At 50.4% G+C, this 112,710-nt stretch overlaps 2 protein-coding genes across 4 annotated transcripts; one reads left to right on the top strand and one right to left on the bottom strand.

The window, feature by feature from the left end:
* The first annotated feature begins 4,623 nt into the window (after positions 1-4,623).
* On the top strand, positions 4,624-10,988 carry NGB (neuroglobin). The gene is made up of 4 exons (XM_022576463.2): positions 4,624-4,853; positions 6,411-6,522; positions 7,145-7,264; positions 8,655-10,988. Exons 1-4 carry the CDS (start codon positions 4,765-4,767, stop codon positions 8,787-8,789), a joined length of 456 nt encoding a protein of 151 aa, XP_022432171.1. The 5' UTR covers positions 4,624-4,764; the 3' UTR covers positions 8,790-10,988.
* Positions 10,989-17,382: 6,394 nt separating this feature from the next.
* On the bottom strand, positions 17,383-87,405 carry TMEM63C (transmembrane protein 63C). 3 transcript variants are annotated; one of them, XM_022576464.2, is made up of 25 exons: positions 86,867-87,405; positions 73,556-73,697; positions 55,472-55,534; positions 50,214-50,376; positions 49,585-49,664; positions 49,091-49,172; positions 45,666-45,703; positions 41,033-41,175; positions 39,584-39,632; positions 37,674-37,782; positions 36,210-36,283; positions 35,521-35,601; positions 35,285-35,408; positions 34,398-34,531; positions 32,823-32,945; positions 32,211-32,364; positions 30,671-30,777; positions 29,397-29,483; positions 28,760-28,825; positions 25,889-26,051; positions 25,547-25,652; positions 25,033-25,200; positions 22,682-22,791; positions 21,223-21,291; positions 17,383-18,348 (listed from the first exon to the last, which is right to left on the bottom strand). In XM_022576464.2, exons 4-25 carry the CDS (start codon positions 50,361-50,363, stop codon positions 18,148-18,150), a joined length of 2,418 nt encoding a protein of 805 aa, XP_022432172.1. In that variant the 5' UTR covers positions 50,364-50,376; positions 55,472-55,534; positions 73,556-73,697; positions 86,867-87,405; the 3' UTR covers positions 17,383-18,147. The 3 variants fall into 3 exon arrangements, with proteins under 3 accessions (XP_022432172.1, XP_089764140.1, XP_089764141.1); XM_089908014.1 differs by having other exon boundaries at positions 55,472-55,531; XM_089908015.1 differs by lacking the exons at positions 29,397-29,483; positions 73,556-73,697; positions 86,867-87,405 and having other exon boundaries at positions 55,472-71,464.
* Between the last annotated feature and the right edge of the window lie 25,305 nt (positions 87,406-112,710).

The following is a 112,710-nucleotide window of genomic DNA, read 5'->3' as shown; positions in this document are numbered from 1 at the left end:
TGAGGAAGGAGAAAGCTCAGCCAGCTTCCTGCCCATCCCTCCCTCCTAACTTGGCCACACTGGGGACAAAAGTTTCCTTTGTCTCTTACACTGCTTTCCAAAGATGCAGAAGAACTGTCCGCCCACTCCCTCCTCTTCTTCCTTGCCCAGACTGGCAGACACTTCTCTGGGGACAAGGCCGCATGGGTTGATGTAGCTTCAGGTACTCAGGTTCTGTTGTTGGAAGATGCTGAGGAGAGGGGCTGTCGTGGTGGTGCTCTGAATATGGGCTCCAGCCCCCAGGAGCAGGCAGAATGTGACACGCCCCACAGACTTGCTGGCAGAGGAAGGAGACGTTTGTTAGCTCAACCTCCAGCCGGCTTCTTGAACCACATTTTATATTAAAAAAAACTTTCCACAGATAATCAGAGGCCGTTTACTTTTGTAATAAATAGCGCTTATTTTGAACGCCATGTTGTCCTTGTTGTACTTAATTGAAGCTGACTTGCCCTCTGGCTCCCAGAAAGAAGAGAAGAATGTTTTGAGTGCAGGAACCATTCCATTGTGTCTGGAGTCTGAGGCCATTCTAATTCCAGCAGAGGCCCTGGGCTAGGCAGGCGAGCCTGATAACACCAGGGAACATTTAGGCCCTCTCATGGATAAGGTTACTTGAGTAATGTTGGTTGTTATTGTGATTTATTTAAACTTATTCTAAAATAAGTAGGAAGCTGGACCTTTTTCTCTTTTAACCTCCTCACACAAGTATAGAAAGGAATGAGAGAGAGAGAGTAACGGTTGTCCACTTCTGAGACAGCTGAGTGGCCCAGCATGGTAGCAGCAATGTCCATTCTGCTTACAAAGAGGCCCCCATCTTTTTTGTTTTGTTTTACTTTGGTTTAGTTTTTTTGTTTGTTTGGTTGGTTTTTGGCCGCACCATGCGGCCTGCGGGATCTTAGTTCCCTGACCAGGGATCGAACCCGTGCCCCCTGCATTGGAAGCACGGAGTCCTAGCCACTGGACCGCCAGGGAAGTCCTAGAGGCCCCCGTCTTGACAGGGGTCACCTGTTATCAGGAGTCATGTTAAGGGTCCAAAGGAGGTAAAAGCTGACGGGTTTTAGACAGAAGCTGTCTAAAAGGAGAGGAGAGGAGTCCACTGCATTGTGAAACTGGGGATCTTCTGGGCTGTCTGACCGACCTCCTTCTTAGGACCAAGAGTAGCTGGAGGTGGAGAGAGGGGATCGTGCAGATCCTCAGGAGATGGAACTGCCGAGGACAGGAAGGTTACAGAAGGACCAAATGCTTCGTGACGCACAGCCTAGTTTTCCAGCTCATGATGCGTCTGTGACACTGAATCCTCATAAAGGCCCAGTGAAGTCCGTGCTGTTTTTGTCCCCATTCCACCCAGGAGAGATTCAGTTAATTGCCTGGTTAATAAATAGCAGATCCAGGACTAGGTGCCGAGTTGGGCTTTTTCTGCTTCTCCAGCCTGGTCCTGGGACTAGGAGCACCTGCCCAGGACAACCTGGATCCCCTGCGGAAAAGGCTTAGACTCAGATTAGCACGTTCCTTTGTACCTTCTGCCTAAAGCATCGATAGCTCATCCAGGGCCCAGTGTTTCCTGGTGCACCCAGACCAGTGGTTTGCTGGGAGGAAAAAAGCCCTGATTTGTAATATATGCCAATTTTCATGGTGTATATACTGCACCATGGCCTCTTTCAGGCTACCAGCCTGATGTTCCTGAATGAGAAGCCGGAAAGGTGAGCACAGTTGGCTGTCACAAGCCATCTAAGAGCCAGCTCTGACACACCTTTGACCCAGACCCAGTGATCCTGGCTTGGTCTGAACTTTGGGCACAGCTCTTGGGCACAGTCCGTTAGAGTGAGGAAGGGAGTGGAGCACGGAGGCCCACTGGAGGGGCCAGAGTCAGTCCAGAGGTCAAATCCTGGCCCTACCACTGATTAGCTACGTGGCCTCGGGCCAGTTACTTAGCTTCGTTGCCTCCATTTCCTCAACAGTAAAACAGGCTATAATAAATAGGATCTACTTCGCAGCGTTATTATGAGAATGAAAAAAGTTAATGATGCAAAGTCCCTTGCACAGTGTCTGGACCTGGATGCTCCATAAATGCTAACCCTTTACTGTTGGTGATAAATCAGCCTCAGTGACAGCACTGGCTCTAGAACAGCACTTGAACCCTCTCCTCGATTAGAAACTCCTGCCCAAGCTGTGGGCAGGTGCCAGGGAGGGGAGCTCCGGTGACTTTCCCCCAGCCCCTGAAATGTGGAGTCAGACCCTCTGTCTCCTGGCTGGAAAACACCACACTGACTGCTTAGGTCCAGCCAGGTTCTTGGGCCTTTTCACTAAGGGGAGCGGAGACTAGAGTATACTCAGCTCTCTCCTCCTACCTCCTGGCTCTAGAAAGGCAGAGTGAGTGCTGGCTTCACCACTTACTAGCTAAGGCCATCAACTCATTAACCTATCAGACTCCAGACCCTGCCCAAAGGAGAAAACAGGCAAGGAGGGTCCTGAGTGTAGACTGTTGGCAGGAAGTGCAAACTGGGTGGCGTGGGAAGCCTTAGACAAGCCAGGTGGCCTGGAGCACTGGGCATCTGGGCACTGAAAGGTAAAGGTCACCAGAGATATACGTGGTTTTCTTCCCCTGTGACCTGCTGACCTGGCTGCAGGGCCATGGGACACCAACCTGGGAGTCCAATCCCTGAGCACCCTGGCCTTCTCCCTTCAGCCCCCAGGCCCTTTGTGTTCTCACTTGGGGATCTCCTGGACTCCTTAGGACACAAGCCAGGCTGCCTTACAGCTCTGCTCCAGCCCAGAGCCCCCCGAGATGCAGGGAGGGATGGGGAAGAGAGGAATAGGGTGATATTCCTATATTATTAGCTAAATTCCTAATAGCTGTAAACTCTCGAGTCCCCAGAAGAGGGGGGGCAGCGGGATGGTCACCGGGTTCGGCTGGGAGCAAGAAAGAGGAGTTCTGCTGAGGCCCTCAGTCCTGAAGGGGGGCCAGCAGGAGAAGTTCTAGAAGGCAAAGATTCAACACTCCAGGCCTAGCACAGGGTTGGGCACGGAGCCTCAGCCTGTTTATGACCCAAGGCCCCAGCACACTCACCTTGTACCCAGGGACCAAAGGAGGCAGGCTGAAGGGCTCCTGGAGACCTCGCTCCCAACCCCCTCCATACAGCTTAGGAAACGGAAAAAGAGAGGTGGGCAGACTGAGAGTAGACAGGCTCAGAGACTTGACATAATGAAAGATAAATGAGGGTCTTGCTCTTCAAAACCTGGGCCACTGGAACTGGGCCGGGGCCTGAGGAACTTTCATGCTTGAAAGAGAAAGGTTTAGGACTTCCCCGGTGGCGCAGTGGTTAAGAATCTGCCTGCCACTTCAGGGGACACGAGTTCGAGCCCTGGTCCGAGAAGATCCCACATGCCGTGGAGCAACTAAGCCTGTGCGCCACAACTACTGAGCCTGCGCTCTAGAGCCTGCGAGCCACAACTACTGAGCACACGTGCCACAACTACTGAAGCCCACGAGCCACAACTACTGAAGCCTGCACGCCTAGATCCCGTGCTCCACAACAAGAGAAGCCACTGTTGTGAGAAGCCCGTGCACCGCAACAAAGAGTAGGCCCTGCTCGCCGCGACTACAGAAAGCCCATGTGCAGCAACGAAAACCCAATGCAGCCAAAATAAATAAATAAATTTATATTTTAAAAAAAAGAAAGAGAAAGGTTTAGGTCTAATTGACTTCACACCCTGAATGGCAAACATGAGATTCTGTATCCTGAACTTCAAATTAAAGAAATAAATAGCAGTTCTATCTAAACATTTACAAAAGTCTATTAAAAATCGCTGAATAGTAGAATGTTCTAGCATAACTCCCTTAATGTCCAAGTAGTGGAATGCTCACAGCTGCTGCACCCAAGACCCCACCCTGGCCAAGCAGAGCTGGGTTTAGAACCTGAGCTGACAAATTTCTAAAGATGGCAGCTGACAGATTTCTCAAGAAAACCCAAGCCTGGCTGGAAATGGCTGTGGTCTTGGCCCTGTCCCTAAAGCTGAGAGTCCTGGTGGTCCCCAAATGTCACGGGGTGCCTCAGTCATACCCAGAAGTAGGGCAGACCTCCTCCCCCCCTTCCCTGGCTTCCGCCTTGTCACACAGGTAGGCGCCCTGGCATTCTCTGGCCCACCTTGGGGCATAAGGAAGGGGACCCTGTACCAAGGGATCAGGTGCCTCCAGGCAGTGTTTGAGTGGGGCTCTTGGAGAGGTGGCTCTCGCAGAGCTTACCTAAGACAATCAAATTGAACTCCTTGCCCTAACTAGGGAGTGTCACCAGATGAGAAACTGAGGTCCCAAGAGGCTCGACGATTTCTGCAAAGCTCTGAAGCCCGGTCGTTTCCCAGGCCACCGGGTCATCCCCGGCCGGAGCCAGTTGCCCAGAGATGCGCGTCCTTACGGACGAGAGGAGGGCGGGGGCGCGGTTGCTTTAAAGCGCCCCAGCCCGGGCGGCGCGGGGCGGGGCGCTCTCGGAGCCGTGGGGTGCAGGGCGCAGCGGCCGGAGCGGGGTCCCCGGAAGCACCAGCGGGGCCGGCCCGGCGGGGGCTCCTCCACCTGGGCGGGGAAGGAGCGGTTGCAGGACCCCGCCCGGCCGAGGCGCGGGGGCCGTAGGAGGTGCCGACCGGCCGCGTCGCCGCGGAGATGGCGCGGCACGTGCGGTGACGGTGCCCGCGCCCCGAGGGTCCCAGCCTAGCGCCCCGCGTCCCCGGGCGAGCATGGAGCGCCCGGAGCCCGAGCTGATCCGGCAGAGCTGGCGGGAGGTGAGCCGCAGCCCGCTGGAGCATGGCACCGTCCTGTTCGCCAGGTGAGGGCGGCCCGAGCGCCCCCGGGGTGCGGGTACTGGGGTGCCTCGCCAGGAATGGGTTCGAGGCGGCTGAGCTGGCGCCAGAGGAGGGAAACTAGCCCGCTGCTGGGGCGCTGGGGCGCCTCCAGATGTGCGCCAGAGGAGCAGCGCAGGGCGACGGGTGGCGCGGCCCCTGCTGCTCTTCCCACGGCGGTGGCCCGTCTTGCGAGACAGCACGCCCCGCTCTCTATGGGGCTCTCTGGGTGCCGGCAGGGTCCGCTCCTGCGGACCTCCTTACACTTGGGCCAGCGGCCTCCGGTTCCCACGCTGCACCCCCTCCCTGGCTGTGTGCCTCCTGAGTGGTCTTTTCTTGGGTGGTGACTGCAGGGGTGCCCACTGCTGCCCATACGGGTAGACTGGGGTGTCCCGAGGGCTTGTGCGGGGAGGGTGTACTGGGCGCCTGGCCTGCAGAGCACAGGGTCTGGGCCCCAGAAGTGTGAGCTTCCAGCAACCAACAGAAGAATAAACCTTTCTGAGGAAAGGACTGGGCTAGGACCAGAGGACTGCCAGGGAAGGGATGACAGATGCCCAATTCTCACCACTAGAGAGAGGGGTAAGGGGGTGTGCAGACCCCAAAGGGGAAGGGGAGGCCAGTCTTCAACCTCAGCTTGAGGGTATCTAGGTAACCCCTCTGCCATCACCAAAGAGGCAATGCTACCTCACCATGGTTTTTCAGGAGCCTTGGCTCCCTAAGCCAGCCCAGAACTCCTGAAGAGGCTTTCGCAAAACCTCCCCCAAACAAAAAGGGAATAAATTTGCAGAGTTACACAAAACCCCAGTGGCTTTCCCAGATGTGGCTGAGAGCTTCTGCTTGTGCCTCCCAGCTTTCCCCAAACCCACTGTTTTCTCAGGCACCCTCTGTGGCTCTGCTACTCCTAAGCTGTGTGACCTTAGGCAAGTTACTTAACCTCTCTGGGCTTCCATTTCCTCCTCTATAAACTTGGGATAACAGTTACACCCACTGTTTAGGATTGTGAGGAATACATGAGTTAACCACGTGTAAAGTACTCGATTCTCAGTAAGTGTAAGGGGTTCTATATACTATAATTATCATTGCTGGCCCACGCCCCCTTGGGCATGATGACATTGGGAGGTTCTGACCCAAGAATGGGAGGGAGGGAGAGCGATAGAGGCAGAGAGGGGGGTGGGTGGGGAGAGAGGGGGAGCTAGGGAGAGAGAGAGGTTTTCTTTTCTCCACCATGGACTGCAGGCTTCCTGTTTGAGAACCCCTTCCTGTCTCAGTCCACACCCCTCAATGGTTTATGGAGGGGCTACCCTGTGCCAGGTCGTATGAGAGGCCTGGGGACACATTGTTTTTTCCAGGATGCCACTTCCAGGTTGTGGAAGAGGTGAGAGAGGGGCACCGGCAAAGCTGGCCAAGGGGTGCATGCTAGGTTGGAGGGTGTGCTGTAGTTCACAGCCAAGGCTCTGCCCACCCTCTCCTGCTGCTGGGCAGCCAGGGCGCACGGAGCCTACAGGGGCAGCACCCCAGGGCTGACACCGGGCCTCCACCCACAGGCTGTTTGACCTGGAGCCGGACCTGCTGCCCCTCTTCCAGTACAACTGCCGCCAGTTCTCCAGCCCGGAGGACTGCCTCTCTTCCCCTGAGTTCCTGGACCACATCAGGAAGGTGAGGGGTGGGCGGAGCACCTTCCTCGGAGGGGACGAGGAAGTCGGGAGAGTTACTTCGTTTCCTGCCCCAGCCCTGGCCTTAGCCCCTCCTTCTGCTCCCTCCTGTCAGAGGCATCTGCCCCTTTCCCTTTGTGCTGAGCTGGGCAGAGTTTGGGGCACCCGAGTCAGCCTTCTCCCCCACCCTGTTCTCAGCCAGCTGCTCCCAGCTCTGCCATTTGCCCTTGGCCTTGTCCCCTGGCTCCTGTAGGTGGTGTTGGCGCTGATCCATCAGGGGCCATCTGCCTGTGAAAACCAAGCTGGGGTTTTCTTAGAGGCTGGCGACTCTCACGGGGCCTCCGTGTCCCCTCGTCCCAGGAGGACAACACTGTCCAGCAGGTGTGTTTAGGGCTTTGAGCCCCTCAGAAGAGAGCAGCTTCCTCCATGGTGTAACATTAGTAGTTTGGCCACCATATGTTGAGCGCCTACTGTATGCAGACGCAGGCTGCCTTTCGTTTCTGATACTGGAAAACTGAGGGTCCTCTTTTCCTTCTGGTTGGGACCCCCAGGTTCTGGATTATGGTTGTGAGTGGGGATGGGGAGTTGCTCTGGTCTCTCTTTCACCACCACCTTGGCCTTGGCAGGTGATGCTCGTGATCGATGCTGCGGTGACCAACGTGGAGGACCTGTCCTCGCTGGAGGAGTACCTTGCCAGCCTGGGCAGGAAGCACCGGGCAGTGGGTGTGAAGCTCAGCTCCTTCTCGGTGGGTAAAGGGGCTCTTTCTCTCTCCAAAGCTCCTGGCCTGAGGCCACCACTCTCTCCCAGGCCCCTCCTATCCACCTGTTCATCCTTCCCACTCCTATACCCTCAGATGACCAGGGCTGGGGCATGCATTGTTATGTACTTGCTGTGTGACCCTGGCACTGCCTTGACCTCTCTGAGCCTCCAATTTTTCTTCTCTGATATGGTTTCCCTTAGAACCATAGGAAGTGAAGGAGCCTTTGGTCTGCTCAGTTTTATATTGCTGTGTATAAAACCATCCCAGAACAACCTGGCTTAAAACAATGATTTCTGATTTCTCTGGGCTCAGTTGAGCGGTTCTTCTGTTCCACGTGCTGTGGCTGGAGCCACGCGTGCACTGCATTCAGCTGGGAGCTCAGCTGGGGCTGGAACGTCCAAGATGGCCTGTCATCCTTTGGGATCTCTCTTCGTGTGGCCTCGTATTGCTTAATAGTCTATAGCTGAGATTCTTCACAGAGTGGCACCTGAGTTCCGAGAGGGAGTGTTTCCAGAGGACAAGCCAGCCTCTGCATGCCTCACTCTTGCTAATGTCCCATTGGCCAAAGCCAGTCACATGGATGAGCCCAGTGTCAAGGGTGTGAATCCTTGAGGTGTGGCTCACTGGGGACCCTGACCTGACAGCCTACCACACAGTCACCTTGCCAGACGTACGCACCTTGAGGAAGGCACTGAGTTTGTCTTGTCATCTTCTCCATCCCCAGCACTAGCACAGTATCTGGTATTTAGTGCATATTCAGTAACTATTTGTGGAATAAACTGTATTTTATAATTACTAATAAAACATGAGAACCGTTATTATTGTTGAAGACTTACTGTGTGTAGATGCTGTGCTAAGAGCTTTTCACAGATGATCTCATTTCATCATCCCAACAACCTGAGGAGTTGCAAGTCTTACATTCCCTGTTGTACTGATGCAGCATCTGAGGCTCAGAGAGGTTACCTAACTTGCTCAAGGTCACACAGCTCGTAAGTAGTAGAGTCAGAAAGTGAACTCAGGTTCATCTCAGGTTGCAGAGCCTGGACTCTTAACATCATGACTGCTGTCTTGCAGAGGAGGAAACAGGCCTGGAGGCAATGACTTTGCTTGGCCTGAGCTGGAGGTCCCTCGGCTCCACTCATGGGGTGGTTGTGAGGCTGGGAGTGGAGTGAAATGCTTTGTTCACTTTAAAGCCTCACCTTTAAGGTGTACACAAGGATTGGGGCAGAATCCTGCTCAGGAAGCATGGACCCCCGTGCAGGAGAGAAGAAAAGCCCAGGAGTCCTTACCAGCCCCAAGCCTCAGTTTTCTCACCTGTGGAATGAGGGCACGCCTTCCCGCCTTCGGGAATGACAGGTGCCCCTTGCCTCTGCAGACGGTGGGTGAGTCCCTGCTCTACATGCTGGAGAAGTGCCTGGGCCCTGCCTTCACACCAGCCATGCGGGCTGCCTGGAGCCAGCTCTACGGAGCCGTGGTACAGGCCATGAGTCGTGGCTGGGATGGCGATTAAGAGGCAGCCCTGCCCAGCGGCCTCTGCCTGGTGGCCCCTGACGGTCTGTGTCTACCTGTTGGTCTGTGTCCATTGTAGCCCAGGCTCCCCTAGGCCTCCCTGCATCATGGTCCTTGTCCCCTTGGCCTTGCCGGAGAGGTGATGGAGCAGGGCTGCGTCTCAGTCTCCCTCACCCCCGACTGCAGACAGGGTGGCTTTTCCTTAGAAAGGGGCCTTCGGATTTCCTTGAATTTCCAGTAGCTTCCTCCCTGCCGGCCTTCTTTCCTCTGCAGCCTCCCCTCTTCTTCCAGGAGGAGGAGCAGCGTTTTGGTAGCAGAGGTGGCACGGACCCAGAGGGTATGGGGCTTTGAGGGAATGGGCTCTTCTGTCACCCTGCCTTCCCAGGCGAGCTTGGGCCAAGCGGGGCAGTGGCGTGGCTGAGCTTCGGGCACCTTCCCAGCTTGCCTGCCTTCAGTGCTTTTCTCTCCCAGGGGTGTTTGCTTTTCACGAGGAAAGAGGTGGGATAGCTTCAGCCTTCATGGTGGAATCACGGGCAGCAGGAGCAGGGGGCCAGGAGAGCTGCTGAGGAAGGGAGACCTGGCTCCGTGATGGGGCTTATCTGCGTCTTGGGGGCCCACTCACATGCCACCCGACAGAGTAGTTTTTCTTTTGTAGTGTCTGGTGGGAGCTCCCCTATTATCGCTCTGTAAGAACCAGCCAGCCAGCCAGGGTGGGGCGAGGCTGCGGAAGGGCAAGGAAGGAGGAGGGCTTCATTCCCAAGAGACCTGACTCCCAGCGGCTCTTGGTCACCCCGGACCCCGTCAGACCCTGAGTCTCATTTCCCTCACCACCCTTTTTGCCTCTGCCCATACCGATGGCAGGTCCACAGATCCCCGTATTTAATACCTGCTGTGTGCCTGTAGTTAGCTGGATGGATAGAAGACAAAGCTGCAGGAGAGGCCCCCTGCCCTCGCCCCGAGCTGTCTCCACTTTTATCTTCTGCTGTGTGCTGTGGTTGTATAAACTTATGAGAAATAAACCTATTTTGTGTGCCCCTCTGACCCACTGGGACTGGTCTTTTCTTTGGTGTTGGCTTGTGACCAGATGAAGATGCAGGGCGGTGGATGTAGGACAGAGTGGGAGGATGGGTTCAGCAGGGTCAAGGCCAGAGTGGGTGGAAAAGTAGGAAAAGGTGTGGGGAAGCCAGTGGCCGAGATGGAGCCAGGGGTCTGTGGTGGAAACTGGCTGGCAGGGCACACAACTGGACTACATTTCCCAGCGTCCCTTGCATTTAGGTGGGGCATGTGACTGAGTTCTGGCCAATGGAATGTGTGGACATGTATACCACTTCCAGACCTGGTCCCCACAAACTCCTGCATGCCCCTCTGTGCTCTGTCATCCTTCCACCAGCTTGATGCAGACCTCACAGTGACCTTGAGGGCCACGCATTGAACGTGGCAGAGTCACAGGTGGAAGGAGCTGGGTCCCTGAATCACTGCTTGGAGGAGAGCACTCACTAATCGGAAGTGCCTTGCAGAGTCCAAGTACTTCTCCAGCGTGTAGAGCAGGGGCTCACCGATTTTGAATTTTACAGGAAAGAGACATAAACTTCTACTGTGTTTGTGCCATTGTACATTTGGGGGTTGGTTTGTTACAACATATACCCACACTAGTCCAGAGTCTGAAGCAGTTCACTGCTCAGGGGTCTGGGAGCCCACCTGCTGGTGGACAAGGTGAGGCCTGGGATTGAATGGATTAGGTGCCAGGACAGCAGCACCAAATCTTGCAGTGTTTCCGAGGAAAGTTTCTAGATCCTCTTGGCAGGGGTAGGTGCCAATCCCAGGGAGGTCTTTTTAAGGAGACTAAACGTGATAACCCGGGGTGCACATTGGAGTTGAAGAGCAGGTGTGAGTGTGTGTGTGGGTGTGTTGTTATGAGGAACATGCAGACAACGGTAGAGACATAGCCAGGGGCACGGGGAGCGAGTGACTTTAAGAGCGGGCTTCCTCCGAGCAGGCTTGGGCTTAACCCGCCACGTGCTCCTGGCCTCCTAGGGGTGGGTCCTGGAGCTGGGCTGTGAATGGCTGGAGGGACTGCGCCCAGGCCAGCTACCCACACCCCGAGGTCCGGTTTTCTCAGCCCAGACCAATGCCACTGGCACCAGCAGAGCCTCGCTAGCTCCAGCTGGGGCCTCATTTTTGTTGAGCTCAGGGGCCAGGCCTGCCAGGCTGTGGGACTGCAGATGTTGGGTCTGGAGCGTGCTAGGAGTGCTTTTCCCACTGGGGCGTCCAAAGTATCTTTTTCTTGTGCCCACACAGGCTCCAGTGAGGAGGCCTCCTCTGCTGTGTGAGCAAACAGCGGCTCAGGATCTGGTGGCCAAGCCTGGCCTAGGGCTCCTGAATGTTTGACAGCCACCCAGGAGACTGGGGTGCCCTGCCTCTGGAGAGGCCAAACAGCCTCCTCTGATGTGTCTTAAGCCATCCTAAGCATGGGTGCTTTCACCTCTCTTGAAGGCCTCTCTTCCACTTGTGCGTGTGCGTGTGTGTGAGAGAGAGAGAGTGTGTGTGTGTGTGTGTGTGTGTGTGTGTGTGTGTGTGCGGGGCGGGTAGTTCCTTCCTCCTCCATTCCAGGTCTCAACCCTGGAATCCTCTCTCTCTTCTCCTCATTCCATCAGCCCATATCTCGCGTTCTACACAAAGAACCTCCCCTCCCTCACTGCCCGCTTCCCTCTTCAGCTACCACCCTATTTCTTTACTTCCTTTGATAGCAAAACTCTTCAGAAGAGTTGTCTTTCCTCGCCGTTCTCACGTCCTCACTCCTGTGAGAGGATGGTAACCCATTTCAACCAGGCTTTCATCCACCCACCAATCTTACCGTCAAGGTCACTAACAATCTCTATCCTGCCAAACTCAGGGGCCGCATCTCCGTGTTCGTCTTCCTCTTCTGCTCAGCAGCACCGGAAGTGTTGATCACCCCTTCTTCTATCTTTAAACTTTTTAGCATGGAGACGTGTTAACACACACAAAAATCAGAGCCTAACAGATCTCCGTGTACCCTTCACCCAGAATCAGCAGTGAAGCAACTCAAGACCTCCCCCTGCCCTTCTCTTTTGCTGGACAGTTTCAAAGCTAATCCCAGACATCATGTTCTTTCACTCGTAACGTCTTCCATATGAATTTCTAGCTGATTTTTTTTTTTTTTTTACCTTTTAACTCATGCTATCAACATACCTACCAAGACGAACAGTTATCTCCTCAACATCACCTAAGAACACCCAGTTCATGTTCAAATTTCCCTGGTATCTAAAAGATGTCTTTCTGCAGCTGGTTTGTTCAATTCAAGATGCAATCAAGGGCCACACACTGTATCTGGTTGCGTCTCCTAAACGTCCCATTCTCTACCAGCCTCTCGCCTCCTTCCCCAGGCTATTGATCTGTGGGTAAAACCTGCTTATTTGTTCAGTGGCATGTCCAGCATTTGACTTGCCTGATGCTTCTTGGTGGCGTCTTTGAGCTCATTCCTCTCTGCCCCGTATTTGTTGTCAAGTGTGATTAGAGCTGGGGTCCCCCTTCCCCTTTGAGTCCCTTTCTTCCCTTGGCTTCCGGGACACCAGGCTTTCCTGGTTTCCCTCCTTCCCCTCTGCCACTCCTTTTCAGTCTCCCTTGCAGATTCTCCTTCCCATCTCTCTCTGACCTACGCTTGCGCCTGTAGAGGTCGCAGCCAGTCCCATGCTTTCAACACCATCCGGAAGCTGATGACTCTGGAGTTTACACCTCCAGCCCAACTCGCCCTTACTCCAGACTCTGTATCCAGCCACCTGCCCAACGTCCACACAAGGCACCATCTCAGACGTAACACAACCAAGACGAGACACTTGGTCTTTTCCCCAGAACTGCTCCTTCCCAGCGTTCTCTGCTTTGGTAAACCAGCTTACCCAGTTGTTTAGGCCGAAGAACTGGAAGTCATCCTTACCTCCTTGCTTCCTCTCAGACCCCCCATCGAATCTATCCAGGGATCCCCAGGCCCTATTCCGAATTTCACTACCTGTCTCCCCTTTCACTGCCCTGTCCTTGGCTGAGCTACTGTACTGTCGCCCCCTGGATGCCTCGAGTCCCCAGCGGGGCTTTCTGCTTCCGTCTTGTCCCCACCCAGTGGCTAGTAAGGAGATCATGTCTCTGCCCTGCTCAGAACCCTCCAGTAGCTTAGCCCACAGAGCCCCATGGTCCCCTCAGACCTCGCCTCCTTCCTCTCTTCCCCTCGCTCACTCTGCTCTGGCCACTCTGGCCTCCTCGCTGGTCCTCAGGCCCGCATTTAGTCCCCACTCCCTTCATGCAGCCTCCACTGGCTCACGTGTCTCATGTCGCGTTCCCACAGAGCTCGTCCCCCATCCTCCCCATCGCTAGACAGCCCCCCGCATCCCGCTTTATTTTTTCTTCAAAGCACCTATCCTGACCTCCCACTATGTAAATTTGTTTACTGTACTTATAATCTATTGCATTCCACATGGGAAGGCTGTCAGGAAAGCCACTTTGGGCTCTATGTTTGGATAGAAGAGGAGAGGCTTCAAACCATTGCTGCAGGTGACCAGACAGGCAGAAGTGACCCCTGAAGCTGGCGTGTGTGTCTCTGGCCCAACAGTAGTACTTAATGCAAACTAAGATGATTACAATAGAAGTTGTGCCCACGCTGGGCATTAACCGCTTGTAAGCCCAAAGGAAAATGCTTGTTTGGGCCTAATCTTTACCTACCAGGCACCTGCCTTCTGAGCTCTCTGGAGGCAGAGTGAAGGGAGGAGAGGTTTCCCAGCCTATGGATTTGTAACTACGCACAAGCTACAGGGCCACCCCCTCCCCGAGGTGAGAGGCAGTGTGAGGTGCTGAGGGCAGCTTGCCCGGCTCCAGGGCCGTGAGGCTGGGATGGTTCCTTACGGCTCCACGAGAGCCTTGCTCACTCAACCCTCCTACACACCAGAGTCACCGGGGGGATTTCGTAAAATAGAAATGTCCCGGCCCCTCCCCAGTAATTCTGGCTCGTTCACGGAGGGGGCCTGGATGTTTAAAATCTCCCAGGATACTCCAATTTGCAGCTGGGCTAGAGACCCAGCACTTGAAGCTTCAGAGATGCTGGGCTGCTGGTTGTCAAGGTGGGACCTCAGATGTTCAAAGAACAGCCTCTGTTGAAAACACCTGTGAACTGTCTTCCCATAAGCCAGGCTCCGCCACGCTTCCCCGGGCCCTTCACAGAGCGAGCTCAGAAACCCAGAGTCCGCCAGCATGGAGCTTCCCGAGCGTGACGGCTTTGGGAGGGTGGCGGGGAGCTGCCCCAAGCTTGTCCTCCAGGCACAGCCTCCTGGAGCCCAGGGCCCTTCTGCTTCCTCCCCAGTCCCACAGAGCCCAACCTGGCACTCAGTCTGGTGCACCAATGCCCTCTTGGGCAGAGCCCCATGGAGCTGGCATCCTGGACCTCCCTGGCACCAGGCCTCCCTCTTGGCCATCTGCCCACTCCACTCCTCCTTAACCCCCTGATCCCCATTCCCAGGCAGCAGGACCTAGCCCCTCCCACCAGGCCAGGGTGGTCTTCCTACTCCTTTCTCCACTGAAGCATCTCTTGTGGATTTCATCTGACTCGACTTGGAAGATAATTGCTTTGAGGGGAGAGGGGTCAAGGGGATGGGCCCTGGCCCCCTGCCCGGGTTCACACCTTGGGGGGCTTTGAGCCCTTGCCCATGGGTGGACTATGGAAGCTTGAGGAGAAGGTCCAGCGAGGGGGGCTCAGGAGCATCCCTTGGGCACTGTGCCCCGAGAGTGGCCTCTGTCCTCACAGGGAGCGGCGGGGGAGGAAGCCCCCCTCCACACCCTGTTCCCTCTGTCCCTGCGGCTGAATCTGCTCTATTCAGTAATGAGACAGAGTGGTCAGCCTCCCGTCCTCCTGCTTTCAGGATGAGGTGACCAGCCTAGGGTCAGTGAGCTAGCTAGAGGAAGGGCCAGTACACATGTCCCCCAGGGCAGGGAATTTACCCACCTTGCCACAGGTGTGACAGCAGACATAACTACCCTTTGCTAGAGGGTTTTCTTCTCCCGTGCAGGCCTGCTGTGACAACCCCACATACCCGCCTAATGCCCAACCTCTCCCTGACCTCCCCCTGCCCTCATGCTGCTGGTGGAGGCTGGTGCAGACCTGGGCCCAGCCTGCTGCTCCCTGGGGGCTCCCACCTGAAATCTTCGTCTTGTCCAGTCCGGCTGCTCATCTGGCCGGGGGCCCACTCTCAGGGCCCAGCACTCACCCCAGGGCTTCTGCTACCCAGGAAAGGCTGCCCTGGTGGCTTCCTGGGTAGCTCATGGACCGGAAAGTTCTCCCCTACTGCTCAGGGGACTCTCAGAGCATCCACAGTGGAAAGAGGCAGATTCACTTCCTGTTTCTCCAGCAGATGAGGTAGCATTTGCCAGGCCTTCCCCCGTGAGGACAGGGGCCAGGGAAGGCCTCAGGGGTCAAGGGTCCCAGAGTAGCAGCTCTGGCCCCAGGGGCCAAAGCCACAAAGCAAGATGTGGTGCTCCAGCCTGGCCACCTCAGGGAGCTCTGGCTCCTTCTGGATGGAGGGAAAGCCCCGCTGGGCTGGTTCAGATGCAGAGGCACAGGCCAGCAGAGGTTGGGAGGACTTGTTTATTCAAGGCACGGTCATAGCGTTAATAACAAGAAGGTTCGGCGTTCTGACACATTGCTTTAGTGGTGATGGCCAAGGCAAGTCCACACTCCCCACCGGGGTCCCCAGAGGATGCAATGCTGCTGATAGGCACTTTGCTTCCAGAAGTGTCTGAGGAAGAGGCAGGCAAGCATGGAGCTGCCCTAGGCCCCGGGAGGGGCATTTCTCAAAGGCTCTAGGCAATACCTGGTCCCCCGAGGCAGCTCCCTCCAGAGAGGATCAGGTCTGAGAGGCGGGGCTTGGGGGAACAGATGGGGCAGGGGCGGCTGGGAAGTGGGCAGTGGGATGGGGTGGATGGTGGTAGGCGGAGGCCAGTGGGTGAGAAGCGTGTGGGCCGAGAGAGCAGGTTGGAGGGGAGATGCTTGAGGAGGGCCTGGATGTGGCGTGTAAGGAGCCAAAGTACGCCCACACCCGCAGCAGTGACCACGGGAGGTCGAGCGGCTGTGGCCAGGGTCTCCGGGAAGAGTAGAGAAGCCAGTAGATGCAGCAACTTTCCCAACATCCTCACCGTCTTCTCAGAACCAGACTGCACTTGACCCAGATTCAGAGGGGGAAGCCCCAGCCATGCTGCCATAGCATCTGCTGGGACCTTTCCATATGTAGCTTCCACAGGCTGCCAGCAGGGCAGTGGGAGGCGAAACAAGCAGCAGGAACAGTCCCGCAGGGGCTGCGGAGGCCAGGGCGGATGCCAGCAAGTAGTGCCAAGTGAAGGAGAGCCCTCAGGCCAGCTTCTGGCAGGATGGCCCTCGCCACACACCTGGGCGTGGGGCAGGGCCTGGAGCTGCCACCTCCCCATGGTGGGCAGGGCTCCGTGCTGGACTGTCCTGGAAAGGACCACTTCCCCCTGTTGGCTGGTGAAATGCTTGGGGGAGATAGCCCTGCGGGGCCTGGGTTTACGAGGGACCAGCTGGGTATTTCCTCCTTATTCCTACCTGGACGAGGAGAGACAGCCTCCTCCCAGATGAGCCAGGCTCTCTGGAAAGATCCCTCACGCCAAGGTCTGGGCTGAGCTCTCGGGGGAGAGCAGTATTTGCCCCTCAAGTGCTATTTCTCCTCTGGGGTCAAGCTTGGAGCTTCTGGAGCCAGGATGTGGGCACGGGTGGAGCAGAAGTGAGGCTCAGGTGATCTGAGCTCAGGAGCACGTGTGTGCCCGGCAGCCGGTGGGAAACACCCAGGTGAGGTGAACCTGGACGCCCACCTTCAGTAGGTTGGCTGCAGGGGCCCAGATCTTTGGAGGAGGGCGCTCAGGAGAGCTTTAGAGCGTGCAGATCCCATTTGACTTGGTTCATTCTGGTGCACCCAGGCCCTGGCCAGCCCTTCTTCATGTCTCCCCAGCTGGCTGCCTGGTGGTCCTGATGGGGGCCTGTCCCCAGAGGCCTGCACACCCCCGGCCTGCAGCAGTGGTGGCACCAGCGTTGTTCCCACTCAGGATTCGGCTCCTCCAGGCCTCGTGGGGGGGCCGCCCCGGGAGGGCAGCCTTACTCTGCCTGTCCATGGAGGACGCAGCTCCCGCCTGCGCCCCTCAATCCCCCGCAGGGCATCCGCAGTGTCTGAGCCAGGACCACACTGGAGGCCACTGGACTGCTCTTCACTGCAGAGCGCAGGGCGGCCCCGAGAGGAGAGGAAGGGTCCTGCTCAGAGGCCGGGGAGAGGCCAGTGCCTTCAGTTTTCAGCAAGGGCTTCTCACCCTCAGCTACCCCCCACCTTGGTCACCCTGGGGGCCTAGGCACTCAGATGGGTATGCGGCCGGAGCAGCTCTCAGTGGCCACAACCTCGACCTTGGGGGTCCTCTCATTAGGCCCCCGGGCTTGGGGAGGTATATCGGGTTTCTCATCACTCAGCTTTTTGGGAGAAGACCTCCTTCCATGAATTCTGCCTCTGCCCCGCCCACCTTACAGTAACCAGCAGCCTTCATCAAAATGCACACAGGTGCCATTTAATGAGCCCTGCGTGACCACATCCCAGCTACTCCTGCAGGAATAGAAAGCAGAAGGCTCTCTACCCTGCTTCTCCTGGGGACATCTGATGAGGGGCAGAGGAATAGGAAGGGGCTCAGTCGCCTCCTTTAAGTCTATGGTCTCAGCTGCCCCTTCCTGCGGGTGGGTGCAGAGACTTTCTCTTTACAGATCCCCGTGCAGGGAAACCCGGAGGAGGTGGCCGTCTGTGTCTTGCTGGCGATGCCCAGCATACATACCTTTGCTTCCTCAGACTGCAGGAGAGGGGTGGGCTGGGAGTGAGGGTTAGGGTAGGACAGCAGCAGAAGCTCCTTGGGCAGGGCAGCTGGTGGAAGGGTGGCGAAGACCCCAGAGAGTCTTCAGTGGGCTTCCTCCTGCCTCTTCCCTGATGCGAACCTTCTCCACCATGACCCCAGGAAGTCCCCCAGCCTTCAGTCTCTGTGCTCAGGGCTCCAGCCCCTGCTCCCAAGACATGGTCCTCGTCGGTATCCTCCATCCCATCCTGGGGTCCCTCGACACTGCCTGTCATCTCCCGTTCTAGCTGGTCAGCAGGTCGGGGCCTCCACGTGGCCGACAGATAGCCGGGGCTCTGTTGGGGCCTTCCCAAAGTCTGCAGGAGGTAGTGGGGCGGCGGTCCAGGCCACCCTCCTTGCCTCCCCCTGCTGGGCTCTCCCCTGGCCGCCACTCCTGGCTGGCGTCGCCAGGTGGAGGCCTTGGGTCCTGGTCAGTGGTACTGGCTCTGGCCCTCCAGTTCCAGCCCTTCCTGGAACTGGGCCGAGTCCAGCTCCCTTGCAAAGCCCCTCACACCACTCTCCTCTTCTCCCTCTTCCGGCTGTCCGTTCATGGTGCCGTAGGTGTGCCGGGCTGGGGAGGAGGCTGGGGTCAGGTTCATCTCCGGCTCTTGCAGCACAGTGGCCACATACAGCTGCTCGGGACAGAGAGGGGAGATGGGGTGAGGTCACATATGGGGCAAGGCCCTGGGCACACGCTTCCCCCTCACACTTTACACGCAGAGCCTCTGCCCCTCTAAGCCGTGGCTCCTTCCTTCTTCCCCTGCAGCCCAAGTCCTGGCCATCCCACCTGCCCAGCTGCTCTCGATCATTTATCGAGCATCTACGTGCTCCCTGGGCTGGTTAGTGTGAGTTTCCTAGTCTACTCTTCGTTCAGCACACGTGCCATTCATTCTTGGTTCCAGGTCAGGCTGAACCCAGGGGGTGATGACATGAGTCTCCCTTACACTGGGGTCTGGAGGGACCCCCCCCATTCCTGAGCTAGCGCATTTTCTAACACAGCTTCAGAGGTGCATCCAACTCCCTCGGGCTGTGTCATTGGTTGGCCAGGATTTGAAACAGGCTGCTAGCAGAGGTCTTGGTCATGTGACCTGTGAAATCCAGGCATGGGCCCAGGAATGCCTGGGATGGCAACAGACTAGAAAAATACAAGAAGTACTAGGGTCAGAGCTGTTTGTCACCCTTTGAAGGGACTTTTAAACCAACTCCTTATTTTGAAAATAGGTAATTATTGGGTAGAATTAAACCTTTCCTGTGGGAATTTATTTCAGTGAAACTAAACAGCCCTAGTTGATGAGAGAACACTCTTTCTACAGAAGAACTGAGGTATTTTCATAAGGCCAAAATAAACCCCATAGATGACTTTTGGGTCCTAGGGGAAAAATGGTAACTGAACAATGGAAGAAGCCAGCAGTCATCCCTGAATCAGGGAGTCACTTCAGCATCATTAATGGCAATAAATGGGATATTATATATTGCCTGGTGTGGCTCACAGCACTGCCTGTAATGTGTTCTATCTAGCCCCTAGTGTCAAACTTGAATCTCTCAAGCCTGTGGATCTAACTTCTAGTTTTCAGGAAATACAGGAGATAGTGTAACCTCCTGTAAGATACCATGAAGAAACAGCCAGAAAAAGCCAGAAGTTGGGACATTCTGCAGGACTCCTGGCTTGGTCTCTCCAACAAGTCATAAAACAGAGACGGTGCTAAAATAAAAGGGACATGCACAGGTGCCAGGTTAATCTAGCACAGAGACTGGATTGGATCTTGGTCTGGACAAGCTGTAAAAGATATTTCTGGAACATGTAGGGCAAGTTGAATATGGACTGGGTATTTGAAGAGGTAAAAATGCATATATGTAGAAAGACAGAGATTGTTAACTTAAAATGCAGGTTATAAAATAGTGTACAGTATTATGTCATTAAAAAATATCTATATATCTGAAAAAATATACATTAAGGTATCAGTGGTCATCTCTAGGTGGTAGAAACATGGACTTTTAATTTTCTTATTTTTGCTTCTCTGTTTTTTCCCCATAATTATCTACAACGCTCAGACCCCTCTGTTATAATAATGAAAGATTTAAAAAAATCAATTCCAGTAATTTTTTTTTTTTAAAGCTCAAACTCTAGAGTCTGACAGACCTGGTTCAAACCTTGTTCCGCCGCTTCCTTGCATAGTAGTACTCTAGGGTCTAAATTAATTCACCTTTGTGAGTCTCAGTTTCCCCATCTGTAAAATGAGGATAAAACCCCCTACTGTGCAGGTTTATCATAAAGATCAAGAGCGAGAATGGTGAAGCGTCCAGTTTGTAAGGTTCCAATAACCGATTGCTTACAATATTCCAGAGGGGTCATCTTGGAAGGGCCCCAGGGGAGATGCTATGTGAAGAGAGACTTTCCTGCTTTGAAACCTTTGTTGTCTCTCTGGTACTGGAGCTCCTTCTTGCCTGCCACCTCCCAGAGCTCATCGGGCCCTATCTGTAGGGTTCGTTTCAGAGTGAGGCAGACCTGTAGTTCTATGCACCTGGCGTGGGCACGTCCGCCCACTGTTGCGTCTGTGAGCTTTCACCCAACGCTGCCGTGACTAAAGGGCCTCCCCTCGCACCGGTCCCTGCCGCCCACTCTGCGTTTGCACCAGGCCCCAAACTGTCTTAGGTTCCCCGGTGCTCCAGATTCTCTCTTCGGGGTCTTTGCACAGGCTGATCCTCTTCCTTGAATGCTCTTCCCCCACACACTCTTCCACCTGGTAACCCCTACTCTCCCATTCCTGGGGTCGGATTAGATGTTCCCTCCTCCGGGAAGCCTTCCCTGAGTGCCCAGGCTGGCTGGTACCCTTCTTCAGTGCTCCCCAAGGCACCCTGGCATCGGGGCACGGGCTGACCCGTACCCTGCTCAGTGCATGCATCAGTGGCCCTGCAGCCACACTTGTGGCCGGGCTGCGGGAGAGCGCTCACGCCCCTCCAGGCTGAGCCACAGTGTGGGAGCCAACGCCCAGCCTGCTGGACCCCCTGCACTCTGAGTCCGGCCTCGTCTCTTCACAAGCTGACGGACTCACTCATCCGGCGCGGCCCCTGCCTTACCACGCGGTGCAGACTTCCAATAGCTCGCTGCGGCTCTATCTGCGCCACTCTGCCTGGCCCCTGTGCCCTTGGAGGCAGCCTTTGGTCCTGAGGCTGAGCCCCAGCACGGCCCTGCGTCTACACGCCCGAGCTCCCTGTGGCTGGGTTCGCCCTGACTGTTCTTGTCCTCTCTGAGCTCCTTCTAGAGAATGTCCTGGAGTAAATCCAGGATCTTCTATCTTTCTGAAGGCTCTTCAGCCAGGGCCACGGCAGCAATCTGACCTGGGCCAAGTCCTGCTGCATCAGAGGAGGGGGTCCAGGGACGCCCGGCTCCTCCCCAGTACCCAGGGTGGCCACTAACTGCTGGTATCCCCGCAGTGCTGCTGGAGTAGCCCACCCCTGCAAGCACCCGCCTCCCGACACGTCCCAGGGCGAAGGCACTGACTCACAAGGGAAGTTGGTGTGGAGGAGGTGCTGCTGGGCTCCAGGTCAAACACGGTCTCCATCTCCTCCTCAGGCTGCAGTGGCGGAAGAGACAAGGAGGGTCACGGGGTGCCCCCACCCTCCCCACGTCCAGAGAAGCCTGGACCTTAAACTCAGGCTTAAGGGGCCTGCTGCTCCCCTTAAACTCAACTCATCTTCTATTTTTCCAGATCCGCAGTCCAGCTGGCAGGGCTGAAGCCCAGGGGGACAGAGAGTAGACTGGGAAGCTGGGGAGACCCTTCTGAAATATTCCATTCGCAAGGACCACAGTGGGAGAGAGTAAGCAGAGTGGAGGCTGCGGTTCAAAGATGAGACTGCTTTGACTCTGGGAGAAGCCTTGACTTCCATAATACCTTTTCTCCTGCCAGAATTTCCCCTCTATCTCTGTAATGAGATGAGGGGTTAGGTCCCCTGTCACCTTCTGTCTCTACAATGGACCCTTGAGTAACCAGATCCCAGATCCCGTTGTATTGGGAAGACAGAGCCAGAGGCGTCGTTCGCTCTGGTCCTTCACTAGCGTGGACTCGGGCCAGGGGATGGAGGAGGGTCCAGGTAGAAAGGGCAGCAGGCACCTGTGCCCAGGGCCACAGATACGGAACCACTGGAAGCAAGAAGATCCTCTTCTCAGAGGCTCCCTCCTCTGACTCAGCAGGATGCTAGTACTTTAAATCAACTTTCTTTCTTATTTAAATTCATTTGAAAAGGAAACAATTCACTCTTATGAACAGAAATCCTGTGTCAGTTGCCGTAAGCAAGGTTAAGTAGAAAAATAAATGTGTGACCATGAAAAATATAAAATGTTTTAGCCCACTGGAAATCATTCCCGTACACCTCTACGGTCACTCCACTTTAGGAAGTGCTGATCTAGAGCACACAGTCCTGTTGGCATGGATTAGATCCCTTCTCTAATAATTGGCTCGGCCCCACTGGCAAAGAGCCGAAAGAGTCATGGGGCCCAGAGAGCCAGGCCTCCCTTCCAGACAAGTTCAATATCCTGAGATTCTTAAAAGTGAGATGACTGACTCCTTTCCCCAGGTTATCCTCCTTTACCACCCCCTCTTTTACTCCTTCACTCCATCCTCTCTCTCAAGCCTCCGTGCCTTGGAATGGCCCTCGCGGCTCAGTGGCTGAATAGGCTCACATCGTAGGAGGGATGGGCCAGCAGCCTGTGGTTCGGAGGAGATGAAAGAGGGGAGAAGAGGAGAGGACAGCTGTCTTCTGGATTTCCCTGCCCCGGGAGACGTGATTCCGGGGCCAGCGCAAGGACACATGCAGCACGTACACCCGGCCACTGAGTCTGCACATCCCGTCATCAGAGAGGAAGGCAAGAGCCTCTCGTCATCGTGCTGCTTCGGGTGGGCGTCCAGGAGCTGTGTGCCCTGGGACTGGGAGAACCTGCGGAGGAAAGTCAGGCTGGCGACTCACCTCATAGTCAGACGCTTTCCGAAGCTTCCCCAGAAAAGTGCCAACGCAGGCCAGTATCATGGAAACGATAAGGGTGGAGAGGGAAAAGAAGGTGATGGCGTGTAGCGGCCCTGCAAGGAGAAGGAAAGGCATGGGCGTGGCGCTTGAGGACCAGAGCTGTGGGCAGGGGTGCCGGCTGAGATGCCGCCCGGGCTGACAGATGCCTGGGGCCCAGCTCAGCACCCCTGTAGGAGTTTGGAGCCCAGGGCAGAGATGTCCCTGCCCAGTTCTCCCCTTAACAACTTGATCAATGAGCCTGACACTGGGACATCAACCCTCTGCGCTATTTGGCCAGTTTAGGATTTGGCATCCAGTGGATTCCATGAAAAAAAATTAATTGACTTAAATATCCACTTAGCTGCCCATTAAACGTCCTCCTTGATGTCAGTTACCTTCCACCTCACGGTCCCTGGGAAGTATCTCTGAGTCACTCATTTATGCCACTGCCCCAAACTACAGTCAGTCTTAGACCAACACCTTTTCTTGTAAAAGCCCTTTGTCAAAGCATTTTTTTAAACTTTATACTGGAGCATAGTTGATGAGCAATGCTGTGTTCGTTTCAGGTGTACAGCAAAGTGACTCAGTTATACACATACACGTATCTATTCTTGTTCCAAGTTCTTTTCCCATTTAGGTTATCACAGGATATTGAGCAGCGTTCCCTGTGCTACACAGTAGGTCCTTGTTGGTTATCTGTTTTAAATATAGCCGTGTGTACACGTCAATTCCAAACTCCCAACCTATCCCTCCCCGCCTTCCGCCCTGGTAACCGTAAGTGCATTCTCTAAGTCTGTGAGTCTGTTTCTGTTTTGTAGAGAAGTTCACTTGTTATCTTTTATTTTTTTTTGAGATTCCACATATAAGCGACATCATGTGATATTTGTCTCTCTCTGTCTGGCCCTTGTAAGCCCTTCTGGAGTGAGTGTGCTCGGTTACGCGTGCTAACGGCCTGGAAAAGCAATTCAGAATTTTTGTTTGGGGATGTTTGGTAACTTTTTTATGGTAGCAGTTTTCTAACTACATGAATATTGAAAATCAGTCTTTACAGTCAGAAGTTATTGCATAACGATGTTTATTGTTGTGTTTTTATAAAAGCAAAAAATGATAAACAACGTCAATATCCCAACCATGGAGAACTGACTAAAAGTGACAGAATTTCATGCAGACGTTAAAAGGCATGTACTCAACAGTACTTTGATAATGCAAGAAATTGCTCAGAACATAATGTTCAGTGAAGAAACTCAGGATACAAGTCTGAATAGTATAAAGTGGATATCACAATTTTGTAAAGTAAGAGTAAACCAATAAACTCCCTCCACTTTGCCCTGTCCCGCAAAACGTATGCACAGAGTAAGATGTGGGAGCGACAGACATGAGGCTGTAGGGGAGCTGGTAGGTCATTCAAATTTTGATCTTTCAATTTTCTCTATTTTTGATATAAACATGTAGTTCTTTATACTTAGAAAAAAAGCATTATTAAAAAAATGAAGTCTGCTGGGGCAGGAAAGGCTTCGGGGGTGACAACAAATGGACAACGCATATAAGTAACCATGAGCTGAATGTTGCCTGACACCCCTGTGACAGGCAGTGAAAAAACATGGACTTTCCCTTCTCCACACCACTGAGAAGGTTAAGGTCAAGTGTCTTGAGGGAAGGCAAGTGTGGGGTGGGGGGAAGAAGGAGGACGGGGAGGTCAGCATGAGCCTTCTCTGAGACTGGGAAGGGGCTGGCAGAGACTGCTGCCTAGGGCACGGGTGGCTCTGAGGGCAGAGAGCCGGGGGGTTCCAGTCTGTGGCCTGTGGGGCTTCTCTCTGTGAGGGTGTCTCTGAGCTCAGCTGGGCAGGGTCAGCAGCTTTGTGTAGCCAAGCTGGCTGCTGGGGCAGGCTCTGAATCCTCCTCTAGGTTTTTGACAACACATAAGACCAGGCATCTTCTAGGATCCCAGAGGGAATGTCTTGCGGATGGAGCCTGATAGCTAATATTTTATTTCCTGCCAGTCTTGAGTTAGAATGAAGGAATAGGATTTTTTTAAAATTTTTTGTTTGTTTGTTTTGCTTTGGTTTTGCCCTGAAAGTTGTAAACCAAAATGTATATGATTTGGACCACGCTGGTCCTCCGCTTAGCTTCCAAGGTCCGCCGGGACTCTAACACGAGCCCTCAAGGCCTAGAGAAGGCACTGGGCTTTGCCCTGTTCCACGAGTAACACCTTGCCCTTCCCAGGCTTTTTCTGCTCCTCCAGAGTTGTTGTTGAGGGGTGACGGAGCCATGGGGAACAGGCAGAGGCAGGATGCTGGGGCAGGCTGGGTACCTACCTAACCGCAGGATGGAGAAGAAGAGCATCCAGAGCAGACCCAGGAGCGGCGCGAAGACGGCCTGGTGGACGGCAGCCATGTGGATCTGCTCGTTGAGTTTGGTGGGTGTGTAGGAGTAGTACATGTTATAGCGGTCCGTGACGTGCTTCATGCACAGGTAGAGTAGCCCTGGGGGCCGGGAGATGGACGCACACTCAGCGGCCGTCCCAAGGCTCCCCACCCAGGCCTGAGACGCTAGATTCAGGTCTGTCAGAGTGGCAAGGGCCAAGAACAGGCTGTGGGAGCTCCATGGCGCTGACCTCTGGGACCAGCAGCTTCCCTTGAGCCCCTAGAACCTATTCTGTCAACAAACATCCTATGTAAACAGCCACCCAACCCCTGACTGGCTTGGCTCTGACCTGGTCCCTCCCACCCTTCCGACAGGCTGTCCCTCCTGATCTAGGAGGGAGCTGGATGCTGGGGGGCTCCCAGTCCGAGGGTGTGCAGTCCCCAGGGAGCTTCAGGGATGACTCACCAAAAGGAACAATGATGGGGCAGGTGATGCTGTACGCCATCACCACGCTGAAGACGTTCAACGTCCACGCGTACTCGCGCCCATACTGGAAGTCCATGGCCTGGTTCTGGGGCAGAAGGCAGGGGTCCTCCTCAGGTGGCCTGGTCCACTTGGCTTGGCTGCTTCTGTGCTCCTTGTCTGGGATGGCAACCTCCCTTCCAACCCTGGTGTCCGAGAAGCACCTCGCCCCACCTCACCATGCCTCCCACCTCCGGTCCCTCCGTGCTTCTAACAGGCCCCCTTCCTGACACCCGCCCAAGGGAAACTCTGAGGGCTGTGCTCAGGGAAGGGCCTGGCCCTCACCATTCTGATGTGAACTCTCTCTGGCTCCGACCTAGAGAAGAAGAGGCGGGTGGTGTACAGAAAGAGTGACCCCAGGCGCAACAGCTCCATGCCTGTGCCAATCAAAGCTGACGTGATCACGTAGTTGACAAAGAAGGCGCCATTGTCTGGCAGGAACACACACCTGGGTGGAAGACAGCCACAGAAGCCGGGGAAGAGGGAAAGGGCAGAGGTATTGGGAGGAAGGAGGAGAGAGAGGAAACGAATTGAGGAAGTGGGGATGGGGTGGAGGTAGAGATGAGGAGAATAGCTTTCAAATACAGTCATCCCTCGGTATCTGTGAGGGATTGGTTCTAGGAGCCCCTGCGGATACCAAATCCAGGGATGCTCAAGTCCCTTATATGAGCTGGCATAATATTTGCATATAACCTTGGCACATCCTCCTGTATACTCTAAATCATCTCTAGATCATCTATAATGCCTAACACAATGCAAACAGCTGTAGATACAACGTACATGCTGTGCAAGTAGCTGCCTGCACACAGCAAATTCAAGTTTTGCTTTTGGGAACTTTCTGGAATTCTTTTCCTGAATATTTTTGATCTGCAGTAGGTCAAATCCGAAGATGTGGATATGGAGGGCTGACTGTATACATGTGTTCTCAGACCAGTTTAAGTTAACAAGGGCCCTTCTGAGCAGGGCTGGGGGTGGTCTATGGCATTTGTGGATGGGTTAGGAGATACATGCACTGGCTTGCTCTAAAGAAGGGCTGTTTGACGAATGGATAAAGAAGATGTGGTACATGTATACAAAGGAACATTACTCAGCCATGAAAAGGAACGAAATTGGGTCATTTGTAGTGACGTGGATGGACCTAGAGACTGTCATACAGAGTGAAGTAAGTCAGAGAGAGAAAAAAAATCATATATTAACACATATATGTGGAATCTAGAAAAATGGTACAGGTGAACCGGTTTGCAAGGCAGAAATAGAGACACAGATGTAGAGAACAAACGTATAGACACCAAGTGGGGGAAGCGGGGGGCGGGTGGTAGTGGTGGGATGAATTGGGAGATTGGGATTGACATATATACACTAATATGTATAAAATAGATAACTAATAGAACCTGCTGTATAAAATATAAATTAAAATAAAATTCAAAACAAATAATAAAGAAGGACTGTTTGACTTGGATCCACAGACCCTGGAGAGTCCATAAGTAGAATTTTGCGGGTCTGTGACCTTGAATAGGGAAAAGATTACGTCTTTACTTTCTCCAGTTTAGCACCTCCTTCCATTAAGAGCATGGGCAACAAATCACAGCGATGTCAGCCATAGCCATGAGTCTGTCACCAGTTGAAATGAGGTATTTTCATATCGTGTTGTACTTATTGCTGAGCTCTTACGATACAATTTGTGCTCATCATCATTTCAAAATGATGCTAGTTATTGGTCAGGCCGCTAAACTAGACATGCTAAATTCACATGATTGAGATTTTTCTGTCTGCACATGCGTGTTTGACATAGCTAGCTGGCCGACTTCAACTAGTAGTCATTCAGCCACCTGAATGGATGGTCGCACTGCCTGTTCTCACGTTGGTGACCCAGGCATCTCTGTTGCTTTCCAATGTCTCCATCTACACAATTCTGTCACCTTCCTTGAAAAGAGAAATCTGTAAGCCCCTGGACATATTTCATAACTCCTTCAAAAACTATTCTTTCTTGAGGGCATCAGAGTTGAGTCATGAACTCACAATTCTTTTCTTTCTCATATACAAAATGTATTGAAGATAATGACCTAGCCAAAGATGAACTCACTCATCTTGGAAAAAAATCAACTTATTACAGTTATAGTTTAATTGTAGAAAGCTTGGAGAATTCTGGTCCTTGCCCTATAAAGCAAGCTATGAAAGCTTGCATGTCATTTGCAATAATATCCCTTTAAAATTGGGACTTTCAACATTTGGAACCCTAAAACCAAAACAAAACAAAAAAGAAAGTGGCTGGATATCTAACACGACATGCATGTTGCCTTGTCAAAAATCCACTCCCCTGCCCAATTTAATATTCTTCTTCTAGGTAAGTAACATCACCTTTCACACCGATGCCTTTAAAACAATAAAATGTAACTTTTGCTTGCCTACCTTTAGAATGCATCGGCCTATTATTAAATGTGTTAATAGAGATTGCATTACAAATTCGAATTTTAAAATATTTTGATAACTATGTTTCAGCATAATTGGTTTTTGTTATAACCCAGGTATTTTGTACGTTTAAAGAAATCTACTCAGAGTACATGTAAAACTGGCAAAATCTGAACAAGCTCTGTGGATTGTTTCAACATCAATTTCCTGGTTGTGATATTGTACTATAGTTATGCAAGATGTTACCATTGGGGGAAACTGGATAAAAGGTACATAGGGGACTTCCCTGGTGGCGCAGTGGTTGAGAGTCCGCCTGCCGATGCAGGGGACACGGGTTCGTGCCCCAGTCCAGGAAGATCCCACGTGCCGCAGAGCGGCTGGGCCAGTGAGCCATGGCCGCTGAGCCTGCGCGTCCGGAGCCTGTGCTCCACAATGGGAGAGGCCGCGGCAGTGAGAGGCCCGCGTACCGCAAAAAAAAAAAAAAAAAAAAAAGGTGCATAGGACATTTTTGGGGGCAATTTCCCTTGAATCAACAATTAGTTCAAAAACTTCATTCAGAGAAGGAGTCCCTGGGCTTTACCCCCAAAGGGGCCCATGGCACAGGAAATGTTAAGAGGCTGCCTAATGAGAGTGTTAACATGCATTCATCTCTACCTGTATGAGCAAATAAAGGATACACATATCCACCTGGTGTGAAGCCCCAATGCACATTGGGAGTACGCCTGAAACATGCACTCTAGTACTCACTGGAACCTGATGGATGCCTGTTCCAGATAGTAGATGTCAAAGAGCCAGCGGAAAAAGACGTCCAAACTAGAATAAAGAATAAAGCACAAGAAAAAGAACAAGAATAAAGCAGGCCCTTCAGTTAATGAATCTATGACCTAAGGCCTGGGGTTCAGTTCCTCTTAGGCTGGCCTCCTTCCTTTCAACCTCCCTTGCCCAATCCCCAAAGACTCTTGCATCTTAATATTCTAGCTGGCCAATCCACACTGCCTCTCTTCTTAATGATGGGCCCTAACCCTTTGGCCTTTCAGCTCAAGGCCTCCCCTCTAGCAAACCTTCGCCAGCCATTGCTCCCACAGTGTTCTCTCCCTCTTCTGAATTTCTACTGCACGTTCTTCCCACCTTGGGCTGTCAGTTAGCTGACAGGTACGGCTTGTTTCCCCAGCTGGAGGATAAGCTCTTTGAGGGCAGAGTTCATGGCTGACAGCCTAGAGTTCACATGATACCTGACTCATGCTAAGCTCAGGACAGGCACTGGACTGTCATGTGAGGAATGGATGTGCAGCAACCAGAGGTGGGCCTACAGTGTCTGAAAGAGGAGGTTCCAACTCTAGGGTGAGCCTGGCTGACAGAGGAGAGAGAATTGGAGGTGAGGTACCTGGTCAGTCCCATAGAGGGCAGAATGACCACCATAAACACCAGAAAGATGTAGCACTTGTGCACTATGATCAGATTCTGAGTTGATCTAGAAGGAAACAAAGAGAGACATGATAAGAACCAAACGCCTTACTACAGAATGAAGAGAGAGAGAGACGGCCACCTGGGCTAGAAAATGGTTTCACAGTGCATACCAGTGCCATCTCCACGGAGCACTGTGAGCTGTGCTGTGGCTGGGAGCAGCAGGAAAGAATAGCATGATCAACTAGTGATGTCTGCCTTGGGCATAAGAAAAGGAAGGGAAGGCACACACATACCATATACTTGACATCTCGAAAATGGTTTCACAGTGCATACCAGTGCCATCTCCACGGAGCACTGTGAGCTGTGCTGTGGCTGGGAGCAGCAGGAAAGAATAGCATGATCAACTAGTGATGTCTGCCTTGGGCATAAGAAAAGGAAGGGAAGGCACACACATACCATATACTTGACATCTCTGTTCAAGGGACATTACTAATGATACTCAGAATTCTTGCAGAGTTTCAATAAGCAACATGTTGTTGGCCAGAGGAAAGACCAGTAAGGATTTCTGTTAAGATAAACCTCCTGGCTTACTGCCTGATACGATGATAGAAACTTTTGGTGCAGGAAATAACTTTTGAGACCCACGCAGCCTTCAGGCCAAAGCAGGTCCACCTGCCCCAGCATACGGTAAATCCTTTCTAACTAATTAGCTCCTACCATAGAACTATTAGTGCTAATAAATAGGAAATAGCTCTTAATTGTTTAAGATGTGGGCACTGTGTAGGCTACGTGGGTCTACAGTCAGATTGAGTGCAGGGGCTCCTCTGCTATGGCCATAGGAGCTCTTCTGACATTTTCTAAACAGGTCCTGCTCTCTCATTCTCATCCTCTGCCCTCTGCCTGGAATTCCTGGCACTGCCTATCTCTGCCCGCAGCTCCAGACCCTCAGCGCGTGGCTGGAGGCTGAGGGAGCAGCCCGAGGAGGGCTGGGTTTTGACCCCACATGCCTGGTATGGTGGCCCTATCTCAGCATCCCTGAGCCCAGAGGCCCAGAGGCAAACCCGTCCCCTCTTTCCAAAGAAAAAAATATCGTTAGTGTTTTGGGATGGTTTCAGGCATCAAAGCCACCCCATATCTATTCCATTCCTGAGGCCAGACAGGAAGCCAGAGTACTAAGCTGGTGGGGTCTGGGGGGGCAGAGGAAGAAGCAGGTGCCAAGAGCAGGGCTAGGAGGGGAGGCCCCCAGCTCACCTGGTCCAGTGGGCTTCAAGGAAGGCGGAGAGGTAGACGATCAGAGGCATTATCACCGTAAAGGCCCAGAGCAACAGGGAGGGGAAGAACTGGGTCACGATGGGGCTCTGTAGGGGTGGAGCGGAGGAGGGCAGAGAGACGTCAATGCAAGAAGCTCCATTCTCCTTGCAGGCTTCCCTCGCCTCCTCCCACATCCCTGGCCTCTTCTCCAGCTCAGTCCCAGAGCAGGCCTGGTGTCCCCGAGGCTGCACAGTGCGCCTGGCCTTTCTGATCCGACTTACTGGTCAGGGGTCTGTGCCGCTGGGGCGGCCGGAGGCTGACACCCCAAGGTCAAGTGACATCCCCAAGGAGTGCAGGCCTTCGACGCTGAGGTCACTGGAGTGGTGCCCTAGGCTGCCCCTAGTGACTTGGCCCTAAGACCACAGACAGCTGCTGTCACTCATGTCTCAGACCTCAGAGAGGAGACGCTGCCTTTTTTTTTTTTTGCGGTATGCGGGCCTCTCACTGCTGTGGCCTCTCCCGTTGCGGAGCTCAGGCTCCAGACGCGCAGGCTCAGCGGCCATGGCTCATGGGCCCAGCCGCTCCGCGGCATGTGGGATCCTCCCGGACCGGGGCATAAACCCATGTCCCCTGCATCGGCAGGCGGACTCCCAACCACTGCGCCACCAGGGAAGCCCCCCGGAGACGCTGCTTTTGTTGTGATGTTGTGTGAGAAGTGGCGAAGAGGGGGAGGGTACGGAGCAAGAATTCCCAGGGAGAGCTGTGGTGCCCTTGCCTGGGGCCTATTGTGAAGCTGACAAAGGAGGCAAAGGTAGGCAGCAGCAGCAGAAGTGCTTGGCTTGGCTGCGTGCACGTGCGTGCACGCGTGGGTGCGTGTGTTTTGCTGGAACAGGCACAGGGCTAACAGGAAAGGAGGGGCCTTCTGGGATCACTACGACAGCCTTGAGGCTATAGAACTTGGAAACGAACCAGTCCAGTTCCTCGGAACACCTCTGTCCATATGAAGCAGCCCTTCCCTCCAGGGATGACTCCTGTGAGCCGCGCACACGCCCAGCCAGGTGTGGGTGTGTCTGGAAGTGCGGGAAGTGGAGACAGAGCTGGAGGGCCTTCTCCTCTAGAAGGGCTGCCTTGGACCTAACCTCTGCCTGCCCCGCCCTCAACCCTGTCTTCAGAGCAGGGAGCCCAGCTCTAGAGAACGTGGGGAGAACAGAGCTGTCATGCTCGCCACACCTTCTGCTGCCCCTTTTGTACCTCTAGCTTGGCCCAATGTAAAGCAGCCCTCCAAGCCCACCCCCCAAACTCATCCCAGAACTTGCCTGGGGCTCCCCCACTCTTCAGCCCCGGTCCCTAAGATGGGCAACGACCCACATTCATGCCCTTTAGAGCACAGGAAGCGCTGTGCCACCATTTACACCGCTGCCACTGCCACAAGTGTGCGGGCATCGGAGTCACGTCCCAGTGGGCCTCCCACCCCCTCCTCGCCTGAGTTCTTCCTTCATCTCCCTGGGGCCCCCGCGCCTGGCCTGAGCAGAGGAGGCACCTTCAGCTTCTCGATGGGGCGGGTGACGTTGTACATGTCGATGGTGTTGATGATAATGGCAGGCGTGGTGAGGAAGAAGAAGAGGAAGAAGAGGAAGGTGTTGATTGCGATGAAGCGGGCCCACCAATGGAAGCGGCGGACAGACAGGTGTTTCCTGGGCAGGACGGAGGAGGGAGACGCACTTAGGACCCCAGGTCTCAGCCCTCCGACACAGCCCGTGCTGTTTCCTGTGTGCCAGCTGTGGACCGGGCTGCCCTGGTCTAATTCAAGCCCGTGGGCCCACCCACACCTGCATGAGACAACCCTGGGTCTTCCCCTCAGTCACACCACTTGTAAAGCCTCTGAATATATCCCATAGGCAAGCCAAAAAAACGATCCGAATTCTTTCTGCAGGAAAAAACTCTTTCCCCAAAGGCTGGGTGCCTTCCATGCTTGTGGTGGGGCGGGCTTGGGCGTGGGAGGAGGCTGTGATGCCCACGAGAGAAACAGCCCAGTGGGGGCCGTGTGTGGGCAGTGAAGCAGAAGGACAGGTCCTGATTCCCTTCCCCGTCCTACGGCCTTCTTCAGTCCCAGAGGAGCTCAAAGGAGAGGGGAGGGACAGAGAGGGCTTACCAAATAATGTCTTTGGGGTGTGGAGCAAGGACAACCCTCCAGCGGTCGGATTTGACGACGGTGGTCACCGAGGACTGTTGGGCCGACACACCGCACTGGATGAACTTGTAATCCTCCAGGATGCTGCGGAGATGCGGGAGCAGACAGAGGTCCGGGGGTGAGGACGATGGCCCGCGGAGGGGGCGGGCTCATGCCAGGGGCCCGGGGCCGCTGTGGCCATCCCACAGGTAGAGGCTCATCCACTTCCTGGGAAGTCTTGGAGACTTGGATATGTCTCTCTCGACCTTGTAAGTGGGCAGTCCCCAAGGCCTAGTCACTGAACGAAAGGGGCATTAGAGGGAGGGACTGTCCAGGAAAAAAGGGGGCCACACGGTTCTCAGTTCATGTCTTTTCCCCTTAACAGTAGTGACAGCACAAAGACGCGCTCTTTCTGTGAGGTTGACAGGAGAGGTATTCATTTCAGCCCCATCTTAGTATCCGTAGCTACCGACTATTGAGTTCTACACAGTGCATGACGCTGTGCTAATTGGTGATTAACATCGTCTTAATTGCACAGATTACTGAAGACACAACCAAAGAGGGGTGGGTGCTGGCACCGGAGCCTCATCTTTGGTTTTCTAATTCACACATCTGCTGTAATTAAACCTTAGATCCTCTCTACAGAGAGTGTTCTCAGAAAGTTATTGTCTTATGTAGGTGTATTGTTTTATATAACACATACACTAACTAGAACACATATCCCTTCTTAACCCTCTGGGAGGAGGACAGGGAAGATATAAGTAATCAAATTTGATAGGTAAGAAATTAGAGGGTGTAAGTGACTTGCAAAATTGTACACAATTTTTTGCGACTAAACTCTAGCCTGTGCCACTGTTCCTTGGTAGGGTTGGGGTGGGTGAGGACAAATGTTGTGAGTGATCAGGCTCCCTCGGGGAGAGGAGGGCCCCATAATCCTCAAAAGACTGATTCTGAGGCTCCCATCTATTTGACCCAGTCCTAAGATTCCTTCCAGAACATTCCAGAGTGGCCCTCATCCACTCCAAATCAAGGTGGGGCTGCCAGAGGCTGGCGTGGAGGAGAGAGGAGGCAGTAGGGCTATGAATCAGGGGAGGCTTGCAGCAGGAGAGGAGAAATGGCAAGCAGGGCTTCTCTACCCTGCCTCTGTCACTCGTGGTGAGGGGAGGGGTGACATGCAATGAGGGAGAACTGGGTGCCATTCTTGTCAAGGCCTGGAAGAGGAACCAAGAGGTCAACAGCTACTCTGACCACTTCTGTGCTGAAGCAAGAACATATGGGAGTGAAGAGCCCAGGGCCTGGGCATCTCTGGAGACAAGCTGAGCCTGGCAGCTGGGGGAAGACGGATGTGGCCATGCTCTAGAAAGCAAGATGGCGGCTGCCATGCCCATGAGGAGCATGGAGGGGTCGAGGGAAGGGCAGAATATGGCAAACCGGAGGGAGGCTCTCTCTCCTCCTCCCCTTGGCTGGAATGGGGGTGAAAGAGGATGGTTTCAGAGAAGCAGAGGCCCACTGTCAGGGCTGGGCTGGGCGCAGCAAGCAGCTGGCCCTGGCACTCACTGCTTTGTCATCCTGGAGTCCTGGAAGGTGACAAAGATCAGGTCCAGACGCTTCAGCCGAACGCGGTTGAGCTCAGCGTTGAACTCATCAGTCAGCTGCTCCTCCAGCTCACTATAATGCTGCTCTGCGTCTACCTGGGGTGAGATGTGGCCTCAGAGCTGCAGCAGCCAGAGCTCCAGGCCTCACGCCTGGATGTGAGGCCTCTCTCCACTCAGGCGGCAGGCCCGAGGTCTTGGTTCCATCCCCGGCTCCCTTGGAAGCCTGGCAAAAAGCTCAGGACCCCAGGTGGGCTCCAAGATCCCAGCTCTAGAAGAGGAAGAGGCTATGACTCTGAGATCAGCTCCCTGCTCTTAGATCTAGCGAAAGCGAGGCATCACTGGGGGTAAGGGGGTGCCTTTGGACTCCGAGTAGCCTCCAGAGGAGTGATAGAATGTGTCTGTAGCATTTTCAGGAAAGGGGATGATTCTTTTTCTGGACTCGCTGGAGTTCAGTCCTGCCAAGACCTCCTTCTAGCCACGGTGGTTGGGCGATAAGACTGAATCCACTGCTTTCAAATATTCCTGTCCTAGCTCTCTGAAAGCCTGAGGCCTGGGAGCCTATAGCAGCCTGCTGTGTCCTCGCTGGTCCTCCCATCCGAGCCCAGGAGGGGGCAAGAACAAGCGTCCCTGGATCGCTCTGGAGGGGGCCCCAAGGAAGACTCCTCTCAACAGCGAGATAGGACGGGTGGAAAGGAAAGCGGGAGCCAGGTGCCGCAGCACAGAGCAGACCCGAATGAGGCCTGTGGCCCCAGGGTATGGGCAAGGGGCGCTGCCCAGAGCCCTGGACAAAGCCTGGAGACCTGGTGCCCTAGCCCCTCTGCTGTGTCCCCCGACGCCCTTGCCAGTTACCTCTTTAAAGCAAACCCAGCACTTGCAGAAGCACAGCCGGGAGCAGGGGTGGATCCTGATCATCACCTTCCCCTTCTTCTTGGCCTTGGCAGTATAATAGAGCCGGCCCCGCATTGCATGGCGCCTGTCAGCCAATGGGCAACAGGAGAAGGATCTTGTGGTCAGGGTGCCAGCAGAGCCACAACCTCTCCTTCTCTCCCCACCCCAGATTCAGACAGGTCCCGCTACAGCCTCACCTCTGATCGTCCAAGTCAATCAGGGTCCTGACGTCGTAGCAGAAGTGGACTCTGGTCACGACACACCCTGGATAGGCCTCACTGAAGCCACAAACATGGAGGTTGAGCCATTCTGTAGGGCTGGGGACCTCCCCCCTCCCCACCCCCCACCCCCTACCCAGATCTACAGCCTACAGGGCTAGGGGGCTCAGCTATACCCATGGTTCCTGGTGCTTGGATGGTAGAATCCACCCCTTGCTCCTAAGCCTGGATGTCAGGGTTGATCCCTGTTAATCTGAGAGTTGCCGCATCTTCCCCAGGTGACACAGAACAGGGCCAGGGAGCAGAGCTGGAAACTGCTGCTCATGGAGAGATAACTGGCTCCTGTGGCTAGGAACTTCGGTCACAAAAGTTGCCTCAAGATGACCCGCTCTAGATAACTGCCGTCTGGCAGCTCCCTGGGCTCCACAGTTGGAGGTACAAGGGAAAGGCATCCCCCATCACACCCATGCCACGCAGAAATTCCCTGACTTCAGAAACCCTGCTCTGGCCCCAACCAGGGCCTCCCCATTCTTAAAGGTTGATCCTGAGCTGAATCTAGGGTGAACCACAGCCCCACTCCACCATCCTGTGCATCACTACCCACGTGAGGACCCAGGCAGGGTTACCGGAGGATGCAGTCCATGCCTCAGCCCACCCGACCCACTTACTGAAAATGCTTAATGATGATCTCCGGGTCTTGGATGTCCGTGGGGACATAGGTGATCATTAGTGTCCTTGTGACCTAGGTGGGGAAGGTCAATGGAGAAAGAAGCCTGTGCTCACACAGGACTCCTGGAGTCTGGGTCTTCAGGTGGCCCAGAACCACCTGGAGTAGGTTTTCTACTCACATCAGGCCGCCTCCTTGCTGGGTAAGCCAAGTGTCAGTTTCCCCAGCCTGTGTCCCTGAGGTCAGCAGGCCGTGGGAAGCTGCAGCCAGGGAAGCTACACCTCTGTTAACCTCTGTGCCCCCCGTGGACCCGTTGCCATAGACGGCTGTGATGGAGGGCGGAAGAGCCAGAGGCTGCAGACAGGGCCTGGGGAAGGACCACAGCCCACGCCCTGCAAGGGCTGCTCATACTGTCTTGTTGATTTACAGTCTCCCCACACCTCCGCTGCTCCAAGTGACGTCCCACCTCGCTGGGTCGTCCCTCTCATCAGACTGCGTAGGGGAGTTAGGAGGCGAGCTGGACTCTGGGGAGGGAATGTGGAAGCCCCTCAAAGTCCACATTTTATTCTGTGAGTGGGAAATGTCTTCCTGAGCCATCGCCTCAAGGCGACAGTCTGGTAAACTGTGCTGCAAGAGAGGGGAGTCTGGGCAGAAGAAGCTTCTGGTGGCAAGAAGGAAAGCTGAAGTGGCCGAGTCCAGACTGGTCAGGGGTGCCCAAGCCTCAGGCTGAAACATTCGGGATTACCTTTCAGGGGTATGTGCGTTTGCATTCTGGGGTGGGGTAAAGTGAATCCGTCCTTTAGGATGGACAGCTTAAAGGAGCTGATCTCGCTTTTACCTGCCACCTTCCACCGCAGAAGACCCTACCCACCTAGTGGTCCTTCCTGGGATCACCTCCCAAATAAGTGAACGCTACTCAAATCCCTGTCTCAGGGTCTGCTTGGGAGGTAGGATGGGGGACACACAAACCAAGACAGTGGGGACAACACTGGGGCAGGACATGGGGTCTCTGACCTCAGGGAGATGGTGGAAGGGCAAGGAGCTTGGGCACAGCAAGTCAAAATATCTACCCAGAGGGTCAGCAAGGGGCACTGGCCGCTGAAGATGGAGGTCCCCCGCAGGTTCAGGGCTTAGTTAAGCCTTTAGTTTTCTGATGGTGGGGAGGTCCAGGGGTCCTTGGAGAGGGTCCAGGGCAGCAGGGGTGCAGGGGGAAGAGGCACCTGGGAGCAGCTATTGGTTTGGAAGTGTATTAGTGGTTTAACAGCCCAGACAGATGTGCCAGGTGACGATTCCCAGGGATAAGCAGAGGAGGCTTGCCCTACTCAGGTGAGACTGCCCCCCCCGCCAGGTGTGCAGAACACACCAAGCTGGGATGCCTCTGAAGTATGGGACTGGGATGGTGTCCAGCTGGGGAGAGCCTCTAGCCGAGAGGGTGTTGTTCTAGTAGCTCTTTTCACTTACTCACCTTGTAGCTCTTCTTGGGCACAAACCCTAAACAGTGATGAGTCATGAAGAGGAAGTTGGTGACAAAGTATAAGAAAGCGAAGAAGCTGTGCAGCCACAGGAACTTACTCCTGCCAAGAACAAGACACAGGAGGCGTGAGACCCCCCACTTCCACCCCACACGGTCTCCCCAGCGCCACCCTCTCGTGCCTCCAGACACTCAGGCACCTTGGAAGGGAATGGAGAAGGGGATGTCCACTCCAACTAATAGAGGCTCACATTAATTGAGTGTTTACTATACGTCAGGCCCAGGGTGGGACTAGATGCTTTGTGGACATTTTCTCACTAGACTCTTGTACCTCGTAAAGGTGGTACTGTGAATGTCTTCACTTTACCCGTAGGGAAACAAGGGCTAGAGTGACTGCTCGAGGTCACTCCTAGCTGTGGCAGTGCCGGGAGGTGAGCCCGGAGCTGCAGAAGCACTTACACTCTTCACGCCGTGTCGTGCTGCCGGCGGCTGTGGCTCAGGCCGCCCCCGCCGACCGTGAGGACAGCAGGAGGGGCCACCCGGCCTCTCCGGTAAGGGACTCCGGGGTCACACACAGGCCTGCAGATTCGGCCCGCCTCCCTGGGGTAGGAAGAGGGCTGGCCCTTGGGCTCTGTGCTCACGTGATGCTGTCCCAAAGCATCCAGCCAGGATGACTGCTCGGAAATAGGGCCCGCCTTATTTGGTGCAGTTGGACGAGAGAAAGGCTGCCTTGCTTCAAAATATCTCCTCACCACTGTCCCCGCACTGGCATTTCACCTAACCTTCCCCATCTAGTTACATGTTTCTCTCCTCAGTGTTCTCAGAGGGGGCAAGGTGACACGGTCCCTAAGGGACATTCCAGCTCTCTGCCAGTATGGATTTACAAACGTTGAAGGCTCTTTGCTGCCCTATTAAAATTCACTTCTAGTTGGGAAGTTGTAGGTGCCACACTTACAACAGTGGCCGGCCTGGGAGAGGCTGGTAAGCTCTGCTCTGGTGTTGCCAGTACCCGGGAAAGAGTTGGTTGAAGGTGGAGGCGAGAGGGTGCCCAACTATTCTGCTGAGTTTGGACTTTGATGGAGTTTGCAGGGGTGCAGGGGCAGGGGACCAGGGGTGGGGCAAGGGGAGGTGGGGCAGGAGTGTGCAAACCCCACTCACACCTGCTTCAGGTACTGGAAGTAGCGCTTCAGCTTTGTCAGGAAGTCGGCCAAGCCTGGCCATGAGATCTAGGGGGGGACTGATGTCTCAGCCTGGACCGGCAGGGCCGCATCTGGCTCAGTACAGATTGATCTGGTCACCAACTGGGTTGGCTGATGTTAAAATCCACAGGTTCCTGGACCATGAGGGCTGGAGGTGGCTTAGAGGTCATGTCCAACAGCTCTTCCCCCACCATGAACTACGGATGAAGCTCAGAGCGGGAGGGTGCACTGCCCCAGACCCAGGGCCGGCTAATGGCAACGCCGGGGCATGAACCCAGCTCCTGTGGTTCCTTAGTCTCGCTGCTGTGGGAGTCAGGTCTGAGCTTCACTCGGTTATATGAGGGTTGACCTGAACTATTTTGTGGGCAGGGAAGCAATACCTTAAACCTCTGCTTACTGCAGTAATCCTGTTGGGAGCTGGACATACTAAGCAAATAGGACCATCTTCGCAAATCTTCAGGAGTGACCGGTTTAGGTAGTTCCATCCATTACAGAGATGGGGACACTGAGGCACCAAGAATACTTCCTTACCAAGAGGATGCAACTTCTGGCATCCCACTTGGAACCTGGGCTCCCAAGGAAACCAGGCCTTTCTTATCAGCAGAGTGGGGCTCATGCTCCGGACCCACGCATTGGACCATCTCTCCACGCTAACATCCAGCCCCCAAGCCAGTAGAAGGGGAGGTAAGAGGATCAGGTACCTACTCTGTGGAGACATTGACAATGGTGGTCCGACCAAAGTGACTATTCCAGTCTGAAAGAGAAGAAAGTTGCTGACCTCAAGCCTGGCACCTTGACTGGTTGGGTGCCAGACTTCAGGATTCCTGAGTGAATGCCCGGGGTCTAGAGATGCTTGTCTACGTCCTGGTCTTCCTTCTAGTTCCCCAGAGCTTGTCCTCAGCTTCCAAACAGCCCCATCAGAGGCCTCCTCTCCTCCCTGGGACTGCCGACTGGGGCTCCTCGGCTGTGAGGCAAGACCGAGCATTGGTGCGGCAACCCCAGAGCGTGACTGACTCGGGGTAGACACCGGTGAATGCTTGTGGGAGGGACCCGGCAGCCCCACCATGAGCGGAATGATGAAATTAGCAACACTGTTACTGTTGGCAACAATCACAAAACCCAGAACTTCTGAAAATGCATTGCTGCCTCATTCAAACAGAGTAAATCCTTCTGGCTGAGCGTATCAGTATGCTGGTTTAGACATCTCCAAGTTTTATGAAATCATACTATCATTGCCGTACTATCATTGCCAACATACTAGCTCTTACGATGAGAATCTGGGAAGGCAGGGCTCAGTAGTTATTTACTCTGGTGGTGGTATTTGGTAGCATGAGAAATGGATGCTACCTTGAAGTAAATGAGGTCTACCTCTGGCAGAGGAGAAATAGGTGGAAACTTGAGCAATCAGGGTACACCTGGCTGCCACCTGGGCACTTAAGGTGCTATCCTGTACCACCTAGTTGTATGGGCCTCATACAGCTCTATGTTTGCGTTTCCTAGTGAAACCCTGGCTGTTATTCAAAGTGCCCACTATCAGGCGCTGTGCCAACCACTTGACACACATTGTCTCTCTATCCCTATGACAGTTGAGGAAACTGAGGCCTGAGGACACTGTATAAGATGAAATAATTTTCTGGGAAGCAGACGTGGGTAAAAGTTGGGGAACCATGATTTTTCTGTCTTTGAAGTCCAAGCCCTCACCCACCACATTATTGTGTGAAAATTTACCCTGTTATAAGGAGTGTGGATAGAATCCCTATGAGAAATTCTGCATGCTGTGTCCATCAGAGTGGGTACAGAGAGAGATCAGGTCCAGAGATCTTTGTAGTGGGTCACATGTCATAACAAGGCCTCCAGGAAAACCTGGACAGGTGCAGTGTGGGGTCATAAATAAACATTCAGTTTTAGACTGAATTACTTCTATCTGCCTTCTGTGTGCCAGGCCCTGGGCCAAATTTATACCAAAAGAGGTATCATCTCCGGTTTCCATGTGAGAGAACTGAAGCGTGGGTTGCCTAAGGTCACATAACTAATTTTGAGAAGTGCAATTAAAATTTAGATTCCTAGACGCTCAAGACCCAAGCTCTGTCCTGCCTACCGGGCTGCCTCTTAGGTCTAGTGGGCCGGGCCCGGGACCTGCTGAGCTCTGCCTACCCAGAACATTTCCAGTGTAGTTGATGGGCAAAATGATGCCCAAGGAGGGGATGCAGAGGATAAGCACAAGGATGATGAGATGATACTGGAACATGATGTAGATACGAGCATCGTCTCCACACTTGCTAATCAGATCTTCGTTCCTGGAAGAGACACAGAGACAAGGACATTGCTCAGGAGCCAGTGTGGCTACAACAGAAGTCGGAGGTAGATAGAGGAAAGGGAGAGAAGATGACCACCCTACCCCCGAGTTTTTAATCTTTAGAGATATCACCCTTCTCAAAACTTGTTATGCCTGAAATGTATTTCACTGAATTTCACAGGCGTATCAAAGATAGAGGCTACAGATACACTCCCGGGAATCCGGAAGCCCTCTTAAATCAGGCAGTTATTTCCTCTTTCATTGCTTCTTCAAACATTTTGAGTGCTTGCTATAGCGCAGGCACTGGATAAACCATTAGTGATAACAGGATTCATCCTATTTTTCAAAAAGTTGTTCCTTAAATTAAAAAGGGGTACTTAAAGCCACAGTGAGGTATCACTCCACACTCCCAGAATGGCCAAAGTTGGAAAGTCGGTGAGGAAAGTGCTGGTGAGAAAGTGCTGGCAAGGGTGTGGGATGCCGGGAGCTCTCTCACACTCATGGGTACTTACTCTGGCACACAGCTTTGGATAAGAGTGGACATTATCTACAGAAGTTGACTATAAGTATACCCTATGACCTAGCAATTCCACTCCTAGGTTTATACCCAACAGAAATACATGCACATGGGAACCAAGAGACATGTATAAGAATGTCACACACGCGTTATTTGTAACAGCCCCAAACTGGAAACAACCTAATTGTCTATCAAAGGTAGAATGGACACAAGAATTGAAATATATAAGTAGTGAAATATATATACATATATAGTGAGCTATATATATCACATTATATGTATGTAATGAAATACCATACAGAGATAAAAGTGAATGACCATAGCTGGACCCCACAAATGCAACGTTGAGTGAAAGATGCCAGGCACAAACAATACATACCATATCATTTCATATACAAAGTTCTAAAATAGGCAATATTGAACTACAGAGTTAGAAGTCAGGATACTGGTTACCTTTGGAGAGGCGGGAGGTGATAGGAGATTGGGAGGGAGAAGGAGGAGGGCTTCTGGGGTCTTGGCAATGTTCTAATTCTTTATCGGGATGGTGCTTGTATAGGCTTTGCTTGTGATGACTGAGCTGGACACATTTTTTGTGCACTTTTCTGTACGTGTGCCATAGTTTACTCACCCTTGCCCTCTGATCAGACTTGAAGGTTGCATGCAACTTCTAGCATTTAGTCCAGGATTCAGATTTATTTTTCAACAATATTACAAAGAGCATATCTTCAAGGCTTTCAGTATCACCATTTAGGTAATTATTTAGAGCTCTCAACCTTTTTTTAACTTCAAGCAGTTAAAATACTTCCTGCCTTGGACTTGAGAATTAAATCCCAAGAATGGGGTGGATGAGAACTGGTGAGAAGGGAGAATGGGGGAATGTCCCCCTGCAGGCTTGGGGTGCCAAGATCTGCTCACCTGATAGAAACAGTGTGCCAGAGGCAAGGTGAGAGGCTCCAACCAGGTGGAGGGAGCAGAGGGCTGGACGGGACGAAGAACACAAGAATCTCCTTTCTGGGCTGACAATTCCCGCCTCCCCACTGGGCCCATTGCTCCATCTGCACCGGAAGCGCAGGTTATACTCAGCAGCCTATCTTACAGTTCTGAGGGAAGCCTGAATTTTTGAGTCTGCCTATACATATTCCTCTACTCAATTCTGTTCTCTTCCTGCCACTCTTTAAAGTGCCGGCCCCATGACATTCCAGGCATCACTCTTTCTCCTACTCACAATTAATTCTCATCTCTGCTCTAATCACTTCCTCTCCTCTACCTCTTGCTGGAGACTTGCTCTACCTGTCTCATCTTTAAATTAACATCCATCTGTCTCTACAGGTGCTCACACTTCTTCCCTTTCAACTACAGCCAGGTTCAAGTGCTCATTTGCTACTCTTAAAAAACAAAACCCCAAGAAACTCCTTAAGCATCCACTCCTTCACCAGTTTCCCTTCAAGTTCCATCCAATATCCTTCCTTCCCTGCTCCCACCCACCTCTTGAAAAAGGTGGCTTCCATTCTCTGCCTCTACTTCCTGGACATCTCCTCGTCCTGGAACTGCGCTCCCAGTGGAGATTCACATCTCCAAAGCCGACATCCTCTGCTGAGCGCTCATGCTACTCAACCTCGTAGGGCTGGAGGCTGCTGACCACACCCTGTCTGGACCTCGCGCCTGCCTGGCTTCAGTGAGCCCGTGCCCTAGAGGTTGCCACCTTTTCCTCTTGTCCCAACCTGTCTCTTCCTTGGGCCCTTTCCCTTGGGTGTCCCGTCTGCTCCCATGACTTCAACTACGACCTCTGTGCACCCATATCCCAAGTCTAAATCTCTAGCTCCGACCTTTCTCCTAAGCTTTAATCCTGTTTTGCAACAGCCTGCCGGTCAACTCACATGCTCACCCTGGCCCTATGTCATTAATTTCCCAACTCATCATATCTCCTCATCTCCCAACTGGTGGTATTATTACCCTCCGCAGAAACCAGACCTCGATTTCTCCCTTTTTCCTAACCAGGTGGAAGCCAGGTGGAAACAACCCATTGACTGTTGTTGCCCCATCATCTCCCTCCCCACGTCTCCTCCGCATTGTTTCCCTGGTCACCACCACCTCTCACCTGGACACTGGAAAAACCTTCTTAGCTGCTCACGTTGCCTTTGGACTCTTTCTACTGCCATTCACCCCTCATGCCCCTGCCTACAAACAGACATCACCTGAGTGTCCCGCTCAAAAGTAGTCACTGGCTCCCTGCTGCCTCTAAATCAAAAGCCAAGGTTCTCGGTATGGTAGTCAAGATCCCAGCTGATCCTTCTGGCCCAATCTTTCATCCCCTCTCTTGCTATGTACTCTTGTTTCTAGCCACACCAGAAGATTTACCATTTCTGGACACTCCCTGCCCATCTCTGCCCCAAACCTTTGCTCATGCAGTCCTTAATTTCTGATGGGCCCTCCACATCACAACGGTCAAAATTCTTCCCATTCCTCAAGGCCTCGCTCAAAACTATGCTTCTTCTGGACCTCCAAATTGGAATTAATTTCTCGCTCTCCCAAATGCCCTTTGCCCAGCAGTTATGCTCTCCTCATTATCAATCATGTGTAGTGGGTCTTGTCAACCCATGTTTTTCTAACTAGACTGAGTGGGCTTTGTGCGCTGGGACTTTGGCTTCTGCAGGAAAGGGCGGTCATGAAGAGGGGCATGAGAGACTGGAGGTATAGGTTTCTCTTAATAAAAATGTATTTATGCAAGCTTGTGCACGTTTTAAAAATTAACAAAGCAAAACCAGAGAAGGTGCCAAGAAATAAAAGTCTCCCCTCCACTCCCCCAACATGTGGCTAAGATTCCCACCCACACACAAACTAGCTGTATCACTTCCTCGGGACTCTGGTGAACGATGAATGAAGACGAGAGGCCAAGGCCATGGGGAGTCCTCCACCAGTGGAGCTGGGGCTCAAACCCCAGAGGCTGCTGGTCCCAAGCCCAGCTCTGGATTCCCAAGGCCCAGTCATGGTATCTTGTGCCCCCAAAGGGTCCCAGGCCCTTCAACAGGTCTGGGGAAAGACAGGTGCCCTGGTGTAGCTCATGCGGGTGGATGGGATCTTGCGGCAATGTCTGAATGCTCCCAGCAAGGCCCTTGAATGGTGTGGGCATGGAGGTACATGAAGGAAGAAACCCTAAGGGCCTTGGCAAAGAAGCAGATGTGCAGGTCCAGGCAGGCCCCTGGTGCAGGCGGCCTCTGGGGAGCACTGAGGCTGCACCCTAAGGCAGGCATCACCAGGCAAGGACGGACCCTGGAGGAGGGGTTCGAAGGACAGGCAGGGCAGGCCAGATGGGGGATATTTAGGGAGAGCCCAGGAACACACAGCGCTCTGAGGTGGAGACAGCTGTGTGCACACATGTAAGTGTGTATGCACGTGTGTGTGCATGTGTGTGGAGGCATGGAGCTCTGACAGGTGTCTGCTCTGCGGAGGCGTCTGGCTGGTATGAGGCCAGCGGGAGATGACAGGTGACTCGGGGTCTCTCTCCTTGCCAAGTGGGGTCTCACACTAAAGAGATCCAGAAGGTGTGGTGGGCCAGGGGCTGTCCCTCCGTAATGGGCATGGAGGCTGGGAGAGGAAGCCTGCCCTTCCGCCTGGTGGTTTTTGTTTTTTCCATCTAGGCAAATATGAGGAATGATGTTCACGGAAGTAAAGCAAAGAGTACCTGGGAAGGATTTCTTTTTCCTCGTGTGGGCTTCATAAAAGCATTTTTACAAGCATGTGAGAGGGGTCTTTCCTGAGAACTGTGGCAGAGGGAAAATGGGCTGTGGGCAGCGTCCAGTCCCCATTTCACCAATGGAACACCGGAAAGCGTCCCCTGCCAGGGCCGGGCTGCGGTGGGCAGGGGGAGAGTGGACGTTGGGGCACAGAATTTAGGCCCAAGGCCTGGTCCTGCAGGGCAGGAGACCCTGTCCCCACCCTCCCCCAGATAAGGCTCAGGAAGCTCAGGCACTTACTTCATGGTGATGGTGTTGAAAAACCAGGAATAGAAGCCCTGGGGAAAAAGGAGAGAAAGTGTGAGAAAACCCAGCGCTGGGGCGTCTGAGGCAGTGAGGAAGTGTCCGGGGCTTCCTCCCCCGGCAAGGTCTGGACTGGAATCGGTGCTGAGGGAGATGTCTTTTCAGAAGTCGGGCATCCTGTTACAGCGAGTGGTGGCTTAGAGGGTGGGCCTCAGACTGGAGGGAGAGAAGGGACTTTGGGGTGGACGTCAATTGCTTTCTGTCTGTCCCTCGTTGCTTCCTTCTGGGAAATGCCCCTCCTCTATGCATGTGGCCCGGTGGACTGTCCGTCAAGAAGGTGTCTGCTACCAGTGGTCAGTTGACCAACGGGAACATGACCCAAGAGGGGCCAAGCAAAATGCTCTTAAGGGGACTGATATGGGTGTTGGGAGAAGGGTCTTCCTCTGAGTTCTTGCATCTCGGTCAACACCAGGCATCCTGGAGGGGCTTGGTGAGTCTTTGATGCCACATGCAGGAGCTTGTCTGAGATAAAAAGCCTGCTCAGAGGAGAGAGGACCACAGAGGGGATCCTGGTGGCAATGCTGGACTTCCTGGATCTAGCTGTACCTGACGCAGCTGCTTCCCTTAGATTTCCCCGCACTCAGGCCACACATCACCCTTTTGTTATAATGCTAACTTGAGCTGGGTTTCTTCTTCTGCATCTGGGGGTCCTGTCGATTATACATTTCTCTCAGGGTCTTGCTGTCTGGAGTTTCCGGGTGGTGGGAAAAGGTGGCCTCAGCCGGGGGCTGGGAGGGGCTAGAGAGGCAGTCAGCTAGGGAACTGTATGCATAGGGTAGGCAGAGGGCCACGGCTCTAAAAGCTGCCAGATGTGGTAGCTGCTTCAGTTACCCTGGTGCATGCTTCCTTCTGGGATCCCAGGGGGTTTGGCAAAACCTTGGAAAAGGCTGCAGCTCTTGATTGGGTCACGAGCCCATCAGCGACCCAGGCAGGCCCACTTGGTTGATAGTCCCCCAGAACCACATGGATTGGGGAAGGCATATTTCCCAAAAGGAAGAAATGAGGGGCAGGCAAACATGAAACAGAAGAAGGTTCCTTGCTCCCTTAGGTGTAAGGCCCACCTTCTAGGCCTCCTCCCTGTGCTGGGTGGGTTGACAGTGGGAATGCCCATCCGGAATGTCCACTTGTGGGGGGACCATTTCCCCAGCTATATCCTAGGGAACTAAAGTAGGGATAAAAGCCCGGGTATGAGGCAGAGAGATGACGGGAAATGGCATGATGGTGGCAGTGGCGACTGGGAAAGTCCCAGGGAGGGGGTGAATTGCTAGACAAGACTTGGGCTGAGAGTCTGGCCACCCCTTCCCTACATGGGGAGTCTTTCCTCACCTACCACCTCTGGGCCAACATGCAGTTCATTAAGGGAGCAAGCAGGTTTGCTGACGGGCCCTAGTGGATATGCAGAGTGGAGGAGTATCAGTGGGAGGACAGAGGTAGTGAGTAGAAGTGTGGCCTATGTACCCATGAAAGGCACATGGACGCAGATGTGTGAGTGACCAGGTATGGACCCATATTCTCTCTTTCTCTCTCCCTCTCTCTCTCACACACACACGTGCACACACACACACACGTGCACGCACGCACGCGCGCACACACACACTCCCCTGCATACATATTGTACCTCTGAAAGGCATAAACCATTCAGAAAACTTAGCAGCTGAACAGTGGGCCTGAGAAGCAGACACATCTCTCCTTTTCTCCCCACCCCGTGGAAATGGCCACAGGCTCCCAGGAGCCAGCTCAGCTGACAAGCCTGAGTGACAGCGGTCAGTTCACTGCACCCACCTCGGTGGCTCCATCGTCCCCACTCCCGCCACATCTGCCCTGACTTGCTGAGGGTGCTATGAGGAGACCTGTTCACTTCACCCACTCCACTCAGCCTGGCTGAGGCCTCGCCATCTGCCTGGGGCCCTGCAGGGGCTACCTCAGCGCACTCTTCCTCCGTGTCTAATTCCTACCCTCTTCTGTTTGACTACCCCACTGCTGCCATCATGATTTATCTTCTAGATATTTTAAAAATAAAATGTCATTGTACAGAAAGAAAACCCACACAAACCTGAAGTGATGTTTCTAAAGCTAAATCTGAGAATTGCCTTGCAAGGTAGGTGTTACTGTCCTTATTCGACAGAGGAAACCTCCAGGACGTGAACCTGTCTGAGGCTCCCATTCTTGTCAGGGGCAGGTCTTGGCAAGTAAAGGGACCAGGTCTCTCGGAGGGATGAAAATTTGCTTCCAACAAACACATATCAGATACTAATTACACGACAGGCTGGACCAGGTGCTGGGACAGTGGGGAGTAAGACCGGTATAGCTCTCAGTGGGGGAAGTGGGCACACTAGATTAACTGTGTAGATGAGGAATCATCACAGACTGGGTTAAGAGTGCTGAAGAAAAGGAATGCAGGGACTTCACTGGTGGTCCAGTGGTTGAGAATCGGTCTTGCAATGCAGGGGATGCCGGTTTGATTCCTGGTCAGGGAACTAAGATCCTACATGCCGCGGGGCAACTAAGCCTGCAGGCCACAACTAGAGAGAAGCCCATTCGCTGCCACGAAAGATCCTGCGTGCCGCAACTAAGACCCGACGCAGCCAATAAATAAATATTTTTTTAAAATAAAATATACGTTATCTAAAAAACTTAAAAAGAGGGCTTCCCTGGTGGCACAGTGGTTGAGAGTCCGCCTGCTGAGGCAGGGGACACGGGTTCGTGCCCCGGTCCGGGAAGATCCCACATGCCACGGAGCAGCTGGGCCCGTGAGCCATGGCCGCTGAGCCTGCGCGTCTGGAGCCTGTGCTCCGCAACGGGAGAGGCCACAGCAGTGAGGGGCCCGCCTACCGCAAAAAAAAAAAAAAAAGGGGAGGTAAGATGATCCGCAGGCTCAGGTGTTTCTGAGAGATGAGAACTGAGGAAAGCCCATTGGATTTCATCGCATGGGACCGTTGGTGGCCCTGGGGCTGTCTGGGTGGGAGCCACGTGTGAGGGGTTGAGGAGTGAGAGGGAGGTGAGGATGTGGAGACAGCAAGCCAGACCTCTCTTCTGGAGTTCAGCTCGGACCAGCCCCGAGCACCATCTAGAGCGCTTTAGCTCCACTCCATCGCTCTGGAGGGCCGTCCTTGCTCCCTTTCTCCTTCGTGCACTTATTGCCACCACCTTCTTGGCACCCTAGGAGGCAGGTACAGTCAGTGTCTCCATATTTCCGATGGGGAGACAGGCTCGGCAAGGTGGAGGCATTTGTCCAAGGTCACGTTGCTAGGAGTGGTTGGGTGGCTGATTGCAAAGCCCCAGCTGATGAACCCGCTCCTTCCTGCAGATGCCCGGACCCCTGCCCCTGCCCTCACCAGGCCCAGGCCCACCCCAGCACCCACCTTATCCCTGTGTTCCATCTCCAGGGAAATATCCGAGGGAGACGTCTTCTCGCTCTGCTCCCCATAGATCAGCGAGGTCAGGCTGCCGGCCAGGAAGGGTAGTGCGGAGGTGGAAAAGGAGAAAGTTCTTAGGTGCCAGCCTTGCTCACTGGGCTGAGGGCTGTGGTCCCCTCCTGCCCAGTAGCAGACACGCCTCAACGTGTTTGCTGAGCACACAGCTCTGGGCACAGACAGGTGGCCAATGCATCTTGGGAGCCATGAGATCCAGAAAGGCTGAGATCTGAGAAAAAAGTGGCCTCGTGCCCAGAGGTGGCTGCTCTCCAAGTCACCCTAATGCAGGGAGGGCTAGAACACGGTCAGGGGTGGTGATGAGATGCCACCTGCTGACGAGACACCTGTGCAGTTTGGGCACTGGTCAGAGCCGTGTCCTGCTCACGGCAGCACATCCCCCAATGAAGCAAGCAGCTCACTCCCGACGCCCAGCCTCTCCTCACCTGTCGTTGTGTATCAGCAAAGCCAGGCGTCCGTAGTCCCATGCGGCTTTCCGGAGGAAGGAGTAAACCAAGACGATGACCTATAGGTCAGGAAAAGCAATATGGCGCAAGAGAGCTCATGGATGCCTTCCCCTCGACTGACCCCTGAATTCCCATGGGGAAGACTGTCCCTGAGGTCCCCAGGGGCTCCCCCCTAGGTGGCCAGCTCTATCAGGGTAGGGGTCATGCCTTCTGCAACTCTAGATTCCCAGTGCCCAGCAGCATCCTAGCACAGAGTGGATGCTCAGAGTGGCTGAACGAAGGCGCTGATGGCATGTTTAGAACAGTGGACAGAGCACTCGTTGAATAAATCATCCAGGGGACAGATGGGAGGCTCAAGGGCACTGGCCAGGGGGACCTTTGGACAAGGGTGCAAGGAAGAGAATCAGGGATTCCACTGCTCCTGCAGCCTCCTCTTCTCCAAGCCCACCCACCCTGGACCTCCCTGGGCAGGACTGACATTCAGAGAGTTCCCACCACTGTGGCTGGCATCCACGGACAGCTGGGGCCCCTTGTATCACTTGTGAAAGCTGGACCATCCACCCTGGGTGAGGCCTCTCTGTCTGCCCACTGCACTGCCCAGAACTCACCACCCACAAGATAACGTTGAGGAACAGCACAGTGGGGATACCCCCAAAGGGCTGCCCCTGCAGGACAGTGCTCCGAGAGCGGAAGCAGTCGTCAGCCGAGAAGTTCCGGGACTTTTCCACCATATTCAGGTTGCCCGGCGAGACAGTCATCCTGGGAGGCTCCCTGGTGAACAGAGGGGTTTCCAGGTCAAACACGAGCCCCCCCTCCCCCATTATGCAACACGCAGAAGCCTGCCGGGGAGCTGGGAGGGGTGCGCTGAGCTTATAAATGGTCAAGACAGGAGGCTCAGCCCTGAGATGGCATGCAGCCCTGTCCTTTAAGACAGGGGTCCCCAACCCCCTGGTGGGACATCACACAGCAGGAGGTGAACAGCGGGCCAGCAATTACAGCCGCTCCCTTCGCTCGCATTACCGCCTGAGCTCCGCCTCCTGTCAGATGGCGGCAGCATTAGATTCTCATAGGAGCGGGAGCCCTACTGTGAACTGCACATGCGAGGGATCTAGGTTGCGCGTTCCTTATGTGAATCTAACGCCTGATGATCTGAGGTGGAGCTGAGGCGGTGATGCTAGCGCTGGGGGGCGGCTGCAAATACAAATTATCATTAGCAGAGAGGTCTGACTGCACAGAGACCATAATAAATCAGTTGCTGGCAGACTCATATCAAAACCCTATCAGTGAGTGGCAAGTGACAATTAAGCTGCCTCTTACAGAGCAGACTAGACATAAGCAACACACTTCGGGTGTCACTGTCTCCCATCACCCCCAGATGGGACCAGCTAGTTGCAGGAAAACAAGCTCAGGACTCCCACTGATTCTGCATTATGCCGAGTTGTATAATTAGTTCATTATATATTACAATGTAATAATAACAGAAATAAAGTGCACAATAAATGTAATGTGCTTGAATCATCCCGAAACCATGCCCTACCCCCACCCCAGTCAATGAAAAAATTGTCTTCCATGAAGCCGGTCCCGTGTGACAAATAGGTTGCGGACTGCTGCTGTAAGACACCACTTCCTCAAACCCAGGGCCAAGATGACAGAAGAGCCCAGATTCCCTGGGAGAGTGTTTATTTTGTACCACTTGCTCCTTTTGCTAAAAGAGTTGTAAAATGCACAAAGCAGTCGTTCCAATGGGCCTTCCTACTTCTACCTTTGTGAAGCTTTTCTTGTATATAAATGAACAAGCCTCACAAAGGTCTCAGAGAGGAAAGATTCAGTTTAGAGGATGGAACCACTGCATCACGGGGTGCTGCGCAGATAGGGCCACTGACGATCATCTTTAACATCTTACGATTCTCTCATGTTTCCAAGAAAGGCAATAGCTCCCAAGACTAAGTAAGGAAAGGATGCAGAGTGCCTGACACACAGCAATGACTCCCTGTTTCACCTAGAACTTGAACCGGGGAGATCAGCACCTGTTCAGGGTCGTGAGCCAATGCAGTGAGTCAGAGACTCAGATGCAGAGCTCGTGGTCACGGGCATCCGTATTCTTCAGGCCTGGGTAAGAGCGGAAAGTACGAGCAAAAGCTGGATGTGACCAGCAGCTGCTTGGACTTACCTGCAAGGTTGCTCTGATTTTAAAAGATCATTTGTTTTGGCTCCAGACTGCATCACACCCTAGAAATTCTTCACTCCCGTTCAAGAGAAGTAGGCTTATTCATTCGACAAATATTTGGTGAACGACTGCTTTGTGCTAGACTGATGCTGGTGGTATATCAGTGAACGAGACAAAAAAAATCCCTCCCTCGTGGGATTCTAGTGGGGAGAAACAGTGCAGGGGTCAGGGTGAGATTAGGATTGTAAAGAGGGTGATTGCGGAAGGCTTCGCTGAGAGGATGACATCTGAGCGAAGACTTGAAGAGAGGGGGGCAGACCATGCAGCCGTGGGGAAAAGACACTGCAGGCAGAGCAAAAGCCTGGGGGCGGTAGTAGTGGTGGTGCAAGCTTGCCTGGAGCAGAGGAAAAGCTAATGGGCCGGCGTGGCTGGACAGGGGAGAGTGAAGGGGCATGGGGGGTACCTGAGCAAAGGAGTGACATGAAGTGACTCATGTTTTAAAGGGGTCACTTTGACCCTGGCACTGAGAATAAATGGGGGTGAGGGCAAGCAGAGAGGTCATTTGGGAGGACTCTGTGGCAACCCAGGCAAGAGATAGCGGTAGCCTCGGGCTTCCCTGGTGGCGCAGTGGTTGAGAGTCCGCCTGCCGATGCAGGGGACGCGGGTTCGTGCCCTGGTCCGGGAGGATCCCACGTGCCGCGGAGTGGCTGGGCCTGTGAGCCATGGCCACTGAGCATGCGGATCCGGAGCCTGTGCTCCGCAACGGGAGAGGCCACAGCAGTGAGAGGCCCGCGTATCGCCAAAAAAAAAAAAAAAAAGAGAGAGAGATAGTGGTAGCCTGGACTGCGATGAGAGCCATGAGGTGGTCAGATTTTGGAAATATTTTGAAGGTGGAGCCAACCAGATTTGCTGATAGATTGAACGGGGAGCGTGAAAGAGAGGAATCCAGGATGACTAAGGCTTGTGGACTGAGCAACTGGAGGTGCTGCCATTGGATGAAAAAGACAGGAAGTGCTGGATGGGAAGTGCAGGACGGCGGGGGGACCGGGAGCTGGGTTGTGGACATGCCAGGCAGGCGGCTGGATATGCGTCTGCGGTTCAGAGGAGAGACTGGACACACAACATGGGAGTCGCCAGCATGGAGACAGATGACGGTTCGAGGCGTAGGACTGGATCACTGGAGTGGAGAGTGAGGGTCAAGTTCTGAGCCTTGGGATGCTGCTCTAGTATATACGAGTTGGTCAAATGAGGAGGAAGCAGAAAAAGAGACTGAGACGAGCAACCAGTGAGGATGGAGGAACAGCAGGAAACGGTGCTGTCCTGGAAGCCAGGTAGAGAATGCTTCCCGGAGAAGGGAGGGACCAGTTGTGCTGATGTGGTCAAGTAAGAGTAGAACTGAGGAGGAGCCATAGTTGAAGCAAGGTGGAGGTTATCGGTGGCCAGACTAGAAGAGCCGCAAGACAGAATGATAGGAGAGGATTTGGAGCCAGGGGCGTCAGCAACTCTTTCGAAGAGCATGGAGAGGTGGAAGTGGTTAGGAAGGGAGAAATAGCTGCGCATGGTATGCTGATGGGGACGATCCAATAGAAAATAAAAATCTGGTGATGTAAGAGATGCAGGATCACCGGAGCAAAGCGAGGATGTAGGAGGGGTTGGGAACTAGTGCCCAAGGAGAGAAGTTGGCCTCTGCTGAGAGCTGAGGGCGGATAGCTGACCCGCGGTAGCAGGAGTGCTGGTGGAGATTGTGGACATGCTTTCCTTACAGTTTCTATTTTCTCAGTAAAAGAGGGAACAAGGTCTCAGGTGAGTGTGTGATGCTGGTGGTAGGCAGACGTGGGCTGTTTGAGAACAGGAAGAAAGGTAGAAGCAGAAATCCAGAGGAGTGAATGGGTTAGGGGAATGTAGCAGGACTGACGGGCAGCTCTAGGGGCCCACTGAGGTTCACGGTCTTGAATTTCCAACAAGAGCAGCCAGACTTACTGTGCATTTCCCTCAACTGTATCCATCTGTGTGCTTACAGGTGTGAAAGGGTCACACAGGCAGTTTTAACCAGGGTAGAGGTTTTCCCAAGCAAGTATGAGAATGAAACAAGAGGACTGAAGGTGCAAAGGAGTAATTTTAATGACTGGCCGTGGAATTTAAGGCACTTAAGGAGAGAAATGAAACATGAGAAGGGTGAGGAACAGTGAAAGCTGTTGGAGCTCCGGTGGGTAGAAGAATTTTTGAGTCCTAGAGGGTGTGAGTTGACAGATAGGAACTGGCTGTTGGAAAACGATCTGGGTGATGTTGAGATTAAGAAGGGATTGCAGTTATTGGTAGTGATAAGGTCTAGGGCATTTCCATGGAGTGAGAGGCTGAGTAGTGTCAAAGAACCATGGGGCTAGACTGTTAGACGGATCATCTCTGTGGATATGTGGATACTGAAATCAGCAAGAATGAAGACAGGAGCAGAAGTGTCATGACATTGAGGCAGGAACTGAACTCTTCCAGGAAGGAGGGGTGTGACCTGGGTTGGGGGGAGTAGATGCCTATGACACAGAGGGGGAGCAGGACGTCTAGGCTGACACCCGTGGGTACAAGACGGGGGCTTTTGCAGGGAGGAGGGAAGAATAGTCTGAAAGTTACAAAGAAGAGCAAGAAAGACATCTCTCCCATCCCCAGGTCCATGGTGTTGGGAGAGAAACAGAAACCACTCCCGGAGAGGGTGGTAAGGGTCCTGGGGAGTCTTGGGTTTCAGTTCCCAGTGAAAAGGTGATGCTCTGAGGATCTGGGGGGTGTTTCTGGGCACCGTGGGCTCTGGCACTGAAACCCAGGTCCAACTCCTACTTGCCAAGCGACCTGGAGCAAGCTCTTTATCCATGCCTCATTTACTCATCTGTAAAATGGGGATGGTGCTATCAATTAGTACCCACTTCACAGTGCTGTTAAGAGGGATATGTGGATTAAGGTTTATCAGTCACGGAGAAAAATGCCTGGAACACAAGAAGTATCACATAGATATTTGTAAAGTGAAAAGTGGACACAGAGTTCCAGGGGACACATTGGAATGGTTCTAGGTACTAGGGATGGTTGGGTGCTGGGGATGGAGAAGGGAATAAAGGTAAACGGACTGGAGTACAGGAGACAAGAGGTGGCCCGGGAGTCTGGATTCCCTGTGCTAACTCACAAAAATAGGGGGAAAGGGTGTAATGAGATTAGTCCTGGAAAAAGGAAGGAGGACAACACCCGCCTCCGGATCAGCATCTGACGGGAGCAGGGAGCCTCTTGCCTATCTTCTTAAGTTTCCCTACTTTCTGCTCCCCTCTCTTTCTGCCTAGGTTGCCCACAGTTTAATTATCCCAGGTCACTGGTTTCCATGCATTTACACTTACATGTTGTTTAATTATCCCAGGTCACTGGTTTCCATGCATTTACACTGACATGTTTAGCCAAATGTAAAAGTGTAATAGTTTACGTTGAACACAGTACATTTTAACAGTAAGCCATCTGCCAGAGAGTCAGAGTAGCAGCGATGGCATTCCTGGGGTCTCTTGGCAGATGGAACAGGCATCTCAGCCATCCCAGGCTCTGGGTCAGCTGTGGCAGGAAGCTACAGTTCTGCTGGTGGCCACTCAGGGGAGCCCTTGTTGTGGAAGCAGGTGGAAAAAGGAGGAAGGTGCATCTGGTAAGTCTGCAGGCCTTGGGAGAGACTTTTCCTACCTGAGTCAGTTCTCCAGCGAGAGTCCCAGTCAGGCCTGGAGGCCCCACTCAGCTACAGGGCTGCTGGAAAAGAACAAATGCAGTGGAGAGTCCACGAGACTTAGGAACCCAGACTGTCTTTGCTGGAGGCATCATCCCACAGGGCCCCTTTCATCATCTTTAAGCTTGGAATGCTCTTCCTTGATCATGTGTGTGCTTTGCCAATAGTTTTTTGCAGTCTTTTGCTTATCTTTTCATTTTCTTCGTGGTGTCTTTTGAAGCCAAAGTTATAACCGAAGTTATAAATTTTGACAGTCCAATTTATCAAATTTTCTTTTACGGACCATGTTTTTGGTATTGTATCTAGGAAGTCTCTGCCTAACCCAAAGTCTTAAAGATTTTCTTCAATGTTTCTAAAAACCTTATAGTTTTAGCTCTTACAGTAAAGTTGATGATCCATTTTGAGTTAATTTTTGCATATGGTGTGAGGTAAGGGTCTAAGTTCATCTTTGGGCATGTGGCTATCCAGTTGCCCAGCACCTTAAAATGAGAGGAACAGGGGCTTCCCTGGTGGCGCAGTGGTTGGGAGTCCGCCTGCCGATGCAGGGGATACGGGTTCGTGCCCCGGTCCGGGAAGATCCCACATACCGCGGAGCGGCTGGGCCCGTGAGCCGTGGCCGCTGAGCCTGCGCGTCCGGAGCCTGTGCTCCGCAACGGGAGAGGCCACAACAGTGAGAGGCCCGCGTACCGCAAAAAAAAAAAAAAAAAAAAAAATGAGAGGAACAATTCATAAGGCCCTGTCTTCAAGGCTGTCTGGGGACTGGAACCAGGCCCAGGATGTGAAAGAGTTTGGTGAGCTGCTGCACAGCCGCAAGGACTTGGGACTGTTGCTATTATTTGGTTAACACTATGCATGATGAGGGCAGGGGAGGGGTCCTGGGCTGTGAAGAGCTCTGGCTTCCATCCAACTCTAAGGAGGTTTGAGTTCTCTATGCTGTTCTTTTCACTCATCAACTCCCACTCTCTCATTCTCTCTCATTCCAAAAGAACCACCCCGTCCTTCCTGACCTTTCACAAAGAAGAGCTGCACACTTACTGTGGGCCAGGCCTCATGTCAGGATCTAGGGGCCTGGCAGACATGGTTCCCACCTGCACGAGGCTCCCAGACTCACTGGGGAGACACGCAAGCACACAAGGCACATGCCTCTGTACTCCAGCACACTCCCATAGCCCAGGGGCCATGGGGAGGGCCCACCATCAAGCAGTCACAGAACCCTTCTGTGGGCATGTGACCTCCAAGCTGAGACGTGAGGTGTCAGAATCAGCACAGGGCAGCGGGGAAGCGCGGGCAGAGGGAACCGTACTGGCAAAGACCCAGAAGGGAGACAGGGCATGGAGGCTTGGGAAAGTGAAAATGAATACTCGTAGCTCTAGTATAGGATGGATTGCTGGTTTGTTCTTTCATTTGTTCATTCATTCATTCAATAAGAATCCATCGAGTGTCTACTCTTGCCAGCCCCTGTGGAGACCCTGGAAGTACAAACATGCGGTCCTCTTTAGGGAGTCCACAGCCTTTGGGATCTGGGGAGGGGAATGCTGTTGAGAGGCCTGGCCCAGGCTGCCATTCTGCCCAGGAGGACTCCAGCTACAAGGTCCCAGCCTCTAAGCTTGGAGTCCGGTGGAATCCAGCCAGCAAGGTTGTGTCAGGTGCAGGCTTTCAGCTCACCTGGCTGCCCAGCCTGAAGGGGTGGTGAGGAAGGAAAGGAAAGAAGAGAGCCTCACCCCCACCTCACCACCCTTCTCAGGTTTCTCAGCAGCAAACGAAGTAGTAATGAGGAAGGCTGCTGCGTTGCCATGGAAACACAGAGCAGCACCCAGCCTTTTCTCCTCACCCCTAAACCATGCCTGGACCTTCCTTCTTTCTTCTTTCCAGAAGGAGAGCTTTCTGGAGGTGGAACTAGCTCTTGTGTGTGAAGAAGATGACAGAAAGCTTTCTGGAGACCAGAGTATCGGCCCTGGAAATAATAAAACTCGAAATTTGGAGAGTACTAAAGGAACACAGAGCAGGGACACCAACCTGCCTGGTGCAGGGGGCATAAAGGAACTCCTCTCTTTGGGCATGAATTTCACAGCAGAGCACAGGGAGGCTGTTCAGAGCATCAGGGAAAAGTAGGCTCTCTGGACCCAGAGTGTCTGAGCTTAAGTCCCAAGTCCACCCTTGCTAGCTGTGTGAGCATGGACAGTGACTTCACCTCTCTGAGCCTCAGTTTCTACATCTGGAAAGTGGGGATAACAACAGTACTGCCTCTCAGGGTTATTGTGAAGATGAAGTAAGATAATTCACATAAAGCCCTTCACATGGTGCTTGGAAATACATGTGTTCAAAATTAGCCAGCACTGTCATCATTGCCATTAGCTTCTTTGTGAGATGGTAGTGAGGGGCCCGGACGGGACCATTCCTAGCATCCTTCCCCCTACTCTGCTCTGGAACAGGCAAAAGGAGAGATGCAGAGCATGGGAAGGATCTTACAATATCCTCAAACTGCAGCCTGTGGCTGGTGCTGCTCCTGCTCTTCCTGTACATGGAAAGCAAATGTCAGCCTTGCTTTTTGGGCCAAGGAGGGGGGATGGTGTTAAGGGTGATTGGTGAGTCAGGATTCTCAGGTCCCTTCAGTTGCACATCTTATGTGATAAGGAAGTGCGAGGCCTTCCACCCCTCCCATTTCTGCCCCATCTGTCTCCTGCGGCACAAGCTGGAGGCTCAGCAGTCCTAGGCCTGGCCAAAGTTTCCCTCAGAAACTGGGCAAAGGCTTCAGAAAGAACTGGCTTTGCCCTTATTACTCCTCTGGTCCATCGTTCACTTCCAGGCTTCCAGATCTGGCCTGGTTTCAGCTACTGCCGTCCTAACTAGACAGGCCAGCACTTTGCTCCCCACTTCTCCTCCCCACTTGGCCATCTCAAGGCCAAGTCCAAATCCAAGAGTTTAGGTGGTCCAGGAAGCCCTAGAAGCGGCCAATCTTATTAACCCCTAACACTTTATTGAGCATTTATTATAGGAAAATATTTCCTATTGAAGTACTAGCTCACTTAATCCTCAGAAGTACCCTAGGGTACTAGAATCTCCCCTAGATGAAAAAGAAAATTAAGGCTCACAGAGGTTAAATAACTTGCCCAAAGTCACAGTGCTGGTAAGTGGCAGAGCTGGGCCTTGAACTGGGCAGTTCATAACCCTCTGCTCTGACACCTCCTAGACCCTCTGGGCCTCTGCTGGGCTGGCACTGCTGGGCAGGAGTCAGAGGGAGGGGATGACCTCGCTCAAGCCCTAGTCCAGGGATAGAACCTCTCCCAGCCTCTCAGAGTGGTGCAGTGGAAGGTACTGTGGACTGAGGGATCCCAGGAGAGCTGGGCTCTAGGCTACCTGTGTGACCTTGGGCAGGTGCCTTCCCTTCTCTGGGCTGGGGTTTTTGTAGGAGGCTTCCGAGGTCCAGGCTGGAGCCAGGATTCCAGGTGTCCCAGAGACACAGCCTACAGCCACACGGCCTGCATTCCCGGCACTGGCCAGAGCCGACTCTGCTCCACCATCCCCATGAGCTCTCAGGAACTGGTCCACAGGGCCCACATTTTGATTTGGAGAAGCAAATCACTGTAGTCACAAGCCACGTCCTAGGAGAAGCAGCTGTGGGCGGGAAGTCACCCTGATCCCCCCCCAGGTCTCCCCCCCACAGAGTACACAAAGCTATAGCACCTGCCCTGCACCCCCTGCCATCTGGCCTTCTCAGTCTCTTCAATAATTCACCACCTCTTGTTAACAACAAGAAAGATTATTCCCCATGGTTCTGGACCTTAAAAAAATAGCGTTCCTGGCCATGGGCACCCCTCCCATCTCCCTTTCCTCTCTGGGTCTTTCCTTAAATCCCCTTTGCATGCCCTCTGCTCTCAGATCTGCTCCCACCCCGACGCTTTCCAGGACAAAAGCTCAGGGGCTCAGGTTCGCTCTCACCACTAGGGGGCAGTGGCTTTGAGGACAGGGAGGAGGGGAAGCAGGTGTAACCGCCGTGAGGTTCTGGTTAATGTCTTTCCCCACCCGCCATGCAAGCTGGCCATGACTCTTCCCCAAGTGTCAGTAAGCCCTTCCTTGCTCTAAACTGCTCTCGGGTCTCCTCATATCTTCACAGAATGGTTTGCCCAACTTTACACATGAAGAAACTGGGTCACCAGCAGGCAAAGAGATCTGCCTAAGGCTGGGAAAAGTGGTAGATTTGGGATCAGAACTTGGGTTTTCTGGTTCCCCATTCAGCACTCTTGGGCTTGGACCTGTGATCCTCAGCCTGGAGTGGGGGACACTGGAATTACCTGGAAGGTGTTTAGTACATCCAGATACTCACGCCCCACTCCAGACTTTGGGCATGAGGATCTCCAGTCAATTCTTATACACAGCCAAGAAAGAGAAACACCAGCTTAAGATTTCTAGGGTTATTTGCATCTAGGTAAGGAGTTCTTGAAGATCCAAAAGGTTTTCTGACACCCCCTAAATAAGCAGGGAGGATGAGGAGATTTGGGGATAAAGGAAGGAAGCTCAGTGCCCCTTAAATCGTGCCACCGTGGGGCAGCTCATGAGACCGGTCCTTATATTCCTCTCTCCGGAGAGCTCCCCTTCCCAGCTCTTTTTTTTTTTTTTTTTTTTTTTCCTTTTTTGCGGTACGCAGGCCTCTCACTGTTGTGGCCTCTCCCGTTGCGGAGCACAGGCTCCGGACGTGCAGGCTCAGCGGCCATGGCTCACGGGCCCAGCCGCTCCGCGGCATGTGGGATCTTCCCGGACCGGGGCACGAACCCGTGTCCCCTGCATCGGCAGGCGGACTCTCAACCACTGCGCCACGAGGGAAGCCCTCTGTGGGCTTCTTGATGGCAGGGCCTATGTCATTGCGGTTCCCCCACCATGACCAGCATTTATAGGGCTCAATGAAATAGACGGGTCTTTATCCAGGGCCACATTTGGGGCAGGAAATAAAATGTGGGTGACTTGCATATGCTTGCATACTGGGCAGAGAGTACCTGAGTCACTCATTTTCACCTCTCCACAGCACATAGTTGGTTAACAAGTCTTGCGCCTCATGTCACAGCATAGAGGAAAGGGAACGTATGATTTGGGGTCAGGAGATCGGGTGTGGATCTGGCTCTATTATTTGCTAACTGTTACTCAACCTCTTGCTGCTCAGTTTTCTCTTTTATAAAATGGACATAATTATGTCCATCCTGCCTATACCAGGGTGTTATGAAGATTGCTTAAAGGAGATAATAAGTGGAGACATTTCTATAAACTATAAGTACCTCAAATATGGGTGGCTGCCTCTGCTATCCTCTTCCTAGAATTGAGGATAGCCCCTAAATGATCCCCTCAATCACCCTTGTGGCCAGGCCCAGCACGGGGTGAGCGCGTTGGTGTTCCATTTTGCCATCACTCCAGGTAAAATCAGAAAGGCACTCAGCACCACGGACAGCACCACACAGAGCAACTCATTTCCGCTGCTGCTTCTCTCTGCCAGGGCTCTGTGGGCAGTGCTTGCTGATACCCCTGGCCCAATAACAAGAAGGCCAGGTAACAGCTATTGAATGAGTTCTATGTGCCAGGCACTGTGCCAAGTCTCTTGATGCATCATCTGGGTTAACAAACCTATCAGATTGCCTGTTGGATACGGTCGATGGCCTTCGGCATCCAGCCCCACCTCTTTCTAGTGCGCCTTCCTCTATTGCAGAAGCTGGGAAGCTGAAAACTACATTTACAACACCCCTTTGCAGCTGAGGTTCTGAATACAGATCAGGTTCAGTCGACTAGATGCACTGGAGATAGATTTATAAGGCAGAAGTGGGGCGGAGGCCATCTTCTTGCTGTTCTTGCTGTGCTCAGCTGACAAGCAATGTTGAGGAGGGGAAGGAGCTGTCTGCAGCAGATCAATGCCCAGTCTTTGGCTCCCGGAGAAGGGAGGGCAAGAAGAAACTGTGGTGCAGGCTGCAGAGGCTCCCTGGTCCTGGCTTGCAGGTGAGAGGATGTGAATTCATGGCTCCAGTAGTCCCATCCTGGCTGTGGCTGAGGAGCAGTTTGTCTAGTGGGTCAGTTCTGTTCTGTTTTAAAGACTCAGGTTCTAACTCTTCTGGTGATTTTATGAGCATGTAATTCTCTGGTTTAAATTCTATTTGCTTAAAGTTCTTAAAAGTGGTTTTTGCTTCCTGTACTAACAACAGATAGGTACTATTATTATCCGATCTTGGGCACAGAGAGGTTAAGTGACTAGCCTAGTTCAGGCAGCCAGTGAGCAGTGGGACCTGAGCCCAGGACGTCCATCCACCCAGCCCCCTCCTAATCATTTTGCTGTGCGCCACCCCCAAGGCAAAGAACACTAGCAAACATCCCAGCAAACAGGAATAAAGCCCCCAGGCTAAATACAGAAGCTAAATGGAGAAAAGAAAAAGATGACAGAGAATTCTGGAAACGAACTCCAGGCCCGAGTGGACACAGCTCATGACAAATCCTCAGAAGAAGAAGGGGAAGGAGACGACACAGATGTTTGTGAAGGGCCAGGCATGGCACTGGTGCCTTTGTATGTTTATCCCACTGACCATCACTCACACCTCACGAGCAAGCTAAGAGGTAGCAGCCTAGGGCTTCCCTGGTGGCGCAGTGGTTGAGAGTCTGCCTGCCAATGCAGGGGACACGGGTTCGTGCCCTGGTCCGGGAAGATCCCACATGCCGTGGAGCGGCTGGGCCCGTGAGCCATGGCCGCTGAGCCTGCGCGTCCGGAGCCTGTGCTCCGCAAGGGGAGAGGCCACAACAGTGAGAGGCCCGCGTACCACAAAAAAAACAAAAAAGAGGTAGCAGCCTAAAAGGTAGGTATCATCAGTATATCCCCATTTTACAGGTAGAGAAACTGATGCTCAGAGAGGTCAAGTAATGGGCCTAAAGCTACACAGCTGGAGAGAGACAGAGGCAGGATTGCAATCTAAGGGTCTGGTTCTACTACATCATGTGACCTCTGAAGGCACAACCGGGGAGAGAGCTGCTTTGCCCATTCCAGGAGGGCTGTATTCCTGGGGTACAGGAAGACAGGCCCCCCCCCCTCACATCTGTACTACATCCAAGGGACTCTCCACTAACAGGGAGGAAAGGCTGAGGTGGGCAGAGAGAGCTGCAGCACAGCCAGGGGAGATGGTAGCCATTTGCACCCAGGCTGGAGGCTGAGTGCGCCAGCTTCCCCCTCACCCGTCTTACCTCTGGGACCTCCATAGGAGGCCCTCTTCTTGCTGGGAAGGTTCCTTCCCTTGCCCTCCAGACCCTGCACCCCAACCCAGGGCTCACGCCTTTTTGCCTATGGCCCCCAAGTCGGTGAGCAGCCATGATCATCTCCAAATGGGGCTGTGGGCAGGGGCGAGGCAGTGGTGGGGATGTGTTCGACACCAGCCCCTGGGAGCTGGGCAGTGACAGGGGGACACTGGGAGATGGAGGGGCAACTGCCTACTTGTGCCAAAAAGACAAAGTAGGAAGTAAAAACAGCAGGATATAATTATGTTAAACTAGATGATTTCAATTCTAAACGAAAGGCAGGGGATGGGGGGAGAATAAAAAACCAAAATAATGCCTGTAGAAAAAAAGACCAGCTATCCCTGGGTGGAGAGACTATGTTCTTTCACTGGTCTTTAAAAAATTTTTCTGAATTTGAAAAACTATTGAATATGAGCATGAATTATTATTTATAATTAGAAAAAATCGTATTTTAAAAGGCAGGCTTGATATTTCTAAGCCTACCTACAATCAGCTTCCCTTCATCCTTCGGCATCAAATCCTTCTTCTTCCCCCCTCAAGTGCCCACATTTTGACCAGCTACCACTCAAGCTTGTCAGGGGGGTCGAGGGGGTAGTGTGGGGTGCAGGGGCCTGGCCCTCGGGGTGATAAGTGGTCCAGGGGTTCCTGTGCAGGCTGCCTGCTCAGAAAGAAGATTCAAGGCCTGAATCTGAGGCCACCTTCTCCTCCCTCCAAGCACAGGGCCTGGCTTCGCCAGGTGCAGGAAGGTCAAGGCTTGACCTTGCACCACGTGGGCCAAGGTAGCCGCCAGGCCCCTGGGGGTCAGCCTGGAAGCCAAGACAGCTCAGTAGCTCCTCTGGCAGCTGCGGTGCTGACCGCAGCGTGAAGACCCAGGTGCAGTGATCAGGGAGGGGGCTCCGTGGCTCCCCAGCACAGTTCTCACCTGGGCAGGCGGGGGCCAGCCTGCCCTGCCCCCTGCTCTGCCCCTTCCTTCTTCCCCAGCCCACCCCAATCAATCAGTGGAAGATGGGGACCACTTGGCGGGTGGTCTGAACCTAGATTCCCGTGGGGAAGGGAACAAAAGAGAAAGAGGAGCCTCTTGGGCTGGGCCTGACCTCTGGACTCTCTCTGAGGTGCCTGACAGGCTCTGGTGCACACTCCCTTCCAGATTATGAAATGTGTTTACAGCCATCATCCCACCTGACCCCCAACAGCCCTATGGGGGCAGGAGTGATGACTGTCCCCATCTTACCAATGAGGATGCTGAGGCCCAGAGAGGGTGAGGAGCCTGCCCAGGGTCACACAGCCAGCAGTGGTAAAGCAGATGGAGGTGGGGGTCTGAAGCCAGCGCCTGAGCTTTTCCATAGCTCACTGCTCCTTCTGACATCTGAGCTCTTGACTCCTGGCCTGCTCCAGGGGGAGGCCCCCTTGGCCCCAGGGACTCCTCCAGTCTTAACTCCCCCATCTCCCTCTAAGAAGCCTCAGCTCCAGCAGATGGGTAGACCCCTGTCCCTCAAAGGCCTTGGCTTTCTCTGCTCCCTCCATTCTTCCGCTTTGTGGAAAGGCCTCGTGAGCCTCCCCACAACAGGATGCTCCACTGTCAAGCCAGCTCAGCTCCGCTTCCTCCAGGCGCCCTGGGTCTCAGCAATTTCATCCTCCCCTCAACTCTTAGAGCCCTCACTTATCCTTTCTTGAGTTCTCTAAGGGTAGTAGGTGCTAAAGAGAATGAGATGTGTCTCTCGCTTTGCCAACCTCATTCTAGAAGGGACGTGACAAAGGCCTTGCTTGACTAAGAGGCAATTATAATATATAGTGTGTAAAAAGGGCTGCCACAGGGGCAGGACTCACCGTGAGGGGAGCTGAGCCCAATCTGGAGTGTCTAGGGACCCTTCCAGGATCAGGGGAGCCTAAGTTGTCCTGCAGGTCATGATGGACTCTGCTGGAAGGGCTCTCTGTAGCTCTCCTTAACTTGGCCAACAAGGCCTGCCTATGGCTCTAGCTTCATCTCACCCAACTCTCCCCTCATTTCCATCCCCTGGTCCCTCTGTCTGTCCCTCAATGCCTGCAGCATGCCACCTTCCCTCTTGCCACAGGGCCTTTGCATATGCTCGTCCTCCTACCTGGAATGTTCCCCTTCCCATGAGTTAACTCGTTCTCCCACTAGTTGATCTCAGCTCAATTTTTGCTTCCTTATGGAAGAACTCCAGACCAGGTCAAGCCTACACATTCCATCCTGGGAGACAGACATAGGGGGCATTTAGATGTGGGTCCCTAGGGAGAGCTAGACTCCTTGGGTCCAAATCCTGCCTCTGCTGTTTACTAGCTTCATATCTTGAGGTGAGTGTCTTAACCTCCCAGGCCTCAGTTTCCTTATTTGTAAAATGAGAATGTTAATAGCATCTACCTTACTGGGTGGATGTGAGGAGTACATGAACCAATTCACGTGAAACACTCAGAACAGTGCCTAGCACATAGCCATGCCTCAATACAGAGAAGTGTTATTTCCTGGTGAGCACCTAGTACCTCTGATTTTATTTATGGGATGACACAGCAAATGGCTGACTCCCCCAGTGGATGGCAAGCTCCTTGATGACACAGCCCAGGGCTTTATTTGCTCATTATTTTCTCTGCTGTGCTGGGTAGAGCATAGTGCTTTACAAATATTTGTTGAAGAAAGGGACAGATTGGCAGTGGGGCTAGGGCGGGTCTCATTTGGCCCCAGGATCTCAAACTCAAGAGTGTTTTGGCTGGAGAGGCTCTTACAAATCCTCTAACCTAAGCCCCTCCTTCCCCAGATGAGCGAAGGTTGCTGCTGGCTAACATTTCCCTGGCTTCCAGTCTCACAGGTCTCCTGCCCAGCTCCCTCTCCCCCTGCGTTCTGCTCACTCAGTGGATTGAGGGCATGGTGAAATCTCGGACTGAGGCGTCCATTTCTGTCGATTTAGGGGAAAAAAAGTGGCACGTCATCTCATATCTGAGGGTTGTGGAAAAAAATACGTGCCCACCACAGCCTTGTGAAGCTGCAGGCTTCCAATTCAACCTGAGTTATTGCCGTAATTCCCGTCTCCGTGGTAACAAGTCCAGACTAAGCCTTCAGCTAGCGGAGACTGGGCAAAAGGCTTGTCTGCAGCAAGACCCCATCCCCCAGCCTAAGATGCCAGCAGTGTTGTTCTCTCTTCAGCCTCTTCCCTGATGGATTCCTCTGCAGGAGTCCTGAGTGGACTGAGAGAGGAGGGCAGGGGAGATGCAGCCACAGCAGAGGCCCCAATCCATCCCAGAGTCAGCCCCAGTTAGAGCCGGATGAAGGCACCTGCAGCAGAAGCAAATAGGCAGGACGCTACTGGGTGCTGTCCTACCCCAGCTGTGTCTGCTGCCACATGGGCTCTGGTGGATGGTGCCACATGCTGGGGGAGACAGAGAGACCCAAGGCTCTGCAGCCGGGAGGCTGAGCCCTAGTCCATGCAGACCAACCAGCTGTTGATGATTCGCTGGTGTGCAGACAGAGCCAGCCTTAACTGAACACCTGCTCTGTGCCCGGCACTGGACTAGGAAGTGGGGAGGAAAGATACATAGCAGACGGACCTGCCCTCAGTGAGCTCACAGTCAGGCGAGAGCACACAATCAGAACAAAGAGGAACAGGTGCTCTGTTCAGTGAAGAAAGCAAGATGCAGATGCCACCTCCCACGCACCTGCCTGCGTCTGGACTTTCTCCAGAAGGAGACTCAAGGAACTCTGGACAGTGGTTGTCTCCTGGGAGAGGAATACCACCTGGGGGGTGGAGGCCGAGGCAGGGAGAGGAAGGCTTTCTTTTCATGATATTTTCATTGTAATTTTTGGATTTTGTACTAAGTTCACATCGAACCAAACCAAACCAAAAAAAAGCAAAACAAAGATGAAAAGCACCATGTGACAGGTACTACAATAGGGTGTGAACTTTGTGCTGGGCTCCGGGAGGAGGAACCGGCAGCTCTGACATCAAGGGACTCAGAGTTCTCATCTGCAAGGGGTGTGTGTGTACCTGTGTGGGTCTGTCTCTGCACCTGTGTGTTTGCAATGTGTGGACCTACTGGGTTGAACAGTGTCCCTCCAAAGTTCATGTCCACCTGGAACCACAGAATATGACCTTATTTATGTAACTATATATGGTGATGGATGTTAACTGGAGGCTAACTGGACTTACTGTGGTGATCATTTTGCAATATAAGCAAATATCCAATCATTATGTAGTATATCTGAAACTCATATAATGTTATCAATTATACCTCAACAACTGGGACTTCCCTGGTGGCTCAGTGGTTAAGAATCCGCCTGCCAATGCAGGGGACACGGGTTTGAGCCCTGGTCCGGGAAGATCCCACATGCCATGGAGCAACTAAGCCCGTGCGCCACAACTACTGAGCCTGCGCTCTAGAGCCCGCGAGCTACAACTACTGAGCCCACGTGCCACAACTACCGGAGCCCGCGCGCTTAGAGCCCGTGCTCCGCAACAAGAGAAGCCACCATAACAAGAAGCCTGCGCACTGCAATGAAGAGTAGCCCCCGCTCGCCACAACTAGAGAAAGCCCGCGCGCAGCAACGAAGACCCAACACAGCCAAAAATAAACAAATAAAATAAATAAATGTATTAAAAAAATTATACCTCAACTAAAGAGAAAGAATACACCCTTATTTAAAAAATAGGATCTCTGCAGAGATAGTTAGTTAAAATGAAGCCATACTAGATTAGGGTGGGTCCTAAATTCAGTGACTGGTGTCCTTACAGTAAGGCTACATGGAGACACACAGAGAAGAAAACCATGTGAAGACAGAGGAAGAGACAAGCAAAGGAACACCCAGGGTTGTCAGCAACCACCAGAAGCTGGAAGAGGCAAGGAAGGATTCTTCCCTAGAGCCTGCAGAGGGAGCGTGGCCCTTCCAACAGCTAGATTTTGGACTTACAGCCTCCAGAACTACGAGAGAACAGATGTCTGTTAAGTCACCCTGTTTATGGTAATTTGTTACAGCTGCCCTAGGAGATGAATACAATAGGTCTATGCATTTGTGTTTGTGTATTTTGAGGTGTGTGTATCAATGGGTTTTGAATGTGTGTGTATCTGTGTATGTTTTGGGGGGTATTTGGATGTGCTTGGGAAAGTGTTTATGGTTGTAATTTGAATTTTGGGTGCTTGTGTGCGTTTTGGGGTACATGCGTGTTTATGTGTTCATATATGTGTAGTTGAGTTATGTGTGTGCGTTTATGTATGTGTGTATGTGTGTTTTGGTGTGTTTGCGGGCATATGTGTATACAGCCAATGATCTATCTCTAGGGTCTCGCTCAGCCCTAACATTCCAGAAGCCTGCCCTGGGGCCCCTGCTGTAGAGGCTGGCCTCCAGAGGATGCAGGCCAGTGGTTGTGGAGAGGCACTAGCTTCAGGCTAGGTTGGAGCAGCACCCCGTCTGGCCTAGAGCCACCTGAGAAAGGGGAGGTCCGTGGGGAGAGTGTCCTCCATTGCACCTGTCCTGTCGGCCTAAGGGTTTCAAGGTCAGGATGTGGGTCTAGCAGGAGCCATACGCTGGGGGCCTAGCCTGACAGCCTTCTTGGAAGCCTTCGGCAGAACAGAGGCCCCTGAGAGAGAGGGACCCCCTCCCGTGAATCTGAGTTACTTTGAAACATTAGAGCAGTGGTTCTCAAACTTTGGTACGTCAGCATCACCTGGAGGGCTTGTACACCACAGATGGTTGGGCCCCACCCCAGACTGTCTGATGCACTAGGTCTGGGGTGGAACCTGAGAATTTGCGTCTCGAATAAATTCTTGGGTGATGCCGACACTGCTGCACCTGGGACCTCGTTTTGAGAATCACTGCGTTAGACCATGCAACAGGGGATGGGGTTCCTCTTTCCCCTTGCGTAGGCCTTGCAGCAGGCTTCCAGCTCTTTTCGGACAAGCCCTGGACAAGTCAGGGCTGGCAGGCTTAATCCTATTCTCACAGTCTGTCTCTCACAGTTACCCACCTGTCACTCAGGAAATCATTTATTCAGCAAAATAATGGGCTCTGCTCCCCGCACTCAAGGCACTTACACTCTAGGCACAAGATTCTGGCGGGCGCACAGACCCCCGAAGAAACCACAACACGTCTGCATTAAGTGGACTCAGGAGGCCTGCTGAAGGGATGCTGGGAGCATTGAGGAGGAGCCCTTGACTGAGCCTGGGGCAATCTGGAAAGGCTGCCTGGGGCAGGTTTCAGCCAAGGCAGCTCTTAAGGGAAGAACAGCAGTAGCTACACTAATTGAAAGCTTACTGCCAGGTACTGTGCTAAGACTTGCAAGCATGAGCTCTTTCAATCCTCACAACAATCCCAGAATGGGAACTATTGTCACTGAAGGGAGATCTGAGCCCAATCTGCAGCCTCATTCCCAGCCTCGAGCATCTATGGGGATCCTGACCTGAAAGAGGAGCTGTGGTGTGGAGGCCAGGGCAGGACATTCCAGGAGGAGACCACGTGTGCATCCCTGCAGAGAGGGTGGTGGGCTCAGATCGTGTCCAGGCTTTCCCGCTGGAAAAGCACCACCCCTCTGTCGGGGCAGCAGACTAGGGAGGGACAGCCCGCTGGCTGCCTTGCTGCCTTGGGCAGGAGCTGGAGAGAGGCAGAGGGAGGGTGCTCTCTCTCTGAGTGCAGCTGCTCCAATGAACGGTGGGAGCCTGATGGCAGAGGCTGCAGGTCTGCCTCACATGGCTTCACTTGGCCGGGGCCGAAGTGGGGACACAGGGACCTGAGACTCCCAGTGCTGCGGCCCGCTATGTACAGACTTGTTTGTGATGAAGTTTAGCCCTGAAGACAGGCTGAGGGGTGACTGGCTGGCACCACCTCCATGACTTCGCGTGGCCCCCAGGCAGTCTCTGTGTGGCTCTAGGGGTCCCTGACCTCCTCAACTAGAGCACAAGCCCCCAGGCCAGGGGCCAGCCTCCTTACAACCTTGCTCCTGCCCCTTGGGTGAGGGGTAAGGAAAGCCACTCTGAGCCATGCTAAATGAGTACTCAAATAGTGACCTGAATCCAGAGGATGGAGCCAGAGGAAATGAGCTCCAGCCGCAGCAAGAGGTATTCTAGTTAGAAACTAGGAAGCACTGGCCTAGGATGCTCACGAGAGAAGAGAGACCTTCTTCTGGGGAAGAAGAGGGACCTAACCTTGTGTCTTTGACAGTCCGCCTGTCTGGGAAAAATATGGTGGGGAGTTATCTCTCCCCTTCCTTCACTAGCTTCTCCATCAAATCTTACCTACATTTTAGTTCCTTCTCTCCTTTCCTGCTCACCTCCCATTTCTGCCTTCTTTGTCTGAGTAGGCAAAGGCTCTCTCAGCTTGTCTCAGTGTTGCTGGGGGCCTTTGAGCCTGGGCACACTCAACTCAGCCAATGTTCACTCAGCCCTATATCTGCTGGGCTCTGCCTGTCAGGTGGGAGATCAGACAGTTAAACCAATGCCCACACCCAACGCAGCGTAAGGGCCGCGCAATGGGAAAGGTACAAGCCAAGGTGATGGGGCTGAAAGACCACAGCCTCAGGGGCCAGGGAAGGCTTCAGAGAAAGGCACGTGGGGTTTCTAGGCTGGCAGAAACCAGTGGGGGCAGGGGCAGTTCAAGCAGAGGGGACAAACGAGTGGAGAAGGGAAGCATAGCATGGAATATTCCAGAAATAGCAGGTAGACTGGCTTGGCTGCAGAAATGGGGTGAGAAGAATCTTGTAAGATAACAGGCAGGTTGGGGACCATGAGGTCCTGAATTTCAGGCTGAATGATTTGCACTTAATTGTGCAGGCAGTAGGGAGCTATTGAAGGTTTTGGAGGAAGAGCATGACATTATCTGGGCTGAGCTTGGAAGGGATTCTAGATTTTGCTCCTCTGCTAGGAGCTCCCGACAGGCACCCGGCCCTGATTCTGAGTCCACAGACTTCTCAGGGGTTCCCAAGGGGAGCAGACAACAGGTGTCTCAAATGTCACCTTTTTGGTGATGCCTATCCTGATGATCTTATTTAATAACTCAATTTCCCCAGCACTCCCCATCCCCTTTTCCTTCTTTGTTTTCCCATCACATTCATTGCCTTCTAACATACTTCATCCATGGTTAATGCTGTTTATTGTCTGCCCCACCCTCATTAGAATGGAGGCCTCTTGAGGGCAGGGTCCACGTCTGTTTTACTTGCTGTTGAATGCTCCAGTGCCTAGCATAGTGCCTGGAATCCCAAAAAATCCATTCATGTGTGGAATGAATCAAGAGAAAAATACCACCCTGCATGAACCAGCACAGTCTGGTTTGTTTCCTCCCTGTCACTTCGCTCCTGGCTTCCTAAGCTTGGCAGTGCCTGAGTGGAAAAATCTCTGAGAAAATCAGACAGAATTCTGCTTCTTCCCTGCTGCGCCTCTCACCCTTGCCAGGAGCCTGAGAAGATTTGGACTGTTCCTTCTTCCTTATGCTACCCAAAACGCCACCACTTCCCTTCATCTTGGAGTGGGGGCCACTCGAGGAAAATTTCAGCTAAGGGAAGCAAGAAGCTTGCAGGACTGAGGCAACCCCACTCGGCGGCCTGGGAGAACAACTCTGACGGACTCATCAGAGTAACTGCACATTAACGAGCTTCCGCCACTGCGTGCACTATACAGGGGCTCTAGGCATTTTGTTCCGTTCTGACCTCCCATCAACCCTATGGAGTGGGTATTATCCTCCCATGTTACAGATGGAAAAATAGAGGCTCAGAGAAGCTAATGGATAAGGCCAAGTTCTTCCCACCAGATGAGGAGCCCCATTTTGAAGATGGATCTATCCTCCTCCAACCCAGTGCTTGCTGCTCCACGGCACACGGCCTCTCTTCTGCCAGAGAAGCAGCTGAGATGCGCGGAGCGGAGCTTGCTGAGTTCTCTGTCCAAGGTGCCACATCATGGGTGGTCTCTGTTGGCCTCGGGCTTCCCACCTGAGCTATGGAAGCTGAAGTTTTGGCCACGTCCCAATGATGAACGAGGACACTGACGTCACACCTGCCACCTGGCCTGAGCTCATCAGGGTGTGAACACTGCCTGTTCTGGCCCGTGGCCAGGCGTCCTCTCCTCACTCCGGTGTGCACCATGAGAGCTGGAGTCCAAAAGGGGGCTCCCTGCCTTTGCGGCCCCAGCAGATGCAGGGAAACCAAACCTACCCCTGTGTACAGATCTAGCGCCCAACAGATCCAGCTCCCCACCAGTGGGGAGGCCAAAGAGCTTGGATCAAAACCCCAGCTGTGGGTTCCCAGCCGAGGAACGCAGTTAACCTACCTGGAGGGTAGAAACTCTCTCTCTCAGCAAACGTTCAGCAGTCACTAGATAGGCAATGGGGAGCCATGGATGATTTTAGAGCAGGGGAGTGAGATGACTGCGCGGTGGTTTAGGGAGGTGAACCAGGCAGCAAATCATGGTTGGGGGAGAACAGGCTTTCGTCATGATCCGAGCTAACGTGTTAAACACTCACTTACTGAGTGCTAGAGTTGTTTCAAGTGCTTCACAGATATCAACTTTTCTCTTCATAGTAACCCTAGGGGGTGGTACGTTGTTATTCCCATTTTACAGATGAGAAGACTGATGTGTAGAGAAATTACAAGGCTAGTAGGTGGTGGAGCTGGGAGCTGAACTCACCTGGCTCCCAAGCCTGCCTTCTTTACCATTATTTGATGCTGCCTCTCACAGTGATCTGGCTTGGGGGAACAAGGGTCCAGCATGGTCTGGGCAGTGGGCAGGGCCAAAGGAAGAGAAGTGAAACACTGCCGGCGGTTTAGACTCCTTGCCTTGGGGGGCTCTCACAAGGCCAGACCAGGAGAGTATAAGGGAGATGTGAACATCAAGCACTTTGATCTGAACTGAAAAGAACTATAGCTCAGATCACTTTTATTGATAACAGCAACAATCACAATGTTCTTGGCCAAGAGCCCATACAGGATAACTTCTTTCATGGAAAAGAAATTTTAGAGACTCTCAGACAAAGAAATCTTATCACAGTTATAGCCTCCCTTGACTATCCAATCCTTTCTTGGTTTTATGTATTAACTTATTTACTTAAATAGGAGAGAAAGCCTCACTTTGATGCTAACCTGGCTTTAACACCATCTAGCTTTGGAGGTCTGATCACCACCAGCATCCTTTTCAAAAAGGAGGATGAGTTTCTGGGAGTCACCAGGTAGATGGAAGGAGAGGGAGGGAGCAGGGGCTCTGGGTGGCTGAGGCCGTGTGGGGAGGAGGCAGCTGCACCCAGGAAGGGCCCTGAGATCCAGGGCTTCCTGTGCTGTTTTTAACAAGATTACGCTTGATTCCTCTGAGATGTTCGCCTACACCATTTTAAATGACAATATTCATATCAGTAATGCTTGAGAAGTTAAAAGAAACTGAGATTGGAACATATCACTGAGTCCTTCCAGCTCCAACAGTCTATGAAGATACCATCTGTCTTAACCTTTTCCCAAGGAAAAATTGTCAAGAGGCAGGGAACTCTCAGAAGAGCCTTGTCAGGCTGGGACTAGGCCCGTTCCCAAACTGGAGTCAGCTGGGCAGGAGCCACTCGGGACTCAGCTAGCAGCTCGGGCTGGGAGCATCCTAACCAGAGCCAGAGAGTCTTTGGCCCGTTTCCCAGGTCTCAGGAGCCAGGGTCACCTGGGACAGTGTCCTTCCTGGCCTCTCCTGTTAGGCTATGGATTTAGGAGGGCTGGGGAGGGCCTTTGCTCAAGCGTTGACTAGACAGCCACGGGCCATGGGCTTGAGGAAGGAGCTGGTGGTAGGGGCTTTGCCCTGCTGGGCAGGGTGATGGCAACAGCACCTACCTGGAGCAGCAGGTGAGGTCGGGGACTCAGGAGATGGGCTGTCACTGGCCCTCCCTCCTCTTAATCAGTCCTCAGGTGCTTCCAAGTGTCCCAGCTGCGTCCCTGCTTAATTCCTGACCACAAAGATGGGTCCTCCAAGGCTCTGTGGCACAGGGACAAAGAAGCGCTCTCAGGGCAGGCGGGCATGGATTCCAGTCCTCCCTGAGCCTCCCTGTGGCTCCTCCCCGAGCCCAAGCAGGCCAGGCCCCTCCCAGGTCCAACATGCTTGTCAGCATGTTCCCACAAGGCCTGACTCAGGGGAGCTCTGCACCCCGTTTGCAGCCATGACCCCCAGTCTGCCCCCCACCTCCACATCCAGCTGCCCAGCCCTGGGGTGGCTGAGCCAGGGAGCCATCCTTCACCGCAGATGGGCAAGGGCCCAAAGGGAGGGGGACCATGGACGGAACACTGCACTGGAGTCCTGGCACCTAGGTCTGCTCTGCTACTTCCCCCTGGTGAGCTAGAACACTCCCACTTTCCCTCGGTGGGGTGGAGGCTTCAGCTAGATACACAGACACTGCCTGCAGTGCTGAGCTGGGGAGATCAGAGAGACCCATAACCATCAGGTGACTTCAAGTAAGACCAGGATCATCTTGGGGTGGAGGTCTTGTTAAACTGCAGGTTTAAGGGCCCTATCCTAGCCCATCTCCAGGAAGGTGCCTGGGAACATGCATTTTAACAGGTTCCCCACGTGAGTGCGAATGAACTAGGACTCGCTGCACTATGTGCTGGGAAAGGGTCTACAAGTCCAAGGATGAAACTTTGATCATACGCATGAGGGGGTCATCAGTCCCTCCCCTAAAAGCAGCATCATAGGAGCCCAGTCTCTGCAGCAGACTAGTCAGGGGCCCTGGGCAGCCCCTGAAAACCTCTCTGGGTCTCATTTTCCTCGTGGACAAAATGCAGATTGGAGATGACCTCTTGGGCCCTTTCAGGTGTGAAATTATGAATGTAAGGAGAGGTGAACCCACTGAGAAGTAAATTTAAAAAGAAAGTTCAGGGAGCATTTTAAGTAGTATTCTCCCTGTATAAATAGTTTTTCCTAAATTCACTTTTTGAATTCTGAAAATAACATACTTACGGTGGGACAAATCAAACCATTCAAAATAATGCAGAATGAAAAGTCTCCCTGCTATTCCAGACCTCTGTTCCACTCCCAAACATAAACATTGTTAAGTTTCCTGTTTGTTTTCTTCAAGGATTTTTCCATAAATATTGACAAATATATATCTATGCCTGCATCTTTATTTTAAACCCAACCAGGACCATATTCCCGGTACTCTATCTTTGTTTCTTAGTTAGTATACATCACACATCTCTGCATACCAAGAGGCAGGTCCTTCATTCCTGTGGCAGTTCATAATGTTCCACTGAAGGATGCACTATGATTTACATGAATCTATCCTTGTTGGGACGTTTAGATTGTTTCTACATTTTTGCTGCACAAACAAAGCTTTGGTTATACATCTTTGGGCATAAGTGTGAGGTTAGCTGTAGGATAAATCCCTAGGCGTAAGGAGTCAAAAGTCAGGTGGATTTAAAATTCTGATATTGCCAAATTGTCCACCAAAGAGGATGAACCAGTTTGCGCTGCCCAGCCACGCATGAAGAGTGCCTGTTACCCCCCCACCACCCTTGACAACACTGTGAATTATCGAAGTTTTAAACTTTGCCAATATGCAAGTTGAAAATGGCAACTTGTTTCAATGTGTAATTCTTTAAATATCAGAAAGGGTGGGCATTATTTTCATGTTTATTGATTGGCTGACCTTTGCATTTATTTTTCTGTGAACTATGTTCTTTCTAATTTATCTTACTGATTTTTAAGAGGTTTTTCTAAATTAAGGCAATTAACTTTTACGTGTGTTACAAATTGTCATTTGTCTCTTTTTTTACCTCTATTTATGGCATCTTTTGTTTACAGAAATTTCAGATTTTTCTGTAGTCAAAAGTATTTCCTGGGGCTTCCCTGGTGGCACAGTGGTTAAGAATCCGCCTGCCAGTGCAAGGGACACAGGTTCGACCCCTGGTCCAAGAAGATCCCACATGCCACAGAGCAACTAAGACTGTGCGCCACAACTACTGAGCCCGCGTGCCACAACTAGTGAAGCCCACGTGCCTAGAGCCCGTGCTCTGCAACAAGAGAAGCAACTGCAGTGAGGAGCCCGTGTACCACAATGAAGAGTGGCCCCCTCTCGCCACAACTAGAGAAAGCCCGTGCGCAGCAATGAAGACCCAACACAACCAAAAATAAATAAATAAAACAAAATAAATTTGTAATAAAAAAAAGTATTTCCTACTAGAGGATCCTAAAAATATTTGTCCATGTTTTCCACTAGTATTAGGATTTTTTTTTCTTTTTAATCTTTGCTTCTTTTTAATTTTCTTTCTAGAATTTATTTTGGTGTTTCAAGTGTGGTAGGCCAGCTTTATTTCTTTCTCCAAAGGGCTAATTGTCTCAAAGTCATGTTTGGATAATTCATTTTCTGCCTGTCACCCCTCTACATTCAAAATCTCAGTTTAACTATGTATTAGGATAGATAACAAAGAGTCAAGTGCTGAGTCAAATGCCAACTTCATTGGATCTAGGAGAAGTTACCTAACCTTCCTGTGCCTCAGTCTCCTTGTCTAAAAATGGGGTTAACCGAATTATGTAGGGGAAAATATAGGGAAACAAAGTATTGTGGGGATTTTCAGGCAGTTCACTAAGAAAAATATTACATTATTTCTATGGATTTTAGGATATGTGTGGTACTTGTCAGCTTTCTGACACATTATTTGATACAATTTCATTTCTCATTCTAAATAAATAAATATTTCTAACTTTGGGAAGAAATGAGGACAACAATAGCACCATCTGCTTAGGGTTATTATGAGACTTCAATGACTTATTTCAGAAAAAGGATGTAGAAAGATGAAACTATGAGACTCACCTTCGCTGTAAAGACACACACAGGCTATAAGTGAAAGGACGGAAGAAGATATTCCATGCAAATGGTAAACAAAAGAGACCAGGGGTGGCCACACTTATATCAGATAAAACAGACTTTAGGTCAAAAGCTGCCACAAGAGACAAAGAAGGATATTATATAATGATAAAAAGTCAATTCCCCAGGAAGAAATAACAATTATAAATATATATGCACCTAACAGCAGAGCACCCAAATATATGAAGGAAGCATTGACAGAATGGAAGGGAGGAATAGTAACACAATAATAGTGGGAGATTTCAATAAACCTCTTTCAATAATGGGTAGAACAACCAGACAGAAGATGAATAAGGAAACAGAGGACTTGGATATATTCAACACTATAGACCAACTGGACCCAACGGACATATATAGAACACTCCACCCAACAGCAGCAGAACACACATTCTTCTCAAGGGCACACAGAATATTCTCCACGATAGATCATGTGTTAGGCTACAGGTGAGGGCCACAGAACAGTGCCTGGCACATGGGAATTACTATATGTTGGTGATTACTATTACCATCAGCACATAGTAAATGTGCTTGGGTCTTTGTCCAGATATACTGTTTTGTTTCATTGATCTGTGAGGCAGTTCCATCACTCGACAAATATCTATAATTATGTGTGAAGCCCTGTTCTAAGGAAGTGCTGGGAACCAGGAGTGAGCAGCAGTAATAAGAGCTGTTCTTGCCCCCTCGGGTTAGACTCACTTCTAGTTATTTTTAGCACTTTTACTGATATAAAAAATATATTTTTTTCATTTTATATATATATATATATATATATATATATATATATTTGTGTGTGTGTGTGTGGTACGCGGGCCTCTCACTGTTGTGGCCTCTCCCGTTGCGGAGCACAGGCTCCGGATGCGCAGGCTCAGCGGCCATGGCTCACGGGCCCAGCCGCTCCGCGGCATGTGGGATCTTCCCAGACCGGGGCGCGAACCCGTGTCCCCTGCATCGGCAGGCGGACTCTCAACCACTGCGCCACCAGGGAAGCCCCATTATATTTTAAAAGAGGCTAAAGTTTATATACAGGAAAACGATACATTTTTGTTCTTAATAGTTATTAGCAGTCATCTTAGTATATTCCATTATTATTTCTAATAGTTTTCCAGTGGACTTTCTTCTTTTTTCTCCAGATGGCCAATCTCATCATCTACAATTTAAATCGATAAACTGGCCTCCTTTTATAACTCACATTTTCAAACTTTGTATTGGCTTGTACTTCTAGGGAAGTGTTAAAGAATGAAGGTAATGGTGGTCACTTGTTCCTTGTAGGTATGTCTTTGTACACACATATACACATACATACACAAACACATAAAATGTTAAGCAATATCCATCTATTCCTATTAAGTAAGAGTTAAAATCAGGGACATATGTTGAACTTTATCAAATGCCTTTTAAGTATTTTTAGCATTTATGGAGCTGCTTATATGATTTTTCATCTCTTCTGAACTGTTAGTTTGTTCAATGATATTAATAGTTCTCCTAATATTGAATCTATATCTCTGGAATATAACCCCACGTGCTTGTGGTATATTCATTTTTTAAACATAATGTTGTGTGAGTCTATCTGTTTCTAGTAATTTATGAATTTTGCACCAATATTCATAAATGAGATTTTTTGTAGTACTTTATCTCTTTTTTGTGTGTGTGCTGTTTTTGTCAGTGTTGTGCTGGCTTCATAGACTACTCTGGAATCTTTCCTTCTCTGTGATCTGGCACAGTTGGTGCAGTTTAAATAACATTGGAATTATCTCTTCCTTGAAGGTTTGATAGAAATTAAGAGCTGTCTAAACCTGGGGTTTTTTGGAGTGGAGTTTTATGAAAACTCAGTTTCTTCCATGATTATTGGTCTGTTGGGGTTTTCTAGTTCTTCTGGGGTCAAAGTGATGATTTGTATTTTCTCAGAAAACTCTCAGTTTCAGATGGTCTTCAACTTGCATGTTGTCGAGCACAGTATCCTTAAAGAATTCTTTCTGTTTTCTCTGTATCACTGGCTACTTCTCCAATTTGATGTTCAATGTTATGTTTGGCTCATTCCTCCCCCAACTCACATTAGATTATCTGGACTTAAGAAAAATCATAAAGTGACATGTGATTTTTTCCCAGGAGCCTATTTACTATGTGCACAGCCCACAAATGGAGGAGCTAGAATGAGGGATGAGGATGAGGAAAGCAGCAGGGGAGGGGCAGCTTGATAAACATTTGAAAAGTGCAAAGAGCCTGCCCACACACTCCCTGGCCTTGAACACCCTACATCTCCTTTCCCCAGCTCCCCCCACCCAGTTAAACCCACCAACTCCCACCCTTCCTTCAACACCCAGCTGTCACCTCCTCTTGGAACCTTTCCTGATCTCCCTGGGAAAAGTCAGCACCTTTCCTCTGACATCCCAGATTACTCAATTTTTTTTTTTAATTTTGAAAAATTTTAGACACAAAAAAGTTAAAAGTATAAAACCAACAAAATTAACAAATGTTAATATTCTGTGGACCTAATCAAACTTACAAGCTTTTGCACGGCGAAGGAAACCATAAAAAAAAAACAAAAAGACAACCTATGGAATGGGAGAAAATACCTGCAAATGATGTGACAGGCAAGGGCTTAATCTCCAAAATATACAAACAGCTCATACAACTCAACAACAAAAAAACAAACAACCCAATTGAAAAATGGGCAGAAGACCTTAATAGACATTACTCCAAAGAAGACCTACAGATGCCCAGTAAGCGCATGAAAAGATGCTCAACATCACTAATCATTAGAGAAATGCAAATCAAAACTGCAATGAGATACCACCTCACACCAGTCAGAATGGCCATCATTAAAAAGTCTACAAATAACAAACACTCGGGGCTTCCCTGGTGGCACAGTGGTTGAGAGTCTGTCTGCCAATGCAGGGGACACGGGTTCGTGCCCCGGTCCGGGAAGATCCCACATGCTGCGGAGCAGCTAGGCCCGTGAGCCATGGCCGCTGAGCCTGCGCTTCCGGAGCCTGTGCTCCGCAACGGGAGAGGCCACAACAGTGAGAGGCCCGCGTACCGCAAAAAAAACAAAACGAAACACTGGAGAGGGTGTGGAGAAAAGGGAACCCTCCGTGTATACACTGCTGGTGGGAATGTAAGTTGGTGCAGCCACTATGGAAAACAGTATGGAGGTTCCTCAGAAAACTAAAAATAGAATTGCCATATGATCCAGCAATCCCACTCCTGGGCATATACCCAGACAAAACTAAAATTCAAAAAGATACATGCACCCCTATGTTCATAGCAGCACTATTCACAATAGCCAAGTCATGTAAACAACCAAAATGTCTATCGACAGATGAATGGATAAAGAAGATGTGGCACATATACACAATGGAATAGTACTCAGCCATAAAAAAGAACAAAATGATGCCATTTGCAGCAACATGGAAGCAACTAGAGATTATCATACTAAGTGAAGTCAGTCAGAAGGAGAAAGACAAATACCATACGACATCACTTATACGTGGAATCTAAAATGTGGCACAAATGAACCAATCTACAAAACAGAAACAGACTCACAGACATAGAGAAGAGACTGGTGGTTGCCAAGGGGGAGGGGGTGGGGGAGGGGAGGACTGGGAGTGTGGGATTAGCAGATGCCAGCTGGTATATACAGGATGGATACACAGCAAGGTCCCACTGCAGAGCTCAGGGAGCTGTGTTCAATATCCTGTGATAAACCGTAATGGACAAGAACATGGAAAAATCGCGTCTATGCGTGTATAGCTGAGTCACTTTGCTGTACAGCAGAGATCGGCAGAACACTGTAAATCAACTCTACTTCAACAAAAAAAAGTTTAAAAAAACCCAAATGTTAACATCCTGTCATTTTTGCTTCCGATCTTTCTTGTTAAAAGGAGTGTTACAAATTAGAAGTCCTTTCTTTTCCCCTTTCAGTCTCAGTGCCCTCTCTCTGCTTCTCCAAAGACCAGCACAAGCATGAACTTGGTAGGTATTACAGCACTGCAACATGTTTGTGTCCATAAATCATAGACATTGTTTTTTGGTTTTTATTAAAATTAAATTTTCACTAATGGTACTATTCTGCAATTTCCTTTTTCTGCAATATTGTTTTTGAGATTGATGCATGATAATAAAGGATATGTGTGTGTGTGTGTGTGTGTGTATGTGTGTATATATATATATAAACTTTTTTGAGGTATAATTTATAAAACATAAAATTCTCCAATTATTTATATTTTAACTGCTGTTGTAACATCACATTTTTACTTGTCCACTCCATTATTGTAGATATTGAGGTCGAGACCTCTTTTTTTGTGTTTCGAACACTGCTGCCCTAGATAGCCATGGAACCGTCTCCTTATGCACATGTGTGAGTTTCTCTGGATAATTATACAGCCAGATGTGAAACTGTTGGTCATAAAGTATGTACATTTTCACCTTTAATTGCCATTGCCCAAATGTCCCCTGGTGTTTGTACTGCCATTATTGGAGCATCTCTGAAGCTGTCGTCATTATCTGGTGACGTGCCTACCTGTCCCTTCCCCGTGAATTACTGGAGGGCATGTATGTGACCGGCACTCAATGAACACGATAAATGAAAGGATGAGCTCACCGTCTAGCAGAAGAGACGGACTCAAATGGGACAAGCGCATTAAAGGCTACGAGACCTCCTGTGGCTGGGATCCAGGGAAGGCTTCATGGAGGAGAAGGCATTCAAATTGGGGTTTGAAGACCAGGGAGACCCTGAACAGATGAGGACGGGGATGAGGGGGGAGTGGGTGGGACAATCCAGGGTACATGTGATTTGCCAGAGTAATCGTTCTTAGCCGAGTTGGGGGTGGGGTGTGTGTGTTTTGTAAAAACTTCAAGGTGATGCGATACCTCCCCGGTCCCCATGCAGGAAGAGCCTCTGAGCTGGAGCAGGGTGCGAGGGAAGGGTGAAGGAAGCAGATGGGCAGACTGGAAAAGGTATTTGGGGCTTAACCCAAGATGACCGTTCAGTGGCGGGCTCTGGGGAGCCAGTAAGAAGGGACCAGGTCAGAGCTGGGCTCCAAGATGATTCATCCGAACAGGCAGGCAGGTAGCTGCTCTCGGCCCCTGGAATAAGGCCTATGTCAGAGAGCCCGCTCCTCCCAACCTCTTTTCCTCCTCTGTCTCCGGGAAAAAATCAGGGCTGTGGGGCCTGGGTTTCCTCCCCAGACCCACAGGAGGGAGGGAGCTCTACCTGCTCCTCCACTCGGCAGCTCTGGGAGCCCAGGCCAGGGGCTTGCACATCGCTTCCTGTCCCCTCCACGCCCCCCTGCTCCGCGCAGGTACCTGGACCAGGGCTCCGAGGAGTCCGTCTGTGAAGTGCGGAGCATCTCTTCCCTCTGCCTGGGCTCAGGCATCCTGAACACGCCTTCAGTGTGTCCCAGGGCATGGGTGGGGTGGGGTGGGAATCCTATCCTTCCATTTTCCCTGTTGCCCTTCAGCAGAACCCAGCTCTGGGCACCCTGCCCAGAGTGGAGGGGAAGGGGAAGACGCATGACCTTCACTTCAGCCTGAGCAGCTTCAACAAAAGCACCAGCGGCAACGGCAGGCGAGCTGAGGATGTGTCAGCTGCGCCCTGGAGACGGACCAGCCTCGGGCCAGTTTAGGCTCCACCACTGTTGTGCGTGGGTGTGGCTGTGGCTATTACGACCTCTCTGGGCCCCAGCTTTCTCTTCTATCGAGTGGGCTCACACCTGCTCTGTCCCTCTCCTGGGCGTGCAGAGGACTAAAAAGTAATGACAAGGAATGTGAGGTCGCTGAGTGGCACCAGGATCTCAGGCCAGGGACACTGTTCAGGCTCTTGCTCTTCCGGTGCCTGAGGAAGTCTCCCCGAAGTCTGGCCTAATTCGCAGGCCTGGGCACACTAGGTCCTGGCCCAGGAGGGATCCCTGACCTGGTACCAACCCGTTTGCTGTACTGAAGGATGCCCCGCTCTGGCTCTGAGATGTCCCCCTCTACCAGGTCCTCAGGGATCTGAAGCTCTTTTTAAGGGAACAGCTCAGCTCCAACAGTGCCTAGGGCCGCCAACACCGTTGGTCAGCTACTGCCACCAAAGCGTGGCCAGCCAGCTCAGAGACCCCGGGACAGCTGGCCACTCGGCAGGTAAAAGGGTGAGCAATTGGGAAGTAGGGGGCTCCCAGTCACCAATCACATGCCAGACACCTTTCTGCTTCCTCCCACTCACCCTCCGAACGGCCCATTGCAGTGGGGGTTATGCTGCCATGTTGTGAATGGAAGACTCACAGAGGTGAAGCGAGCAGTTAATGAAGCAGGCGGAAACTCAGCTCCCAAGTGCCCCCAGGCAGTGTGTCTGGTGTGCCGGCCTCCACGCTCCCAAGCCCTCCATCACGCATGGATGGCCTCCACATCAAAAACCTAACAGATAGCCGTATCCTTGGCCAACTGGCCAGAGGTCCACCTTGCTCATCGGTGTCTCCACAGATCTCAGGATGCCTTGCTCTTTTGCCAGGACCCCGTGGCCTGGGGCCAGTGTCCCGCTGGCTGGGCACAATTCTGAGAAGACTCAGCCAGAGGGAGGAGAAGGCTCCTGTCTCCGGGGTCACCTTCCTTGGCGAGGCCACTCAGTCATGGGGAGGGCAGGCTTGGCTTCTGGCTGGAAGCTGGCCTGACCTCTCTGCCTCTGATCCTCTGAGGCTGCCAGAGGCCCCGACTTGGCATCAACAAGGGTCTGCAGGTGGCACAGGGCTGTGCCGTACCTCAGCCACCCCAGCTCAGCTCTTCAGAGCCTGCCTCCCGGGTGCTCGTGCGAAACAGCAGAGTGGAAAGTGAGAAAAGCAGGAGGAGGGAGCCCAGGACACTTGGATCCTGGTTTTCTAATTGGGCCCAGGCTTCAGGTTCTTTTTGGAGCATTACTAATCACGAGGAGGCCGGAGGTGACAGTGGGATACCCCCTCCCCCTGCCTCTGCGGGTTCCAGTACCAGCCCCAGGCACGCTGGGAAGGACCGTGGCAGCTTGGGTACCTACCCTGCCCTAGAAACACAGGACAGAAAGTTCTGGCCACTGGTGCTCTTCTAAAGAGCCACCCTTGGTTGGTCCAGAGCAATCCAGACAGATCTAGAACAAGGACACAGCATACCTCCTGAGCTGCCCGTGTCATGTTCTCACCTCAACTCCCCCACTACCCTGTTTTGCAGAAGTTGCACCAGCCACCTCGTGGGCAAGAACGAGGGGCCCGCTGTACACCACCCATGTTGACCTGTGAGTGAGCTGCAAAAGCCACTGCTCTCCCGGAGAGGGAAGAGGAGGGAATGTCCGGCAAAACAATGCCCTAAAAGCTGCCGGTCTCACCTGAAGCTGAGTGCTTCCCCTAAGCGCTTACATTACAGCCTTCCCAGGGCGAGACTGCCCGTGGCCCTGAATGCTCTGCAGCCTCCCTGCACCCCGGACACTCTGTGCAAAGAGCTCCCAGCACTTTACGCCCATTATCTCTACAGTTCTTTCACCAGCTCCTTCCCAGGAAGAACCAGGGTGGAGAGTCCATGGGATTCGAGAGTCAGTGGGGAGGATCCAGGCCTGCAGGCAGGTCTGCTGTGCTTACGGTGTGGAAATCATGTTAAATGTCACAGGTGGTTGAGGAGGGGGAAGGGAAGTCCTCAAGGGCCAAAACACAACATGAACTGGGCTGGGGAAGGATGGCCTGCCTGCCAAACCTAGCAGGGTGCTCTAGACTGGCCATGGCGGGGAGACGGCAGCCTCCGCAGAGGGATTGGCCACATTTCCCCCATCGAGGCCGGAAACAGATGGCTTCAATCTAGACCAGAGTCTCCAGGAATAACATTTCCCATCTGCAATAAACACTTGACATGTGTCCAAAGCCCTCCCACCCATCAGGGGAAGGTGTTTTCATGTTTTCAGGTAGGGAAACTTGGAGGGCAGAGTGCCAGCTAATAGGGGCTCTGGTCCAGAAGCAGGTACTATGTTCTGTAAGTGGTTGTCCTCCCACTACCTGAGGGCCTCTCCAAGGCCTGCCTCTGCCTCTGCCTCTGCCTCTGCTTCTGCCAACCAGGAGGGATCACCACCAGTTTTCCTGGGTCATGGGGCAGTGGCCTTCCTCCTGGAGAAGGGCTAGAAGGGACCCTTGGGGGGCAGAGGAGCCAGACACACGGTGGGTACTCCTCTCTCTGGCATTGTACTGTCACTCCACGGGCAGCTAGCTGTGATCTGGGAACCCCATCCCCTCCCACAGGCCACCCCAGTGATTACTCGTGGTCATCATGTAGCCCAGGGCATGTGATGGAATCACCAGGGGCCAGCTTTCAGGGGCTCTGTGCTCAGAGGGTGTGTCTGAAAAGCATCAACTCATGCACCAGGCACATGGTAACTGTTTTGCTCAGAATCACGGACTTCGCATCCTGTGATGCTGTCAGAGGGATAACTGAAGTCCCTCTGCCCGTGGGCCCCCTCAGTGGCTGTGATCACAGCTGCTGGCACCAGGGCAGAAGAAATAGCTGCTCTTGGCTCCGAGAGGCCCACAGAATTTGTGTGTCCACTCTGGGTGCACGATGGGTAACCAGGTAACCAAGAGACTTTGGCTCCCCTCTTCAAGTTGCTTCTTTCCTAAGAAATCTGAAAACACATCTCAATGGAGGAGAAGATGCTGGAGCTGTCCTCTACCACTGACACCCCCCTCCCATAAGGAGGCACTCACAGCCTCACCTCACCGGGGCAGGGGCTGAAGGTGGAGAGGAGGAGAGAGGAAGGGGCCTCATCCAGTCCGCCCTGCGATGGGCCGGGGGAGTCAGCAGACCTGGGTGCAGGTAAGAGCCCTGGAGCAACTCGCTGCACCCTCTGTGCCTCAGCTTCCTCACCTGTACAGTGACACTGCCTTGCTCCAGCTCTAAAATAAAATACAGCTCTCTGCCCGCCTCAGTTTCCCCCCAGAGAAAGGCATCTGCACCAGGGAGAAGGAGGGTGAATTCACAAGGTGAATTCAGGAAAAGTTCACCTCCAAGGGCAACAGATCCTATGCAGTCCATTTCTCCGGGGGACAGGAGTTGGGGAGGGAGCAAGGTTGAGATCCACGGGGTGGTGGTGGGGTTGACGCTGAGAGAAGGTGGACTCAGTTCCCCCAGCTCTTCTCCAGGGAGAGGAGGGCTGTTAACGGAGAACGTCCAATCTGCCTGTCCCCCGTCCTTCCCACAGCAGCCTGGGAACTTCCAATTGGCTTTCATCAAGGCTGGCACACGAGACTGAAGCCCAGAACTGGGCTGCCCCTTCCGGCCTTCCTCTCCTGGAAGCCAACTCTCATTCTCTCCCTGAGCCCACAAGCAGAGCAGGGGCCCGTAGCTCCACTACTTAGATGACTGTTTTTCATGAGTAATTTTTCCCTGTCCTCATACAATTCTGATCCCTGCAATGTTCACAGCCATGACACTCTGGAGACTCCACAGGAGTTATATCTCCCTCCATTCTCAGGAATGAGGAAAGGGGGCACTGGGGGTGGGGGGTGTCCACCCCAGATTGGAACGGAGGCCTACAGAGTAAGCTCAGCCCCTGCCGCTCCAGAGAGCTTCAGGGCAAGGCAGTGCCTGGGAGGCCAGCTCTGCAGGACCTGCTGAGTGACCTTGGTGAAGCCACAGCACCCCTGGGCCTCAGTTTCCCCAGGTCCATCATACAGATCCAAAGTTTCTCTCTCAAGGCCAAGGTGAGGATGAACGCAAGAACCTTTCTGTGAAAGCATATGAGAAAAGGTGCCATATTTTGCCCCTGAGAGCCCAGAAGTCCCGCCCACTCAGCACAGAATGAGACCGACCCACCCCCACCCCACCCCACCCCCGCCAACTGCAGCGCAGCCGTGACGCTGCCATAAGTCATAACCGCGTTGTAGACTGCGGGGGAGAGCGCGCCCCTCCCATGCCAGCCCAGTGAGTGGGAGGCACAGCCCCAGGGAATCCCTGCATGGGGGTGGTCCAGAGAGGTAACCAACAGGCAGACAGAGGGGGACCCCAGGCAAGCCTCCTGCCCACCCACCCCACCCCCCCGACCCAATGAATACGGTCGACCAAGCCACGGCCCTTCCCGGTAGGCGGCTCCTTCCACCCTGCCCTGGGTCCACGCTGGGGGAGAGCCGGCGAGGCCACGGAGTGTGGCGCAGTCTCCCCCGCCCCCATCCCTCCCAGTCCGAGGTCCCGGAAAGCGTAGAGCAAGCAGTCCTGCCCCACCCCCTCCCCTGTCCAAGACCCGGATTGTGCGCCCCTTCTTCCAGCCGGGAAGACCAGTTCCAGCTGATACCACCCGCTTGCTCACCACGTCTGCGCCCTCGGCGCCACGGCCCCAGCGCCAGGAAAGGTACGCAGGCCGCCGGGATGCGGTGACAGGCAACACGCTCCCTACCTGGGAGGAGACTGCCAGTCGGTCCTCCTCCTCGCGGGCCTAGTGAAGCCAGCCCCACCTGGCAAGGGACTGTCAGCAAATTCCCCGCTGCATCACCATGGGAGCGGCATCCCGGCCCCTCCCAGGCAGAAGCCAACCTTGGCCCCGCCCCAATGCTGCTTGACCCGCGAGGGAACCCAGGCTGGATTTTCATATGCAAAGACCCAGGCTCCGCCTTAGAGGCTTTGTAGCTACCAGGAACCATCAGCAAATTACCATCGCAAATCTACAAGGCTGGCAGTCCCTTGCTGTAGACACTCCAGCTCCCTCCGAAGCTCTGGGCCCTGGCAGGCGTCCTGCTGCCCTCTGCCCACCCTACAGCCTTCACCCCCACTTCAAGCTCTCCTTTGAGGCTAGTGCCCCTTTCAACCCACCCAACCCCGCCAGCCAAAGCGAGAAAAGACAACCGCACAAAGGTAACAGCGCTTAGCCCCGCCCAGGGACCAGCTCCTGGCACCGGCCCAGTGATTGGTTCCTTCTTGCCCAGCAAAGGGAAGATCTACAAATTGACCACAGCCCTGTCCAGGAGGCCCAAGAGGGTGGGCTGGGTCATTTCCAGTTTGCCATGGGCCACAGTCCTGTAGGTCTCCAGTTTCTTCAAAGTCCTGGCTACTCTGCTGGAGACACTAGGTTTGGCTCTGGGGGCAGGTGCCAGTGTTCGAACCCCCAAAGATCAGTATACAAACTAAGGGGCAGTAGTAAACAGCCACTCTCCTCTCTCCCAGGAAGGGGCCTAAGCATGTTTATTTAATAGACTTGACGAGAGAGGCAGGCTGCTGACCAACCTTTGAAAGTGACTCTCTTTTAACAGTTCTGTAATGGTAAGATATTGACAGAGTTGTTAGCAATGTGCTAAGAAGGCCACAGAGTAATCAGTGTGAATCTAAGGTCATGAGACACTGACAGGAGGGTCAAAGGGTAGCTAGGCTTTCAGGGGTTGGCTCCCCATAACCAGCAGCACCGCGCTCCCTCCAGGCTGGCGCACCCTGGTCATCTCTCTCCCTCCCCTGCACCTGCCCCTGCCCCCTCACCCCCTGGTTCTTCTGACCCAGCAGTGCCATGAAAACCCAAAGTGAGCCACTAGGCATTCTGCTGAGATCCGTCCATTTCTTCGCTCCCTCGCCCATTCGTTTATTCATTCGTTCAAGGACTAGGAAGGCTTTTGGTTGTCTATCATGCAATGGCAACAGGGTATCAAGGGTCTGGGTTCTAGCCTGGGCTCAGCTGCTAGTGTGCTTTGCAATCTTGGATAACTTGCTTGATCTGTCTTTCTTTCTTTTTCCCTCTCATCTGTAATACTGAGAGAGCTGGGCTAGTTGGGGTTTAAGGCCCCTCTGGCCCTAACATTTCTATTCCTCTCTTCTAGGATAAAGTCTGGTGGGAACAAATATAAACAAGTTAAGTACAAAAGTAATGTTTAAGAACTCTAGCTGCCCAGATTCCAGTCCCAGCTGGGCCATCTAAATATGGGACTTAACCTTTCTGAGCTTCATTCTTTGCATATGCAAAATGGCGGGAATAATAATAACAACCTTAAAGGGTAGTTGTGAGGATTAAATGAGATATTGTATACAAAGTAGATGCTCAATAAATGTTGTTATTTTTGCTGTCGTTGTTATGGTACTGGTGGGAGAGAGTAAAACCTGGACAAAAGCAACTTGTCCTCCTCTCTGCTTCCTCACTACAGAACTAGTGTCTAACTCCAGGGTGGGAGGATTAAGCGTCTTATGTATGAGGGTAATAGCCGTTCCTTTAGAAAGACCCTGTGTTAAGTGGAAAGAACATGGTCTTTGGATCCAGTTGAAACTTGGTTCAAGTCTGGGCTCGGGGCTTCCCTGGTGGCACAGTGGTTGAGAGTCCGCCTGCCAATGCAGGGGACACGGGTTCGTGCCCCGGTTCGGGAAGATCCCACATGCCGCGGAGCGGCTGGGCCTGTGAGCTGTGGCCGCTGAGCCTGCGCGTCCGGAGCGTGTGCTCCGCAACGGGAGAGGCCACAACAGTGAGAGGCCCGCGTACCACAAAAAAAAAAAAAAAGCTGGGCTCTGCCTCTTACTAGCTGGGTGACTTTGCACTAGTTACTTAGCCACTCTGAAATTAATTTTCACATCTATAAAACGGAGATGGAAATAAAAGGAGTCCAACAGTAGTACCTACCTCATAGAGTCACTGTGAATATAAAATGCATGTAAGGTACCTGGGTCAGTTTTTCACAAACAGAGGCTGGTCAATATTAATCTCTCCCTTCTAGGAAGGACCTAGATAGAATGGAGGGGAGACCCTAGCGCTGAAATTTCTAGGCATCCTTGACTGAGTGTCCTGTGAGAAGACTGGGTGGTGGGTATTCCAGCTCAGACCCAGAGCTGGCATCAGCAGCTCTCCAACCCCCTTTGCCCAGGTGCCATCCACACAGAACCTATGAACCAGCCTCCCTGGATGAGCCCGATCCCTGAACATGCCCTCTGCTGGGAGCTGAGACCAGAATGGGAGGCTGAAAGCAGGTCTTGAAAGGCTTCACACGCGGGGCTCAGGAGTTTAGACTTTGCTCAGCAGGCAAAGGGAGCCGTGGAAAGTTTTTGAACAGCAGCCACAGGATAAAGTTTTTGAGCCAACACCCAACCCACTCCAGTTCCTGGAGGCGAGACCTGATAGGCATCAAGGATGTACAATAAATGGAGACACAGAAAAGCTGGGGGGGGGGAATCCATGGGAATACCAGGTGGGCTGTATGGTGGGACAGTCAGAGAGATGACCCTAACCAACTGAACATCAACGACCTAGACGAGTGTCAGGCTGGTAGAAGGTGCTTTGTCAAGGCGCGAGGGTGTGTGGGAATGAATAGCTGAGTCTTTTGTGAATAGCTGTGGCCTTGAGAGGCTTTCAAAGAAAAGGTGCTTCTGGCCTGTGGGTGCTGAGAACATCGTTCATGTTCTCACTCCTGTGATTAAGGTGGGAGACCTCCGAAAGATGGTGAGTGCTGTCTTCGTGGCTGCTTCCTTAACCTCCAGTGTCTTGTCTGGGATCTTAATCCAGGACAACAACAAAGACACAAAAGTCCTCTGAGCAATCCAAACGGAAGGAACTGCTGTCAAAATCAGATGCTTTTTCTGTAGGAGAGCACCTTGTGTCTTCAGTGACAGCCCACCTGCGTTTATTCTATGCACGGTTTAAACAGATCCAGTGTGGCAGAGTCCGCTAAGTATCCGCTTATGTCCTTTTCCCCCTCTTTTAGCAGTAGAGCTTCCAAGGTTAAAACTTGGTTACATGGCTACCCTACTAGAGACTACATATCCCAGCCTCCCTTGCAGGCAAGTGCAGCAATAGGACTAAGTTATAACCAATGGGATGGGAGTGGAAGTGATCTGTTTCATTTCTGGGCCACATTCTTAAAAGGAAGCTGCCTGCCCTCCAGTTCCTCTTTCCCCTTGTGCAGACTGGACCATGGACAGGGGCGTGGAGGTGGGGACAACTTTGATGATGCTGACAAGGACCTGAGTTTGGCCAATCTACAAGACCTGAGTCTCATGATGACCTGGAGAAGAAGAGCCCTGAACTATTGACACCTTGGTCTATGACAGCAGCTGAACCCATAGCCTGATAAATCTAGTTTCCTGATTTTCAAGCCCACAGTAGACGGAAAAGAGCATATTGGAAGGAGAAAGGACTTACAAAAAGCAAGCACAGTGAAATTAGCAAAAGCCTAGAGCAAGAGGATATAGAACAACTTATATAAACAAGAGGATATAAAACTCAGAGTTTGGGGTCATTTAGTTCAGGGCCATGCCAAAAAGCCTTGGGGGCACCATTGTATTACAAGGTAATGTTGGAAATGCTCAGAATAACAATCTTGAATCATTAAGAGAAGGTTAATTCTGATGGAATATTTTATTTTAAAAGGAAAGCAATTATATGATATGTCTAGGGTGTCTGAAAATGGTTAACATAAAGCTTGTATGCTTAAGGGTAGAAACCTTCAGCATCCATGCAAAATAATACCTTTCCTGATGGGTCAGAAAGTAGAGATTTTGACTCATTGATATATACCTTCTCCCACTGGATTATACATCCTTTTAAGATCAGATTGTATCTCCTTTTTCTTTTTATTCCTAGTGTCTAGCACAGTGCTAACTCAAATAAATATTTTTTAATAACTAAGGGGGTGAAGTCTGTGTTACCTTAGATGCCAGAGCTTAGTAGGGTCCCACCAGCTGATGTGGAATACTGAGCAGTGAAATTGCCTGAGGTCCCAAAACACCCTGGTGGAGAGCTGCAGGGCCACAGCCCTCACAGCCAATGGTGTTAACGAGCCCGTGGTGACCCTACCCCTGTTGTCTAGAAATCATTTCATCAGAAACACTCCCCTGAGCTCACAAGACCAACATGCACAGGATTTTCATTGCAGAACTGGTTGTAATTCCAAAAACAAACACAGCTGTACACAGGCTACACAACGGCGCATGGCCTTTCTTCACTGTCCAGGGGAGATGTTCAGGAAAATTCAAAATAAGAGGGAAAAAAGCGGGAGGTCCAGGAAAGGGCCAGCTAGGTGTGCCCACTGCTTGTTTCACATCATTTCGATGGCTTCGAGGCATGAGAGATACACTAGTGTCCCCATCACCCTAAAGCCCAGTGCTAGTCACCTAGCTAAGTAGGGGGTAAGAAAGGGGGCGGCAGGTCTGGAGGCCCTGAGCGTCTGCAGATTTTGCTCTGGGATCTAGAAATAAACGTATGCCACCGACAGGGACAGTATTTTTCAAGGCAGAACCACATCGCTATTCACACTCTGTGGCGATGCAGATACTCTAGGGCATCCCCTAGCCCCAAGAGCCCAGTCAAAGCTCTCCAAGAACGTGGGTCTATTTTGGGAGCTCAGGCTTCTGTCACACACTCTAACCTGCCTTTCCGAACAGAAGGCAATGTGATCACCTGTTCAGAAAGCAGGCAAGCAATGTACTGGGATTGAATACTGTTTTTTCAGTGTCCTCTATCTAATCAGACATGGGGTTGTGGGTTTTGAGAGACACACGGCACTGACCCCTCACTGGAAGCTGGCACTCCCCAGTCTGGTGGGGCCAGAGTGGAGAAGTCAGGGCCCTCTAACCACATGGTCCTCAGGGCAGAGAACCTAAGCCTCCCTTCCGCTGGGACAGCCCTGGCCTCCCTGCTCTCCCTCACCCATGGCCTCAGGCTGGGTCCCCACTCACCAAGGCCCCCACCAGGTAGATGCTCTTAGCTAGCCGCAGCTTCTTTTACTTCTGTCCTGGAAGAGGGGAAATTCATGACTAGTGGGAGGTCACTGTCATCTACCTCCAAGTCACTACGCATTATCAATATTGGAAACTTCTGGTGGCGCCGGGTCAGAGGTGGATATGGATGACACCACAAAGGAAGCACCGCTGTGTGCTGGAGCTCTGGAGACACATTGGAGAGGGAGAGTTTCCCCATCCAAAACTGAGCTAAACTGAACATTTCCAGGGCAGATCTGGAGGTCTGAAGCCTGCACAGCCTCACCTCAGTTCTGTCTTGAGCCTGGCTGATGCCCTGCAGGATTAGGTTGTTAAAGAATACCTGGGGGGCTTCCCTGGTGGCGCAGTGGCTGAGAGTCCGCCTGCCGATGCAGGGGACACGGGTTCGTGCCCCGGTCCGGGAAGATCCCACATGCCGCGGAGCGGCTGGGCCCGTGAGCCATGGCCGCTGAGCCTGCGCGCCCGGAGCCTGTGCTCCGCAACGGGAGAGGCCACAGCAGTGAGAGGCCCGTGTACCGCAAAAAAAAAAAAAAAAAAAGAATACTTGGAAACTAAATTATCAGTGGTGAGCATGCCGTAGTATATACTGAAGTAGAAATATAATGTAGACATGAAACATATAATGTTAGAAACCAATGTTACCTCAATAAAAAATAAATACTTGGGTCCTCATGTTGATATTTATTGAGGCTATAGACCACCCCTTACCCCTCAAGCAGATCCTCATAGGGCAGAAATATGGTTTCCCTATTGGATTTCTTCTGGGCTACAAAGTGAGGATCCCGTCTCCATGGCCAGCCTCTTGAAAGCAGCTCTGCTGTACTGTGGGAGTTGGCATTTGTTTCCAGTAATGAACACATTCTTTATTTTATACCTTTATTAACTTGTGAAATATAATACACAGACAGGGAATTCCCTGGTGGTCCAGTGGTTAGGACTCCATGCTCTCACTGCTGAGGGCCCGCATTCAATCCCCGGTCAGGGAGCTAAGAATCCCGCAAGCCACACAGCGCGGCCAAAAAAAATAAAAAGAAGGACATAAGAAAGGTGTATATAAAACAGAAATGAGAGCTATAATGAATAATCATAAAGCAAACACTATGTAACCACTACCCAGGTCAAGAAATAGAATATTATACCAGACATTTTCCTGTGTTGCTACCCAGTCACACCCCTCTCTTCTCCACCTGCCCCCCCACCCACAGATAGCCCTCTCTTGACCTTAATGGTACCTTTACTTCCTTTTTTTTATACTTTACCACCTGATTATTCATCCTTAATCAATAGAGTTTGGTTGGGTCTCTTTTTTTAAGTGGATATTAATGGAATCCGAGTCTGTATATACTTCATGTAGGGCTTCTTTTACTCAACGTTATATATTAAAGATTCATTCAAGTTGTGGCATGCAGTCGTAGTTTATTCATTGTTATTGCTGTATGGCACTCCATTGCTTGACTCTGCCATAATTAATTTATCCTGGTTGGTGGAAATTGGGGTTACGAACAACTTTTTGTTCATCAGCTTGTTTTCTAAAACAATGCCCCTATGCCTGCTACACATGTGCTCGAGTTTCTGTAGACCAAGAGTAAAGTTGTGGGGATGATCATCCACATTGGGGGTGTGTATCGTCAGCTTTACTAATTAATGCTAAAATGTTTCCCAAAGTAGAGTTGCATCAATTTGTACGTCTACCAGCAGTGGGTGAGCATTCCCGATGCTCCACATCCTTTTCAATATTTGACATTGATGGCCTTTGTTACCATCCTGGTGGGGTTTTAGTAGTGTCTCCTTGTGGTTTTAATATGCATTTCATGAATTATTAATGAGGTGAGGTACATGATCAAGCATTTATTGGCCATTTGGAATTCTTTTTTTGGAGGTACCTGTTCAAGCCTTTCACCCAGTTTTTAAAAATTGGGTTGTCTTTCTAATTGATTTGAAAGATATTAAAAATATCCTTACAATTATCTGCTCCCGCTTGGGTGTTTGCCTTTTCAGTCTATGATGTTCTCAGATTAACAAGAGTTTTCAATTTTAATTTAGCAAAATTTATCTATCTCTTTATATCATATTTAAGAAATATTTCCTGGCCCTGAGGACTTAAAGACATTCATCTGTACTACCTTCTAAAAGTTTGACGTTTTTTGCAATTTACATTTAACTCTAAAATCTATATGGAGGTACATCAGTGACAGTGGCAGGGGAGGTAACTCCAAAAGTCTGTCCCTCCTCAAAAATAATGAATAAACTGGCAAAAAAAACAATCAGAGTCAACTTGTTTGGAACTCTGGAAACTAACGGAAGGCTTGCAGCACTCGGGGAATGCTTAATCAAGGGAAAAAGCAGCTGAATCCCAGCAAGAAAGCTTTACGGTATTTTTTAAATACACTTTATGTTTTAGAGCAGTTTTAGGTTCAAAAATTTAGCAAAATTAGGCAGAGATTTCCCCATGGCCCCACATATGCTCAGCCTCCCTACTATCAAAATGAACCGCCACTGACATATCAGAATCACACAAAATCCATAGTTTATGTTAGGGCTCCCTCCTGGTGTTGTACATCCCAAGGGTTTTGACAAATGTATACGGACATATATCCACAATTTTAATATCATCAGAGTAGTTTTACTGGCCTAAAAATCCTCTCTGTTCTTCCTATTCATCTCTCTCTCCCCTCCACCACTGATTCTTGTACTGTGTCCATAATTTTGCCTTTTCCAGAATGTCATATAGTTGGAATAATACAGTAGGTAGCCTTTTCAGATGTTTCTTTCACTTAGCAATATGGATTTAAGCTTCCCACATGTCTTTTCATGGCATGATAGCTCATTTCTTTTTGTGCTGAATAATATTCCATTGTCTGGATGTACCTTAACTCATTTATCCATTCACCTATGGAAGGACATCTTGGCTACTTCCAAGTTTTGGCAATTACGAATAAAGCTTCTCTGACCATCCATGTGCAAGTTTTTGTGTGGACATAAGTTTTCAGCTCATCTGGACGAATATTAAGGAGTCCAATTTCTGGATTATATGGTAACAATATGTGCTATACCATTTTGCATTCCCACCAGCAATGAATGAGAGTTCCTGTTGCTCCACATCCTTGCCAGCGTTTGATTTTGTCAGTGTCTGGATTTCTAATAGGTGTGTTGTGGTACCTCATTGCTGTCACAATTTGCAATTCCCTAGTAGCATACAATGTGGAGCATTTTTTCATGTGCTTATTGCCAACTATATATCTTCGTTGATGAGGTGTCTGTTCAGGCCTTTTGCCCATTTTTTAATGAGGTTACTCATTTTCTTCTTTTTGAGTTTTAAAAATTCTTTATCTATATATATATATATTTGGCTGCACCGGGTCTTTGTTGCTGCCCGCAGGCTTTCTCTAGTTGCGGCGAGCAGGTCTACTCTTCATTGCGGTGCGTGGGCTTCTCATTGCTGTGGCTTCTCTTGTTGCGGAGCACGGGCTCTAGGCCCGCAGTCTCAGTAGTTGTGGCGCGTGGGCTTAGTTGATCTGCGGCATGTGGGATCTTCCTGGACCAGGGCTTGAACCCGTGTCCCCTGCATCGGCAGGGGGATTCTTAACCACTGCACCACCAGGGAAGCCCCAGAATTCTTTATATATTTTGAATAACATCTTTTATCAGATATGTCATTTGCAAATATTTTTTCCCAGTTTGTGGCTCATCTTCTTATTCGCTTGACCATGTCTTTCACAGAGCAGAGGGGGATTTTCTGTGGTTTTTTTTAGATTTTGATATTTTAATTTCTTTTGAATACAAGTCACTTTTTGTAAGCTAGGAAACAGAATCAAACTAAGGCAGTCTTGTCCTCTAGAGATCCAGGCCAGTTCTTACAATCTTCAGCAGGATGACATCATAATATGAGGTGCTAACAACAAGGTTAAAAACTATAAATAATAACCACTTATTTACATTTTTTCCTTAGGAAACAGCCAAAAGTCCAGTCCTTAAAGGCATGATATACAGAACATCTAGATCTACAAAGGACAGAATTATCCAAATTATACGCTGGCCAACCTGTCGGTGAACCAGATCAGAGCTGGCCCAGGACTGGTGAACAGAGAATGTGTTTACGGTTTGAAAATCTGCTCTGAGGTTTAAAAAATTTCTAGTTGCTGTTAATAAGAAAGCAAGTAAAAAATATTAGAGATGCACCACACTGGTTATTTGATTTTGCCAAGGTTTTCCACTAGAACACAAGGTTAGAGTATGGGGATAAGACACTTAGATATTTTCAAAATAAATTACTTAGTAATAAGAAACCTGACTTAACTGCATTCTTCCATTTGCCACAAGAACATATTGACAATGAGGACTATTTAAAAGAACGCTCAACTGTAAAAAGGGTGGTGGTAGCAACACATTCCACTACAGAATAACCTCCCACTTTCCCATACAATTAACATTGCTACTTTTCATGGTACATATTCATGTGGAAAAACTTGTCAGGAGCTCTTGCCAGGGCCGGGAGATGTCCTGATGACATGGATAGCGGTAAGCTCAGTTAACGTCTTTAGGATGGACGCATAAAACCTGGCCACTGTTTTGCTGAACATCTGCAAATCGCAGAACTCCTTAGCGCTTAGCCACAGTGTCTGCTCAGTGTCTTAAAGCTGGGACTCTTTTCTTCAGGGCTGAGGTGCGTGCTAGTCATCAAAGTCTGGCATGTCATCGTAGGAGCGTCCCCAGTAGCCTTTGGGTGCATAGCAGGCGATGTGCCGGTGGTAAAATCCCAGCAGGAACACCAGGATGCCAATGATCAGGACAGGAACGGCCCGGTCTACCCCCTCATAGGAACTGTGGGAGAAGTTTGTTGAAGCTCAAAGGAAGAAACATGTCTTCTTATCTGAGAACAAAATCCCTTTGCTGATATAGCCTGCCAGCAGGAGGGAGCCTATGATAATGAGAAAGGCACCAATCAAAAACAGCACCATAGGGCTTCCCTGGTGGTGCAGTGGTTGAGAATCTGCCTGCCAATGCAGGGGCCACGGGTTTGACCTCTGGTCTGGGAAGATCCCACATGCCGCGGAGCAACTGGGCCCGTGCGCCATAACTACTGAGCCTGCGCGTCTGGAGCCTATGCTCCGCAACGAGAGGCCGCGACAGTGAGAGGCCCATGCACCGCGATGAAGAGGGCCCCGGCTCACCGCAACTAGAGAAAGCTCTCGCACAGAAACGAAGACCCAACACAGCCAAAAATAAATAAATAATTAATTAATTAAAAACAAACAAACAAACAGCACCGTAGCAAGTGCAATCTTAGGAGGGCCTTTCTTAAACTTTAATAAATTGGATCTCATGACATCAGGAAAGAAGGAAGATTCCCACAATCTGTTGGCTTTAGCAGTTAGTTTCTCCCTGAAGGTCAATGTAGCCATCCTCTGTACTGGAGAGCCTTGAGTATTTCACTTTACTACTGGGGATTCTGGTAGCCAGGTTGGTACGAGATTGCATCATAACACGCTGACACAGCTACAGTCGGAGCCCCGCCAGGCCATCCGCGCGCCACAGCTAGCTCACGGTTTGCAGCGGGCGAGCCGAGGCCTCATGGCACGCCTCCCCCAACTGCCTCCCCGCCCCCGACCCCAGAGGTTTTTAATTAATTAAAACAATTAGATTAACAAGTCTCCCTTCCATGAATCATGGCCTTTGGTGTTATATCCAAAAAGTCATCATGTCAAAGGTAATCTAGCTTTTTTCCTATGTTATCTTCTAGGAGTTTTATAGTTTTGAATTTTACAGTTAGCTCTAAGATGCATTTTGAGTTAATTTTTTGTGAAGGGTATAAGGTTCATTTTTTGGCATGTGGATGTCCAGTTGTTCCAGCACCATTTGTTGAAAAGACTATCTGTGTTCTAATGTACTACCTTTGCTTCTTCATTAAAGATCAGTTGATTATATTAATGTGGATCTATTTCTGGGCTTTTAATTCTGTTCTGTTGATCTATTTGTCTGTTCTTTCATCAATAAAACTGTTGATCTATTTGTCTGTTCTTTCATCAATAAAACTTTCATCAATAAAAAAACTGTCTTGATCATATTATAGTAAATCTTTACATCAGTAGTTTCAGTTCTTTAACTTTGTTCTTTTCTTTTAATATTGTGCTGGGTGTTTTCAGTCTTTTGTTTCTCCATATAAAGTTTATAATCATCCTTTCAATGTCCACAAAATAACTTGCTGGGATTTTGATTGGGATTGAGTTAAATCTATACATCAAGTTGGGAAGAACTGACATCTTGACAATATTGAATCCTCTTATCCATGAACAAATGGAATGTCTCTCAATTTATTTAGTTATTCTTTTAATTTTTTCATCAGAGTTTTGTAGTTTTCCTTATATAGATCTTGTACATGCTTTACAGTGTTTTAACTTATCCTGGTGCCAACAGCCTGCATTCCTAGCACCAGCGCTGGGAGGTTAGCAGCACTCATCCCATTCTTTAAAAAAATGCTATAGTTGTTTACTTCGACCTGCTTGGTAGCTTCCAGGAGGACTGGTTCAAAAGCCTTGCCTTTATCTCACCTAACTCAGAATTCTCGCATTGCTGAGGTGGCTACTTGGAGGCATTTGTGGAAAACATTTAAAGGCCAATGAATCAATCACCACTGCCTGGGGTAATGGATAACAGTTGGGGCAAAAAATAGGCTAACCAAAAACTTGGGAAGAAAAGCTGGGAAATGAGATCCTTTGGGGAATAAGGATCTAAAATTTTTTTTCATTTTATATTGGAGTATAGTTGATTAACAATTGTTGTGTTAGTTTCAGGTGTACAGCAAAGTGATTCAGTTATACATATACATGTATCTATTCTTTTTCAAATTCTTTTCCCATTTAAGATATTACAGAGTATTGAGCAGAATTCCCTGTGCTATACAGTAGGTCCTTGGTTATCTATTTTAAATACAGCAGTGTGTACATGTCAATCCCAAACTCCCAATCTATCCCTCCCTCCTCACCCTTCCCCCACCAGTAACCATAAGTTCATTCTCTAAGTCTGTGAGTCTGTTTTTATTTTATAAATAAGTTCATTTGTATCATTTTTTTCAGATTCCACATATAAGTGATATCATATTTTTGTCTTTCTCTGTCTGACTTACTTCACTTAGTATGACAATCTCCAGGTCCATCCACATTGCTGCAAATGGCATTATTTCATTTTATTCTTTTTAATGGCTGAGTAATATTCCATTGTATATATGTACCACATCTTCTTTATCCATTCATCTGCCGATGGATATTTAGGCTGCTTCCATGTCTTAGCTATTGTAAACAGCGCTGCAATGAATATTGAGGTGCACGTATGCTTTCGAACCATGTTTTTCTCTGGATATATGCCCAGGAGTGGGATTGCTGGATCGTATGGTAGCTCTGTTTTTACTTTCTTAAGAAACCTCCATACTGTTCTCCATAGTGGCTACACCAATTTACATTCCTACAAACACTGTAGGAGGATTCCCTTTTCTCCAGGTAGATTCCCAGGTATGTGAAAAGCTCTGACATATACCTGGGAATCTAGAGGGTGAACACACCCCCAGGGCTGGGCTCATGCTCTGGAAAGACTTGAGAAGTTCCTAAGCTTTCACCTCTGGCTCGCCTTCAGTCTCTGTGCATGTGGAAAGTGAAGGTTAAGGCAGAGTTGTGAACTACTGTCTGAGTTTTGAAAGCATGCCCACACAAACACAGAGCCCAGCTGCAGAGACTGGGGGGTATTTTTGCTGCTGCTGTTCCAGATATTTAAAGAAGTCTCTGTCCAATCACTAGCCGACCACAAAGCTAATGGAATAGGGATTTCAGTGGACACACACAACAAAACACATAGATTTTACAAAATTAGTTCAGAAAAGACATTAAACAAATAACTACTGCAGCAAGCAGCAACAACAGTCCCTGGGAAGGAGAAAAATCTGATTCCCAGAGTTGCCACATTATAATATTCAAATTTTCCAATTGTCAACACAGATTATAAAGCATGAAAAGAAACAAGAAAGTATGGCTCATATACAAGAAAAGAGGCAATTAATAGAAATTGTTCTTGAGGAAGCCCAGACGTTGGACTTAATTGAAAAGACTTTAAGCCAACCATTTAAAATATGCTGAAAGAGCTAAAGGAAACCAAGTGCAAAGAACTAAAGGAAACCATGAGAATGGATGCCTCACCAAATAAAGAATAAGGTAAAGGTAACTGCACAGATACATATAAAAGTCAGTATTAATGTATTTTGGGTTTGTAGTTCCTCTTTTTCGTATATGATTTAAAAGATAACTGCATAAAACCAAAATTATAAATCTATGTTGATAGGCACACAATGTATGAAGATGTAATTTGTGACAATACAACATAAAGGGTGGGTGTAGAGCTATACAGGAACAAAGTTTTTGCATACTTTTGAAGCTAAGTTGATATTAATCTTCACTAGATTGTTATAAATTAAGCTGTTAATTGTAATCCTCAGAGCAACCGTTAAGAAAATAACTCAAAAATATATAGCAAAAAAAGGGACTTCCCTGGTGGTGCAGTGGTTAAGAATCTGCCTGCCAGTGCAGGGGACATGGTTTTAAGCCCTGTTCCAGGAAGATCCCTCATGCCATGGAGCAACTAAGCCCGTGCGCCACAACTTTTGAGCCTGTGCTGTAGAGCCCACGAGCCACAGCTACTGAAGCCCATGCGCCTAGAGCCCATGTTCCGCAACAAGAGAAGCCATTGCAAGGAGAAGTCCACGCACTGCAACGAAGAGTAGCCCCTGCTCGCTGCAACTAGAGAAAGCCCATGCGCAGCAACAAAGACCCAGTGCAGCCAATAAATAAATAAATGTATAAATATATATATATATAGCAAAAAGAAATAACAGGGAAATTGAAAAGATATACTAGAAAATAAATGTATATATTTAACACAAGAGAACAGTGCTGGATAAAATAAAGAACAAAAATGGTATAAGACATAAGAAAACAGATAGCAAAATGGCAGAAGTAAGTCCTTCCTTAATGGTAATTACTTTAAATGTAAGTGGATTAAACTCTGATTAAAAGGCAGAGACTAGCAGAGTAAATTTTTAAAAAATACATGATCCAAGTATAAGCTGTCTACAAGAGACTCACTTTAGATCCAAAGACACAAATAGGTTCAAAGTGAAAGATGGAAAAAAATAGTCTATGCAAACAATAATCAAAGGGAGCTAGAGTGGCTATATTATGTCAGAAAAAATAAACTTTAAGACAAAATTGTTACAAGAGACAAAGAAATGACATTATATAATGATGAAAGGGTCATTCCATCAAAAAGATATAACAATTATATACGTATATGTACCTAGCAACAGAGGCACCAAAATATATGAAGCAAAAACTGACAAGATTAAAGGGGAAGGGACTTCCCTGGTGGTCCAGTGGTAAAGAATCTGCCTTCCAAAGCAGGGGACATGGGTTTGATCCCTGGTCAGGAACTAAGATCCCACATGCCACGGGGCAACTAAGCCTGCACACCTCAACGAAAGAGCCTGCATGCCACAAACTATGGAGCCCATGCACCACAACTAGAGAGAGAAAACCCACACGCCATTACTAGAGAGAAGCCTGCACGCCTCAACGAAAATCCCGCATTCCTCACCAAAGATCTCATGTGCTGCAACTGAGACCTGAAACAGCCAAAAATAATAAATATAATAAGTAAATGTTTAAAGGGGGAAATAGTTTGACAATAAGAGTTGGATACTTTAATACTCGACTTTTAATAATGGATAGAACAACTATATAGAAATCAGCAAAGATATAGAAGACTTGAACAACATAAAATAACTAGCCCTAGCAGACTCTGTAGAACACTCCACCCAACAATAACAATATACACATTCTTCTCAATGTGTATTGAGAACACAATGTGTATCGAACATTCTCCAGTATAAACCACAAGTTAGGCCATGAAACAAATCTTAATACATTAAGTATATAAAATATACAAAATATCTTCTCTGACCACAGTGGAATAAAATTAGAAACCCATAATAGAAAAAAAATCTGGGAAACTCACAAAAATGTAGAAGTTAAATAACACATGCTTAAACAATAGGTCAAAGAAGAAATCTCACAAGAAATTAAAAAAGACCTTGAGATGAATGAAAATGAAGATATAATATACCACAACTTATGAGATACAGTGAAAGCAATGCTCAGAGAGAATTTTATACCTATAAATTCCTACATTAAAAAAGAACATTAACTTTATATCTATAAATTCCTACATTCCTAATCAATAACCCATACTTCCAACTTAAGAAACCACAAAAAGAACAAACTAAACTCAAAGCAAGTAGAAAGAAGGAAACTATAAAGATTGGAGTGGAGATAAATGAAGTAGAGAATAGAAAAACAATAGAGAGAATCAACAAGATGAAAAGTTGGTGCTTTCTTAGGAAATCTACAAAATTGACAAACCTTTAGCTAGGAGAGAATGGAGAGTGACTGCTTAATGGGAAAAAGTCATCTTGTAATTAAAATGATCTATAATTAGATGGTGGTGATGGTTGCACAACTCTGCAAGTATACTAAAAACCACTGAATTTTACTCTTTAAAATTTTATGTTAATTTTATCTTAATAAAAAAAGTCCACGTGTAGTTGATTTTTGTATGTATGGAAAATACGAGTCCAATCTCATTTTTTACCTATGGATTCCATCGTCATTTATTGAGGAAAAAACCCTGACCTTTCCAGACTGCTCTGCAGTACCAGCTCTGTCGTATGTCAAGGATCCAAATAAGTGGGGCCTGTTTCTGGGCTCTCTGTTCTGTTCTGTTGGCCTATCTGTCTATCCCTGCAACCACCATTACTAAAACTTTATTGTAAAACTTAAAATATGATAGGGTAATTTCTCCTCTAACTTATCCTTTTACTTCAAGAGTATCATTGACCTTTCTCAGCTCTTTACATTTAGATTCAGCTTCTCAAGTTCTAAAACAAACCTGGTGGTACCCTGACTCAGTTTTGATCAAACCTATAAATAAGTTTGGGTGGATTGACATTTTTAAATTATTGAATCTCCCAATCCAAGAATATGGTATATCATACCAAGAATATAGTATAGTTTTATCATTTTTCCTATAGAAGTCTTGCACATCTTTTAAAAAACTGATTTATTTCCAAATTCTGATATTTTTCCACTATTTAAGTAATACATTAAAATTTTCTCATTTTCAAAATATGTGTTTTTGCTATATAGGAATATAATTGACTTTTATATACTAACTTTTGTATTCAGCAACTTTGTTAAACTCTATTAATCCTAATAATTCCTAGATTATTTTAGATTTTCTAACTCTATCTATATAAGCATATCATTTGTACAATTTTGTTTCTTCCTTTCCTATCTGTAATGAACTGAATTGTGTCCCCCCAAATTCATATGTTGAAGCCCCAACCCCCAGTGTGACTGTATTTGAAGAAAAGGACTTTGAGGAGGTAATCAAGGTTAACTGAGGTCATAAGTGTGCAACCCTAATCCAATAGGATTGGTGTCCTTTTAAGAAGAGGAAGAGACCAGGAGCTCTCTCTCTCCATGCACACACAGAGAAGAGGCCAGATGAAGACACAGCAAGAAGGTAGCCATCTGCAAGGAAGGAGAGACACTTCACCAGAAAGTAACTCTGCACCTTGATCTTGAACTTCTAGCCTCCAGAACTGTAAGAAAATAAATTTCTGTTGTTTAAACCACCAGTCTGTGGCATTCCGTTATGGCAGCCCTAATATAATACCCTTATACCTTTTTCTTTCTTCCTTCTTTTTCCTGCCTTCTCCCTCCCTCCCTCCCTTCCTTCTCTCTCTCTCTCTCTTTCCTCTCTCTCTCTCTCTCTCTTTCTCTCTTTCTCTCTCTCTCTCTCCTTTCTGAGCTGGCTAGGATGTAAAATATAAAATATAATAGTATATTTGTCTGTTTCCAACCACAAGGGAAAACTTTTATTGTTTCACCATTAGGCATGATGTTTGGTAAAATGTTAATAGATACCTTTTATCAGATTAAAGAAGTATCCCTCTATTCTTAGCTTTTATATCATGAATAAATGTTAAATTTTATCAATCACTCCTTCTGCATCCAATAACTTTTTTCTCTTTGAAATGTGAGCATGGCAACTTACAGTGACTGCTGTCACTTCTTATAGATTTTGTTTTAATTCTTTTTTCCCATGCACATACTTTAAGCACTTATTTCTTTTAAAACAGTAAGCATATATTTCCTATTCTGTGATCAAGAATTCCAGTGCTTCGAGTCTATGAGTCTGTTTCTGTTGCTTGTTGTTTTTGCTGTTCCTTGCTCATAGTGTCTTATTTCCTTGTGTGCTTGGTTATCTTTTGCTTAATTGTGTGCTATACGAATGGACATTGCATCTGAAGAGTATTTGCTGAAATTCTTTGAGGCCTAGGATCATGGCACTTTCCCCAGGGAGGATTTTCATTTGCTTTTGCTGACCATACTGGAACTACCTTAAGGCAAATTAAAGTATTGAGGTTTTCTTGATCAAAGGTGTGACAAGAACCCTGACTAAAAACTTACACAAGAACTGAGTTGTTTCTAATTCACTGTTACACTGGAGGGCTTGTCCTTTGGGGTGCCAGCTTAAAGTAGGGAAGCTCTTAAACTCATCATTTTGGGTAGCCCAGCAGCCAGAAACACAGCCCGAGTTTGCATCTTTCTCTTCTAGTTTGGCAATGTCTGTAGAACTAAAGCAGCTTCTTCACCCTCTTATCAGCTCTTTGATGACTTTAATTTAGAATGTTTAGTTCATTTACTTTTAAGAAAACACCTTTATTGAGATATAATTCACATGCCCTACAAATCACTCATTTAAAATGTACAATTCAGTGGGTTTTAGCATAGTCACAGAGTTGTGCAATAATCACCACAATCTAATTTCAGAACATTTCTGTAACCCCGAAAAGATACCTCATACCAATTAGCTGTCACTTCCATCTCCCTCCCACATCCCTCCCCCAGCCCTAGGAAACCACTCATCTACTTTCTGTTTTCATAAATGTGCTTATTCTGGACATTTCATAAAAATGGAATCATCCAATATGTGGTCTCTTAAGACTGGCTTCTTTCACTTAGCATAATATTTTCACAGTTCATCCATGTGGTCCACTTACTTTTAACGTAAGTATCTCTATGGTTCAGTTTAAATCTACCATCTTGCTATTTTTTCCCATTTTCCCCATATGTTCTTTGCTCTTTTTTGCCTCCCCTGCCTGCTGGGAATTGAGTATTTTTTAGGAGTTCGTTTTATCTGTTGGCTTATTAGTTATTCCTTTCTCTTTTTTTAGTGTTTGCTCTAAAGTTTACAACGTGCATCTTTAATTTCTACCTTTAAATAATATTATCCCACTTCACATAGTACACAAGAAACTTAAAACACTGTAGTTCCTTTTCTTCATCTCTTGTCCTTTGTGCTTGTTTGTCATACATTCTACTTCTATATTTATTATAAGCTCCACAGTAAATTGTCATTATTTTTGTTTAAACTTTTACTTATCTTTAACATAAATTTTAAAATGAAGAGAAAACATCTTTTACATTTACCATTTCCCATATTCATTTCTTTCTATTTATTTCCTTGCAGGGATTTGAGTTTCCACCTGGTATCATTTCCCTCAAGCCTCCAACAGGTCTGCAGGTGATGGTTTCCCTCAGCTTTATCACTGGAAACAGAATCCTAGGTTGACAGTTTTCTCATTTTTCTTGTAGGATGTTAAAGATTTAGTTCCATAGTCTCCTGACTTGTATTATTTCTAATGAGAAGTCAGAGATTATTCATGTATCTTTCTTCCTTTATATAATGTTTCTTTTTTCCTCTGGCTCCTTGAAAAAAGTTTTGTTATCACTGATTTTCAGCAATTATTTTTATCAGCAATTTAAATATGATGTGCCTTGGTACAATTTCTTGTGCTTGGCATTGATTCAGTTTCTTGGATCTGTGGGTTTATATTTTTCATCAAATATGAAAATTTTACAGCCATTATCTTTTCAAGTATATGCCTCCCTCAAGTATATGGAATAATTACATATATTATTCCAGTTGATATTGTCACAGGCTACTGAGACTCTCTTCTTTTTATAACCTTTTATTTCCCTCTCTGCTTCTCCTGTAGCCTCTTTGGAAGTCATCCAGATCCTGCTGGAGAACCTAAAAGTCCTTCACTGGAACACAAATTTCTATAAACAACCTATCCTTTCTGTCAGATTTATTCATGTATTTGAAAAATAAAAAAGAGTACAAGGACATAATCAACCTCAGGGTTCAGCATAGTGTTTACCTCTTATGAAAAGGTAGGAAAATTTAACTGTGTTGGCAATGTTTTATTTCTTAAGCTGGTAGCAAGAACATGGGTTTTGTTGTGTTATTCTTTACATCCTTTTGTTGTAAATATTGCATAATTTTTAAAGAGACACAGGGACATGAATCTCAACATGTTAGAGTCTCTGAAAGTGTAATGAAAGTGTTGAAATGAGACATTTGGGGCACAGAAAGCTTTTGGGGCCTAGATTTGGACTACCTGATACTGTTTTTCTGGCCCTTCAAAGATACTTCCTTGGTTTTCGTCCTCTTCTCTCTGTTTCCTGAAGAAGGGGTCCCTATGATAGAGCAGGGATAGAGGCAGTGGATACCCATGGGTCATTCTTTGAGTCTGATATCACTAGGCTGGCACTACTGCTTTCCAGCATACTTTAATCCTGACTTTATTACCAGCATATTATCAATATGCAGAAAAATATGGCTACAAGTAAGTATTTTTCAACTGCAGCAAGATGACTCTTTCCCCAGCGCTCATTTCCTCTGTGGCTGAGCAATGCTTAATACTCTCAGGCGTGTTCACTGCATCCTTTCACATGCTTCTCTTCCCAGCAGAAATCCTCCCTCCCTCCTATGTCTCAGTCTAATGAGCTGGAGAACCAGCTACTTCCCTGCCCCAGCAATCCCCTCTGTAGCCTGGCCCCTCACCAAGACGCATAATAGCTAATAGCTAACATTTGTTACTTTTGCGATATTAACTCATCTAATCCTCATGACAACCGTACATGGTAGATATTATTATTATAGCTCTCATTTGATCTTCAAAATATCTCAGGTAAGGGAGGCATCACTGTTATCTGTAACAATTTACAGATGAGGAATATGAGGTTCAATTACTTGACCAAGGTCACACAAGCAGGAAGTGGCTCAGCTAACACTGGAACCCAGTTTTTCTTTCTCTAGTTTTTGTATTTCTTGTGAATGCTCAGGACTGTCTGGTCAACCCATAGAATAATGAGAAACAATCAATCACTGTTGATTTAAGCCCTGGGTTTGGGGTGGTTTGTGACCCAGCAATATGTAACTGAAACAGATGTTGCAAGTTAGATCATAGATGGGTATTTGCTCCATGAAAATATATTTTCAATGTATTGTTAAGTGAAAAAAGAAGGCTATAAAACAATATATTCAACATGATTTCACTGTTGTAAGAAACACAAAAAAGCACGTAATCTGAACGTATTCAACTCGCAATTTGGTTAGTGTGTTTGATGTCAAAGGATGCTCCTATTCCTAATAGGATGCTGGTTAGTTCATATCCTGTTGCCTGGGAGTGATGACTGGAACCCAAAGGGGAAGATAGTAGGGTGGGGAGCACCCCTCACTCTAAAGAGAGGTGGAAATCACTGTGGGGCGGCACTTCCCGAACCAGCCCTGCTACTCTACAAGCTGATGAGGGTGGTCAGAGCAGTCAGTCCCAGGGGAGACCAGCTACATAATTTTCCAGGGTCGGTGAAAAGTGAAAATGAATGGCTCCTTGTTCAAATATCATGAAAAATTTCAAGACAGCAGAGCATCAGACCAAGTGAGGGGCACTTCTGGGCGTGCAGCTCTGTATGACCGCACAGATCAAGTGTTCCCAGGCTGGGGCAGGGGTGCTCTGGTTTTCCCCCCACTTTCTGGCTGTGGAGGAAGGGCTGCTAGAGATTATTCCCAGAGGGAGGAGTGCCTGTGAGAGGAGAGCTGGGCACCCCCTTTCTTAGTTGAGTGCCTGCTGACTGGCCAACCTGTCCCACCCATGGTGAAGGGGGATGGAAAGGAGGATGGACAGAGACAGCAGGGCAGAGCTGGGGCAGTGAAGGTGGTCTGCATGCCCCCATTTGGCTAAGCAAGAATGCAGGAGCTTCCTGTGGGTCAGTACCTCCTAAGGAGGTAACTGAGGAGGAATTCCAATGACAGGCATCCAGGGGTGAGTGTTGACAGGGTGTGTTGACTGCTCACCCCACTTGGAAGATTTCACCCCGAGGAGGCACTGGTCATCAGGCAGTGTTGGCCGAGAGAACAAGACCTGTGGCCGCCCCCTTCCAGCTCTTATCCCCCAACCCCCATCATACCCCAACCTCAAACCCAGGGGGTAAAAGCATTCTGACGGGGGATAGGGGGAAGAGAAGCCCCTCCCCGCTCCTAGCTTTGCTTGGCATTGTGGGAGGAGGGGGTGGGGTCAGCCTGTATTTGCATATGATGTTTAACTTTTAAATTGGACTAAACTAACCTGAATTTTTAATAATTGAAAAAAAAACTAGGAGATTTGATCAGAAAACTAGAAACCTGCCAGGAATATTGTTCAAGGCCAGAAGAAGAGATTTGACAGAGCGTGGTTGAAGGCTGTGACGAGAGACAAAGCAAAAATGTGTCCTGTTTGATCCTGTCAAATTCAGACTTTTCCATAAACCAGGTCCATATGAATAGGAATACGTCTGGACGGGTACAGAGTTGGGTATTAGATAATAGTCGGGCTTGGGGATTTTGTACGAAGACAAAAAGCGATTTTTAATGAAGGAAGCATTCTGTCTCCACCCAGCCTGCCTCTGAGTCTCCGGCCCATCCAGACCCTATGATTCACAGGCAGCCCGGCCTCATGGGGACCCAGCACTCAGCCGGCTCTGGGGTAGAGGGGGATGAATTCCATCCTCAGCCTCCCCACCCCACAGGGTATATACAGCCCCTCTGGGCACAGGGACCCAGCCTCCCTCATCTGTCTTCCACAGTGCCAGGAAAAGTCTGGTACATCAGAACACCACCTCGGAGCCAGGAAAGCGTCTATCGCCTGAGAGGGGCCAGGTGGGCACGATTCACAGGGGATGGGGCCGGGGGACGGGTGCACGATGAGGAGGGGATAGAGGTGGGCATGTAAGGTGAGCAGCTTGTCCCTGGAACTGTCTATCACCACCCTGGGGGCAGGGTCGGGGTTGGATGGATCACAGGGCTGGTGGAAATGGGGTGAGGATAGAGAGAGGGGGCAGAAATGGCAGCTGAGAGACAGGGGCAGTGGGAGCTGCCTTTCTTTTGTTTCTGTGGCTTTTACATCTTGTGGGGAACAAAGCCTCTCTCTGCTGGGAGGGGCTCCTTTTCCTTAAGCTGGGAGGGGTGTGTGTGTGTGTGTGTGTGTAGTATGTGCGAAAGCTCTCTCTCTCTCTCTCTCTCCCTCTCCCTCACACAGGCCTGCCCCCTCTTTCAAAGCCCCAGGGGGAATGACTCAGCAGGATAACCCAGGCTCCAGTGCAGCAGCTGGGTCCCCACCCACCGGCTCCCTGCTGGGCTTCTCCTCCCCGTGGCTCTCATACCGGCTGGCCAGAGGCTTGGATCTCTGACCTGATCACCAGGGCGGGGAGCTTCCCAGACCGAGGGCCCTGTGATGTCACTAGATGGCCTGGAGGACGGGAGCTGGGCAGCCCCTGCCAATCAGCAGGGCGCCTCACTCACCCCATTCCTGCACTGTCCCCTCAGGGGCTAACATTTCTGGTTCCTGTGCTGGGCACTGTCGGGGCGCTCAGCATGCATGGTTTCATCTCATCCTTACCTAGCGAGGTTGGTGCTCTGATTGTTGTCATCTACAGTGTCCGAAAGTGAGGTGCAAGAGGCCGAACACCTGGGCCGAGGCACTCCTTCACACCCGGCTCTGACAGGTCCTCACGCCCTCACCTGAGGGATGACAGAACAGGGTGCCGGAAAGGGATTGGGTCCTTCCTGACACTGTAGAGTGTCTATATGAGCTGTGGATGGCCTGCCTCTAGACTTAATTTACATGAGAGGGCAATACAAGTCTATCTCATTTAAGCCAATCCTACTTTGAGTTTCTTGTCCCTTCACAGCCAAACCAAATTCTAAGTGAAACCCATAGTGAGTTTGTTCTCTGCTTCCCTCACCTAAGCTTTCGCCAGCATGAGATGGGCAGGGAAGACCCCAGTGAAGCCTCTCTTGGTTTGGACCTTGGAGGATATTTAATGATGGGGGCCAAAGACAGTGTCCAGTCATTAAGTGGCCAAGGAGCCAGAAAGGGAGGGACTGGGCAAGGCCTCTTTCTCCTCAGGGTCCCAGCAGACAGACACCTTGATTTTTAGCCCAGTGAGACCCAGGCCAGACTTCTGACCTCCAGAACTGGATGGTGAGTGGACACTTATATATGTTGGAACAGAAAAACAGTGTGTAATCCTCCCTTCACGGAAGCATCCAGCTATCATGGAAACAGAACATGTGGAAATACAGTTCTAAAATCCACCTGACAGCCAGCAGAAGAGGAATAGAGACACAGCTTCCAGAAAGAATACATTTCCAGTATTCACAATTTTGAGCTGAATTCTCCTCTGCCACATTTAAACAAGACAGTTCTTCATTTAATGAACTTCAATAGAGGAGCAATAGTAAACCTAAAGGAAAGAGCACATTTGAAAAATATTCTGGCCTCTCATTATTTCCTATAAAAAATCCCTTCCCTTTAAAACACCTTATGTAACAACACTCCAAAGTGTTTTAAAAATGAGAATGAGGTCTGAAGACTCAGAACCAAGATGGTGACTGAGTTAACTTTATGCCCCCATGGGACTATGAGAAACTAAAAGGTAGAGACCAGCGCAGCACCCAGCGCACAGAAGATGCTGGCTGAGGATTTGTTTACTGGCAGACTGACTATTCTGTACCGTACTAAGGAGTTTGGAGCAGAGACTAAAGGGGACCAAAGCACCCCTGGGGATGAAATAGTGGTGGAGACCAGGAAAGAGATAACATAGGAGAAGAGAAGATGACTCTGGGGGGTGGGGCGGTGATAAAATAGGAGTGGTGTGGTATGCAGCACACCCCTGCTCAAACAGTGCAATCCTCCTGGGGTCAGCTGGGAAAGTCCTGCACGTTATTAAGGCAGGATATTCCTAGGAAGAGGTGCTTTACAGCTAGCAATGGCTTGACCATGTTCAGGGTAGCATTTGTTCCTCACAACCTCAAGGGCAGGGATTATTACTGCATTCTTTCTGGAAGAGAAAGCTAGGTCGTAGAACTGCAGAGTCACTTGCCCAAGACCAATCACTAGGAAATGCAGCAGCTGGAACTTGAACCTGGGGCTTCTGATCACAAACATCACCTTCTTTGGAACAAAGGATGCAGTTGGGGATTTCTGGCTTTAATGGCCCTGGGTGTGGTTTGTAAAGCCCTGAAGTGAAGAGGAGGTGGGACAAGGCTGGGGACGTTAGGTAACCTCTCAGCAGATTGGAGGGCTGGTAGACAGGTGCTCCCAGCACTAGAGAACACAAACAGTGCATTTGCACAAACAGGAAAAAAATGCCCCTAACTCAAGATGCTTTACCGCCATCTACTGGAAAATTGTCATAATAACCATGCAAATCTAGGATGACTCAAGTGTGAAAATGATGCCCCCTGGAATTGTAAAGTGCAGAACCTGAACAACACTGGGTGGCCCTAGATACATCTCCCCTGGCCTGACAGATTGAAAAGACAGGTTCCCTGAAACCATGGTAACTAAAGCCCTGCCCTCCTCTTTCTTGCCTGGGATTCCCTGGCTCAAACAGAGGTTCTGTTGTAGTCTGTCTCCCATAGTTTTGCTACTCAGGCCCCTGTAGACTCTATTCATCCTTCCTTCTACTTTGTGCACATGTCCTGAGCATCTGCTCTGGGCCAAGTTCCATGCTGCGCTCTGTGGTTACAACATGGGCAGAACCTATTCTCTACACTTCAGGAGCTCACAGTTCAATGGAGAACAGGACATTAAAACTCGGTGTGATATGGTGCAGACTTGGGGGCTAGGGAAGGTTTCCTGCAGACAAGGGCAGCTATGTCAAGCCTGAAGGCTAGTTCAATAAGGCAGGCAGAGGGGCAGGAAGTGTGTTTCAGTTGGGGGCCATAGCACATGCAAAGGCCGGAAGGCTCTGAGTAAGCATGCAGCCTACAAGGCTTTGGGGTCGGATCCTGGAGGGCCTCAGGTGGGTCCTTGGAGCTCCAGGGGTCCCAGGTCACTTCCCAGGGCAGGCTCCCTGCACAGGTGGGCACTGGAGACAGTGAGTCAGAGGGCTGGCTTCTGGCTGAGGTGGCAATGGGGCTGGGGCTTCAGCTCCCTCAATCCTCACAACCACTGGTAAAGAACTATTCGTGCGCCCACATTCT

The sequence above is a fragment of the Delphinapterus leucas genome, chromosome 2, assembly GCF_059928025.1.
Source record: "Delphinapterus leucas isolate spDelLeu-1000000601 "Yukka" chromosome 2, BTC_Dleu_Yukka2, whole genome shotgun sequence".
Classification (NCBI taxonomy): Eukaryota; Metazoa; Chordata; class Mammalia; order Artiodactyla; family Monodontidae; genus Delphinapterus; species Delphinapterus leucas.
This window is presented reverse-complemented; position numbering and strand designations above follow the sequence as displayed.

Excerpts from the sequence above, each read along its gene's own strand:
- NGB (XM_022576463.2), top strand. The coding sequence starts at position 4,765 with ATGGAGCGCCCGGAGCCCGAGCTGATCCGGCAGAGCTGGCGGGAGGTG. Across the intron at positions 4,854-6,410 it reads GGCACCGTCCTGTTCGCCAG|GCTGTTTGACCTGGAGCCGG; the intron begins GTGAGGGCGGCC and ends CTCCACCCACAG. Across the intron at positions 7,265-8,654 it reads TGAAGCTCAGCTCCTTCTCG|ACGGTGGGTGAGTCCCTGCT; the intron begins GTGGGTAAAGGG and ends TTGCCTCTGCAG.
- TMEM63C (XM_022576464.2), bottom strand. The coding sequence starts at position 50,363 with ATGACTGTCTCGCCGGGCAACCTGAATATGGTGGAAAAGTCCCGGAAC. Across the intron at positions 39,633-41,032 it reads CTACACTGGAAATGTTCTGG|ACTGGAATAGTCACTTTGGT; the intron begins GTAGGCAGAGCT and ends CTTCTCTTTCAG. Across the intron at positions 35,602-36,209 it reads ATCATCATTAAGCATTTTCA|TGAGGCCTATCCAGGGTGTG; the intron begins GTAAGTGGGTCG and ends TTGTGGCTTCAG.